The sequence below is a fragment of the Accipiter gentilis genome, chromosome 25 (assembly GCF_929443795.1).
Source record: "Accipiter gentilis chromosome 25, bAccGen1.1, whole genome shotgun sequence".
NCBI lineage: Eukaryota > Metazoa > Chordata > Aves > Accipitriformes > Accipitridae > Astur > Astur gentilis.
The window spans coordinates 22,622,783-22,766,961 of NC_064904.1; positions in this window are offsets into that span (position 1 = coordinate 22,622,783).

Here is a 144,179-nt window from a genome sequence, read left to right on the forward strand (position 1 = left end):
CTTCCTTAATTACAAAGTACGGGAGAAGCTTAATAAGGGTTTGCCTGAGCTGTGCGATGTGGGGCACTGGGTTACACGTCTGCACCTCGCTCCGGTGGTTATGGTGGGCCGGCTCTGGCTCAACTGTCCATGTTCCCGCGCCCCGTCGAAAAGGGAAACGGCAGCTTTCTGCAGGTGCTACCGAGTAGTTTGTTATCGGGACAACACTTAAAGCTTTGTACCGTTTAACCAGAGATTTGTTTAGTAAAATGGTACATAAAGGATGAGTGCTGGGAAAAGTCACAAGCACAAAATACAACTGCAAACAGGCTTTATCACAGTGATGGCCACGGCACTTTGTTTCTTCCCTATTAACTACTCCTGTTGCTTGCACATATGTGGAGCAATGAAGTTGAGACTTACCAGCTTGCCGTAAACGCTGATCTCTTAAGAAAATTCCGGTGTGCTTAATCATGAAGAGGTATTTAGCTCCAGAAATTACCTGTAGGGCCAGGGGCAGATTCACCGTGACTTGCACATCGCCCCGTGCCAGCGCTGCAGTGGGCACAGCAAGACGGCAAAGCCACGTCCACCTCGCCTGGGGTGCAGCTCTGCTCTTCTCTGCTCAGCACGGCACAGCTTCTCCCCGGATTAGGGGCTCTTCTTATCACAGAGGAATGTTTCACCTATCCATTTATTCAAACATAATGTGCTTTTATAGCCTTTTATTTCTTAACTGTTGTAAACTTGAAGCAGATTTTTATGGCCTCAAATTTATATTGCACCAGTTGGATAGTTTAATCCCAGGGGGAAATACTCCAGTTGGAAATTCAGGCTTTTTATGCCATCATAAAATCTATGGTGGCAGACATAAGTGGCGAGGGTGGGTAAGGATGAGGAACACGCTGATCCTCGTGCCGATTGCGTCTGTGCACTGCACATTGGTTAATGACATGATCGCTCATCTTCAGGTGCTTTAAGACCTGTGGGTGCTAGTAATTTTTTTCTTGAAGTGATTATTCAATTCAATCGGCAAAATAAGAAGCTGCAGGTCACTGTTCCCTGAGCCTCAGGGTCCCTCGGGGTGCCTCTGAAGGTGATGCCCCGACCTTCCCCGCCTCCCCTTGGAGCAGCCGCGTGTCGCCGGAGCTGAGCGGCAGAGCAGAGGTGACGGGAGGCAGGAACGTCTCGGCTTTTGTCCTGTGGAGCGAAGTTACTGCTGTCCCCTGCTGCGGTCCCTCTTTCCACCAGCCGGGGCTGGCCGGGGACCCCAGACCCGCAGGCAGGCTGGGTGAGCTGCACGTCGCCTCATTTCTCACGCCACCCCCCCGGGGGAAGAGCGCACTTCCAGAGGAGTTTCCTTGCAGATATACACCGCCTTCAAGTGAAATAGATAACTAGGGGGAAAAAGAAGCTGGAGCAAAGCAAAACAGTCAAGCACCACAGCAGGCATAGGAGATTTTGCCCCCTAAGTGCTTTCTAGCAACCTACGTGCCAGAAGAGCCAGCCTTCCAGAGATGTGGGGGACCTATTCTTGCAAAAAAAAAAGCAGGTTCGGGTGAGGCTTTGCTGCAGCAGCTCTCAGCATCATCTTCCTGCAGCGCTGGCGGAGCTGGGGAGCAGCAGGCTCTGTAAAGCAAAGGGCTCCCATGTCAGGCACTTGGAGACCTGGCACCGAGGAGACGCTGAACCTCCCTCGCCCGCCCGCCTGCCACCGGGGCTGCGGGATGGCGCAGGCAGCTGCAGGGATGGGGCGGGATGGGATGCAGCAGGAAGAAGCCTGCGCACAGCTTGAATGCCAGCTGGAGTCACAGCGGTTTTTTTTCTCTCCGAACTGGCACTTTTAGATGCCAGAAATTTGCTCACGCCTGCGCCCAGTGAAGGGTACGTGACCGCACACAGTCTGCGCTGTCTTTCGGTACCCAGGCCTGTTCCTTTGGCAACTCTCTTTCAGAGCATCACTCGACCTCAGAGTGGAAAAAGATTATCAGCTATAGACCAGGGCCTTGATTTTTTTTCAGTCATTTACGATTGACTTGATGGATGCAAGCACCCTGTTGGTTTGAGGATCAAATCTCATCTCTCTTGTTTGCTTTTCCTTTAAAGTTTTTAAACATCCCAATGAGACCGATCAATTACTGTGGATTTATGGGGTTTTCAAATCACTGAAGGCTGTGAGTGGCTGTATGCGCTCTGGGAACGTGACCTTGCCTCTAACCGTACCGCTCCCTCCTGCCTGAAACCCAGGGGCTGCAGGCAGAGCACAGGGATGGTTTTTCTCCACATCCCCTTTAGTCTTTAGTCCATCGTCGCTTTTCCTTCTCCTTAGTAGAAATAACGGTAAAGCTGAGCAGCCGGAGACATAGGGAGTGTTTTATAAGCCCTGCCATTCGATGAATAGCAGCCACTGAAAAAGTTATTCAATAGTATATACTTTAGAGCTTTTTCTGTATGCAGAGTTTTTGAGCCATAAGAATGCTGGGGGGATGCAGCATTTTTGGTGAAAGCCGCTGTGCCTGCTTGCAAGAGCGGATGGGCTAACCGTAGCTGGCTTGGGAGGGGAAGAAGTTCGGCTTTGGGGCCGATAATCCCACTTGTGGGCAGCTCTGGGATGTGTGGTGGTGCCTGCTTGGGGACCCAGCTCTTCCTTCTCATGCCATAGCAAAAATATTCTGTTCTGTTCTGTTCTGTTCTATTCTATTCTATTCTATTCTGTTCTATTCTATTCTATACCATTCCATTCCATTCCATTCCACTCCATTCCATTCTATCTCTCTTCTAAACAGTAGCTTTATCAACTAGAAATTACCTAAGTGTGAGCTAATTACTAGGGGCTTTTATAAGAGGCTGCTAAAGCCTGCATTTTGGGGGTCTAGTGTATATTTTCATCCTCACCACAAACACCTTCTTTGAACTCCCCCAGAAATTATTTTCTTACTGATGAATGCGTTATCTTGTTTTCTGATCATGCATCTCTGCTGGGGAACGTGTTGCTAAAGAAACAGTAATTATGCTGGAAAACCTGTTAGGTAATGGCGGGCTGCTACATTAATAGTTTTGAGATTCAGTCCTGGGAATAATTTGGAGGCTGTTGAAACAGGGGAACGGTATTCCGCTCCTTGTCACGTTTAAAATTAAAACTGCCATGAGAGCTGCCTGGCTAAACGCATCCCAGCCGGGCTGGGGCTGGGCCGGGCTGGCCCCAGCTCATCGCCGAGCACAACGCAGGGCGAAATCAAAGCGGCTGCGGCAGAGCCGTGCCAGACCCAACCCCGAGCTAACCTCAGCACGTTTTGGTGCGGGTGGGTGGAGAAATTGGTCTGGCACAGCTGCTCGCTTCACCCAACGACCCCCAAAATCACACTGGCAGCAGGAAGGGAAGATGTGCCCATGATGCCCAGCTCCGGGTGCTCCCCCATCCCACGGCCCACCCTGGGGAGCACTTGGGGGTGTGGGGACTCTGGCCACAGCTCGACACGAGAGCACCCATCTCAGGTCCACAAAAACTTGTCTCAGAATGCTAAAATTAGTAATTTTTTTTTTTTAAAAAAAAGCAAAGATACAGCTGACACAATAGTGATATTCCCCTTGAACTCTGGCTGGTGCTGTTCAGGTTTGTTGCTAAATTCTTATTCAGCTGAGTGCTCTTTGGTGGTACTTCCTTTTATTAGTATTTGTCTAAAAAAAATATCCTTTGTGAAAGTTTCTTTTAAAATGTCTATTGCTTCATCCAGGTGCCTGGAACAACAACTCTTCCAAGTACATATTTAGACAGCCTTTTGAATGGTATTATTTGCCTGAAAATAATATACAACATTGGATAAATAATGTGTGCTTATTTTAAAGCATATATTGTTATTTCCACAAACAGACAGCTGCACTTATCAATTAAATAAATAAATATTTTTGACAGCATCAGAGAAGGATGCTCACATATTGCTGTTCTGTGCTTTTTTCTCACGCAAAGGACAGCGCAGGGAAGCGGCCGTAATGGTCCAGGTACCTCGGCAGGCCAAGGGCCACGGGGCTGCAGGCGTGTGCGTGCACGGAGGGCACGCCAGCCTCTTCTCCTAGCACATGAGGTGGCAAGTGAGGTGACAGCAAGGCACATTTAATTCATTTTCATATATATACCTACCAGCTGACTGCGTGGAGGAACAAGCTGCATGCTCACAATTTCTTTCTGATACACTTCTGTCATTACTGGTTAAATGCATCTTGCTCAGGACTTGCTCAGGGTGTTTCTTTTTCAGTCTCCGGCCTTTCAATAGGACCGGTCATTGTACTGCCTGCTGCTGAGCTGACACTCGGAAGTTTATTTTGAGTCTCACTGCAAAATTCATAAATATTGAAGTGAAAAAAGATAAAAGAAAGCCAATGGCAAAGAGGAACACTTCCAGCTCCTACTAGCCAGCAGAAGACAGCGACTGGTTGATTTGTTCAGGTGAGGCATCACCAGGTGACACAGCTTTGACATCTGAGCAGAGACAAGGGGGAAAATCTTCCGAGGCTGCTTCGTGTGTTAGTAACGCTGGTGTACAGTGAAATAGGCTGTTGCCTTTCACCACCTATCTATGATGCAGAATTTGTTCTTCTAACACCTAATTCAAAGATTTTTTTCATGCATGTTTTTGTCCCTGGAAAAGGGAGGGGAAAATAAGCAAAGCAAAACTCTGGTTATTTGGAGAAAGCAGGGAAGGAGCCACAGTGGGGGGGCAGGAGGAGCATTTTCCAGGCTTAAAGGCTTGTTAAAGATTGTACCTGCGTAGCTTTTTCATCACATGTTTTAAAATAGCCTTTCTTTTGTCATCACAGTTTTTGTTTTCTCACTGTGCTCCTTCATGTATCATTAATTTCAGTTGTGTCCAAGCAGAGATCTCTGGGTTTCTCCGGCTCAGAAACCCATGACGAAGGCGCTGTCCGCAATGAAATGCAAAGGAACAAAAAGCAGTTGTGCAATGAAATGTGTAAAATAGATGAAAGGAAGGATGTGTTACACAGTGCACCGTTATCATCTGTGGTTTTATTGATGGGCCTCACTGCAACAAGATACTGTTGAAGCTGAGAGTTTATTAGGACTTAAGATGGTTTGAAGTCTCTACGGGTGAGGAGACCATCCCCAGTAATATTAGGTAGAATAAAAAATGATGCGGGCGCTTTTGCTTCAAAGTATATGTTGTCCACAATTTGACAAGCAGCTGGGAGGAAAATACCATTTATAGGCAATTCCTTTCATAATTCCCCTCCTTTTTTTTCCCTTTGTGTTTTTTTTGGTGGCTGAACAGCTGAGCCCATGGCAAGAAGGAAGGAAAAACTCATTCTGCTTGTAGAAGACAGTTTGCACTTAGGCTGACAGCTCTCGGTCTCAGTCTCATTTCCTCATCATTTCCTCCTAACTGCTCTCGCTTGGGCAAAGTATTTGCAATGAAAGCTGGGAATTTGTTCTCTGTGAGAGACCAAAAGCTGACCTGCTCCCCACAGCTGGCCTCGGGTGCTCCACTTGAAGCCTTGGTTCATTTTTGGGTTGCTCCTGAGACAACCTACTAAGTGGAGGCGATTCCCATCCTGAGACCGAGAGCATTTTGGTGTCCATCTGCAAAACGTGTAGGTTTGCCCATCACTCTTTGCACTGTTTCCAGCAGGGAAGAAAGCCTGTCCTCCCTAACGCAGAAACTAGACCCATCCCAGAGTAGTGTCTCTGCAAGCGCAGATAGCTCCTAGAAACAGTGTTGAACTCGGGGAAAACTGTGTGTTCAGGAGACCGAGGCCTGTTCAGATTGCTCAGGAGGTTCAGTGAGTCACTGTTCAGGGGGGCAAACACGTCTAAACATTTCTCTGTGTACAAATTCTCCGTTTCTCACTGGGGTGTATTAGAGACACGGCGTCTTTAGCCAAAAACCAGGGATTTGTGTTAATAAAAATGCATGCCTGGAGTTTTATAATATGGCAATCAACTTACTTATTCTTTTCATTGTTTGCTGAGATATAAAGCAGAAGCAAGTAAGGGGCTAAGACCGGCAGTACCGACGCTTGTGTATTTTGCCTAGTTAGATGCAGTTGCCCAGCCAGGCAAAGCCTGAGCTTGAGTCTGACGAGCTGTCAGGGAAGGATGCTGCTGGTCATCATGGAAGCAGACAGGCACTTTGTTTCATGGTGTTTCTCTGCATCAGTATAAAACGTGAAGCTTTGAGTACAATCTCTGATCAATAAAAAACAAAACAAAACAAAAAAATCTGCCCTATGACACAGTAAACCAAATCCTAGCAAAATAAATGGATAGCTAGATAAATAAATAAAAACGGACCAATTTAGAGGAAAGTTATTACACATGGTCCAGTCCCCACATTAATTTTAGAGGGCCAGACTCTCTTCCCCACTGGTAACACTTTCCAACCCTGATATCAAACAACACTGATGCTTCTCTGCTCTTTCTGGAAAAGCATAAAGCTGGTAATGCCGCCAATCTTAAGGCACTTCTTCAGCGCACTTGCCCTCTCCCAGCATCACCTGCTATTATTTTTCATGCAAACACTCGTTACCCCCAAATAAAGTTTTTTATTAATCCCATCTTCTGTACATAACAATTTTGAGTCCGGTACTGTATCATAGGTTTTATTGATGCCCGGATCTGCAGGATCTACCTCATTTTCCTTGCCTGCACAGCAAGGAAAGCATTTGCTAAGGGAAGCTCTCCCGCTGGGGTAGCACTGCCGTGCATCCCAAGCTCCATCTACCTCTACATCAGCAATCACTGCTCTGGCAGGGAAATCCGGAGCCTTGCTCGCCAGTCCTTTCTCCAGGCGGGAGATGGAGGTGGAGGCAGTTTGCAATTCTATTTCTTGTCCTTTTTCTAGTTCTTAAACTTATGATTCTGACTGATTCCCTGAGTTTGCCAATTTGCCATCTGAAATTGCAGATTTTCCATGATAAAGCGATTCTCTGAGGTGGTTTTTGCTCTAACAGCACTGTACATATTCCTCCAGGCATCCAGCCCTGACCCTGGGACCTGGGAGCAGTCTGCAGCAGCAACAGGCTCCTCGTTAAAACGCTTGTATAACTTTTCCACAGCCAGACCCATACCCAGGCTGATTCTGCTTTATCCACACTACTCTTTATAATTTCCCCCTAGACCACAGCCTTGTTCGTTCCCAGTTCTGTCCCAGCACCACTCCTTCCACTTGGCCTTTGCAGAGCAGACTGCCTTCCTCGAACCCACGAGCACTCGCAGCTTGTAATGGTGCTCACCGTCCTCACCGGTGCTCTGCTAGAGCTTTTCGCCAGTGATTGGCAAATTCCGTAACACTGACTTGATGTGCTGTATGGGTCACGACTCCCATGTCCCAGGAATGATTTGACTTAATGATGGTGTCTGTAACGCTGCCAAAGTAATAAAAATATGTCCTTTTTCCTTTCTGCCCTTGGATTTGGGTTGCAAAGATGCAAACCCAGCAATAGCGCTGCATCTCTCTAGTTTTACTTCATCTGCAATTGCAATAGTCACCCAACATCTTCATCATGAATCCAGGCTTGGTTTAGACCAAAAGAAATAGGAAAGACACGCTAATTACTTTCATTTGCTCATATTAATGAGATCTTCATGCATTCACCCCTCTGGAGCGGTACAAGCCCCGGTGCCCTGGTCGTCCTCTGCCCCAAACCTCCTCTGCCCCATCCATCCTCCTCTTCTTCCCCGCTGCCTGTTCCCACCGCAACAATGGGGTGTTTTAACAGGGAAATGTCTAATGCCAGTAAAATACCGTTCGGAAGCGTACGGTCTTGCAGAAATGCAGTCAAAACCCATTAAGCTGTAGCAGGAATAGCTTATGCTCGCACGGACCGTCTGATGATTAAATTGACAAATTACAGCATCATCTTGCTGCTTGCCCACTCCAGCGTCCCCCGCGAGCAGCCTCAACGCGCGTCGTTCCTACCGCAGTGTATATCGCGTGTCCTTGGGGACCGAGTCCAATTAGGCAACAAACACAGGATGCTTTAAGGAGCCCATAAAAATCCAGCTGCCAGCAAAGGGCAGAAGCAGTACAAGTTGGCTAATGGATTATTTAAATTGGGAGAAGTTGAAAACACCTCCGTGATCTGAGAGGAGAGCTGGCATCGCACTGCAGTCGTCGCCGTGAAAAATAAAGGCTATTTTTTTGTCTGTAAATCGCAAGGAGCAATAAATGCATTCTGCTACGTAATCATTTATTCACGTTAGCAGATACTTAGATATCTATTTATATAATGTAAAACCTTAGGTGGTGTGAGTTTTAACTCGGCTTGGAAGTAATTCACGTTCTCAGCGCAGCGATGGAAATAAATAACTTGTTTCTGTGGTTCTTTCTTAAAAAAAGAGGAGAACCCGCGGCAGGAACACCGCTCATCGGCAAACCTGAGCACCGCCGCCGCCCAGCCCAACAGCCAGCGCAACGCCGGCGGACCTGGGGCACAATAAATCGAAAACGAACTGGCTGGAGTTGAAGTTGCGATCGTTGGCAGTTCGCTCAAAAATACCGTCCCGGCGCTTCAAGCTGGATTCGCGCCTGGTTGGAGAAACAAGGATAAGATGGTTTCTGTGCAGTCCACGTGAAGCCCACGTGTTTTGGTGCCGCCAAGCAATGCGGAGGTTGGCAAACGACCAGGCTGCAGTGGCAACGAGCCGCCAGCCCCGGTCACCGCCTGGGGTGGGGGCTGTTTCCCGGGATGTTTCCTAAACATCCTCGGATTGAGTGCCTGGGTCGAGAATGTGTGCCCGGGAGATATCCCAAGGTATATGTACGTGTGTGTATATCTACATGTGCGTATCCATAACCATAGCTAAATATATGTGTATTATCTATATCTGTATCCAATCTATATCTATGTCCAATTATATCTATAGCCATAGCCATTAGCCGTACCCATATCTATATTTATCTGTATCCATCTCTATATCTCTAATCTATATCTACATAGATTAGAGATGTATTGCTAAGATACATATCTATATCTACAGATCTAGATCTGATACCTTTTTTTTTTCCTGTTGAACCGACAGTAAAGTTGAAATTTCTCAAATTCGCATGGAATGCAAAAAGTGAAAAAAAAACCCACATTGGCAATATTGGAATGTTTTTCTTTCATCACAATAAAATGTTTTTATTTTTTTAACAGCAAAGTCTTCAAAGTTTTTCAGGCTATCGAATAAATCCAATAAAATGTCAATTCAGTGTTCATCTGAGTGTGTCAGTAACGGTTCATTGAATTGCCACATTGATAGTGAAATCCTGTTTAATGTTTCAAAGAGAAAATATTTTATGTATGTCAATTTTTTGAAAAATGGAGTTTTCTGAATGGAATGAATACAAGTCATTTTTTTTCAGGAGAAAACAAAATACTTTCAGCAATATAAATTTATATATTTAATGTAGATAATGCCAACCTGAGTCTGCATTACTTTTTACATATATATAATCACATACATAGTATCTAACAGTTTTATATAACACATATAATATATAAATACCACATTATATATAAATATACAGTAATGTATGAATAATGTTTTTGCATTATTATGTGTATTATGCATTCGATACTTTAAACTTTTATATATTACATACTTATATATTTATATTTAGATATAAAGAAATAGAAATATGGTAAGAAGAAACATATATTCAGAGAAAGAGAGGCACATATTTGAATAAACTTTTTCGAAAAAAAGAAGTATGTATGTATTATAGATAAATGTAACATAATGTATACAGTACTATTCATAGGTACTATTTCTGTTTATTATTTATATACATCACTTGTGTATATATTACCATTATCTATTATTTACACTATTTATTTTATAACATTTTATATATATTTTATAACATTTTAAATATATTTAATGTATATAAATATATTCTATATAAATAATATATATATTTTTATATATAATTACATATAAATAATATATTTTTTAATATTATTTATATGTAGGTTTTACTCTTATATGAAGTTTTAAAACCGTGTCGGTGCTGGGCACTGGTTTTCTCGGGAGATGCTGTGGTGCCCAGCCCCGCTGCTCCCCGGCGGGCAGGGAGCCGGGGGGGGACACGGCCCTTACGGGAGATAACACCGCTCTCCCCAGGCCTTACACCGCAGACAGCCGCTCCGTTAAGCCTCCCAAATCCTTCACAAGTTTTGAAATAGGTTTCTGAAGTGCATCTTTCCCCTGCAACTGCCATAACGTGAGAAGATTTGGGGGCTTTAATGGTGAATAAGAGGTAATACATTACGATAAGTCTGAGTGGCGTTTTACGATGGACTGCCAGGCTCCAGCAGCAAAAACTGGAAACGGAGCTAAAAGAAAACCCAGGGAGCGTTCCGCTTCCTTCCTGTCCCTTTTCTTCATTTCCCCAAAAGCTGCTGACCACTTCTCTCGGCTGAGGTCAAACTGCACGAGTAAAATTAACCGAGCATTAAAATAAAGGATGGTAATAGCAAAGACCAGAAGGAGGCGAAGAAAGGGCTTTCAGATCCGCTGCAAAAAACTGATATCAAGAACATAATGAGCAGCGTATCGAGCCATTATCTTTTTTTACGTAAAAGCCGCATAATGTTGGAAAACCATGGAAACAACACTAGGGAAGATAACCGGTTTTAATCATTCGCAGCAAAGAAAAGGGGAGGGCAGCAGTATGCGGTTGTTGGTATTTATTTTTAAAATAACCGATATTGGTAAACATTGTTGGAATCCGGATGAATTTGACATTAAAGTTGACGAGCGCATCGTGGCCGGTTGGAGATGCAAGGCGCTGGGTCAGGCTCTCGCTCCCTCCTGTCCTGCCGGGCAGGGTGCTGCGCCCGCGGGATGCTGAGCCCCCGCGGGATGCTGAGCCCCCGCATCCCCCCGGGGCTGGGCTGCCGCTGCCTTCTCGGCAGCCTCATCCGTCCTCCTGCGGCTGAGCTGCGCCGCTGGGGTACCAGGGATTAAAGCACGGAGGCAGGCTAGCGAGCCCCTCGTTTATGCCCGTGCGCGAGAGAGCCGGGCCATTTACGTTAACACACAAGAGTGGAACATAAATATTGATGTGAATCTATCACAGAGAAAAAGAGCCAGTGAATTGAAACTCTCTTTGAGACAAACAGCTATTTCTCTTGCTGAATGGCATCGAAATACCAAGCCCCAAAGCTTCACAATATTGATGGCATTATTAAAATGGGACCTTTAATTTTGCATTAAGATCATTCTCACTTTGGAATTCGGGTATTTAATTATGCATGAGCCCAGCCTCAGAGCTTTGCTGAAATTAGTTTGCAGTTTTCATTTATACTTCTACACTTAACGTGTAATTTAGCCTTTTGTATAGAAGGGCTAAATGTTGCTAAATGCCTGTTTGTCGTTCGCTGCAGTAATCCCTTTAAAACAAACGCACAGATACTGTACTCACGAATAAGTGTGGAAGGTCATGAAGGAAACTAGGCTGCAGATTTGGGAAGTTGATCCCCATGAGAGCTGCAGTGAAGGGCACAGTCCGAACGCTCTCCAGTATAAACCCCGAGATTTCCAGTTCCCTGGGGTGGGCGAACACCTACTCGTTTTTCTGCCCCCACGAGGTGTTAATGCAGCAGAAACGCGATGCTGAGGCACCTTTCAGGTGCTCATCGTCCCCACTTTCCGTGGCACGGTCCCAGGCGGGGACCCCCCCTCCTCCCGCAATGCCCCGTGAGCCTGAGCTCTTCTCGGCCCAGCTTTGGGTGGTGGGACCGGCCACAGCCCAGGGTGTCATCCCGCATGCTGGGAGTACTGGTGAGACCGGTCTGCTGGGGATGAGCATCACCCGTCGGACCGCCGCGCCGCGGGGCTCTGCTCTGCAGCACGTCCCTGTGAGTGCCCTGGTGCCTGTCTCCCATTCCTCCTAACAGGGGCTCCCAAGCTTTGGCGGTCTTGGTCTCTCTCTGGCCCCTGCCCAGAGCCGCTGTGTGCACGCTTTATCGTTTCTACCCTGTTCAGGTAATTCCTCAGGTGCAGAGTAACTGGTTGCGCAGGCTTCTGCAGCGTGGAGACAAAAGCAAAGCAAGCCTCCATCTCATAAACAAAAATATTTTAATTAGAGAACTGTTGTTTTCTACAGTTGTCTGAAATACAACGTACGATCTTTTTATGCTATGAAAAGAATTGCAATTGATTGAACTATTACTTTTTTATGTTGCATCCTACACGCAGTTATACAGGTAACCCGGCAGTAATGACCTGTAACTCCCACGCCAGGGCTGACATACAAATGGGATCTGACGAGCCCTGATGGAGGATGCCCGGACGCCTGCTCTGGCTCTCCACCGGCCCACGGCACAAGGCAGGAACGAAGTGGGGGACACGATGACCTGGCCTGGCTCTGGCTGGGAAAGCATCCCGGGATGCTTCCCTGTGTCCTCTGCTCCGGGGGGACAGCTCGTGTTGAACCTCCTCTGTCCTGCAGCTTTCCACCGTGGAGAGCTGAACTTCTCTTTCTGCTTCAGGTTTTTCCTCTTTCTAATCCATATTATGGTTTTGGCACATGACTAAGGATAGCTTTTATGCCTTCCTCCCACATATTTGTGTAGGAATCTTCAAGTATTGACTTTAAAAGTGTATTTCCTAGGGAATATGAAGTCTTCTCCCCAGCAGAAGCGCCCGGGGAATGAAAACTCTGTTCATAAAAATATGTATGTTGAAAGAGAAACTAAGTCTGAAATAAACCCAGTTGTTTAGATGGGAGAAGAGATGGCAGCTTAGCTCAGAGAAAAAGGAAACCAAACTGAACAAAACAGAAAAATCAGCATTAAAATCAATCTGCACTCCATATTATGTTTGCTCATAATGCCAGAAGCATGTCTATAAAAATAACGTCTGCATCAATGTGAATCAAGAGTCCTTTGAGAAACAGGCAGAGCTCGGGACTAGAGGAAGGAGCAGGGGCACAAATCGGTCGTACTGCTCTGGGCTAATGGCTCAGAAAGTGCAAAACTACAAAATACTGTGATAAAGATTTTCCCTCTGCACCAGTGCCCGTGTTTAACTCCTCTTCAGCTTTCTGGGTTGGTGCAAACTTCACGGTTCACAGTTTTTCAGACGCCCAGCCGCCACAGGCACGAGCACGGAAACATGGAGCAGCAGCCGGGACAACACGGTTTCCAGAGACGGGAAATCAGTGGTCAGGGCTTGGAAGATAGGAGTGTTCGTGGAAGGGGTGAGGGAGAGGAGACGAGCCCCAGAGCTCCCCGCAGCCTCCAGGCAGCGCTCGTACCTCTTATCTACATGTTAGCGCATGCTCCTTTTCATACTCAACGAGATGTAAATGCTTATTTACAGTGCCTGTAAATTCTAGCCACGGAAAATTAAAGTTCTGCAAGAGATAATGCACAAGTTTAATGAAGTCTTTTGTATTTCATGATGTTTTAGCACTTCAGCGAGAAAAATTGTAAGTTCAGGATCCCAAGAGGAATTTGGAGAAGCTCTTTCTGGCCCATTGCTGAGGTTACTTTGGGATGGTCTATGCAGAGAAGATGAGCTCCCCCACCTCGTCTCCGGCACCAAGCACGGACAAGCTGAAAGCTTTGCAACAGCTTGGGGCTGTCCAAGCACTGCCGGGCTGCCCTGCCCGCCCCGAAACGGGACCCTCCTTCTCTGCTGGGCTGCACGCTCCCCCGAGCGGCCCCGCTCGCCCGCGGAGGGGCTGCATCCCACCCACGACACCGTGGCTGTCCCTGGAGGGCTTGTCCCCTCCAGCCCCCTCCAGCATCCATGCTGTCCCCGTGGGGAGCAGCACAGCCGCCCACCGGCACACCTCCGGCCGTTTGGGTGTTTGTCCCCTAAATATTGGTGGCTCTGGACACAGGTATTGCCACTGTATACTTGCGGGTTTAATTGGAAATTATTCTTCTTGGCTGAGCCTGCCTCCCCAAGCCTGCTTTGAAGATCTCATCCGCCCTCTGCCTCTTCACTGCGATCTCGAACGTCTGAGTCCCTCCGTGCCACCACCATCTGTTAGACCTTCGCTTAACCTTGCCAGTCCTCTTCTCCGTGCCTTTTTTTTCAGGTTAACAAGGTAAACTTTGATTTTAAACTATTCAAACATTGCCTTGATTGATTTTTATTTTTTTACGTTAAGTATCTCACACACCTGTGGCATTTTTGGAATAATTACATTTCTGGTATTTTAACAAATAGTTGCAAATTAAAGGAGTGCATGCTGAAGACAGAGCAGATGGGCTGAATAAATTTATTGGTTTGGGAAGAACACCAAGAGAAATAACCTCTCTTTTTAGGGCAGGGAGGAAGAGAAAGGACAAGTAAAATTAATAGAATAGTTCAGTTATCTTCAGAAAAAATGCCATCAACTCAGCAGTAGCTGATGGGCTGGCAGCTGTGAGAAGAAAGAGGTGAGAGAAAGCCAGACAGGGGGAGGCTACAATATTGCCAAGGCACTATGGGCGTGCATGGTGCGTGCACGTATGCATACGTACATGTACGTACACAAGCTCACAGACCCTAGCACGTATGATGCGGTACATTGTAAAGCAGCCTGACCCGACCCAAACCTGGGCTGCAAGCTCTGACGAACCCAAGCAGCCCAGAAGCTGGGCTGAAAGCAGCATCACACAGCTGTGCCCAATTGCCGGGGTTATTTACTTTCCTGGGGGGGCCGGGGGGCAGCCCCTGGTGCTGAGCAGTTGGGGCTTCATGCAGGGAGGCAGCAGCCTGGTGCGCGTTGGGAGCAGCAGCACGCTTGTAGCAGGGCCCTTTCCTACAGCTTTATCTGTCGACGCGGGCAGAGTTTTCACTCTGCTGAGGTGCTCCGTGAGGGGCAGCCCCCAGGACCCCCTGCCCGTGGGCAGCCCTGGCTCCATCGGACTCGGCTGGCGCAGGTGAGCTCGGCTCCTGCCCCGTGGTGGCGGCTCTGTCCTCTTTCAGGAGCCGTTGCTTTATGTTGTGAAATGTTGCACCTTTAAATCTTCCCCTTAACAGCTTCTACCCGGTGGGTGGCTTTTAGATGAGAGCTGAGAGAATTTTCTTTTTCAGTTTTACGCTTCTTCCTATGCTGCTTTTGTTCTTCAGCTTAAGCAGCGTTTCACTTCCTCAGTATTTTCCCATTCCTAGGCAGCAACAGCATCCATAAAGTTGGCAAATGAATGGTGTATAACAGGGAAAATGCTGTCTGCTCAGCCTTTCCCAAACACACTGGGGGATGCGGTGTTTTGGAAGTTTGTGGGTTCATCTCCTGTTTGCCTGGGGGCTCAGGGGCCAGCCCGCCTGGGAGTAAAATGGCAAATTTCCACGCTTCCCTTTTGCATGTAGGCTGGGATACACAACTGCTGTTGGCGGCTTTTTCCTATCAATTAGCAAAACTCCAAAGCATCTGTTAGGTGTAATTACTTTTATGGAAGTTAAACCTTCCAGGTACACTGTGGCCCATATAATATGCGAGAGAGTTGTTGGGGTGGCGGTGGGGTTACACCAGGTGACTGTGCAGGAACACCTCGCCATAGTCTCGTCCAGTTGTAAGGATCTATGGGGCTATTTCCCGGTCTCAGGGATCAATGAGGTTTTGTATTTCTATACGGCAGAAGTTCGGAGAAGAAATCGATGCGTGCAGCTCCTCTTTCTTTCCTCCATCACTTTAGTCATTTGCTGTCCACTCGAAATGCTTTGCCTGGCCAGGCAGAATGAACCACTCCTGCAACTTAGTAGAGACTGCAGGAGCTGCCTGAAAATAGTTTCCGTTGCAGGTCTCTCTGGCATTTATTACATAGAATTGTAGACATTAAATCAGCAGAATTACTGCAATGCTCCAGACAAACTAGTGACTGGATCTATGTGTTAATTTTCAAGTTCATTAGGGAACTGCTTAAATCTGGAACAGAAGAGGTTAGAAAAGGAATGAAAAAACAGAATATGGGTATCATGAAAAATATCTTTTAAATGCTGTTATTAAAGAATTTTTTGCAAAGGTTTAGTAGCAGACTGCCAATGGGCATAGATGGATATTTTTTTTAAAAAGCTACAAAACAGGTTAAGAATTTGAATTGAGCATACTTAATCTTTCCATTATACACTCAGAAAGAGAACAGGATGGGGTTTTTGTTGGCTATAAGTGAATACAGTATGCAGATTGCTTGTGGTTTTGTCTAATATGTTCAATTAAAATAGATTTAACTGTTTTCTGTAGTCTGGTTAACCAAGCACATACTGTGATGGGGGTGTGTGTATATATAGATGCATAAAGAGAAAGACGTGCATATAGAGAACGTGCCAGAGAATTTTTTGAAGGTGAAAACTGCTTTTTGCACAATGTTTTTGAAACTGAATCACTACAGTCATGTAACACTTAAGAGGATCAAATGACTTCTGTATATATAATATTTTCAGAGAATAAGCCAGTTCAGATGTATGCACGAATTTTGAGGGCAGGCTAGCTGTCTTGCCAAGCAGACGGAGTCAGGATTTTTATTTTGCTTTTAAATCTAATGCCTTTTTTTTTTTAGAAGTTGACGCTGTATAGATTTCAATTCCTATATTAGCTTTTCAGATTAAAAGCACAGAAAGAGCTACTCTAACAGGGAGCTTGATCTTCTGCATAACCCTTAATGCTTGCTGCCCTTTGGGCAGAAGTCTGCTTTGAATGACTCTTTTAAACTGGTTAAGCAGAGCTGATCCCAGTTCAGTTATTTATATATCAGAGCTTGACACGGGCAGGACGCGTGTAGCTGTATAATGCTGTTGCCGTTCTCCTGAGACTGGTGAAGCCCAGTGCGGTGTGCTGAGATGCCCTCCTGGTGATGGAGACCTTGGCACCAACCCATCGCTATCAGCTCCCAGGGCGTTCCTCACGCTGACTCTGTCAGCTTTGATTTATCTCCTCTATTTTACCTGGCCTCCTCCGCTCCTGCCCGAAGTGATGAGTGTGTGAAACCCACTCTGAGCCAAACTGAATGAGGTCTGGGCTGCTTCTGTGCAGGCAAGACATAGCCGTGATACCGCTGGTCCTAGAAACAGCCGCAAAGCAGACCGCGCTCCCCTTGCCGTAGCCCTCTCCTCTTGGCCGATTTGCTGGAGGCAGGTCAGTTTGTCCCAGATGGCAAAGCCCAGGAATTAGCAACTGTCCCAACTCTCATGAAGAACCACTGGGTGCAGCACCGGTCCTTGCACGTTGGGGGCCAGTGTCCCACCAGCCGCAGCTCACCAGTATCGCCTGGAGGGCTCACAGCCCGGCATCGAAGGAGTTTTCTGCCCTGTAGAGCCTTCCAGTGCACTAACGTCTGCTTTGGTCGCAAATCAGAGCGCAGAGTAGGGACTGCTCAGGAATCGCAGAAATACCTCGGAGCCCTTCCTTGTGCCTGGGACCCTGCGTGAGCGGCAGCGACTGATCCTGCAGACCTGGCAGCTCTCTGCGAAACCCACCCGCTGAGGAGGGGGATGCTTTTCTTATCGTTCACAGCGAGTTGAGTAGGAAAGATAAGGTCTACCTGCCTTTTTAAACTGTACAAGCTGTTCAGGAGATTATGTAGCGCCTGCTACAAGGCTTAGCACAGGTCCATACAGTTCACAACGCTGAGCTGCTCCAGCCTTTACTGCATAAAAACTTTCTAAGTTCCTATAAATCTACATCATATATTCAATATTAATCTAGTGATGTACCAATGCAGCTCTGTTTAATCTGTTACGGATAGAAAGCCACTTGGTCCTGATGATCACTTCAGTATTGCAGCAGTGGTAATATAAATGATAGGGCTCTGGCTACACAAATGTAAGAGAAACCTTAACCTTCTGAGCTGATCTAATATATTTTTATATGTTCAAGTATGTTTTGTCTAGCTTGCTAGTTCCAGAAGACAAATTTATGAATATGTTATTTTATGGCCTTTTTTGAGTTTGGTTTTTTTTCCTGAAAACTCTTTTTGGGGGTGAAAACAGAAATCAATAGTAGGAAAAAGAGCACTTAATAAAGTAAATAGTGGCTGGGTTGTAGCGGAGCTCCTTTGGGAAGGAGTACTGTGTCTATAGCACTTACACCTGGCTCACTGAGGTTATGATAGTCAAGATTTGTTTTGCTCTTCTTAAATGTCAGGAGTGCTGAGTGCTTTCCTGCAACTTCACAACACTTGTAGTTCCATAGTTTTGGGATGGCTAAGTAATGTCAGATTTAATCTGAGAGAAATACTAGTTCCCCAGGCCAAGTGGGAAGATGTATCACTGTAGAGTTGCCTGAAGAGATTATGTGGGGTAGGATATATCTAAAATTGAATTAAAAGCCTTCAGACTCCTCCTGGTGATTTCTGAGGTTTTCATAGCTCTGGTCACCCATGCGAAAAAAGCAGTGGGTGCTGGCATACAGGTAAGGTCTCTGCCACTCCGTGTCCAGCTGAAAATAAAATACAACAGACTGGCCTCCCTTTTGCCTTCATAGCATATGGAAAAAAAAAGAAAAAATGTGCCTGAATTAGATGGACTATTGCTGTGTATTCTTACCCATTCAACTACAGAGTACTCCCTTTACAGAAAATTTGACAAAGCAATTGGATAAAATAAGAAAAAGCAAGGGGAAAAAAAAACCTCACTGTACCCACTGCTATAGCAGAGTGTAGCAGATCCACTGGATCTCCTTTTTGTAAGAAAAGGACTAAAAGACCTGTTTGGAAGAAGACTTATTCCAAGAATGAATCACCACTTCATACAGCCCTGGGCTTGCTGCCTGTGTCATCCTCCTGGGCCCGTGCAGAAAATCAACCATTTGAGACTCACAGGTCTCAGCAGGAAAAAAAAACCAAACCACTCCTTGGTTACAGAGAGATTTACTGAGGCATTGTACTAAATTGCAAATGAAGCGTTGCCATTTAATGGTGAGTAGGAGGGAAAGCTTCAACGTTCCTGGGTCACTTCTGCTTAGGCTATGGTCATCTTGCACTTGAAGATATTTTTGGGAAATACGTTCCATTTAAAAAAGCATTTTTTCCCTCATTTTGCTCATTAAGTTGTTTATGAAAAATTAACAAATGGGACTATTTGCCAGAAAAATTGTCCAGCAGTGTTCCTGAATGCTAGTCTGTGCTGCTGGAGGATACCATATTGCTAACTGCTCATAGATGGCTTGGAATGCGACCCCCTTCCTGGCAGTACGTGGCACTCTCGCTGAGCTTCTCCCAAGTGCTTCCCCTTATTTCTTTATTTCTTTCCCTTTTTTAAATCTGTGCATGGAGCTTATGCCTCCCTTCCTGATAATTGCATAAAGATGCCTCTCTGCAGCTGAGAGGAACATATGGTTCAGCATTCAAGGCACAATCGCGGAGCCCTCCTATAGGGAACGGAACATCTGCTGGCTCCTATGGGCTGTAATCAACCCTACAGAGGCAGCACTGGCAGCGTCATGTCACAAAAAAGTGGCAAATTTATATCCTGGGGCAAGGGACTTCGCTTGTGTCAGGCTGTTCCCCCAATGCGGGACTTATTGTGCTTGCACCCAACAGTCCTCTGCAGTCAGTGGTCGTAACTGTGGTATTTGGAAGGAGAATGGAGCCTGTTGACGGGAAAAAGATGGCCCCAAGGGTTGGCCGGGAGTCCCACCAGGCTTGGCCTGACCTAGGAAGACCTGAATTCTTCCCCTGTGTCTATGGGGATCTCATGGTCAGCTACAGGTATCCTGTGTGGGTTTATGAGGCAAAAAAAATAAGTGAAGCTTTCCTAGTTTTTATGGGAAGGGTCGTACAACTGTATTAAATTATTTAGGAGGACATTTCCCATTCTAAGTTCCTACCTGATGCAAGGGCAGAAGTTTCATACCTTGCTGTAGGGGGTCCAGTCTGTCTTCAACTCACCTCAGCAGGGTGACAGAAACAATTGGAGAATATAGATCCCAGCAAGTGAGTGCCAAAAAACCCCCCTTTATTCTGGGAGGTATTAATAGAAGAGTTCTCTGAGGATTTGAATATCATTAGGTGGCTCTGATGTAGTTAATCTTAGCATGCTGCGTCTAATTTTGGGAGCTAGACTGCAAAAAGGAAAAAAGGATATGGCAGAATTATAAAACAGCAGTAATAATAAGAGACTTGGAAAGTATTACAGACCAGGAAAGGTCAGAATAATTTTTCCTGGTGAATTTCTAGGGTGGTGGCATATATGGCACACACCTGAGGAACCTTGTGGAGCTTTCTTCAGAGGTTTTTAAAGTATGGGATCATGCTTGCAGAAGTTGGCAGTAGGCAGTGTGACATCCTGAGGGGTTGCAGACGTTTGGCCAGGGTATAGCTTCTGAATCATGGGAATGGGGGATTTATGCCACGCAGCAGCTGAACAAAACCCAGACTTCTACTTTCAAAGTTGAAAAGAAGATGGTGTTCAATCGTAAGAATGAAAGGAGAAGGGAAGGGGGAAATCTTAAATTTCACTGATGTTTCAGTTCTCCAAAAGCAAAGTGAATGTTTCAAAGTAACTAAGGAAAAAAAAGTTTACTTTCTTTCTGAAATTTGTTGAAAGCTTTTTTTCACCTTAGGTCTTCCTGAAACTCCATTTTTAAGCTAGAACTCTTGAAAGATCTATTAGTTAAAATTATTGTCCCTCTGACACAAGAGGAAATACTCAGAATTATCAAATGAGGAAGCATCCAACAAAGGCAGAAAAGATACATAGACTTTACAAGCATAGATTTTTATGGAATTTACCTTAAACCATTATAAAAGTTTATAGTTTAGTAGTTACATGTACCCTGATTTGCATTTTAGGCTGCATAAATTTTAATGATCCCCTTTGAACTCTATTTAATGCCTTTGATATTGACAGTAAGATATCTACCATGTTTTCTCCTTTATCACTTTCAAATAGTTTTTCCTACTGCTTGTAGTTTGACGCAGCAAACCAGTTCTGAAGTTCATTAATACTACCAAAGATCTGTGTGGGGATGGCAGAGATAATTTAAAGTGCATGCAGAAGAATCTGCTTTTAAAAGAATCATTAACTTCAACTCTTGCTCAGTTCAGAGTTTATCAGCAAGGTTAGGATGAACTGTTTTAAAATCTATTTTTAAAAGGATTGTAGCTTCATTATCAAAGCACTGATGACCTCTAACAAATTAGGCATTGCTCTGGATCTCACTGGGGCTGCAGGGAGCTTTGCTGTAGGTGGAGGAGAATGAGCAGGCCACAACGCTACCAGAATTTGAATTTCGAGATGGTTTTGAGCAGTGAGGTTTCTGTTCTGGCTGAAGCCGTCACTTGGGGTCTTTACCAGTGCGCGGCTTGGGGTGCTTCCCTGCAGGCTGCAAAGCCCTGGGCACCAGGTGGGAGCGGGTGAAGGTGCGTGTAACTGCTGATGGACTTGTTTAGCTGCGGATCAAACTCATCTGCCAGAGCTGGAGTGGGTTGGCAGAAAGCTCCACAGGGGAGGAGAGGCAGCCGAGGTGGGATCGGGGTATTTTGGGCTCTGTGGCAGGTGCTGTATGAAGCTAAGAGACGCTAGAGGCTGGCACTGGAGGTCAGGTCGTACCCGGGGCCGTCCCAGCTTGCTGGTCCCCGCTGCCATCAGCTTCCTGGTGCTCCACCAGGATGCTCGCCCGCACCAGTCGCCCCGTCCCCAGCCCCCACGAGCCCATAGGGCACACGAGCAGCGTGTGGGGTAGGAGCCCACCTCCCTGCGGACACGGGAGTACATCAGACACCGGGCTGGCCAAGCCACAGAGCCGACATCTTTCCTGGTTAAGGCTTTCCTTTTACCATTTTCCCACTGGAAAGAAAGCAAAGGGCAGAGCTCAGACTTTGTGAATCAGGGAGCAACATGTAGAACATCAGCAATGGAGCATTTATGGGTTTGATGTGGAGGCAGGACCAGAGCCAGGCTGTCTAACTGCATACCCTATGGAAAGAGGAGAAGGACAGCAAGTGTGTGTGGCTGGCTTGCTTCTCTCTCAAAGCAGTGGAAATATGTGTTGAATCAAAATGCTGTTGTAAAGGAAAAGGCACTTATTGTCCATGGTATATGAGCAAGAAAGGACTGCTTCCGTCATGTCCTTGCTCTGGGATATGTGTGAGCAGAAGCCAAAACTTCCAAGGTATTAGCTTGAGCAGACATAGGGAGATAGTTCCTTACTTCCTCTTCCCCATAGTGATCTGTGAAACTAGTCCCTTGGGTGAGTTGTAACCAGATGTGGAAATATTTTCTTTTCAATTTATTTCAGCTTTATTAGCAAGAACGCTTTATTTATCCTTTGCTTCTCAGCCTGGTATAGTACAGGAGCCACTGCAAATGTAACACTTGCCACCCTTTTCCACCTCCTAACTTAAATGCAGGGAAAACTCTAGCTATCTCGCATACTACTGTGTACTGCCCCAGCAGCTGCTGACTTTGGTAACGTACAGTTTTAGGAGATGGCCCAGCACTTACTCCTGCCATGCCCCTGCAGTGCACCGCTCTAAGATTAGAGCGGAGTGTCCGAAGGGAAGTTCAGAGGGGCAGGGAAGGCTGTTCTGTACACAGAGATGGAATTCAGCACTCCTCGTACACATCACCTTTCGGCAGCACGCAGACAAAGGTAATGTTGGCACAAAGAGCACGGGAAAGGCAGACGATGTTGCTTCAAAGCTGCAGCCATCTCGGATCGCAAGGGCACGTTAAGGCAGGACACCTTTCCAGAGGTGTCTTGCCATGGCAGCGGTCCCCGACATCCTCAGCGGGGACTGCAGACGTGAGGGGAATCGCAGGAGGTGACGTCTGGGGAGGACGTCCCCACCTTGTAGCCTCCCGTTCACTCGGAGATGCTGCCTTCACGTGGCTGAGCAGGCTTTAAAGGTGTTGGGACCGCTCCTGCTTTATGGCAGCCTGCTGTAAAGGCAACAGAGCTGTAGGGCAGTTTGGAGAAAGCCCAATTTTTACTTTTGCCTGCATGCCCGCCGTGGCTCAGCAAGGCTTGCAGCGAGCTCTGTGCTGTGCTGTGGTGGCACCAGGCTCACGGGGTGTCCGTCAGGGACTGCAATGCCAGCTCCCAACGGCTTTGAAGGAGACGGGGCCCCTCTGGGACTCCAGTTCTTCGGGGAAATTTGCTCCTAGTGACTAAGGATGCTCAAAGTGCCTGAGCGAGTTACGGTAACAGTTTCCATCTGGACTTTCAAGACCCCTTTAGATGCTTTTTTGAAATTTAGCCCTCTAGCAACAAATTAATAGATTTCGAGGGGCTGCACTGAAAACTTACGTAGGTGAGGGTAGGAAAAAAACAATTATGTTTTTTCTAAAACAACTCACCCGTGGCAGTCAAACATATAAAAATCTTATCCTGGCTTGAATTTTTTTATACCGAATATAGCAAACTAGACTATTATTCTTTTAAAAGGAATAAACTTGCAAAAAACTTGCAAAGCTTTGTCTTTAAATTACTATTCCATAGCCTTGTTCTAAGATCATCTACCTCCATTATGAATAGTAAAAAAATCTGTGTAAAGGTATCAATTATATCTGGAATTGCCATTAATGTGGTGACTTTTTTTTTGTTTCCTCCCAGAGCTTTAGATGCTGCTATGTGTCTCAATGCTGTCTTACATATAATAGGACATTCAATAATGCAGTAACAATACACTATTATACTCAACTTTTTCATATATTCCAAATCTCATTTTTTTTCTGACACAATTCAATAGCATAAAAAGGTATGAATATACATTAACTCTTGGTTTGCATGAGATTTTCCAAGAAAAGCCAAAGCTGAGGGGCAGGGAACACCAGACAGATGAGGGCTGTAGCAGCCAGACGTTTGGTCAGCTGAGGGAACTTGGACTCTGACCTGCTGATTTTAAGACAAGATGTATTGCCTCTGATGTTGTTCTTTAAGCCCTTTCATGACAGAGCAGAGAAGAGATATACATGCCTTCAGCTCACTGGAGAATAAAGCAAAAGCATGTGTTAAGACTTAAATCTGGTTTCTGTTCAAAGGGTTTAGCAGCAATGAGTCAGCTGGGCCTCTTGGTAAATAGTGGTGATGGTAATTATCGTGGTAATTGCAGTAGAAATGTACAAAACAGCTTCTTTTTTTGGCTGAGATGATTCCTACAGTGAAGTTTCCCTACTGGAAAATTATAAGAGGGAGTGGATAAAAAGTTTCAAATGTCCTTATTTCCCTTCTACCCATGAAGCACGTAGCCTTGTATCACTTCAATGCCAAGTGACCAGTGTCTTCTACTGCAGAGCTGTCCATACTTTCCTCCTGAGTATAGTTTGAGCAAGAATGTCGTGTCTTCAGCTGCTTCTTCTCAATGTCTGGATATTCTGTGATCACAGCTGGGAAACTGACGAAGGAGGTTTTCTCCTTTGGCTTCATTTGCAGTTGGCTGGTTTAGAAGGGTAACGGCTGTAGACAGCACCATTCAAGAGAAGTGCAGCCACCAAAGCCTGACAGTAAGGGCTTGGAACAGCCTTGTTTTGCAGTGAGATATACAATGAGAAACGCCCTTGATGCCTGCCCCTCTCACCTGCGCACTCGGGCAGTCGCGCTGGCCGCCCTGGGCATCCCCTGACTGCAGCTTGCCTCCCCCAGGCACTGAGCCAGGGACCAAATTCGGGTCCCTGACCTCTGTGGAAAAAAGCAGGGGCAGCCAGTGCCCAGAATTGCATGCATGTTCAGCAGCTGAATGGGCACGTCCTCGGCGGGGGGATTCATCGGGTGGCTGCTAAAGAGGTAAGACTTTCTCTGTGTGCTTCAGCTGGACTGAGGAGGAATAACAAACGTGCTTTCCCCATTCTTGTGCTTTCGTGTGTTAAACCTCATTAGGAACAAACACGATGATGTGCACTAGCAGGTCCTGAACTGCAGCCAGACCTGGCCCTTCGAGGGGCTGTTTTGGTGATGGCGAGAGAAGGAAACACATTGCAGGAATTGGCCAGGTCCCAGGGTTCCCCAGCTCCCAGCGTGGTGGTCATGTAGGTGTCTCCTCCAGTAGCCTGCATGGCAAGGCAGCGCTCTGCTGTAGCCATCGCTCGTGTTTCTGTTCACCTAGAGGAGATGGGATGTAGGAACGGTTTGGGGATGTTTTTGTGTGGATACCCATTTATTTTCTTCTTGGGATAGGTGCAGTGATATGATTTTTATTCCTTCAGGGCACTAAATTGACCCTTTTGAATGGTTCTCAAAGACTTGGCAATTCAGTCTTTTTTTTATCAAGGTTTAGGAGACTACACACTCTTTTCATTAGAGCTGCAGGAAGCAGGTATTTTCCCCAATGCCCTGAACTCTCCCATATGTGAGCTGTGGCCCCACTGCACTCTCTGCCCCAGCCTCAGCACCGTGGTGGGACCAGACCTGCGGCTCCAACCTCCCAAGCAGGGTCACAGACAAGATTTGTGTCTGTAGCATAGTTAGTGATGATACTGCGTGACCAAATTGAGGTGCTGGGACCAGCGGGATGGTGTTCAAACATGGCACCTGCCCAACTGAGGAGTCTATATGAGTTTCAGTATATTATCTTGGTATTTCTTCTTTTTTAAGTGATTCTCCCCTTCCCCCTTTGCACATCCCAGGGAGACTTCAGGCTAGACCAGACATACTTTAATACAAAAATTGTATTTTCAATAGTTCATGAGTTTAGTGAATCTGTTTTGAAAAGAAAAGCTCCCAAGGACCTACTCTCCAGGTGAAATGTGTCCAGCTCTCTCCTGAGAGTTGTTGATACCCTGCTACTTCCCCAGTGATGGGATTACATGAAGAGAGTTTCCTCCTAATGAGCTGCAGCGTGCTGGACATGGCGCTCAGAAGAAATAGCCCATGCTATCATGCAATTGTTATGCAATTAACAACTGCAGATTTCTCCATGTGAGAAGTGATTTGGTTACTTTTATCCTTTTTGTTTTGGGTGGATGGGGGGTTGGCTGGTGGTTCAGGGTTACTTCCTGATCTGGTTATTGTTATCTACAATACCAACAATTAAATGAAGAAAATTATTTTGCACATCACGGTTAATTGCTATCTTCATGTAATCTTTGGATTTAACAGGAAGGCTGCCCTTGTCAAATGTCAATGCAAACACAGTTCTGAGTAGATGAGGAAGTAACTGATGTATTGGTAATGAATTAAATTAATTTTCACAAAATGAGCTGATGGCAGGATTTCCGTGAATTAGTGAGGCTCACGCGGGCAGCAGCACTCTGCTCTGACAGTAACAGTCGGAGTTCATTTCATCAGCTGCACCTCTGGGAGCTGTCACCAGCTGCAGTCTTCATTTTCTCTGACTTTTTTCTTCCAAAAGAAATCAGTTGGAGATGAACCTGGGCTCCATTTGGTTCAAAGGATTGGTCCCAGCCCTGCTCCTGGAGGACAGGGCAGTGCAGCGTGAGTAATGCTATGAGGCTGGGGCTGCACTGTCTTACAGACCTGTTTTTAGACTGTACTTGGCGTAGCAGCAAGAAATGGCCCATCGGTGTTTCAGAAATACTTTTCAAATATGTTGGCTAATGGAAGAGCAGTAATTAATTTTTTAAAGAGTCCTAAAATATAATTTTGTGTTTGTGCATCACTTTAGTCATTGCTTTTGAACTACCAGCCAGAGCGTTTCTCCTGTTATTGCAAGGACAAGCGAGACCTGCATCTCTGCTTGCACATCTCTAGGGAGCAATAGCATCAGGATAAATTCAGGAAACTCAGCTTTATTTAGGTCACTGACTGCTGAAGAAGGTTTTAAAATTAATATTACAAGCCTTAAGTTTTTTCTTTCCCCTCCCTAAAGAGGTGGGAGGCACTGAATAGACTAATCGCTGCTATGTACAAATGCAAATGTGAACAGAAAAGACCCCTGGGAGTGCATCTCCTGGCAGAGCATACCTGGGCTTTAAAGCAGAAACGTGCATGCCTTGGAAATAATTGTTTCTTGGGTTTAATTTTTCGTGCTTTAGAAAAGACAAAGGAAGCAAGTGGTAATGATGAAGGATGTTTGAATTTGATATCTCAAGACTAAAATAAAAAAATCATTAGGGAAAAGTTATCGTTGGGGATCCACAGAAAACATAATGAAAGCAAATTCCAGAGAAAGCACAAGAGGAGATAGTCTGAGATATTTACAGCTATGCAGGAAGGGTTCAAAATGGGCTGTTTGAGGAAAAAAACCAGCAATTGGCAAAGCAAAGGTCGGGTAGCATCAGCTGGTGGAGGGAGCAGGCTGGGCAGCAGCGGTGTGCCCATGTGGGATGGGCAGGGATGGGTCTTGGCTCCCTGCCGAGGGTCTCCTTGGTGTGGCTTTGTTCGGACAGAGGGGATGTCGGCGTGGCTTTTCTCGCCTCGTCCTCTCACCATGTCCCCAGAGAGCAGCTCTGCCTGTCCCCGCTGCTTCGGCAGTCCTGTGAGCAGATGACAATATCTGGGTGGGTTTTGCTCCCCTGAGTGGGAGCCACAGCCCTTTGGTGGCTCACAAATGTCCCTAAATAGGTTCATTTCCATGCACGTGGATGTGTCAGAGACGCGTGCTGGGGGGGTGGCTCTGCAGGGAGCACACCCTGCAATGGGCTCTCTGCACAGGGTCCGGGAGCCCCTTACAACCAAAACCACAGCTTAGTCCTGCAAGAAGTCCTAGTCTCTGCAGAAGGGCAAAAGAAATTGCTGAAAAGCTGTTTCTTCCTGATCCTTTCTTCCAAAGGCTGTAAAGAAGGCTTTTGCTTCTCACCAACACTTTTCTGCACAATGTAATATGCAAAAGCTGAAGATGGGCTCTGGAGGGACCGTGCTTTCTGCCTGTGACAATGCTGCTGCTGGGCTTCGGAGAAAGGACCGCTTCAGGCGGGGGGCACGCTGCCACGCAGCCTTCTCTTGGGCAATGTTGGGGTCATTCTTAATGCAAAAGTTGTTCTTGCTGTGGGTAGAAATACCTGTGCAAACCGGGGCAGCCAGAACCCTGAGCTTGGAGGGTCTTGGTGCTGGGACCTGCCCAGCGTCAGTGGGGCAGGAGGCTGCTGAAGCTCTCCTGCATTTTTTTTTTTCCATGCCTACCACCCCATATGGATGGGAGTGCTTGGAGCCCCTCCATGCATCTTTCAGTGCGGCTTCCACCAGGGTCCCCTGCGGCTGCTCTCCTCGGCCGTGTTCCTGGTGGGCACTTGGCTGCAAATACATTTAGTTTCTCCTAACTTGTGCTGGTGCTTTATGAGTGCCAGCGCAGAGCTGGGATGTCCAAACGTTGCAAATCCATGGGGAATTCTATAGATCAGAAGGTTCTAGCAAAAGAGGAAGAAAATATCTTTTTCACTTTGCTTTTGTTCAGTGAACATTTTGAGCTTTCTGATATTGCAGCTCTGCAGCCTTGGGAGCTGAAAGCAGGAGCCAGCTGGGGACTGAGGGAGGCTATCCATAAAAAACACGACATAAACTTTTTGGGAGGTGCAAAGGGAATTTTTAAAATTGTATTTTAAAAACTTTTCAATGTCATATCCTTACTCGGGCAATTTATTCTGTGCCACATGGTCTGTTTAATTTCATTATACTTTAACACTTTTTATTAAATATAGAATGGTCATATAAGTGAAAATAACATTGAAACTGAAACAATTCCAAATGTTTTGGTATCATCCAATTTTTTTCCCCCTGAATTATTTGTCCTGTAGGAAACTTCTGAAATGAAGCTTTCTGTTCTGATTTATATTCCTCTTTTCATTCAGTGCTTTTTGCAGGATTTCCCTTGGAACTGAAATTTCAAACCACAGCTGGCTTTGCTAAAAATACACTTGTTAAAACCTTTGGATTTCATTTAAATATATTATATGCTCAGTTGTCTCTGGGCACAGGGATTTTCCGTAAAACATCAAATATTGGGGGAAGTGGAAACTCTGTAGGGGATGCTCCTGCACTTCCATTCTTTACCATGGGGTTGGTATGAAGAAGCGGCTCCTGCATGAGCGCAGAGGCTTTTCAGTCTGGCAGGAGGAGTTGAGCCAGCAGCAGGTATCGAACCAGGTAGAAAAGGTTGAACTGATCATGAAAAGGTAGAGTGCAGAATGGTCCCAGGGTCATGGTGCTCGGGGTACAATGGGAAGGTTGAAAGTTGAACAGGTTCAGCCTTTGAGTCGGTCTGTCTGTCCTGGGAGGGCTGAGCCCTGGGTGGGCTTGGGCAGAGCCTTCCAGCCTGCTGGGAGCTTCACTGCAGCGTGAGCATCCCCAAATCCCATAAAAACCACCTGTGCTGCGCCCAGCCGGGCACGCTGTGGGTCAGAAACTCGCAGGCTTCTACCAACTTCCCCTGAAACACCCTCCTGGGTTTGCTGTCTCTTCCCCAAGCATGCGAGTTGTTTGCTACCTAGAAGTGGTGAAAAACATTTCTATGCATTAGCATGAATTTGTGTTGATGTATCTGTGTTTGGGCAGCTAAATACTTATTGAACATGTTGTCTCTTGCGTAGCTTTGCTGTCTGTAAGTTAAGCATGTGGATGGGGCCTGACAAACAGGAGCATATTCTGGGGTCACTGGTTCCTAAGTCAAAGCACAAACTCCTCCGAATGCTGTAACCACAGGGAAACTTCTTCATGCTTATTATTAGATATGAATTCTTTAAATTTCTGATCTCTGAAAGGGCTGGAGAACATTTGCAAGTCAATACCATGGGTTTTGGTGATGCCTTGCTTCTGGCTGCTCATAGCCTGTCTGGGCTGGAAGAAAATAGCTGTAATTTACTTGCAGATGATAAAAAACCCTTATAGAATTGTAAATAACACTGGGGCCAGGTCAGTGGACAGATGGATGTGGACCAGACCATGAGATAAACTTGTTTGAAAAATATGGTTATTTTAACACAGCCATATGGAGAGGTGCCTCATGAGCAGCCAAAATAGCTGATATTTATGTGAGGGATGGAGGTCTGGAAACCTGCGGGCAGGATTGTAGCAGAGGCTTCCATGTGAAATCTCAATATGATGCTGAAAGCAAAAATGTAGCCATGATTACTGGCATTGCAAGTGATGCATGTGGGGTACAAGGAGGGGCTCAATGTGGATTTGAGATGAAATATCTCAGTCCAGAAACACTGATCCTCAATATGGACATGCATGAAAACCTTTACTTGCTGACAGCCCCAAGCATCTTTCTTCTGCTTGGAGCTTCAGACAACGAAATGTTATCGAAGATGCTCACCACTGGTGCAGAGCGCTGTGGCCTGTAAGCAGGGCTGGGTGCAAGCCCATAGGAGAGGACTTCTACCACCTTTTATGTTTCACAGAACTGGAATAAAGCTTTTCATTTAAATAAGGAATGGCAAGATGGCAAATGCTTTGATTTACCGTGCTAGCATGCCATGCAGGTAAAATGCATTGAAAATTCAGATAAGATTAAAAAAAGAAAAAGCGATTGAACTATTTTGTGAGTATAATGTCAATAAACTGTTGTGAATACTTTGATATTTACCGATGTGACTCTATTAAATGATTATTATTGCAAGCACACTTTCTACTAGTCACATGAAGGAATATATGCCATTAAAAAGTTAACTCTCATTTCCCATGTAATATTGTCATTAAATTTCTGTAAATTAAAATGGGACTCCCTCAGGATTTTAAAGAAATTGTATGTCAGAGTGGAGATGCTGCAGTGAATAAAGCCTGCATCTGTTTAGCCAATATCATCAGGCTCTTAAAATTGAAATACACTGCCGTAATTCTGCATAGTATCCATTTCTTTGGAATATTTTATACTTTGTGTACGTAGTAAGAAATCATTAGATGACGTTAGAGAATGGATAGAATTTTTGTAGAAGCATTTAGAGAAGAAAACCTTATTAATACTTAAAGAAAACCTTTAGTAGCTCCAACCCTGTATGGTGGTTTGTGCCCTGAGGTTTCTGCGGTGCGTGATGTGGTCTGGGAGGTGGGCGATGCTCAGCGATGCTGATGGGGTCGGGCAGGGGCTTGGACCCGTTCCCTCCCCCTGCCCTGCCCAGGGTGCCTGCCACTGTCCGTGGGAAGGGGCTTAAAGTGCTTCGGCAGCTTGAGCCGCCCCTTCTGCCTTGTGCGGTCTCTGTACTACCAGTGTTTGCTGTGACCTTCATCTGGGGAACAGAAGGGTTTTGTGGAAGCACCCAGGAGACTGTAGGTCTTTGGCTAATGCACTTTAAGCTTTTGGTGTTGTCTATTGCTCTATCTACCCTGTTCCTCTTGTCATGGGAAAAAGTAGGGAAAAATAGCATGGTCCAGTGGAGATGAAGTCCTTGTCCTCCCCAGGAGCCTCAGCCTACAGTTCTTGGTGTGTTTTAGTCCCTTGACCTCCCCCAGCCATCCTGCTGGGAACTGCATCTGCAAGTGGATGATGCTTTGTGTTGCATCAGGCTCCAAGCCAAGAGGCAATGCAGCCGCCGTGAGCACACATGGGGGCAAATCCTGCCTCTGCTGGGGCTGGTGAGTGGTGGTTTTGGAGGAGAGGCTTTATGGCCACCCTGGCTGTGGGGAACGGGGGAGATTTGGAGAGGAGATGACTTGGGGGATGCAGGTTTTCCTGCTGTGGCTGTTGGTTGATTCTCAGGGCAAGAGGGGGCTGGTGATGGTGACTTGTTTCTCTCAGCCTCCGTGTATTTTAAAATACTGTGGGGTGAGACAAAACTCACCTAAGGTCTTCCTGCACCATAACCTATTGGGAACGCATCAGCCTGGTGCTACAAACTCCTCCCAGAAATCTTCCGATTCTCTGCTTCTGTGGAAAGTGTACCCATGGCTGAGAACAACACAAATAGCAAAATGGAGAGAATTAATGTATTTTTATCTTTGCTGAGCACATTTTCCGTACTGATTTGGAAATGTATTGTCTGACTTCAGCTGGAAACAGCACATTCGTTAGAGGAAAAAGGCAAATTCATCTGTGTATAACTCATGTCAATGCTGCCACTGACATGAAAAACCCAAGTTATGCAGACAAGCACAGTTGGGCTGGTGTAAAATATTCCACTTTATGGTCCACAAAAAAATTTGGCAAGGAAATAAACACTCCCTTTCATCCACTAAGGGTCTAAATATTTCAGAAGGTTACAGGCCCCATGATCATGATTTGGCATACAGCTGGCCAAGTCTTACTTTTGACTGATGGAAGTTTTGTCAAGCTGTGAAGAGACAGTGCCATCAGACAAAGTCCAGAGATAAAATGTTTTCATTAGCAGATTCCATCTCCGGCTGTTCTGCCCTCAAACTCTTATCAACGTGAGCAGCTGGGAAGCATTCCTAGACCCAAGCATTGACCTTGTATGTAGAGAAGAATATTTGTGCTGTAGCTCTGGCAATAGCTGAGACTTGGGACCTTGAGAAAGTTATGCAATTTTTCCATGTGTCTCAGCCCTTGATGGGGAGGTTGGTCCTTCCCTTCCCCTTTGCTCTGTGTTTGCTCTCGTTGTGGCCCAGAGGACCACCAGTACAGTGGGGTCAGGCTGTTGTGCCCTTGTCTCATAGTGTGGGAGTGCTCTCCAAACGGGGCACAGCTCTTGAGGGTTGGGTCACCTGCGGATCAGCCTGAGAGGGCTCTTGCCAGCTCCAAAACCTCTGGAGGCATCCAGAGAGGTGTGGAGTTTGGGAAGCTGAACTAACCACAACTCCTTCAGACAGTGTGGGCTTCAGTGAGCCAAGGAGGACAGGCCCATGGTGTGAGGTGGGAAGGACGCAAGGGACTTAGGGCAGGTGTACTCAAAGCAGGTGAAGGAGCCATAAGGGGTTTAGGAGAGAGCAGGGAAGTTAAAGCATCCCACCATGGAGGGTAAGGTTGTCCCTGTGACTCTGACTTGGGTGAGACCCATGGTGTCCCCAGGGGCTGCAGGGACCCCAGTGTGCAGAGTCAGTGCTCTCCATTTAGCACTGGGGCTTCTCAGCTTTGAGACTGTCAGCCACTGGGTCCCTTTAAAAGGCCACAAGCTCACAGGAATGCCCTGACTGTCCCCAGGAAAATGTGGCATCACCAGAATCCAGAAGACCTCTGAGCAAAGACCTCAGATTCATAAGGGCTGCAGGGACAGACCCAGATGGATATCGTGTGTGTAGGTACGTGGGTCCTGGGGAATGCAGAAGCTCCTCCAGGAGCAGGAGGACCTGGAGAGGTTCACTGCCTGTTCCCCTTGCCCCTTTGTCTGACAGGCAGCTGGTCCAGGCTCTGAAACCATTAGTGGAGAAACCTTCCTGGGTCCCATGGAGTGGCCTTGTCAGGCTGAAGTTGAGCTGGATTTCTAGTTCAACTCATAACTAGAGGTAGCAAAAATGAATAATGAATCAGTTCCTCAGAAGGCTGTGTGTGGAGTCAGAGACCTCTGAGATCACAGCAGACATCTATAAAGTGAGTCTCATCTTCCTACGGTGTCTGGAGCTAATTGGAGAGGGGGGTCAAATAGGGCTGAGTTAGGAGGGTAATTTTTGAATATACAATTCTGTAATTGCTTTACTCTTGTGGTTTGAGACGTTATTATCAGAATTCAACAATAGAATTACATCCTTATTAATTTAAACACATTGTGGGGGAGGAGATGAGATGATTGCCTTTCTTTGGGGGTGATTGGAGAACTTCTGATGTAGTGTGCTTTCAGTTGTCCTCTGATGGCACAGAAGTTAAAGTGGGAATATGCATGGTCTCCTTTCCAGTTTCAGAGATGCTTCTATTTCTGGCTCCAGTCCCTGTCTCAAATGTAGAGAATAATAGTGGAACTGATTCAAACTGGAGTGTTTTTTTAAGTGATATCTTTGTAGCATACTGTAAACAGTTTCTGTAGGATTTTTGAAACATTACACCAGTAGCAACGCATCATTCACTCACTCCTCCAGTTAACCAAGTTGGTGAGGGGCCTGGAGCACAAGTCTTATGAGGAGCGGCTGAGGGAACTGGGGCTGTTTAGCCTAGAAAAGAGGAGGCTGAGGGGAGACCTGATCGCTCTCTACAACTACATGAAAGGGGGTTGTAGTGAGGTGGGCGCTGGTCTCTTGTCAGGTGGCTGGAAATAGGACGAGAGGAAATGGCCTCAAGTTGAGGCAAGGGAGATTTAGGATATTAGGAAAATTTTTTTTACTCAGAGGGTTGTCAAACATTGGAATGGGCTGCCCAGGGAAGTGGTTGAGTCACCATCCCTGGAGATATTCAAAAAGTGAGTGGATGGGGTACTTCAGGACATGGTTTAGTGGGCATGGTTGATGGTTGGACTCGATGATCTTGAAGGTCTTTTCCAACCTAAATGATTCTATGATTCTAACAAACAACTAAAGTGCTGGGGTGTGTGTGTCTGTAGTCACCTCCATGGAGATCCCCACAGTAAATCCAGTAAGAAAGCCAGGGCCATTTGTCACAGGTGTTGAACACAGTCTGTTTCGAGTAACAGCTTAACAAGGTCCTGTGTGTCACCCAGACCTGCATCGGGAGGATGCAGAGAAGCCGATGTGCGAAGCTCTGGTTCTTGGCTGCCCAGACATGGTCGCAGGGGTTTCCTGGTGGCATAGCCCTGTGGTGCGCTTGCAGGGAGAGGGGTTGTGTCCTTGCCTACCACCTTCGAATTGCTCCTAAAGCAAGGTCAGACTTTTATTAGAAAATAAGCCTTTCTCTACTTGAAATAGAAAGCTGAGAAACTGGCTGCTGGGTTTGTGTTGTGGTTTTAGCCCAGCTGGTAACAAAGCATCAGGCAGCCGCTTGCTCACTACTCCCCCCGGCCATGGTGGGATGAGGAGGAGAAAATATAAAGGCGGGCTCATGGGTTGAGACGAGGACAGGGCGGGATCACTCCCCACTTAGGGTCACAGGCAGAAGACAGGCTCGACTTGGGGAAGAAGCAAAATCAATTTAATTTGCTACGGATCAAAACAAAACAAGGCTGTGAGGAAGTAAAACCCAACCCGAGAGCAGCTTCCCCCCCGCCTCAGCCCCACTCCCGGTTCTCTCTCCCTGGGGAACAGGGGACGGGGGCTGGGGTCGGTTCCTCACACGCTGTCTCTGCCGCTCCTTCCTCCTCAGGGGGAGGAGGACTCCGCGCTCGGCCCCTGCTCCGCCGTGGGGTGTCTCCCGCGGGAGACAGCCCTTCCCCAACTTCTCCAGCGTGGGTCCTTCCCGCGGGCTGCAGTTCCTCACAGACTCCTCCAGCGCGGGTCCCTTCCACAGACAGGGTGCAGTCCTTCCGTCACAGCCTGCTCCAGCGCGGGAGCCGCGGCCATTTTGGGGGACATCCGCTCCCCCGCTCCCCTCCACGGGCTGGGGGCGGACTGCCTGCCGCCTCCCCGCGGGCTGCGGGGGCATCCCCTCCTCCCCCGCTCCTCCTCCTTCCCTGACCTCGGGATCCGCAGAGGGGTTCTTCTCACGTCCCACTCCCCCGACTCCCTCACGGGGCGTTCCCCTTCGGAAATCTCTTCTCCCAGAGGCGCTACCGCCGTTGCTGAGGGGCTCGGCCTGGGCCAGAGGCGGGGCCGGCTCCGAGCCGGGGGAGCTTCGAGCAGCTTCTCCCAGGAGCCTGCCCTGCGGCCCCTGCCCTGCTACCAAAAAAAAGCCGCACCACACAAACCCATGACAGTTTGGAAAGCAGAGGTAAGGTTATTAGCTAGCTATATGTGGGCTGATTCCCCAAGTCTTCCCCAGATTTAAAGCCTGCTAGAGCTGGGGTCTGAGGCCTCAGGAAAGCCGTGTCCCAGAGCTGCATCCCCATGCTGGAGCTGGGGAAAGCCGGTCTGCTCGAACCTCCCTCCTCAGCGGGGCCCTCTGTGTGTGCAGATACCTCCTGAGGGGCTTCTGCAACCCGATGCTCTCATAACCAAATTGATTAGGATGTCGATTGATTAACCTCCTGCTAATGAAGTGCCAGCGGGCAGCTTCTGGTACTCAGAACTTCTCTCACGTGCTGCCCCATCCCAGGCAGCTCTGTTGTCAACAGGCAGCTCGTACCTGCCACCCAAAAGCATCTTTGCTCAGTAAAGTGATGTCAAACTACCTTGAAGGCTACACGGTACCAGCCACCTTGGTGGAGAAAATGTAAAATATTAACTTTAGAGCATCATATGTGGACATCTAAGTGCAGTGTTTCACAGCTGAAGCCTCCAGCCCCCTCTAAGACCCTCCAGAGCCAACTTGGACAGCTGCTTCATCACAGCTCGTGATTTGCATACTGTAGTTGCATATATTACATGGAAGAGATATGCAGGATGCATATCTTCGGTGTGCAGTGAGTTCAAATCTACCAAAAAATGCCCGGCTGGCACGTGCTCAGCTGTGTTTACCCTGTCTGGTAAAGTTTGTGGCATCTCTGCTGTGATACCTGCACTCCAGGGGTGCAAACCCACCCTGGAAGGGTCGTGTCTCGCAGCAACAAGCAGCTAATGCAGTGTCATTCCCAGCAGGACAGGGGGGTCCAGATACCTTGTTTTGTTTTGTTTTAGAGAGAAATGGATTGATCTGCGCATTAAATATGCTTGCATCCACATTGTGTATGAAAAATGAATTCTCCTTGCATAGTTGACAGTGGAATTAGAAGCCAGCTTCTTGAAGGCAAGAATGAGAAATGGTTTAATTTTTTTCTTGTGGAAGAAGTTAAAAATGGAAATGGAAGCTACTTTACGTTTTTTTCCCAATTATGAATGTTCAAGCTGTTTACGAGGCAAGACGACAACAAACTTGCTTTCCATTTAATGAGCTAAAGATAACTGTAATTGGTATATGAGTCAGTCTCTAAAGCCATTAAAACAAGGGTATTGCACCTGCATTTTTAATGGTCTTAAATATGGTGGCGCTAATATGTCTGTCTTTGCATTTTTATAGGTTCGTGGGCATCAGTCTGATAATGCAGTTACCTGCATTTTTAGTTTAAATGAATACCTGAGTTTATTCCTATACAGCAGAACTTGCAATTGCTTTTATAAGTTCCACAGAATCGCTGGATCTGAAGTGGTGCTTAAAGCATATGGTTTTGCTGTAGAAGGATAGATGTGAGTCTGCATATAAAGTAAAGGGTGTGCTTAAGCAGTTAGCTGAACTTAGTCTTAAAGATGGGCTTATTAAATAGTTTTTACTCTTCATGTTTTTAGATAATATGAAGTTTTGGAACTCCATATGATTCAAACTTTATAACATCTGTAAAAGATATGGTAGTAACAGAATGAAAAGGTCTTTAAGATTTTTGTCTTCAAAGAATTAACTTTAAAGCATGTGTTGTACAAGATTCACCAGAAGTGTGACACTTTCCAGATAACTACTTCCTCACACTTATTTTTCATTTGCCAGCTTTGATTTGGGATATCAAATAATAGAAGGATGAGCCGGTGACTCCCTTTGTCCAGTGGGATGCTCACGCTGCCTGTGCCATCTGTGGCGCTTCTCCCACCGGTCCTGGGAGAGCCTTGGCCAGGGTGGAACGTGGCTCAGGAGGGAGCAGGGGAGCTTTCCCTGTGGACAGTCCCATAGTCAGCACTGGTGGATCTGCCACAGCAGCCCCGGTGAGCTGGTGATGAGAGATGAGTTTGCAAAAAGCACTGCAATGGGACTAATTAAGGTGAGCAATTTTCCTTTGTTTCCATTCCTCACAGCAGCCTAATTGGAAGGCAGAGGCATTTTCACTTGGAAAAGGATTAATTTTAACTGATAAATGCCCCGGTCTCAAATAATTTTCTGTAGACTACTGCAGTGACATTATTCAGTGAAAGGACAGCTCAGACTGCAGCCCAGCAAGGCACTTACACGTGAATCTGAGTTTCAACATCCAAGTAGCTCTTGATTAATAAGAAATACTTAAGTTAGCAGAAGCTGAAGAAGCTTCTTGGCTCAGAGTTTTGCTCCACTAATCCCCAGTTAACTTCTCCAGAGCTGTCCTGAAAAGCACACTCCTCCTATGGGAAATGTAAAGCAATACCATTACAGGTATGATGGTCCTAGCTGATGCAGAAGATACATTAAAATGTCTGGTTCTTGAAAGTCCTTGCAATGTGCTTCTGTTAATAGGTAAAGGAATTGCTTCTGGTCTTGCTCATGAATGTGTGCATTGTCTCAAGCAGGTCAGGGGCCTGGGAGCCCATTGCTGGTGTTCGGGGACATGCACGGCTGAGGGGGAGCTGTGCCATCCACCATGGCCCCTGGCCTGCAGTGGATGCTGGCTTCGGGATGCATCTCTGGTGCTTGGTCACCATGAGACATCTATTGCATAGAGGGAAACTGTCCTTCCCTTTACCTCTCAGCAGGGTTCCCTTACAGCATGATGGGGTGAAATAACTTGGTATTACTGAACCAGTGGCACTGATCCTGATCCACGGACTGGCAAGCAAGTGCGTTACAACCAGGGTGCTTTGTGGCTTGTATAAAATTAATGCGGAACAGAGGCAAGGTGTTATGATGAGCCCCTTCAGTGCTCCTGAAGGGTTTGCCAGTCTGCAAGGATGGGGGAGCGGAAAAGACAGGGTGAATCTTGTCTCTGCCCTGCAGTGCTACTGAGCTGCCCTGTTCTGTTGCAGTGTTGCAGAACTGGAGACAATGAGTGGTGGAGACTGGAGAGGGGCTCTGGATGTCTCAGGTGCATCTCCTACTCACAGCAGGGATAACGCCAAAGCCAGGCAGGACCTGTCAAGTCGAGTCTCAAACATCTCTAAGGATGGAGATCCCACATCTTCACTGGGCCCCTCTACCAGCATTTGACCACCCTCAGGAGGAAGAATTTCTTTCTAATATCTAAAGGGGGTTTCTCTCACTGCAGTCCGTGCCTCTTGCCCTTCCACCAGGAAGAGGATGCTCTGTCCCTGAAATGGGGCAGTCACAGGCAGCAATGAACCTCTTCGCTGTCTCCTTTCCTGGTGGCACAATCCCCTTAGCTTTTCCTCTCCTGTCCCAGCTCCAACCCCCACAGCCTCCATGGGCCTGTGGGGCTTTCACCAATGCACCAGGGACCGAAGAGGACCAGTGCCCGAATGGGACCTCACCAGTGCCAGACAAAGGTTAGCATCCTCCCCATCTTGTCCATATCTCTCCAGTTTGGCTATAAGGGTTGATCAGGCACAGCCTCTCCTTAGCAAATCTGTACTGGCTGTTCCCATCACCTCTTTGTATTTCATGTGCCTGGACACAACTTTGAGGAGGGCCTGTTCCATCTGTCTCACTTGGGATAGACGTTGCCTCTTGAGGAGATGCTCTGGTCAGTGAGCTGCATTGATATTATATGACCAACTCAACTAAAACTTTGCTGTGAGTTATCTTGCCCATTCTGACCATTTTGCCTCCTTTCTGTCCCCAGAGAGAGATGATGTATGGACTTTCCTTCCCAACTAAGTTGGATACTGATGCATAAAACTTTTGAAAAATATCATTATTTTTAATAGTCTGTGATGCATTCAAGCTGTGTCCCTGGGCTTGTCTGCAGCAACAAGCAAGGTCAAAATTAACATGCTGAAACTTCCAATAATGGAGCAATGAAGGAAACAGATTTGTGCAAAAAGAGCGACTAGCTAATTCCATGCTGCAATAACTGGAAATGCGGCATGCTTCTTGTAAGAACAATTACCCAAGATGCTTAAAATTGCCAGGCTTCCATGTGTTGCACAATTTCTCAGTAATAGCAAAGAATTTTAAGTAGCCTTTGCACGCAATGATCAAGTTTGCAGAGAATTGTGTTGGGTAGTGCTTAAAAAATTGAGGAAAAAGAAAGAATTATAAGAGCAAAGGAGGTAGAGAACAGAAGTTCTTCTCTTCCACTTAATTTTTCTGGAATCACTAGAAGTGACTGAAGTTAAGGTTTCTCAAGCTCATATGGAAGCCATGCAGAAAAGACTCTCTGTTGTGCATATAGGCACCTCTTAGGTTCCCAGACTAATCCAAAATCAATTTTGCTTTTATATGCAAATCCTGATTATGACTTTTTTAAAAAACTGCTGCAGGATGTACATTTGTGATCTGTAGGGATTTTGCCCCCTGACTTCACCATTTTAATTGAATTTTTGTGTAAGAATTTCCTTAGGTGGAATATGCTTGGATGGGTGTGATAGTGTTGACTCCATCTGCCACCCAAGTAATTGGAATTTTGCTGGATCAGGTGACAAGGCTGATAACTAAATGGTACCAGTCCATGCTATAAAATAGGCAGGTATTTGTTCAGTTGGGGTTTTGTTTTGTTTGTTTTTGTTGTTTTTTTCAAGACTACCAAGTGTATTAAATGTGGTGGGCTCACAGCGATCCCAGAGATGCAGTAGCAGATGAAATAAAAGAGTTGGCACCAAAAAAAAAAAAAAAAAAAAAGATATTTCTGGGGGGACGTAGAAGATGCCATGCCTATTACATTAATAAGAACGCTAATAGATGTGGAAATAAAGGAAGTGTTTTGGAATTGAGTCCATAGTCTACATACTGTGGTACTCTTGATCAGTGTGACTTTCTAGTTCCATCCTTGCAGGGGCCCATTTGTCTCCTTAGTCTGAGAAGCATGTTTTTGAACTTGTCCCTTTTAAAGAAAACTGTCCTTTATGTAGTACATGTGCATAACCTGTGGAATCCTGTGCCCTAGGACATCAGAAAGGCTAGACAGATTTGGAAAAAGGAAAAAAAAAAAATCGAAAAACCCCAAGGCCCACACAGACATGGATAGCCAGTCAGACCTGGCTATCCAACACAACTTTCAAGGGAACGAAGTTTTTTATTTTTCTTCCTGGCTTTAAACATTATTTTTTTTCCCCCCACAAGTGAGAAGTCCATGGAAAAGTTGTCTCCTGCAGTTTCCCATATAAGCATCATACACAATTTCAGACCGATTTGGCTGAAGGCGTGTGTTTGACAGAAAGGCACAGTTGTAATTTCTCAGGCCTAGCTAGGGTTGCCAAATAAATCTATATCTTCTTGACAATTATATCTTTACAAAAAGCTTTGGAAAGAACAGCTAAAGAAGCAGCTGTGGGGGGCTGGTTAGAAATAGCTTTTTATTGACAAATTTTATTTTGGAGGAAATTCTAACAAAACCGTAGCTTGAGTCATTTCACGGTGGATCCGTAAAAACAGGTATGAAGTATATGTAATTTTCACTTGAGTCAAACCATGAAGTAAATTGACTTAAAAGCTTGTGCTGATGGCAAGTTAACACCCGTTCACAGAGAGGCCCCATTTGCAGGAGCTGGTGGATGAGAACACACAGGAGCAGTTCTGCATTTCTGACAACAAGAGGGAATCACAGGAATGGGAAAACCAATAGCAGCGACTTGTCAAGTTAGTACTGCTGCCGGAGAGCTGCCCCTTGCCCCGTGTGCGCCCCTGCTGAGGGCTGGTGTGGGGTCTGCTTGTCTGAAACTGCAGCAGCTCCCGGGAAATTAATGACTGGTAAAAGGAAATGGCAACTGGGGGAGAGAACAGGGCTTATTAACAACTCCTAGGAGTAACACTACAAGCCAAACGGGAAGTAGTTCCAAAGTCAAATATGAGATTAATTAACATTACGTGTGAGCTGGTTACACAGGAGAGCGAAAGCCTCCAATTTTACTGCTTGTTCCTTGTTCGTGACTCCCCAGTAGCCAGGCTGTCGGAAAGGACAAATGTAGCTTAATTCAGGTTGCTATTTAGGACATCTATATATAAACACAGGAATACAGGACGTGACCCTTGGGGGGACCTTTATCCACTCCTTCTCTATTTGCCCTGCTTCTGGTAATTATGTTTTCCAAGTAGGTGCTTATTCATGAAACTCCTCTTACAGTGAATGTCTCTATATTCTGCAAAATGTATTTTCTGGTGTTTTGTTAAAGGTATTCTTAAATCTGAGCAGACAGCTATTAACTGCCAGCAGTATAAAAATGTAGTTCCTATATGTCAGATGCTTTCAAATTTCCTGTTCTTTGAACAGGACCCTGTTAGGGCTGAAGCCTCCTCACCATCCTCTTGGGACTTTCCTACTCACTGAAGAAGCTTTTTTTTTATTATTCTCAGCCCCAGTGAAGTTCCTTCATAGTCTTATAGCAACTTAGCAGGGATTGAGCTGGAGAAATAAGGAGGGAGTTCACCTGCCCAGAGGAGCTTACAGAAATCACATCCTCCACGTTCTGTGGAAAACGAAACACACCCCCAAAAAAGAGCAAAATCTATTCAAAGGTGGAAGAAAAGCTGGCAGGATTCAGGCAGTGGTGAGCACCATCCAGCAGCTGGCCTGCTGGGTGAGTAATATTGAAGCAACAATCAAAGTAATACAGCAGCTGTGAGCAGTAGAGGAGCGCTCTGAATGACGCAGCACTGGCAGGGCTGGGAGGAAGAACAGCCTCAGAATAACAGAGGCAGAGCAAAGCGGAGGGAGGGAAGTCTGTTTTGTGAGCAGGAAGCAAGCAAAGCTCCTGGTGGAATGTGACCCAAAGAGCCATAGGGAGCGTGCAGCACCTGATCAAACCAACCTACAGCCGTGGCAAAGTAGATTGTGCTGATGTGCAGTGACACGATATTTTGGAAAAAAAGCAGAGTCAAATGTATAACTAGTTATATCTGTTTACCTCACAGCATTTCTGTGGATTGAAATCCCTTGCTCAAATGGGAAAATCATACTCCAGTTTCGATCTTTTGACCAAAATGAAATCAGGGACTGTAAAATGCTAAAGAGGATTAGAGAGGTTGCAAGGATTTAAAAGGAGTAATAAAAGATTTCAGTTATTTATCAGTGTCACACACAGGCTACATTTTTAGATGCAATAAACAACTGTTATTTGTTGAAGCAGGCAAAAGAGAAAAGCAACTGCAATTTATCCGTGAGCAGCATGAAGATGGGGCTATAGATAAAGCAATCAGAGCCATACTGTGATAGAGATCAAGTCAACCTAAAACATTTTAAAAAATGTATATGATAGTAATACTTTGCTTTAGAAGAAGAGCTATATAAAATGGAGTAAGATAATTAAGGGATCAGATAATGCAGCAGAAATGCCTGTGGAAAACAGATCATGGGAGCTATATGTGGCAGGAGGCTCTGAGTGCCTCGTGCCCATCACAGAGAACTCTCAGGACATGCTCCCCTTTCACTTCTTCCAGCTCTGCCCCTGCAAGAACCCTGTGCTTCAAAAGAAAGCAAAAGTGAAAAGGCAGTCTCCAAAAAGTTCACATCCTTCCTAAAGGAGGAAAATCGAGAAGAGCATAAGCACTAGCTAATTCCTGCAGATTGGCATTTAACAGGGCCCGAAAATTTTCTGAGAAGCAATAGGCTTCGAAACTAATAATAAAACTCTTATTATGGGGATCGGAACTGAGGTGTAACAGAAACTTGAGGCCAACAGTTAATGAAGGCAGGGAGGGGAAGCAAGCAGAAAAGCTTGATGAATTCTTTGCGATGAGTACTCTGGGAGAGGTAAGGTTTCAGCCCTGCGGCTGCTCTCTGCAGACAGTGAGTCTGGGACAGCCTCACCTCAGGTCCTTTGAGAACAAGCTGGAAGTACAGCAAAGAATCCAGGGCTGGACAGCATTCTCCCAAGACCTGAAGGAACCAAGGTGCAGCATGTTTTAACACTGCAAACTAGTCCATAAGCTATTGCTTACTTCAGCCTCAATGCCAGCGAACAGAAAGATCTAACACATTCTTTTCAAAAGGATAGCATAGACAATACTGCAAGTTGTAGACCAGTAAGTTTGATTTCTGCATCAGCAATTTAATAGGAATGGTGATGAAGAACAGAAGACCAGACTCAGAGAAATATGAAATCGTTCCTGGCTTCTGGAGAGAGGAGTTAAGCACATCTCTTGCCCATGTGTTGATTTCCCCTTTATAGCACTCAGATTCATGCCGGATGCCTTTCCTTTACAGAAGCACAGTTTCCTTCCACCATATCAGTTCTTTTCATGTATCTTATGATCCTACTCTCAATGATACCCCATCTTCCCTGATGTGGAAATACATCATATGGAGGTGAATGTCCTTTTTAATGTGAATGTCAAAGTTGCATTAGATAACCCTAAGGGGTTTTGTTCTTGTGTAATGATTTTCAACAAATTTCTTATGCATGTCCCATACAAAATCTTTTCAGCTGTGCCCCAGCTATATTTGCTATGTCCAAATCTTGCCCAATTTGTCCCCTTAGATTGCTGATAAATTACTTCTGTGACATTTTTGGCAGGTTTTGAACCCAACAGTGCTTTCTGATCCAGTCTAGCAGGAATACAGATGTGGTGTGCATGTTCTTTGTGCCCTGTACCTGCTCACTGGGACCTTTTGGTCCCACCTGTTGAACAGGTCACCAGTAAATGTCATAGGGAAAAGCTGCTGTTTTACTGACAGAATTATTTTATTTTTTTTAAGTCAGATGAGCTGGTGTGTCCTTTCATAATTTTGTTTCCTATTGTTACTTTCCCAAACAAGATAATGAGGTTTTATAAAGGTGTACCATACATGCTTCTATTAGTTTGCACCTGGTCAAAGGTTGTTTGCTTTTGGGGGCGTCATCCTAGTTTAACTTAGGCAGGCTTTATTTTTTTGTTTGTCTTCAGTCTGTTTTAAAATATGACTTTTCTTCAGCCCCATGCTAACAATAGCTGAGTCCACTTTTATTATAATTCCTATTTGTCTGTCATCCTTCAGAACAGTTGGTTGTGTATTGAGAAGCTGCAGAGCAGGTTCTGCTCTTTCCTTGTGGTCTGTTGCATTTTTTTCAACCCTCTTCTGTTTAGCCTCTAATTTTGCCATTTTTGTCTGCTTCCTGCTGGAAAATATACCTATTTCTGGTGTACCTGTGGTGATAAAGATGGGACTGTAGGCAGGCTTGGATGCTGTAGCTCAGCAATGACTGCTCTTTCTGGAGCTGCACTCTGTTCTGCCTGGGACCTCTGGAAGTGGCAGCCCCCGCGTTTCTCCACAGCATCTAATTCACTTAGAGAAGCATTTACATGTTTGTCTTGTGGCAAGGTGTTAATTCTCAGTCTCTTTTACTTAGTAATTTTCTCATTTTTTTTCCTCCCCTTGTGGTCTTCTCCCTCAGTGATGTATTCATTTTTCCCGCCCTGCTCTTTCTGTTCGCCCTGCACATTCCCCCAGTCATTGGAACAGTGTGTCTCTTGCCTGCACTATGGAGAGCTCCCCCTGCCCAGCATGCTGGATGGGAAGCATCCCGTGGTTTCCTTGGGAGTACTTTCCATTTCCATTGACATTCTGCTGACTCATGGCATTTCCCTTGTGTTTTGCTCAGTAAAGTGTGCCTCTTGCCTTGTGTCCTGTCACATTGAAGTTTTTTCTTTGCTTTTCTTTTTTCTGCACACTAAAGTGTGGCAGCAAAATCAGTAATATGTGATTGTGGCCACCCCAGCTCCAACTTTTCTCCTTGATCTCCAACCAGTTTGCCTCTTAACTGTGAGCAAGCATTGCAGCAGACTATCAAAAGCGTTGACAGGGCACCAGACTGGGGTTGTTCATCCATCAGAGCAGGCGGGGCTGCTCTGCAGGGTCTTAACATCTCATCGATGCCTGTGGGGACACTCAGAGTTGTCCAGCACTGCCCCGTTGTTGCAGAGGGGGGTGGAAGAAGGGATCACCTTACACTGCTCACAAGGTGAGCATCCTCTGGCTAGTTTATTACTTCTCAAGATTATTTTGACTTTTCTCCTATGTACTGTGCAGCGGGGTCTGAAATGGTCCCTGCTGTAAAAGAAAGTCCGCCAGCCTATTTTATTTTTCAGGTGCATATTGGAAATATTTCTGCTTTCAGGAGCTTTCACTGTTCCATGTTGGTAGCTCCTTGTCTGAGGTATTTTGGGAAGCTCTGATAACCACTGGCTGTACAAGATATCCATATACTTGGTGTTATTTACATCTCGGCAAAACAAAAGTGCGATACAGTTATCCTCATGTTAAAGACCCAGAAGATGCCTGCAAGTTAGGTCCTCCCTGCCTACCAGTTGTCTAACCTGCTGCCCAGAGCCTGGGACAAGCTGGCAGCAGGGCATGGAGTTTGGCCCTTGGGTAGGGTGGATGTCATGAACTTAGACCTTAGCCTGAATTTCCCCTTCTTACCTGGAAAAATAACAAGGGGAAATTTGTTGGGGTAGGGAGCTGAGCCCAATTCCCAAGCCCAGCATAGGGCCCTGCCAAGGGTGGTGAGTACCCAGGGAGGGCTGTGCTGGCACACAGCTCCCACCCAGGGCTCCCCTGGAAACCTGCAACCTCTGAGCTAGGCCATCCCTTCAAGGATAATCACTTAATTAAGTCTCTAAATGATAGAGAATCTTCTCCATATTAGGTTAGCTGCTTCACTGCTTAATTAACTGTATTCCTACTCTGGATTTGTTTAGTTTCACCTTGCAGCCTCTCATTATGACTTTTTTTGATAAATTAAAGAGCTGCCTGGTATCAGAATCGCCTCCCCAGGATGGCACTAAAGAACACATGAAATTGGCTGTTACTCTTCCCTTGGATAAATTAAAAAGGTCAAGTGCCTATAACCTGTCTCTCTGTATAAAACCGGCTTTGCAGGCTTCAGATCACTCTTGAGAGCCTCTGAACTTTGTCAGGTTGCATCCTCATGCCCCAGGGCTGGACATATGGTCTTAGTAAAGCAACACCACCCCTGCTCCTGCAGTATCCCCCACTTACATCTCTTACCAGTCACAGCCACGCTATCCTGTCTGGCACACGCCTGTGGTTGGTATTCACCCCAGTGCTTCAGTTCTGAGGATCTCAGCTCCCTGAAAAAAAACAGCATCATGAATAAACATCATGAATAATTTTCTGAGAAAAGCATAACTTTATCACTGACTGTAAGGAGAGGGGCAGGATGAGAGCACTGATTAGAATATTTATGCAAACCAGTCTTGATGAGATCCATCTTGACAAAATAGTCATAGGTCGATCTATTTTAATTTCATGTAAATGTCTCATTTTCTGGAGCGGCTCAGTGCAGTTAATTGCAGATGCTGACCCATGTCCTCTAGATCTCCAAACCTTCTCTTGGGTTGAAGGGTATAAGGATTCCCTTTCTGGTGTGGCTCATGAGAGGAGGATGGTGCCTGTGCCTGTGCAGGGCTCTTGGCTGCAGCCTGCTGGTTACTGGGACTTGGTGATGCTGAGCAGGGCAGTTGTCTTAGCTAAGGCTTTGGAAAGCACTTTTAATATCTGTGTCTGCTGGGTTTGGGAGCATGTGAAAGACATTTCTGTTTGCTGTCTCCTCTAAAGGGTTGATTTCATTTTGGGTTACTTCTAACCTTTTGCTTACCAAAGCTTTTGAGGCTGGTAGGAACAGGTTTGTGTCATGCTAGTCATTGGTAACACTCAAGCGGGTCCTGCAGGAAGGATCAGTGTCGTGGCAGAGAACGGCTCGTGCCCGAGCTGCCCCGAGGGTGCGGGGAGAGTGCTGGGTACCCGCTGCCTCCGTGGCCAGCTTTCATCTACCAGTGTATGTGTGGGATCAGCTCTGGGAAAGGAATTCTGTGCATCCTACCATAGACAAGTGACCTGTGCTTTGTTTCTGCAAGCATAAATGCAGGTTACGTACATGAGTGGATTTTAATAATATTAATCATGAACATGCGAGTAGGCATTTGCCGAGTGAAGAGTGGGTGTAATTGTAGAGGACTGAGCGGACAAAAGTGCTTCTGCAGTTGTCTCTATCATCTGTGTCCATTAACTTCAGTTATCTGGAGAATATACAGACGTGCTAATTGTTCCTCCAGTTTAGCTAAATGTGCAATGATGAGATTTCCCTTCCGTAACCAAAGGTGCAGGCCTGGGGTACAGGCTGTCAAAATTGCTCTGCTCTGAGGGCAGATGCGCCCAGTGGGCAAGAGAAAAGAGCCCTCTCAGAAGCCTGAACACCTGCTTGGCTTCTCATCCACTCTCCAGCAGTTTTGGATATTTTTTTGCTAACTGTAAAAAAAGAAACCCCTATAAATTTTTAAACCTGTCATGTCCCTGATTTCAATAAAATTTTGTAAAAAAGAATTAGAGTTAATTATATGTTTCAGGGAAAATAATAATTTTATTGCCCTGAGTTTGTCGCCTTTTTGATTAAATGATTTTCTCATTTATTTGCACTCCCTCATTTATTTTCTTCCTATTCTTTAGACCCGTTTTTAGGTTGTTATTCTTCTGACTAGTACATGGGACATTTTGTATTCTGGTAGTGCCAGGTGTCCCAATCAAGGTCTGGCACTGAGCAAACCCCCATAGGTGTAACAATTTACAGTTTAAAGATCTGAAGAAAAGCCATCTTTATTTGGAAATAAGCAAGAACAGTGAGTGTGGAAGAGGACTGCCTCTGGATTTTCAGGTACTTAGTCGCTGGAGATAAACACACAAAAATAAAAATGGACAGATGAATATATGGGTGAGAAGGGCAGAAGCATGACGGAGATGAACTGCCTGTGTTACCTTTGGCCATCGCAGCTCCTTGTAGAGGTGAAGATGAGTAAGAGTGGCAATATAAGGTTGTGTCTGTGCGTGCTGCACCGGCTGTCTCGTGTCTTCCATCTGAAAAACCAAAGGATCTCATGCTGCTTGAAGGACTGTGGCATGGAGATGTTCCCTCTCTGTATTCCCCCTACTTTCTGTTAAAAATTTGTCTTTTCTTGTCTTTCTTTGAGAGCCTTTTCAGTCTCTAGTTACTCCTGCTGAAATCTCTGACCCTCCTGCTAACAAGGAGAGCATGCAGGTAGTGTGATTAGGGCTGAACATGGTGTTGGGATGATGGTACTGGATTTACCTGCATTTATGATATGAAAACAGCACTCTTCATGCTTGCTCTGATGGGTTTGGTGCCTTTGCAGGGCATCAGAAATCTTTTAGCAGAAGTTGCACCTCTGGTTCTCCCCAAGACCTTCCTCTGGCTGGGGAATTCCCTGCCCTGCCAAGGGTGGGATGCTGCAGCAGGAGGAGTTTCTCTGCAGATATCCCTGTTGCTGTAGCCCCCACAGCTCCTGCCCGGGCACTGCTGAAGCCCAGGGCATGGAGCTAAGCAGAGCCTTGCTCTCACCCCACAGCGTTTCTCACATCCAGGTCTGCTCTTCTGGCCTGGCCAGGAAGAGACAGCAGCAAAGCCCAGTCTGCTCTTAGTGCCTCTGCAATTTCTGCTTGTGTGCATGAAGTATTCTTTTATGAAAAAATGCTGTATTCCTGGTTATCGAAACTTATGCTTTGAATGGGCAAAGTGCCAACAAGCTAGACACGTGATAAAAAGAGAGTAAATCCACTAGGAAAAAAGATATACCTTACTATCGCTCCAAAATAAATCAGCTGGGAAAATGCTGAGTCAATAAAGTTCACTTTCAGCAAGCATCCTTATTTCTGGTCAGGAGATATATTGCTTGTATGTTAATTGGCCCGCTGATTGTTCTCTCTGTGCTGGAGTGTCTGCCTTCTGAATTCTGCTAGTAGCAGTGTCTGCCATTTCTTCGCCTCTTTATGTCATTCTTTTACAGGAATAGTAGCTGAAAGAGGTGTTTCATACATGTAGAGGAGCTATGCTGTGCATCAGCAGTCAACTGCTCCAGTACAGGCAAGGCTTCAAGCCCACTTTTGGGAATTCTTTGGCCAGGTGTCTGGAACCCTTGTTCTCTGTTACTTTCCATCATTTTTGTAGAGGTCGAAAAAATAAGTGGTTGTTGTGTTGCACAAGTATTCCCAACACACTTTCAGCTATATAATGAAGCAGTACAAAGCTTGGCAGGAGTTTAGTTTCTCTGCTAATTAAGATTAAAAGTGGAAGTAGTCCACTACAGGGAAAGCAACTCTTAATGAAAATTTAGAAAGAGTTGAGAAAGGAGGCAAAAAAAATTTTGCTTAAAGAATCAGAAGCAATGCAGAGCTCTCCTAACAGCACATTGTGTTTTATTGTGTGATATCTATGATTAATCTTGAAAATAAGACTGTTGACACAACACTTGCCAGTTAGGTCCACTGTGTGCAGCCTGGGATGACAATTTTGTGTGTTCTTTGGCTTCTCAGATTCTCTGGGGATTTTCACAGCAAACTCAAGGTGTTGATTTTGGGCTTGGTGGGAAGTGCAGCAGCAGAGTTAGCAAAAGGTTGCATGATTCATCTCCCAGAAAAACAAACATGGAGTTTTAGAGCTCAAAGAAGGCGAACACAGTTTTACCTTGGTTAGAAGTGTTGACTTAGCTCTCCATGGGTAGCCAGCCAGCCAAAGGCTGTTCCAGCTCCTTACTGAATGTTGCAGTGGTTGGATTCAGTCTGTGCTATATGACAAGGCTAGGTTCAGCCATGCAAAGGGGAGGCTGTCTTTGACATCAAGCCCCATATAGAACTATCTGTTGAACCTAGTTTTGCTGTCATTCAGACCTTCACGTGAGAGGGAAGGAATGGGAGGTGACATTGAAATGGCACTGTGTGGCAGGTCTCCCTTTCGAACATTGTGTTCCTTCCCCATGGCATAACGCTGGGAGTGCTACAACTGTACAAAACCTGGGGATACTACATGTGAGGGTTTTGGTGGAATTGACTTAAAGGACTGTGGGGATTATCTCAACAGATGAAAGGAAATCTGATTGCAATGTTATCCAGAGAAAAGAGTAAGAAAGAGATCTGTGAGTTTAGAAAAAGTACTTGGACTTCTTAGAGAAATTGGAAAGACTAACATATGATGGGTGGTTGCTGTAATGTGCACTATACCATCAGTTGTGTGAACTCTGTCTGTCAGGGTGTATCTAAATTTGCAGTCACAAAATGCTACGTACCAGTCCTATACTCCCCAAAATCAGCCATGGTTGTATATAGGTGGATTGCTACCATCTTCAGTGTGTATCACATTTTCAAAGTGAATTTGCAAATGATCTAGTTAAGCAGTGAAGGTTGCAGTAAAAACAGATGTGTGCTTTTGTGTGAAGTTGTACTCTGAACAGATCCAGCAAGATCTATATTTCTGTCTTTCCTAATTTCTGGATTCAATTACAACTTTGCAGATAAAGCCCTTTGCTTCTCCCAGTAGGCACAGCCAGGTTGCTCCAGAAGAGCTCACCCAGCACCTTCTGGGAGCTGCAGGGCTGGTGTGGGTCCCGTGCTGCTGCTCAAGCCTAGTCTTCTTTCCTTAATACTATTATTATTGGATCTAAATTAATCCTGGCATCAAGCATTGCCTTTACTGCTGTCTCAGGTGGTTGGTGGGGCAGGTGGTGCTCCCAGGGAGGACAGGACCCTAAAACCAACATCTCAATCGTGTGTCTCTGATGTTACCCGTCTTCAGCTTCTTACAGAAGTTACTTCAGATTCCCTGTGTAACAGGTCACCTACCTACAGATTCAAGCTTCTCAAGTGTTCAAGAAAACTCATCAACAAAAATAGAAAATGCAGCTTTCACCTTCCCACATATCTGGTACAGTAAAGAAACTGTTCTCACAGGCTCTTTCGAATATTTTCTGCTGGGAATATTTTGTTCCAAGATGCACAAGAGCGCTCCACTGAAGAACAAATCATGCTATTAGACTTGCACTTTAATCTTCCCTTTGGGAACACAGAGCTTCCTAATATAATCTTGATGGTACCGAAAAGCATTATTATAATTTTAATGCACATAACAAATTATCATTGTCCCCTATTTGCAAAGGTGAAGGGAGATATCTTTTATGCATGTGCTGGAATGAATGTAGGAAATTCTGTTCTTGTTTATCCTGGTTCAGACCTAGCCCTACTGCAGTGAAACCTGTTTTTTAAAGCAGATGTGCTCTGGATGATCATTGTGAATTATAAACTTAAAATATGCCTCTACAGGTTAATTGGGGAACAGCTGCATTTTGTGTTGTCCTGTACTTCATGATAAAAGAACCTCAAATTGCATTGCCAGGCTGTGCTGAAAAGCCTAATCTGCACATTGCTTCAAAAGTTAGCACGTCCCATCCAGATGCTGATGCTCAGTTCTTGCAAAGGTCTCCAAGCACTTGACTGCCTCCGATTTCCCCTCTCTGCCAGGAGAAAGCCACAAGAGCCTGGTGTTTAAAATGCCTTTGCAGCCTTACCCCAAATGCTGGGAAATGCCCTCATTTCCCTGCTCCTGCTGCATTCCCGTGGGTTACAGTGCATGACCCTGAGCTCCAGCACTGCCTGTGGAGTCCAGCGGTGGGAAAGCCCCTTGCTGCTCCTCACCTGTACCCAGGTACCTGCGAGTGCCCAGCATAGGCGAGTCCATTTCTTGCCTTGTCTGAGCCTGCTTCTGCCCTGATGCAGCCCAGCACTGCACTGTCCCCTCTCCTATGGGCAGCGCTGGGGACCGAGCTGGAGGGTCCCCTGCAAAGCACCACGGTGCTGGCCTTCTTCCTGGCCACAGGGATGATGTGGGCAAGGCAGGGTTGTTGCTTCTCAGCTGGGAAGATCACAAATGGTGACAGCCTGGCAAAACCCTCCAGGAGGTGGGTTTGCTGTCTGTGGGCAGAGGATGGTAACCTACAGCATCCACAGCCCAGGGCCACAAAGGGTTTTTGTATTGTCAGTCTATGAGCAGCAAGAAAAGGATCTCTAGGAGTTTTTTGTATTGGTATGGAAATACCTCACCAAGAGAGGAAAACGTACTTTGTGTGGTATTATTGTGTGCAGTTACCATAAGCATCCTGTAGCCTCTGGTGGGTACGTAAAAAAAGTACATAACAAAAGTGCTGGCTTTGAAAATGTGCTGATGTGAACCTCTCATGCGGCTGAGGCAGCAGTCCAGTTGGGGACTGGAGTGGAGCTTTGCTTCCCATTCTATCTTTTATGCTAAATATGCATATTTATGTTGAATCCAAACTGCAGGACAGTTAGCGGGGAAAAAGCCATGCCCGGAGCCCTATTTCTATTTTTAAAAGCTCATATAACTCCACTAAACATGCTGGATTTTAGCTCATGTTGCTTTGTTGCCCTTAGACTTTCTCACAAGTGGAACATTGCACATGCAGAGGGAGGAGCGAAAAGAGCAGAGGATCCAGGGAATTTGCGCTGCCATCTGGTCTGTGCTGACAAAATTGTGCCACATTCTACCACCATTTGAAGGAAATGGCAAAAATACCATGAATTACTGAGCTACAAAAAGAAGGGTAAGTAGGTATTAAGACCTACTCCTAACTACTCCTCTTTCTTCCCCAATACCTACATGAAAGCAGTGAGCATACTGTGCTGTGCAAATAATGCAGACCGATAACAAGAAATGGATGGGAACTTTATAAACATCCAGCTATGAAATATGACCTGACTTTATTTTGGCAATATCTTCTATCTTCAAACAGAAAATCTATGTTTTCAACCATGACTTTTATATTTAGGTTTGGTCTTTTTTTTTAAAAAATGAGCAAACTTACCAAAAAACAAGTCATCTATCAAAGTGATGCCTTTTGTGGAAAAATGTCAGCTTTTTTAGGAAAGAAAGCACCACCTCCACCCCAATGCACTATATATCAGGTAGGCTTAGAGATGGGAATTTGAAATCTAGCCTAGCTCAAACCTGAAACGAGAGATGTTTGTGGTGAGGGGAACTGCCTTTGGAGCAGCCTTGGAAGGTTTGCAGTGGTTGCTCAGCTGCCGGCATTTCAAAGTAAAGGATAAAAGTTCCTCTGCAAGTTATGGACTATTTCAAACAGCCCATGATTTAAAAAGGTTCTATGGTCTGGACACTTGTCTGTTCTGATACTGTGATTTATTAACCTACAGTTACAGTAAAGACTGAGGATATTTGTGGGTCAGTTCTGGATGCTTTTGGTGGCTTGGAGAGCATCTCCCTCCTTGTCTGTTTTTCTGGGAAGAAGGGAAAGGTGCTCCTGGTTGAAGGATGATGGGAGGAAACATGTTGCCACATGCATGCTCTCATTGTAGTGTCTAGTACATTATGAAATACAACCCTAAGAGGAAATCACTGATCCCGCGTCGCTGTAGCTGTTGCCGACTGGCCTGATAAACCCTGGTCAGAAATGTCTCAGGGAACAACCCTGCCTTGGTATCTCCAGTGATTAGAGATGGGGGTATGTGGAAATTTCATCAGATCTGCTAATCTGTAGTTCTTAGGAGAACATACATTGAGAGAATCTAATATATGTCTTTTCTGTCCTGCCTGACTGTTCAGGAAACCATCCTCTCTGGGCCAATTTACTTCTTGCTAGCATAGCTGGCAGTTCATCATTTATGTTACCTGTAATTGCTCTCTGTGTGGCTTTGGGGTGCCATGAGTGGCTCAGGGCCTTAAATACCAGTGTCCTCAATAACATAAGCTTTTGAGCTTTTACATTAAAACAAAAAAAAAAAAAAAAACCAAAAAAAAACCCACAACCAAAAAAAACCCCAACAAAACAAAACCAAAACCCACTAACATAATCCAGAAAGAAGACTGTCAATGTGTCCACGGAAGGTGGAGACCCCTTTTGCTTGAAGTTGAACTGTGTGCTGGTGGGGCGAACCCTCAGCAGCCCTTTAGTAACATGGATTTGATATCCAGGAGACTGGGAGAGACTACTTCATCTCCTGGAATGGCATGGGGGCACCAGTACAGGACAAAATGGGCCAGAGATCGCTGCCTTCAGTAACCTCTTGCAGCAATGCTAGCGGTTTGGGGAGGTATATGTTAAAGGACAGGAAGGCACCATCAGGCAATGTCATTTGCTGCTGTGAGATGGTACGGGAAGCAATATGCAGCTTATCTCCCTTGTGCAGGTACATAAGCACAGCCTGCCGTACAGCTGATCTTAACAGAGAATATGTTGAAATGCATTGATTTGACCCAGTCTTGCATGGTGTAGTACTATAAAAACAACACTGCATAGTATCAGTGAAGCACTTCAGAGTGGGTTAAAAGCTAGCTAGAAGGCAGATCTCAAAAAGAAAAGTTTTCAAGGGGAAACGTATTGGTGAGGGATAATTTCAGGATCCTTACCCATTTTAGGGCTCTTCTGGATTTTCTTTGCTGGCCTGGATGCAGCCATGCTATCACACAATAGACATAAGGCAACGAGAGAGGAATCCTGCAAGTGCTTCAGGAGACCAGCCGGTCCCCTGTGCTGTCTGAGGCAGGACTAGGTATAATTAGACCATGTTTGACAGGTATCAAAGCATGTCACATCTGTCTCAAAATTCACAAACAGGAGGTTCTCCATTAGCTCCCTAATTAAGTTCTTCCACAGCTTTCCAGAGAGTTAAGACTTTTTCCCAATAGCTGGTCTGAGTGCTGATCTTGGCGTTAACCAGCAGCGTCTCTGTGCTCCCCCCCAGCCATCCACCAGCCTTTTCACCCATCCTGCCTTCTTCTAGCTCTCATGCAAGACCACAGTCCCACACCTCCCAGGCATCTCTGGGCTTTCCACACAGTGCCCTGACCTGTTATCAGCCCCTGGGAGAGCAGGAGTGTTTCTTTGTGTATCTGACATGTTATGCCAGCTTTTGTAGATCCCGGTATATTACTTTTGTGACAAGATTACATTATTAACTCATATTCAGTTTGTTTTCAGCTGTCACCATTGCTGCTTTTTTCATTCCTGCTCCCTAGCAGGCGTTCCCTATTCTGGTATCTGAATATTTGTTTTTCTCTCATTTGTATGTGCACTTGTCTCTATTGAATTTTGTCTCTTTGATTTCAGACCATTTTCCAATTTATCAAGATCACTTTGAATTCTAATCCTATCTGCCAAAGCACTTGTAATCATTCCCATACTGATGTCATTCACAGTTCCCTCACTTGTGTTGCTGAAGTCATTAATATTTAATAGAAGCACAACCAGTAGGGTCCCTGCTTGACAGTGTTGAATATGTCGTTTGCCAGAAAATCATTTGTAGCAGCTTTTTGCGTGTATTTCTGGGTCCCTAATCTATTCTCACAACCAATTGCTTATGATTCAGATGAGACTTTGGTTAACTTAGTATTTTATGATAAATTTAGATCATTGACAGTAACCTCAGGTTGGTTTCTCTGAGGTGTTTTTCCTATTTGATCCTGTGCTGCCATCCTTTTAAAACAGATATTCTTTGTCTTGGTCCCAGATGGAAAAACACATTCAGCCTTTTCCATGACATTTGATGTGCAACTTCTTTGTTAATAGATAACTTTATACTTTGTTATTTCCCCTTGCTATTTGTAAATCCTGTACCTTAGTCATTGAGTTTTGGGTTTCTCCAGGTCATCCTCAGCTGTGCGTCCCTACGGTCACAGTCCACGTGGCCCACAGGTGACTACTGCATGACACGTATAGAAATAAATGATGGAAACGAACCAAAATGCACTTTAGTACTTGCACACCTGAAAATCACGCTGTATTCACAGAAGAGGAGGCAGAGCCTTGCAGGACGCTACTTTGGCAGTGGGTTGCAGCAGACAAATCAAGTCCCACAGCACAATCCTAGCCCCACATAAACTGCAATCATCCCAATTGTTATCATCAGGGAAGCACTAACAGTAGTAAGGAGGGATTTACATCTGTATGTGGTGCTAGTGAGACACGTACTGATATCCTGTACTCTGATGTGACTATGCTTCTTGAAATTGCATATAGGATGGTGCAGAGCCTAACTGGGAAGCAGCTCTTGGGTAAGGTCTTCAGAGGTGAACGCTTTCTTCTCCCAAGCAAAAGCTGGAAAGCTGCACCTTGCTGTAGTAAATACCCCAATCTATGCCAACTGCGTGACAGTGCCATGGGACCACAGTTAAGATGTGTAGCAGAGCCCAGAGATTCTGTGGGCATTGCGGTGCCGGCTGCATGGCAAGGCACTGCGTGCCTTGTCTGTGCGTGTCCTGAGTGCCAAGGGATGTACTCGGGCACGGGGGGGTTCCATCACGTGGGCACTGCCCATTCTGGTTCCCTGATGGGCAGCCCAGGGGAAAACAAGATGGACCAAAGCTTTGGCCAGTCCTGTCTTTTTCCCCACCTGAGCACTGAGGGGGTGTGTGATGTCCTCATGCCTTGTGATGAGATAAAGGATTTTTTTCCTTTTCAGTGCGTTCTTAATCCACGTGCGCAATAAGGAATTGTTTCTTTTTACCCTCTATAATCCACCAATATTTCTGACTGTTGCATGATTTCCTTTCACAGCTGGTTGTGAAATTATAAGATAAGCCTTTAAAAAGCAATGTTTAAGCCACATTCAGTTTCAATATTTGAAATCAGGTTATTTTCATAGACTCTATCTTGACATCCCCCTTGAGGCTTTTCAGCCCAAGAGCTGAAGACATGCTGTTTGCGTGCAGCGCTGCAGAGCCTGCCTGCAGCATCGCAGCACCAACATGTGCTGCAGTCTGGGGCTCACAGGTCTTGGTGCAGACTCAACTACTCATCAGGTGATGCTCATTATAGCTGGTAGAAAGCACAGTTTCTCTCTGATACAAGAGTACAACTCCTTAGTATTTCTTTTCATGCTGGACTGGAAAACAAACTCACATTTCACAACTGTTTGGGGAATTCAATAATTTTGCGTTACGAGCATCACATTGTTCAGTGATCAATGAAGCTTGAATGTTAAATTGTGAATTAAAGTTGACCACCATAAAAGTTGAACAAAAATTAAGTAAAATTTACTGAGTTTAAATTAAGCTCTTTGTTGCTGTGAAACTAGGAACCGGTGTTAGCCCTTTCAGCGTTTTCATCTAAATATGTTGGTTACACTGATATTGTCCATCCACACATCCTTCCTTGGATTGCTGGGCAAACTGTAGTCTTTGTATTTTTCCCAGTCATGTCTTTTCTGTCATCTTGGTAAGTTTTGTGACTGCAAACTGCCTCCCTTGCTGCTGCAGTGACAGCCTGATCTTTAATGGTACCCCAGCCCCTTCCAAGCAGCAAAGGAGAAAGATCAAAGAAAATTTACTTCCCCTTTACTTCCTAAAGCTGTAGTCAGGATGGTCACAGGCACGGGTGGGAGAGGACAGGACGTGTCTGAAGAGCTGGTCCAGCCTTTGGTTTGCCACGTGCAACCGGTGCAGAGGAGTGGGCACGGTGACCAGCTTGCAGCACCCCTGGGTGCCACGGGGCCCCTTCAGCCCCCAGCATGAACTGATGGCAGCACTTCCCAGCCAACAACCAGTGTGGCCTTACCTTAATTGTGCCAAAGAACTTGAGGAAAAAAAAAAAAAGTAAGAGAACTTTTGCACAAAAAGCAGAGTATATTTTTGTTATCAGTTGATAAGGGTCTGTTCCATGCTATATGCTGACATCCGTGAACCAAATCTGCACAGCCGGCACTGGAGTTTATTGAAGAGTGAGGTAGTTTGATAGCAAAGGTGAATCTGCAGAAAGGTGAAAACTAATCGGTTTTATAATATTCAACTGGGAACATTGACTAATTTTAGGATGGGTATTTTGCAGAGTAAAATGAATAGCTAATGACTTCACTATTTTAATTACTTTAGGAAAGGTTGCCCTGTAGGTTATCTAACAGAGTTTGCCTGGTTAGATGAGTATTACAGCTGAGATTGCAGAAGTGTTATTATTACCATCTATCATAAAATGCATGTGATGTGACCAGATAGTATGTACCTCTAATTTTATTAACTGTATTTCAGTGTAATGGATGAGGTTCCAACCATTTTGAATAACACCTTTGTCTTTAATGGGGATGTGAGGTTCTTGTCATAATGCAAAGCTAATTGACAGGAGAGGTTGAGTTTTGCAGGCAATATCATTAGGTTGTAGACTGTGGCTTGCAGTATATGTTCTGTTCTTTTTAGTATACCGATGGCTTTGGCTATTGCTGTCCCCGATGGCTTTGGCTATTGCTGTCCCCGCAGAGCTGGCTGGGTGAGGAAAGGTATATGGGCAAATGGGCTGTAATGCATTGGACACAGCAGGGAAGGAAAGGACCTTGGTGTAGTTGGAATCTGAAGTTTAAATATATTTTTCATTAAAAAAAAAAAATAGAACAGAAAACCCCTAAACCCCCCCCAAAAAACAATTAAAAAACCTCAAACAATAAGCACCCCAAAAATTCTTCTTGCTAGCAAATTTGAAAATGCAGCTGATAGAAGCAAAAGGCTGTTTAAAATTAAATTCAGGCAGTTGATGGAGCAATGCTTACTGAACAAACACTGCTTCTGCATGCTGCTACTCTGCTCATGGGGTTGCATGATGGAAGAAGTTCAAGCGTGTTGGCACATGGTGGTTGTGGCATCAGGGTCTTGCTCAGCTCTGCCTTGGCAGGAATAGCTGGGGAAGAAGCGACGTTGTCTATACTGGTTTCTGGAAGCAGAGGCATCTCTAAGCATGCCTGCTGCAGCCCAGCTCGGGGGGAGCAGCCGCTCAGCAGAGACCGGTGCTCCCATCCACGTGCAGCGGCTCGCGGTTGTCCTTGGCCACGCTCCTGCTCAGGAACATTGGTTATACATTTTCAATTCACATCAAGTCGGGACGGTTCCTTGCCTACGCAACATTATTAATTTATAGAATTATTTATTTTATTAAAAATATAACTTTCCCAGCTTGCTTGTAGCTTTTTTCCTAGGCTTGGTTATGTTTTAAGTAAGAAGATTGGTTTGTTTTAGTATACTTCTGGTCAGCATTCACCTAATAATACAGCAAATGGTGAAATACTTTTGTAGTTTGTTTCAGTTTTTCTCAGGAGTTGTCTCACAAGTTAAGAACTACAAGGGAACACTTTATTATGAAAAGCTGAAAGTCAACTCTACAAAAATAAAGTTTAATGGGCTTAAGGCCAGCCTTTTGACATTTTCTGCCTAATTCCTAGCTCTGTGCCATGGCCTTTATTCAAGTCCCGTAACAAAAGCATTCTAAATAACTCTAGTATGACTGCCAATAGCTATTATTTTGTCAATTTGGGGAGGTTACTTAACACAGAAAGGAAAATGAAAAAACAGGATTCTTTTTTATCTTTTGGGGAAGAAGGTCATGTTTTGAAAAAGTTTAATTTGTGCCTGCTATGGAGTATTTTCATTTAAAAGCCAACATTGCTGCAACACTTCTGTGGTCTGAAAAGCAGTTCCACTTGCTCTTTCTGTAGAGCATTAAAAAAGTGATCTTCTGGATTTGTGTAATTATGCTGCAGCACCGTTAGACTGTACTTTTTATAGTTAATCTTGTCTATTGGACATCAGCAAAATTCAGAGTAGAGGCAGGCTTCTGTGCTTGCTGTCATATTGATACAGTCTGCTCACCGACACTTGATCTGTGGCTCACCATCTTCAGTGAGTTTAGCTTCATGAAACCTCAGTGCCCATGTGCTGAGAAGAGCGGATGGATTCCCAAGGGGCACCTTCCTGGGAATGGCATTGTGAAACCCAGATCTCTGAGGAGGCTTCTGGGAGTGATGGGCATTGCATCTGCAGGCTTTGAGGCTGGAGCTCCTACAAACTTCTGCACTGAATGGGGTCAGCTTTGCAGGGATGGGGGTTATGAGCCTCAGCCACCTCAGTCCCTTTGAACTCTAAACTAAGATGATTACAGTGCCAGCTCGTACAGGCACTGCTTGCATTGGTCCTCTAGCCCTGGCACCAGCTGTAGCACAGTTTGGTGACACAGGTGCCACCTCTGGCTTAGGAAATTAATATTCTGCTTGGAAAGTTCCAGGGTACGAAATGCTGCTAAAGAAGAAAAAATAGCTCTGTAAGGTTGTAGAGAATGGATAAGGTGAGGGGGCTTGTCCCATATTGTCAAGGTTGGTTGTTTCTTTGCTGTCGGCAGCAGGAGCAGGTGGCATGGGGACTTGGTGATGTGTTGGATGTTCAGGTTGTGGCTGGCATGCCCAGGCCTGAGACACTAGCTATTCCAGCACAAGCTACAAGAAAAAACAGAGCATAAGTTCAGGTGACGTGATAATTTTACTCCCTTTTGTAGGGGACTCTGATAACAAGAGGGGAGATAGAGGCGAGGAATGCTCATGCCACGGCTAAGGTTCTGCGGGTGGGAGGCAGCACCCTGCCTTGGGGTGCCAAGCAGGAGCATGCTGGCAGGTACTGAAAGGGTGCCAGAATAACCATTTGCAAATAATTTGTCTCAAGATTTGTGCATCTGCCTGCCTGCCAGTGAGGCCTCTGTTGAATCTCCTGCTTCTGGGCAGCCGTGTCTCTGGCTCCTTGCTCAGTTGCTCCTGGCTGCCAGCCGGTGCTTACTGCGGAAAGGATAAGTTAGCTCAGTGGGGTGGCAGAAGAGGCTGGAGACAGAAATAGCCACTGTGGGGAGAGGCTCTGAAAAGCAAGGCAGCAGGCTGGCCAGCCGTTGCATCCAGGATAGCGGATGGAGCGCTCAGAGGCAGGCATTGGGTTCCTGCCAAAATGCTCACTGCCATGGGGTGCAGCTGTTCTGGGGTTTGTCCAGGAGCAAATAGGAATGCAAACACCTAGAGACTTATGTGCAAACCCTAGTAAAGGTGTCTACAGTGTCAGGCATCAGATTTTACGAGGATGAGAATGAAGCCTTTTCTGAAACCAACCCTAAGAAATGTGTCCAGCACCCCTGTGCTTTGAGTTCTTAGCTCATGTAATGAGCTCTCAGCTGCCGTCATGGCTGTGAACAGTAGCCATGGTGTGCTGTCACGCTCTCTGAAGGGAGCAGCTACCCACGCACACGCAGCATGGAGATGTCCCTGAGGAAAGGAGGTGCTTGTGGTTTCCTTTACATAAATGTCTGACAAAGCCTCCAAGAATCAGCAGAGTAAAGTGTCAGAGAGGAGTGTGCATGAAGTGTGCCTTGTGCATCTGCCAAATCATCTGCCAGTCTAAGACACTGACCTACTTGGACAGATTTTGGGAATTTCATGCTTTGAAATATTGATGATTAAATACTGTGCTGCATCCTTTCTTCGTCTCCTTGCTGCTTGCGCTGTGTTTGCCTGCATGCTGCACTGTGCACATGGCTCTCCCGCGTCGCACATCCCCATCTTTCTGACCTTATACGCTGCAGCTGCGGTGGCTAGCTGTTAAGTGATAAACATCCTTATGACCTTCCATTAAACTTACCTGTTCCATGAAAGCCACTATCTAAATAGGGCTGTGTATTTGAGCTGTGCAAAGCTCTGAAACCCCTGTCAGTGGTTAAGAAATCAGGAATGAACAATGCTGGATTCAGGTCAGGTGGGAAATGCCACGTACAGCACGCAGGCGGATGCCTGGGCTGTGGGCGGTGCAATGTCTGCAGCACACGGCTCCCCTTGCTGCTTCCAGCAGGGATGATCTCTGAGGGCTGCCATTAGTTACTGCTCTCTGCTGTTGTACAGATCAAATGTTGTGCCAGGGATTTGCATATGACCTGATCAGGACTGTGGTCTTAACGTGTGCCCCGTGTGCCAGTGGGTACCAGGGTCCTGCAGTCCTCTGACATCCATTGTCATGAAGGTGAAAGGATGGATTCTCACCATGAGGGGGAATGACCTTGACTCATAGCAATTTGTGTGCATTAGAGGTGTGATTAAGTTGGGCCTAGAAATGGATGAAAAAGACTTCCAGGACAGCTGTACTTGTAGGGAGGACCGATGCAGTACAGAGACACAGCCTTGGCATGTGCTGGGCTCGGTGCCTCGTGCCCCTGACATGTGCAACCCAGCACATGCCAGGGCTGTGGGAGACCCCAGAAAAGGAGTATTTCTTTGATTGATTCCAGCCCAGGCATTGAAAGAGGAAAACAAAATGGCACCTCCATAGAATTGAGTCATCGGGAAATGTAACTGTTTGCAAGGAGGAGCTCAGAGGCGAGGCAGTGCTGCTTGCTCTGGCTGCCTGGCCCATCCTGGCTGCCTGCAGGTGCCCTGCAAAGGTTTGCAAATAATAAAGAGCATACATGACTCTGTGTGTGTATGTATGCAAAAGTATAAAAGAGCTTCTGTTCCAAGCTCACTGAAAGCCTCTCACAAGGTATGGCTACTGCTGCGTTACCTACTGCAGCTGTGTGGTGTCAATGGGAAGTGTAGAACATCGAATTCTTGGCTAATACGCCGCGTCCTGAAAGCTCATTAAATTACTGTTGTTGGTCTCTGCTGTGTTTTATTTAAGCACACCTGTAAGCCTGGGAGAATAAGCAACAAATTTCCATCACTTATAGGTCAATTTGCTGAGAGGACACAGCTCAGAACTGATTCAGAAGGTTTAAATGGTCGTTCACTCCCTGCATGAAAAACTGCTTTTGTTTTGTTTTTTTGTTTTCCTCTCCTAAAACCTTTTTTTACTGTTGTGTTTCATTGGGAAAAAATAAGGAAGTTGTTGCCTTAATCTCTGCAGACCAGTTTCAGGGCTGCAGGTTTTTCTGGGCACCTAGCTAGTAGACAGAGAGGACTATATTCACATTTTTAAATCAGCTAGGCCTGCATGTGCTCCGGGTGATGCGGGCTCTCGGCTTGGTTCCCACTGCTTTTCATCAGATGAAAACCTGCCGTTATTCCCAGGTCCTTCCTGCCCGCTGCTGGGGGCTGGAGAGGAGTTTGTCACCTCCTCAGCCCTACCTCACCCAGTGCACGTGGGTCTTACCCTATACGTACAGGCTGTGGACTATGCAGAAGTCTGATCAGTGCTGTTGGTCTCCCAGGGTTCCCTTGTACATGTGAAAATCTCCCACCCGAAGACAAAGTTACCCTATTGTGCACGCCGGAGTAAGAGATAATTACACTTCACTGAGGCACAGTGGATTATAGTTTTAAAGACAAATCGCTTGAGGATCTTGACATCTGTTAAGTGGGTATTGATCAAGGTGTGACATGTACAACAGACCCGTTGTACCACAAAGAGCAGAAGCAGCGACGCGGGCAGGGACCGTGAGCCTCACCCCGGGAAGGCAAAGATGGGGATGTCCGTAAGCAAATCCCTGGCAGCCGCTTGCGCTGACTGGCAGCGGCTCAAAGGGCATCCCACAGCCTGTGCTGCTGCACCGCAGCCACAACCTCCTGGACAGTCTTCTCCATCCTGCAGGTGTCTGGGTTCAAGGTGCATTTTGGGGTGGTCTCTTGAACTAACCGGAGGAACTGTGCAGTGCTTGGACAACACTCTGTGAAGTGACTCAAATAAGAAAATTCACAGTTTAGATTTACTAATAGTGAATATTTAACCTTTTTCTGGGGGGGGGGGGGGGAAGCCTTTTCTGCTTTTTTTATGTCTTAGATCAAAGCTCGCTCATTTTAACTACTCCCTTGATACTGCATTTTGTCCTTTTGGCTTTGGAAGCACATTACACAGACAGAATTCCTGCTCTAGCTTTGAACTTCACCCCATGAATCTCATGATCACAGCACTTGTACAAACTTGCAGTGAGAATAGCCCCACGATTTTCTTCAGTACAACACCCGGCATGCGAACAAAGAGCTTCTGTTGCTGGGTGCCTGCAGCAAGCTGCACGAGGAGCCACTTCAAAACCTCTGTAATTTAAGAGCATGCAAGGAAAAAATGAAAGGAAGAGGAATTAGCACCCATTTTGTGTCTTCTCTGTAGTCTAGATAGTCTGTGCTATTAGTTGAGTCTGAGATTGCTGTTCTGGGCCAAGCAGTACCCAGAACATGTTGGGTGCTGATGTACTGGCAGAGCATCGCTAGCTCAGTAAAGACGGGAACGATGGAGAGGCAACACTGTCGGGCAAAACGCATTGTTCTGGTGGTTCTGGTGCTCAGAGCACGTGGTGGGACAGCACTGCTCCCGTCCCAAGGTCTGCAACATTCTCTTGATCCCTTCTACTTCCATTTTTATTTACTTCATATGCGCTGCAAGCTGGGGAGCACCTAGCTGATGAGCAGGCACTGCTGAGAGCTCGCCGGAGGCTGTGCTCACAAATTACATTACGGCACTGGCAAAAGCAGCAGTGCCCAGTGCCTGTTGCGTTAGCATAAACTTCTCCATGTGGCTGCTACCACACCAGGTCCCTTGTGCTCGTGCTCCCCGGCCAAACCGGGCAGATGCAGAGATGTGTGCCTTACACAGTGCTGCTCTGCACGAGCTGCTTTCATTCTGCAAGGATGCTGGTGGGTTGGAAACTGCAAAGTGCAACCTCAATGATGGAAACCAAAGTATTATTCTCCTTTCCTTCCAAAAGATCCGTCTGTCAGTGTGAAGACCTTGGACTGCAGGAAGATGGAAAATCATAAAGCAAATGATCAAAGAGCTGTATGGGCTGATGGGCTTGGTGCTGTGATGAGATCAAATGTTACACATCAAGGCACCCATCAGAGAGCCATGTTCAAGGGAAAACAGCTGTCAGCACGTCGCTTGTTTGGTCCCCACACAGATGCTAAATCCAAGTGACAGGACCGGCATCCACATCCCTCCTCAGCACCTGCCTGGTCTGTGCAGGGCACCCTGAGCATCCGCAGCCCTGTGCCTGTCTGTGGGCACTCGGGAGACCGCAGGAATTCCTAACCGCATCTGTCAGGGAATTCAGTGTTCACAGAGCTGGTGTATTGACACCACTGGGAAAAGTTCAAATAGAGGATGTGCTGAATTTGCCCCTGCAGCTCTGCTAACACCTCGTTATCTCCCCAAACACGCCATCCCTCACCCCAGCTCCTGCTGGCTTCAACAAGCTGTTTTCTCTTTTTTACACAGATCAGTCAAAATACTCAGATCTCTGCATGGGTCCTGCAAGCCGTTTCCCCCCCTTAGCACCCTTCAGTGCTTTGAGAACAGCCTTTCCCTCCACCCACTGAAATAAGCAGCTCTCCTTCTTCCAGCACAGTGCTTGAGCTGGGGCAGGGAGTCGTCTGCACTTGCAGGTTTAAAGAGTTATTAGGTAGGTGTTTGCACAAAAAAGTTCCGTTATTCCTTGAAACTGTCCCCACCTGCTCAGTGGTACTCCTTCCCGAGATGCAAGCGGGCTTCTGCGAGTCAGTGCTGGAAATGCCTGTCTGTCCCTTGCTTGCTGGGACAGGGCTGGGGCCCCCCAGCTGCGAGCCCTCCATGCGGAATAGGCGCTGCCGGGGCTTGCCCACACGCGGGATGCTGTTGTGCTGCTGGGGTTTCCTCGCAGAGACACGGATGGTTCCCCTCTGCCATCCCCCTGGCACTGCCGTGTTTCAGGCACAGACTCGTGGCACAGAAGCTCCCTCTCGTCTGCGTGCCGGATATATTTTAATGGCTTTTTCTCCAGGTTTCTGAGGCAGACTTGAGCCAATGTATTTATCAATGTCCTCCGAGTCTGAATACACCTCTTTTCTCGAAGATGTGAGTTAGAGAGGCAAACCCTTAGACCAGAGTACGTGCCCCGCTTTCGGAGGGGGCTGCAGCCACCGTGCCCTCCCGGCGGGCACGGCCCAAGACCGGAGGGTTCATCACCGAGCGGCTCCGTACCCTGCGTCTGACACTGCAGCAAAACCACACAAGGATAAATGTCCTCCTCCACTAGTGCCTTTCCTATTGCTTGAGTTGGTAAAGATTTTTTTCCTGACATCAGATCTCTTATTTAATCATGCTATATATTTGCCAGTGCATCATTAAGCGTAGATTTGTATATCCTTAAATTAAATTTAGCTACTAGGCCTGAGTTATTTCCTTCCTGATTACCCATTTGTATGAAACAATAGCTATTAATCTCTCTCCCTTTTGCTGGCGTGCTACTTTTAGAGTTTACCACAGAGGGTTTGGAAGAACAGAGCAAACACTGTCATTCCTTTGTAAAAGGATTTCAGCATGCCCTTCTCTTGCTTTGTACTCAACCTCTACAGATTAAAAAGCCCCTATTCTACAGTTAATTTCTCCTTCACTCTTGTCTGTGTCTCTGACTTTCATGTGAGTTGATTGAAAATATGGTGCTAAATGCAGCTCTTTCATTTGAACTAATGCAAATTATGCCAAGTCCCAGTGTGTGAATATAAACTTGTTAGCATCGTGAGGGAGGGGGCACGACCGGGGAGGGGGTGATATTGCTGAACAGGGGAGACAAAATAGGAAAGGCTGTTAGCCAAATGGAGGCTGTTGGAAGCAGATTTTCTTTTCCCAGCTCTGCTCACTGCTAGTGTGGAAAAATAACTCTGCAAATTAAGGAAACACAAATCAAAGTGGTGAAGCTGTCTTTTCTGCAGCCTGCCGAGATGGAAAGGCAGGAAGGTGCCGGTGCACAGTTTGGTTAGGGATGCGGGCACGGGTGGGTGAATCTCGGCACATTGGGCGCCGTGTTCCCCTGGGGTACCAGGTGAATCGTGTCTGGGGCGATGAACCTCCCTGGGGTCCTGTTTGACACCCTGAGCTCCAGAGCAGCCCTGGGCAGCTGTCTATGGGTGTGTGACTGCTCAGAGGAGCAGTAAGGACACACCTGGGGAAGGGTTGAGGTTCGATGCAGTCCCTGTCATCTGCTGCAGCCCAGCATGTGTAGGATGTCCACGGTCCCTCCCTGCTCCTTTAATTACAATTTTCCAACCAGCAGGTCTTTTGGATCTAATACAGCTGTGAAAGCCCTGATGTTTGGGGACAGTCCTTAGTCCAGAGATCGTTTTATCCAAGATGATTTTTCTACTGACAATGACAGTCTCTCTGCAGCACTTTCTAAGCTCTGCTCTTGGTAAACTCACTAGTGGGGTTAAAGAAGTGAAAATCACATGGGGACATCCTAGCCCAGCTGACACCCACCTGCAATCCCTGATCAGATCCCACATATTCACATTTCTTGAAAACAGAGCTGACCACAATCTAACAGTGTGGGGTCACCATTAGATCCCTTTGGGGATGCTACAGGTTCCCAGCCCAGGGTCAAGTATAAGAGTCATTGGAAAGTGTCAAAAGAAGGTACAGAACTTTTCAGCTGAAGTAAAATAGGACTAGAATATCTAGATATTTTGTCTGTGTAAAATGCAATATATTGGGTTGGGCTTTATTGGCAGTTTATTTGACAAAAGTCACTGGTGTTTCTGTGTTCATAAAAATACGTTTTATTGAAAAGCTATATTTAATACCTCTTCCAAACCAGTAGAAATTCAGACAACTTCGTATCCACCAAATACCCTTTCCTACCCACCCTCCTCTTTCCGCCCCCTTAGTATTAATTGTACAGGAAAACTGGAGGACAAGGAACCTGGCATGCAAATCCCAGGGAGATAATCAGGTGGGAAGATCTCCTGACTTTGACTCTCAAAGTGTATTATTGTCTTCAGCTTTTCCCTTTAACAAACCTGTTGCTATGGCTGCAGCAGAGATCCGAGCTCTTCCTTTAACGATCCATTGCTTCATTGCTCTTGCCAGGTAAAGCCGGGAAGTTTTTCCTCCTCTCCCCTTTGGCACGGCGGGCAGCCTGGCTCCCGGCTCTCTGCGGCTGGAAACTGCCCATTGGCACATCTGCAGCAATAGCAGTTTGCACAATATATTTGCCCTGCCTTTCAGAAACATGGCTTTTTCATTAGCTTGTCTTCTCTCCTCTTTCCATCACCAATGCTGATGTGATGCCATCACCATGTGAATTCTGATGCTTGAAGCAGGTTTGAAGTAGAGAAGCAGAAACACAGGTTTCCTTCATACCACACCAGTAACCACTTCATACCACACCAGTAACCACCACTACCTTTTAAGCCTTTGGAAGATGGAGAAAGTTCAAAAAAATCTGAAGTGTGGTTTCTCATTCAGTTTCCCTTTAAAGCAAAGGGTTTCTTAAATAATTCAATTGGCATTTTTTGTCTGCTGTTTTATTTGCCTTTTAGGAGAAGAAAACCTCTCTGAGTTGGGCAGGAACTGGTTTTGAGAGCCAGTCTTAGTTTTCTGAAGACAAAAGAAAACAAACACACAAAAGGCAAAAGGAAAAATTAGCTCAGTGGAAAACCCTGTCCTCTGCTCCCGGCTGGTTCCCCTCCAAGGGAACTGTGGGTGGCCTGAGCCCCTGCAGCCTGGCAATGCCAGCCAGCATCTGCCTGCCCGAGATAACACTTCCAGCTGCCTGCTTTGCCACAGTCTCGCAACAGGGATGTCAAGCACAGCCACCGCCAGCTCAGGGCATGGTTTTACAGATGCTCAAGGTAACCTGGTAACTTGCCACCCCTGGAAGAAGAGGTTTCCTTTTTCCCCTTCTCCTCTAGCTTTTAACCACACGCTCTTGCTGTTCACCTTCTGCCAGCTCCGGTGCTTGTCAGAGCCTGCTGTGAGCTGATTTAGGTCACTAACCTGCAAAAAACACCCAAAAGAAACTCACCCAGCAAAATAAGTGATAGCTTTTCATTAAAACTGCTCAGGAGCGTCCAGCATAAGCAGAGGGAGGCTCCTCAGGATATGGTTAATCTCATTTTGGCAGTGATGAGACATTAAAGCTGCTAAAATGTTGGTGAAACGGCAGCTCTGAAAGAGCGGTGGAAGGTGCAGGTATGGAGGGGAAGGGAGAAGGTGAGGGCCTGCTCTTGCCCATGCTTTTGAGATTCCATCCTCTGCCAAATCCAGTGGGAGGATGCGGGATAGGTCCTCCCTGGGCATCCAGGAGGATGCCTGGGGCCAGGGCAAGATAAACCCAAAGCTGTCCTGGAAATCCAGGGAGGAGGCAGTATCTGTAGTGGAGGGGACACTTCTGCCCTCATTCTGGCCATTTTCCTTCCCCTGGGGAATTAAGGGATATTAAGCCGTGGGATAGGATGGACTAAGCATCCCCTTTGTTTGCCAATTAAGCTATTTCCACACCATTGGTTTTAGAGCACGAATTTCTGAGCCCAAGTCCTTCTTAGGTGCTAGGCATGATCCTTGCTGATGATAGTGGACCTGTTTTTTAGGAAAATGTTCCGTTTTCATTTCTGCTGATGGCGTGGCACGTTCCCTGTGCCAGCAGCTCACCTGGATTTCAGTGGCGTGGGCAGCACAGGGGCAGCGGCTGGCACTGCACCCCTGTCACGGCAGCCTGCCTGCGTGCTTCAAGCTGGCACCGGCTCGCCAAACATTTTGACGTTTCCAGATAACATTTCCTTGGAACATTTGGCGTTGTAAAAAGCCTGTTTTCTTATGCTTTGCTTTCTTGGGTTGGCATGCAAGTGAATTCAAAGTACAAGAATTTTCTGCTGACAGAAACCCCCATTTTCCTGTGGCTCTGGTTGGTGTGTCACAGCGGTATGGACAAAAAATTGCAATCATAGAAAACCGTACATCTGGATAGGGCACAGATTTGAAAGGCTTACCATAGAGAGCTTGTAGTGCAGGTATCGGCTCTCATACTGGCATCAGAAGTAGGTCACTGTGACTCTGCCCTTACGCTTGCCTTTCATGCATAATAAAAATGAAATTTGTGGATTTATAGGGTCAAAATGGTAATTTCAAACTTTAGACCACCTTTTTCCATTTAAAAAAAAGATGTTGCTGAAATCATGTATACTCTCTAATACTTTTGATTCAAAGAATTCTTATTTTCAAATGGAAAAAATGGTTATTTAAAAGATTCCTGTCCTTCTCTATCAGGTCCAGACAGTGAATAGTAGTAAGCCTGGATATCAGCTTCCTTCCAGGCATGAAACTCCTCAGAGGTCATCAGCTGAAAGAATTAAAAAAAAATTTTTCAAGACTTGTGACAAGATTGTGACAGGAATCTCCAACTTCTGCCACACAAGTGATTTGTATATTCTTACAACATGCTGACATACAGCAAGGGGGAGATTTGTGGTTTTTAAACTGTACTTACGTGCTTCTCAGATCAGCGGTTCCATAATAACTCCATAATGTCATGCAGAATAAGGAAAGCTGCTAGGAGGGTGTGCTGGTTTCAGTGACAGAGGGAAACAGCTAGAAAAGAAAACATGAATAAGACACAATCTGAGAAAATATGGAGGGCCCAGAAGAGGAAGAAAAAAAAGTGGTTGAAAAAGCTAATGTTGCAAAATGGAATTGTAGCAGGGCAAGCTGCATGCAAATACTGAAGTCGGTCAGCTTTCACTTTGAGGCCGCTGAAGAGGAGCAGGGCTCGATGGCCACAATGTGCTGTGCTCTGGGTGACACTGGGAGAGGTGTGTGAGGGCACTGGGCAAGCTGCGGGGAGCAGGGGGGACGGGAGACCCTTTAAGAAGAGCCAAGGGAGCCAAGGCGCTTTGCTGCAGCTCTGGAGCAACCCGGCTGAAGCGCAGCCTTTGGCTCTACCCCAGAGCATCACAGAGGGCTGCACCCAAAACCACAGGCTGCTTGGAAAGGCCATGTTTCACACAGGTGTGCCATTGTTTTGTTTGACAGTATAATTTAAGTTCCATGAAACCATTAAGCAGGTATTCGTGTGTTGTAAAGCAGACAGAAGTAATGAAATATATTATGGAGAGGGCCATCATTCATCCAATTTATTATGTTACAATGTTCCTCTGATTGAAATATGGTTGTGAAATTACTCTCTGTCCATATATTATCCTATGTTTAATGTATAGGGTACATCTGTTCAGGTTGGGATGATAGACTGGGGACGGTTTATTTCTGCAACCCTTGCTCCTGTAACTAAGTCACCCTTTTATCACTTGTGCAGTAGCCAACGGGCACACACTGGGGAAAGAGCACAGCGCACTTAATTGCTGTGCTCTGCAGTCATGGCTCCCCTTAAAATGAAAAATTAGTGCTCACAAAAGGTGTCAAGATTGGAGTCAGTGCCAGATCCCCTGCAAAGAGCTATCGGAGAAACTCAGACTTGACCGGAGCGTCACCTCGCACCCTTTCCTGGCATCTCTCCGGTGTGGTGGGTTGCTGCTGGGGTATTGCATTAAGGCCACTACAAAGCTGAAATGTCCTCCTGGGAGCTCAGTCCCGTTTGTAACGGGCGGACACACTCATCGCACAAGGGCACCTGACTTAAACAGCAGCCTCAGCCCCACAGCTGGATGGGAGCTCTGGGGAGGGAGTTAAGTGCCTCGGCCCAGAGGTCCTTCCAAGAGAAAGAGGTGGATGTGCAGTCTAAAGGGCGCTTTTGCCAGTACCTGCTTTGCTGTCTGCTGGCGGATAGAGACCTGGTGTCAGGCTACGGACTTGTCAAGAAAGCGCCTTTCTTGGTGCTAAGTGCATGGATAAGAGACCCTCCTGTCCACTTCCAGAACGTGCTCTGAAGTCGAGTTTCAGTGCTGGCCCTGGTCTCAGCCGCACAGAGCAGTGAGTGCTGGAGCACAGGGCATGCTGCTCCATCACCAGGGCTCTGCTGCATAACCTGCTCCTCCTGCAGCCGTCTCTGCCTCCTACCAGCCTGTCCCCTCACCCTGGAGGGCGTTTGGGCACCTCTGCTGTTTGTTTTGTATATACATGATCAATATGCTGCTGGCTCACGAGTGTCAGGGATGGAAAATTACAAAGTGAGCAAAGCCCAGAGCAGCATTAACAATGGTGGAGGCTCCAGGTATCCTCTGCTTCCAAAGCTGAGCACAGGGGTTGTGGTTTGTCCAGGTACTGGACTCAGACTGGGGGATAAATGTATGAAATCCAATGTCTTGTCACAGGCAGGGGCAAGTGAGAAGGATTTAATGGTCCTGTCTAGGCTTAAACTCTATAAATCTAAGAAATGGTAGCGAACAGCTGCCCTGGGTAGGAGCTGGTAATTTAAAGCTCAGTTATGTATTGTCAGCTATAATTCCCAGTGGAGATGTCTGAACCTTGCTGTTTGCCCTTGCTGCGCATGAGAAGATAACGCAGCTTTTAGCTAGAGCTGATTCAATCCAGCCAAGTCCACACTGCAGGAGATTTGAGGCTGGGAGAGAAAACCCTGGCTCAGGCCAAGCGCAACATACCAAAATGAGTGAAACTTTTCATGGGCTGGAAAGTTCTGGTAGATTTCCCAAATATCCAAGTGTTCGGGGTTAGCCTCTGGGCTGCCCCAGTGGTGTCAGCCCCTGCAGTGCCCTGGGGCCATTCTCCATCATCAGGCCCATCCTGCAGTCCTCGCACACTAGGCAGAGCTGTGGCTCCCATCCCATCCCATCCCATGCCAGGTGTGTGCGCACCTGCAGGAGAGGGCGGTGAAGGGACACCCCAAGTACCCAGCCCAGCCCTCACCTGGGCAGAAGCAGCAGTAAACACCCCGAAATAAAACCTTCCTGCTGAGCCTGGTAATTTACAGAGCTTTCCCCTAGGGAAGAAATAGTGCTGTGTTAAAATCTATCTTCCTACAAAATCTCCTGCACATGGGAAAAGCAGATTTTCTGTCAAAGAAGCATTTAAGTAGGCACTTTTCAACTAGATCTGCTTTTAATCTTGCCAGATGTTAATATTGCTGTTCTTGGTCTGATAATACCTTTGTGTTAGAAAAAAACAACTTCAAAATCTTTTACAGACATCATATTCTCAATCTTCCTGTTGTACAGATAAGTAAAGCTGTTTTTATAAATAATGGTAGGAAGACATTGATAAACTTCCAAGGACAAAAAAGGAAGATAGAATCAGGGTTGGGTTTAATTGTTTTTGAGATCTGATTTTTGGAATAATTGCCATTGCAATATATAATAGGTTGTTCCAAATCCCTGGTGTTTCATTGATGTCTGGAGGTTGGTTGGGATTTTGCATGTAGGGCAAATGAATCTGAGTCTGAAAACAGTTGCAAATGTAGTAATAGAGCAGTGAAATCTCCCTTCCTTATCTCACAAGCAGTAATAAGTTTTACCACCTGGCATTGATTTAATTTCAAAGGTGTTAATTGTTTATGGGGAGGGGTGGGGCTGAGTATCACCTAGACATGGAGCCACAGCACCCACTGCAGCCCCGATTGCTGAGTACAAACCTGTGAATAACTAGGAAATATAACAGCACTGCAGCTGTACACCAGCAAGAAACCTCAGGTGAAGGGTTTTAATGAAACAGGTATTCTTTCCTGTAAAGAATTGCTGTGTTTTGCTATTGACCTAATTGCTGTTAATGTAAGGTACATGACATTGCCAAATCAGGGTTCTCTGGAAAATTTTCTTTAGAGTGTTTTTTCACACGTGCTGTTTCATTGCTAACTGGTTTTGGAAAACTCGGTAGATAGTTATGGAACATATGCGCCTTCCATTTCCTCTTCCCTGCCATGAATTTCATTTTCAGGCTGTAAATGTATTTTTCTTCTTTTGTTGGTATATTACAGCACATCTCTCTCCTAGAGAGAATTAGCTAGGAATGTGACATTAAATGGCAGGAGATTTCAGCTTGGTTATTTGTTCATTTATTTTTGTGCCCATCTTCCCTGCCTGTTTCTCACCCTTTGCCTACTTGAGTTGCATTATTAGTTCTTGAACCCAAGGAGCTCTAAAATCTAATCTCAGAAAATAAAGATGAGATCTCACAGATCATCTGGTCCATTTGCCTAACAAAAGGCCTGATAAACTGTATCTCAGTTTTCTGACAGGTGCTTTTCTTACTTGTTCTTGGGGAAAAAAAGAAAAAGGAGCTGCCATAAGTTTTTTAAGAAATCTATTTCAGTGCTTCAGTCTTCTGCTTTTTACACTGCTTTTCATAGTATTTAACCTAGATTTATCTTGCTGTATTGTCTTCTGTCATTTTTTGTCTTAGCTATGGCTGGACACAGGGTACAGTTTGTTTCATAGAGCCACTGAGGTAGGAGGCAGCTCTGGAGGGCACCTCGTCCAGGTCCAGCAGGGCCACCTCGAGCAGGCTGCCCAGGATCATGTCCAGTTAGGTTTGAGTGTCTCCGACAATAGTGACTCCAAACCCTCCCTGGGCAACCTGTGCTTTGGCTTTCTTCCCAGTTTATTATGTACGTGAAGACTGTCACCATGGTTTCCCTCTGTTCTCTCTCTATAATTAAATAACTCCACTTCATTTGGCCTTTCATTGTAGGCCAGGTTTTTTGTGCATCTTATAATCTGTGGTTCTCCTTTGGACCACATCTTGTTTGGAAATGCGGTGTCAAAAAAAAATCACGCATCTTACAGGGCTTACTGTTGGTTGTGCATCCCATTGCTCTTTGCCCTGTACTTATCAGAATGATGCTGTCGATTCAGTTTGTAATTGCACATGTCCCCAAGACCTTTCTTTGTAAAACTCTACCTAGCTACTTCTCCTTCATCTGGGCAGGATTACTGCATATTGGATTTCATCCTGATTTTCATTTAAATTCTCTAATATGTAGGACTACCTTGAAGTAGAATCCTGTTTTCCAACATGCCTGCATCCCTTTCCAGTTAAGAATCACCTGCAAATTTTGATAAACACACTCTGTCCCTCATCGGCCAGGTCTTTGCTGATAATGTTGAGTAGCACCAGGCTGCAGGAACCCCTGTGGGACCCCACCAGCTATGTCTTCCCATTTCTGATGCTAGGCTTTTCTGATCTTTTTTTTTGGATGATGGAACCCACCCATCTTTTACCTGGTTTATCAAGAGTATGTTTCTCAGCTTGTCTTAACATGGGAGAGACTGTCAACAGATTTGTTAAACTCAGTTCTGCGAGATCGCCAGTTCTCCTGCCCCAGAGGCATGGCATCCACCGTCAGAGAAAGGATGAATCATTCTAGACAAAATCATTCTTGTTACTTATCTCCTTGGGATCTTCTGGGGATTTGCAAATATGTGGCTTGATTGTTCCTGGGAACTGAAACTACACAATGAGCTTTGCATAGGAAGTGGAAGATAAGCAAGGGTTTGCCCTTTTTAAGTCTTTCAGTCTCATTCTTCTTCCAAATTTCTGAGATAGCAGCAGACAGTTCTGAAATTACTCTAGTTCTCTAAGAACTTCAGGAAAGTTCCAGCAGGCTCAGCTCATCTGAAAACATTGAACTTTTCTGCCCTGTTCTTTTCTGTCGCAGCCTGAGCTGTTACCCTTGTGTCAGTGATGCTAATCGCATTATGTGGCTGATGGCAATGGTCCTGTTACTCAAGAGTGAAGCAAAACAATAACGAACAATTATTAAACAGTGTGGCTTTTCAATATGACTTGCTACCAGCTTTTCTCCCTGTTCATTTGTCACCTTTCTGGTCACTCTTCCTGCCACAGGTCCCTTCATAGAATGCTTCCTCAGTGTTCCAATTGTCCTTGGCTGGATTTACCTCTCTAAGTGTCTTGACTCTCCTGATTTTCTCCCTGTATGCTCATGCCATTTTTTTTCAGTGCTTGTCCTTAGAAGCAGTTGAACTAGTTTCTGCTTTCTCTTTGCTTCCACCCTGTGCCTGTGAATCACTTGTGATTTGGGCAGGTCCTACTCAGTCCTTCCTTTGTACTGGAGGAGTTTGTGTTTCTGCTGTCAATATCACTCCCTTAAGAAACTGACGTCTCTTAATGGCATTTTCCTCTAGTTCTCCTAGATCACTTGCATGCATCCTGAGATTACTGTCTTCATCATCATTTTTCAGCAGGCTGCCTTTCTATCTTCATTTTCCTGCCTTTTCCCCTGTGGACAGCAGTCATCTCCAGCAGAGCTTTGTCTCTGCTTGCCCTGCGCTGGTCCAGCCGCTCCCCTGGCACCACACTACCAGTGCTTTTGCTGCAAGAAGTCAGGTAGAACTGGTATGAGTGCGACCATTTCTTGGCATGAAGCTAGACTTTGTGCAGGCTTAGCAAGCATGGTATGCTTCATTAATGTTAATGAAACTGCTTCGGCATATTGCAGACCACAGCAGTGAATGCCCACCCGTGGTACCCAGTCAGCAGCACAGTTACTGCTTCCAGAGCACGGTCTGGGAGCCAAAGCTTGTGGGTTCCCCAGGAAATGCATTCAGTCAGGAATATTTTCTTTGTTTAGGAGGTTATTGCAACCTGTAGTTAGTAACACAGCAGCTAACAAGACCCAGGATTTGGTCCCCTCATCCACCCAAGGCTGGTCCCGTCTTCTCCCAGGTCCAGGGAGCAGTGGTGCCCTGCCTGGCATCCCCAGCGAAAAACCCAGCACCAGCATCAACGGTGACTTAATTTACCTCTTCAGATAATGTCAGTCCACATTTCAAGCTTGAAGCATCTCTAATGGACAAACATCACACAGCTTAGCATAATTTGACAGTAAATAGGATAAGGATGCACATACCCCATGCCGGCTGGGTGCTGCTGCCCTGAAATGTTTTAAATGTCTTCTTGCTTAAGGACCTGGCATGCTGAGCGAGCTCAGAGCTTCCCCTTCCCGCTCCAGAGCTGCACGCTTTCATTAACACTCGGTATTAACAATCCAGGCGCCTGAATCCAAGGGGTTGCGAGGTTTAGTTTAATTATTCCTGCTTGCAATCTTATCTGTATGAAGAAAAAAACCTTAATTACTTCACTAATAGCTTAGCCTTTTTCACGGGGCTTTCTGTTTCCATTAACCGTTCTGAAGCCAGCAGCCTCGTACTGAGCATTGGTGCAGGAGATGGTGAGTGAGGGGTGGAGGTGTTTGTGGTTTGTTAAAGATGAAAAAGCTAGCTATCAAGAAAGCATTAAACTGCATTTCCTATTGCAGGCTTCAGAAAATAGTCATTAGGAAAAAAAATATTTGCATCTCACAGTAAAGTAACAGCAAATGTCACTGTTTTTAAATAGCACACGTTGTACCTCGCTTGATTTAGTGCACTTTGCCTAACTAGAAAACAAACAAACAGGCACCTCTCCAGTCTTCAGCACTATCCAGCAAGAGGAGAAGTGTTAACATTTATTACTTGATAATGAACTTCATTAGCATGACCTTTTTGAGACATTTTAAAGGAAAAATATATATAATGCAGAATCTGGAAATCCTTTCTCAGAAATACCCAAGCTTGCAGTTCTCTTTACAACATCTCTGTATTACAGTCACAGGGAAGCCAAATACCACCTTCAGCTGACAAAGGCAGAAGGAATAACTCTGTGCCGTGATCACTTGCATTTCTGGGTATCTTTATCAGTGCTCCAGAGGAGGCAATGGCTCGGGCAGGTGGACCTGGAAAACAATTACAGGGGCTTACAAGTTTTTGTTGGATTTTTTTTTTCCTCATTTCCTATGAATATTGTACATCAGTAAAGAGCACGAGAGAGTGACAGAAATCATTAGGCTTGACAATACATGCTATGAAGAAGCGACTGCTTAATTTCTGTTTTAGCATCACGTGCAATCTGAGACGTGAGGCAGGAAAGCAGGGTGAAATGAAAGCAAGGGTATAGTTGGTGCTGAAAGTACACTTTCAAGGTACAAAAAAGCATGGTTCTGCACTGCACAGGCTCTTCATCAGGGCATGAAAAAGCCTTTTGTGGTGTTGCATGGGCTTTACAGTGCCACTCTGCATATCACAAGGAGGGAGATTCTAATATCCCAAAGGTGATGAAACTGTACGGCACTGAGCTCGCTTTTTCAGAAATGCCACTGCAGTTCCAGTACATGAAGATACCTTTCCCAGGCATTGCCCTGCACCCAGGCAAAGCCACCTGGAAACTGCCTTGTTGTCTGGAAGTAACAAGGGATGTCACCAGCCCCTTCCCTTTCACAGCAGTGATGGGAGAAGTTTATCAGCACAAAGAAATATTCGTTATCTCTGCAGCTTCTCTCTCTTCTCTGTCCTTGGTGCTTCTCTGATGCAGCTTAGGAAAAAAAAAAAAAAAGAAAGAAATAAAACTGTAGTTAAACCTGTCCCTCCACATCCTCAGCTGGGTTAGAATTCCTCCATTTGATTAAATGTGGTGATTTTGGAGCATGAACCTGTGTGTACTCAGCTGGGTGTAGCTGGGAACTATGGAAGAAAGCAAAGGCAAAGTTGCAATCTGATAAGAACTGCTCATTGCAAACTAGCCCAGCTTGTCCGTTTGTTATCAGCAGTTCTTGCTAGAAATTAAGTGGGTTTTAACAACACAAGGAAAAATTTTAAATGCCAGCAGATATCTGGAGATCCCAACTTGTCATGAGCCCAATTAGTACAGGGGGTTGAAAGAGCCTTATTACCTGAACTGAGAGCTGCTGGCTGTTCAGTGTTTGCTGGAAAAAAGTGTGTGTGTGTATAATATGTTTGTATGTAATATGTGTGTGTGCATGCGTGTGTGTATTGGTATCTCACAAACGAGCAGCAGCAGCACAGCTGGCACGTGTCTTTTTCGAAAGGCAGAAGTGATCTGCTAACGCCAGCTCCTGGCGTTGTTTCCCTCAGCAGGAAGGTGATGGGAATATTTCTTTTTCCGTAGGATGATGGGCCAAGGTATTCTCCTACCCTATGAAAAAGCAGCTCACAGCTGTGGTCAGTGGTTTTCCAGCCCTGCGTTGTATTTCTTGACGTGCCTGCCTGTTCCCTGCTGTTGCAGGTGTGCTGGGCTGAGCCCACCGCTGCAGCTGGCTGGGAAGCAGGCGGCTGTGCCATGACTGCAAGGGAGGCTGGGCCAGTTGGTCCTGCTGGAAAGGCACCTGGGCCCTTAATTGCTGGGAAAAAAGGATGATAAGAAGTATGTGAAAGAAATTTATTTTCTTCAAAACAGAGCAAAACTGGAGATTAGAAAGATGAAAGGTGGGTGGCACCATGTGCAGAGAAAGAATGAGGGAAAACTAAATTGCAAGAAGGAAAAATGGGAGCAGGAGAGCAAGAAAACCTTCAGACGTCCTTTTTAGAGGTCCTGGCAATTCTGAGTTTCTTCCTATAGTCTCTGAGTCCTTCGAGGGGATCTGTACTCTCTGAAAGCACCTTTATTAGAGTGACCTGTTTTTATATGTTCAGACCTTGGACTTCCCAATTTCATTTTTGCTCTAGTAGGTGAAACTTATGATCTAAGAGCTCTTAAATGGAAATAGCCTGGAACAAAAACTGCTGCAGCCACGGCACGCTTGCTTGGTGAAGGAAGAGGCACTGTGGCCGTAAGGCCAGGATGCAGAAGTGCTGGCGTGGTCAAGGGCAGGTGCTGGAAGCTGGTGGAGCAAGGTGACCCTTTGAGCAGGTTGCAGCACCTCAGTGATGGAGATGAGCCTACTGCCTGGGGTCCCAGGACCCCCGGGGCCCCCAGCATGCCTGTGGTCCCCGCTGCCTGTCCCAGTCCCAGCGAGCTCTTCCCAGCTGAGCCTCCCAGTGCCAGCACAGCCTGTGCCCACCTGCCTGCCCTGCTGCTCGTCACACTCCTTCAAAGGGAACTGTGTTTTTGCAAGTCGAGCCGCAAATAAGCATTTAAATTACCACTGTAGTATTTTTCTGCACATCAAAAGCCATCAAAAGAGCAACCAGTTGCATCCTAACAGAGAAACTGAGCTGTGGTTCAGTCCCTCCGGCTTTCTGTTCGCGGGCAGCTCTCATGAAAAGCCTCTTGCGTGTGCGATGGATCTCAGTAGGGTTGTTAATCACTGTCAACAGCTCGTATCATGCAAAAACACAGTGCTCTTGGATGCACCATGTAATTCCGGACTGCATGTATTGCCCCCCTGCTGCTCATGCCTATATTTATAACAACTCTAATTTTTGTTAGATTCAAAGAGCTTTTTGATAGTATTTTTGCTTTAGCTGCATGACACAGTCAAATTGCAGTAGAAAAAATCTATTGTAGTGTTCAGTGATTGTCTCCTGTGAAACAACCCAGTTATCTCACAGGGGCACATTTTAACATATATGAAGTTGGGCATTTCTCATAGCCCTGCAAAGACTTGGTTTTGGCAGACAAGCTCTGTCAAATGCCTTTGCTCAAGTAGTAAAGACTTGCAGTAAAATCTTTTAGAAGTGTGTTTTCTTGATAGCTAGTAGACTGCTAGTGTTGGATCCTGCATCCTGGTGGGAACAACAGAATATGTGACACCGTGTGATTTTTCTTTATATCAGGGTAAATACCAAAAGGAGATCATGATATTCTGTTTATTTTTATAAGAAAGTAAAGAAGTGAAAGGACAGTAGTTTGTTAGATAAAAGCTTATATAGCTGAGCCCACATTAGGATAATGCTGTACGAATTCCTCAGAAAAACTTGATTAAGTTGATACGTGTTTCAGGTGAAACACAAACAGGATTTAGGTGAATGTGATTATTAATGATAAATAAGCAATGATTTGGTAAAAGTGCATCATGAAACAAAGCAAGATTTTAGTGGTGGAGTGAATGGAGATGGTTTGATGGAAGGGCAAGTGAAGAAATGCTCGGCTAGCTGTAGTCAAAGATTTTATTAGCGTACAGGGTGATTTTACAATCAAATGCGAGCAGACAGAATACAGAAATGGGACAGGCACGTGTGCGAAGGAAAAAGCTGGCGAGGACTCTGCTCAGCTCTCATCTTGGCTCTGCCATTTGACAGCCACATCTTGCTGAAGGATTTGCAGCTCTCACCCAATTCAGACACGTCTCAGTAATGTGTGATAGCCGGTGTGTTTCTAGCTCACGCGAACCTTCCCCATCCTGCAAAGGCTTACCATTGGCATAGCTGCCTGGAGCTGTTAGAGCTCATCCTGCTCACTGCTGTCTGGACACATAGAAATCAGACAGAAATCCCCTTGCCTGCCCCTGGGGAGGGCAACCCTGTCCCTCCCACTGCGCCCACGGACGGACGAGCCACGAGCCCGGCTCCCTCCTGCCCACTGTCCTCAGCACTGCCGGCGATGACGGCAGCACCGGACCAATTCCTCCAACTTTCTGTGCTGTTACAGGATAATAATTTAACCTGCTTTCTCTCCAGAAAACCTTCTTTCCACATGTTTCATACACAGAATCTCTCTTTCTCCCGAGGGCAAAACTGCGTATTACAAAATTACTTTTTTTCTAGTAAGGTAAAACCAAACTGGTGTATACGGCAATGGATGGGCTCACACCAAGATTTCTCAGGCCTTGGAGCAAAAGCTTATGAGAAGAAAATATCAACATGCCTTTGCTAAATCAGATGTGGAAGAGCTTGCTCCCAGCAGGTCTCAGAGTAGTCTGACAAAATTAAATGTATATAATGCTTGATGTTGCAAACGCCTTACTGAAATCAGTTCCTTAGGAAAAGGAAGATGAAGTTTTAAGTTTGAAAAGTGAGGTGAGGGGTAGCATAGGCAAAGTCTTTCATCCATTACAAATTTTCCATGGAGATATGACTGGCATGTTATATATTACATCTTATTTTCCATTTCAGATTGTATTTTATGATCAGAGTGAACAACTACACATTAGCTCTTTTAGTAACTAGAATAATGACCCTGTAATTTCAAGATTATGCTAACAATGTCAGTTCAGCGCTTGGTGCTATTTTCCATTTTGCTATGAAGTGCATAGCAAGGGAATGGGACAGGGAAATGTGGAATTACAAAGAAAAGGTGAGACTGGGAATGCAGATTCCTAGCCATGTTTTAGGGAGCCTTGATTACCTACTAAAACATACAGCTGAGATTGATGAGAAACATACGAAAATTAACAGAGGGACTAAAACACCTTCCATGGTGGCTAGATGAACCTGGAGAAAGAGTGATGTTAATGCTAGCATTTTGAGGGGATTGATTCTGATGATATTATAAAATTCAGGATGTGTAATCCTGCCTCCCGGTAGTTACTCTCTGCACTCTCAGCTTGCATGTTGCATATTTGGGAACAAGAGCTTTTCTGTGCCCCATCCCACTCCTCCCGAGGACTGTCACTGGACAGCCCTCAGCTGGGAAGGGTGAGAAAGCAATAGGTGTTTTATCAGGGTATGGCCATACACTGTAGCAGATTTTCTTCATTTCTTTGAAGTATTTTGAATTTTGTAGCTCAACGAAATCTGCCTGATAAAAATGTAGGGTCTGGCTCTTGGTAACATTGAAGGTAAAGGCAAATAACTGCATTTCTTTCTTTCATCTTTATGTCTTCTGCAAAAAGTAATGTGCATCTACTGGTGATGTTGATATTCATATTTCTGTGCTTTCCTCTGATGGAAAGATGTTTCACTAAGTATAAGCCCTTGGCAAAATGTAGTTGGAATAAGTAAAAAAGAAGAAAAATTCCAGCCATTAATTCTTATTCTGCATTCCTCATTCAGATTTGGTAATTAAAAACTGAATTTTTTTATTTCAGATTTTATAGTTGACCTTTGTCTCCTCAAGTTTTCATCCCCCCGCAAGTCATCTCTCCATAGCCCACATGGCAGTCACTGCCCTTTGGGTTGATAAATCCATCAGAGCTCATCACCAGCCTGCTGCAGAGACTCCCCAGCACTGCAGGACCTTCTGTCCTGCTCTGCCACAAAGACTGAGAACCATCTTTATAGGCAGCTGACATAAATCTTCCCTGATCTTCTGCGAGAGCCGTGCTGAGCGCCAGGCTCGAGGGAGGCTGGGTCCCGAGGTGGTCGTACCTCCAGAGCAGAACCCATCTCCCTGCCAGGGCTTGGGTGTTCAGTCTCTTCGTGCTCTCTGCTTCAGGTGGGGCTGCAGGATCCCGGGAGTTCATCTTACCCTGCAACCACTTCCAGTCTCCCTGTTACTAAATTCATCTCTTATCTTCCCTGGAGTCCAACCACCTCTCCCTTTCATACATTGTATTTCTCTCTTCACCGCTGGAAGTACCTCATCTTTGGCTGCTGTGTGCAACCGTGTGATATAAGCCTTGATCTAAGATGTGGGGTCGTCTCACCAGCTTCTGCTGAGGAAGACATCTGCAAAGTTCTCTCTCTCTTCTCCACATGCCTTTTCCTTCTGTGGTACATAGTTGTATGAGGTCTGTGCTTCATAAGAACTCAAATGCAAAATCTAAACCCACATGTATGACAACAATGGTACTCCATATGCTAGAAAAAGTTGGAGTCACGTCCTTTGAAATGACATTAATACCTCAAACTATTAGTAGTTAATAGTCAAGTTTTTCTTGCTAGAAGAAACTCTTGCCTATCCTGCCCTACATTTGGCTTTTTCTGCTTTAAGGATGCCTCTCACTGATGATTCATACTTGTCCTGTGGTTAACTAGTTTGCTTTTTTTTTTCTGCATGTCAGACTGAAGAATTCCAGTATTTCAGAAGAAATTCTTGTTATTTGATCCAGCACTTGACTGTGGACTTTCAGCTAGAAAATCATCTCACCTCATTTTTTTCTTCAGGTAGTTCATGTCTGCCATGGTAGAACATCCTTTTACTCTTAAAAATCAAACTAATGGTTCTGTATATAATTTTTCTTAGCAATCTCTTTCCTTTTGAATACTTCCAGGTACATTCTGATGTACTGAAACTAGATACGTGTATAAATAATGTCTGTAAGAGTCCATGATGCCCTCAAGTTTGTTTTTTTTGTTTTGTTTTTTTAAATTCCTCTGTTAAAATCAAGTGGAAAACATACACTTTATTGCAGTATTTTCTTCTGATTATTTTCTTCTGATTAGTTCCCACAAATGATTATGTCAAGATCAGTCATCTAGCAGAAACATGAATCTTTTCAGCCATCAAAACAAACAGTAGTTGTTATGAGCCCAGGACAATTTGAATATAATTTAATAATGGCACCTAAATCTATACTTGTCAGGTGGCCTGACACAAGGATCCCAGGAAATAATGAGTTTGCGACAGCACTCTTCGTTCTCTCCTCTAATTGCAGCCAGCGCTGCCAGCGAGTGCAGCATGCAATGCGCTGACCTTTCCGAAAGCCTCTGGAGCTGCTCTGCTTTGAGTGACTGAGTCTTTTGTTTCCCATGCTCACTTCACTCCCTCTGCTTCGTTAGGCAGGCGCTGGAGAGACAGGTTAATAAAAGCCGAGATTTAGATCCGTCACTATGCAACAGTGCAGAAAACTAAAAATCAATCAGCTGGCCATTCAGATAACTCCTAACCACAGATTTCATACTCTGCTGGCCCGGGGAAGAGTGTGTGCTCTCCAGCTAATTGCGCTAAAGTCAGATGCATGTTCACAATGCTGTGAACAAAGCTCCATGCCTAGCGTCTTATTTATTTCTCTGCTCCTGCCTCATCTGAAGTGGATGATTGGGTGTGGGTGATCATTAAGTACAGTGAGAAACCATGAAATTACGGGAGACAAGCACCCACCTTGAGACACCAATTAGAACCATTATATATTTTATATTGGTTGTACCAGTGTAATATTTAGAACTGGAAGGTGTTTTCCTCTCACTTGCTGAAAAAGGCTGCGCAGACTCGATTTGCTCCCTGGCTGTAGCGTGGTGTTCTTACAGCACTGGTCTGAAATCTCCTGGTGCAACTGCTGAGCCAAGCAGCACTCACCCCTGGAGACCCTGCCTGTGCTGGCAAAAATACAAACCATTTTGAGAGCAGAAATTTGCAGAGGGCTTTCCTGCTGGATGCATTTTTAAGCTGAAAAACCCCCAATGTCACAATTTTGCTAGAAATCGTCCTTGAGTGTGTTGAAAATGAATTCCTCTGGGTGTAGGGTTTTATTCTCACTGTGGCTCTGCCACCTAAAGAAGAATCGAGCCAAAATCTGAACTATTTTTTAATATGAACTAGTATGCCCAATGTAGATCCCATGGGAAAACAAACTGCTCGGTGCATGTCTGTGTGTTTACTCCTGTGCCTTGCTATGTCCAGACAGTCCTTGACTTGATCTTTCTATCATTTGCTGTAATTCTTGTAGTTTGGTTCATACTCTCCATGCCTATCCCTTGCATCAATATTCACGCTACTGTTAGTCATAAAGTGCTTTGCACATATAAGGCAGAGGCTGGGGAGATTTTCACCCTTTCTGATGTATATCATGTGGGATATACCCTTTCACTGTGTAAAGCAAAAATAAAGGTCACAGAAAGACTGTGGCATATCTGCAAATGAAATTTATGAATCCCCCTCTTTTTGAGATGTACATTCCATCTAAACATAATATGGTGGTAATGGTTTGGAAGAATCTACTGATCTTCTCACAGGCTCCCTTAAGTACAACTATTTATTGAAAATTAAAGTAAAATGTTGTATTTGTCACACTTCTATCAGTGAGGAATTAATTAAAATTGCAAGGCACACCTCCAGGAGAATTATGGCTATATTATTTCTCAAGACTCTGTTATTAAAACCACGGAGTGAAGCTATTAGTATTAGATTTACTTAGTATTAAATTTGCTGTTCAAAAAACTGTTCAGAAAGTCCATAAAGTCAGGCAGTTACTAATAGGCAATTTTAAGACAACTGGGTAACTGAAGTGTGAAAGGCTGAAATGCCCAAAAGGTCAGATGCCTCAGAGATTTGATTTTTCTGTCCAGTAAAAGTCTTAATGACTAGTTTAATTATATGACATATTATAGCACATTGGTTCAATGAATCCAAGGAAGTTAGAAATCACTATTTTCCTCGATAAATAATTTGAAAATAAGTTGAATTGTTAAAATAATCATTGACTACTTCAAAACATTTCCACTGGCACTCTCACAGTTCAGTAGAACTAAAATATGAGCTGAAACCTCATTGAGCTACAAGCACTTAATTGGAATATGTTTTTGTACGTTTGCTTTTTCCTCTCTGATAACTAAACCATGATGGACATAAACAAGCTTGGGAATTGAAGTTGGTCACAGGATTAATTGCAAGTGATTTATTCAGCACATTGCACCTATTTATTCAGCACCTCTGCTCCTTGCTGTTCAGCGGTGGACATCGCTACATCCCAGTTATATCTCACCCTTCGGCCCGTGGGTCGCCTGCACAGCATCTGCATTTATTCCCCATCCCTGCTTCCCCCCTCCTTTGGTGTCTCAGCACCAGTGCCACTTTTCCCAGTCTTGCTTCCCACACTGCTGGTGACTGCTGGGAGGCAGGGGGCTTGTATTAGTCCTTGCATTCTCCCAGGTGAAGGCAGGGACAGTTTGAGGGTGTTGCACAGCTTTTGGAAAGGGTGGTTGTACCAGTCGTTGCTGAAGATGCTACTCCCGGTAGTGGTGGTCCTCTGTAACGGGGCTGGGGGGCCTTCTGAGTAAGCTAAATCAGAACAGAACCAGAACAGAATGAAACCAAACCGAATAGAATAGAATAGAACAGAACAGAATAGACTATTTCAGCTGGAAGGGACCTACAATGATCACCTAGTCCAACTCCCTGACCACTTCAGGGCTGACCAAAGTTCAAGCATGTTATTAAGGCCATTGTCCAAATGCCTTTTCACCACTGACAGGCTTGGGGCATCGACCACCTCTCCAGGAAACCTGTTCCAGTGTTTGACCACCCTCTCAGTAAAGAAATGCTTCCTTATGTCCAGTCTGCACCTCCCCTGGCACAGCTTTGAACCACTCCCACGTGTCCTGCCCCTGGATCCTGGGGAGAAGAGATCAGCACCTCCCTCTCCAGGTCCCCTCCTCGGGAAGCTGCAGAGAGCAATGAGGTCGCCTCTCAGCCTCCTTTTCTGCAAACCAGACAAACCCAGCTGCTCCTCATAGGACATTCCTTGCAGCACTGTCACCAGCCTTTTTGCCCTCCTCTGGATGCATTCAAGGACCTTAACATTACCGTACGTTACGTCAAATTAGCATTACCATACAGGTTTCTGCTACTGCAGCATTGGAGTACGTGGCAGTGTTTGATGGGTTTTTTTCAGCCTTCCTATAAGAAAATATTCTCCTTGTCATGCAGATGGAAAATATCATCATGATAAGGCTAAGTTCCTTGGAGACATTAAGGTTGCTGATTTTAAGGTGATTTAAGCTAGAATTAGACACCAAAGACCTTGTGAGGCACTTGGCCTGAGTGATTGCCCTAGGTCTGGCAAGGAGCCCATGCAGGATCCTGTGTCACGTTTCTTCCCTTTCTTCTTCTCAGTACAGAAAAAGGGATTCCATGTTAGCACCAGAGGTGTAGCCCACGTGCAAATAATATTTAGGAGTTGTTAAGTTTCTCCATTGCCCGGATGACTGTTTATAGTTGTAGCTGGTGAAGAATTTCCAAGAACAGTCTCTGTAGGCAAATAAATAGCACTCAAATGTGTGTTTTCCTCTTGGTTAATAACACAGCTTTATTTTTAACTCCTTTTCCCAGTCAGTGGCATACAGAGCAAGGATAGCGATAGGAGGAGTAAGGAATACATCCGAAAAACTCTTGAAAACCGGGGGATGAATGCAACATAGCCATCAGTACCAGGGATTTGCACAGCCTCCCCCGAGAGCTGCGGTGGTGTAACTTATGCTGTGTAGTGTCATTGTTCTGCATGGAAATACCAGTCTATTTTTCACTTGAACAAGCAGGCACAAAGGAGTACCATCTGACATAATTTATTTGGGCTTTCAAAATGTCTTCAGCCAAGTCCCAGAACACAGAGCAGGAATAAATGGCCATTTGACTATGGCAAAAGGTTAACAGTAGGGTGTCCAGAGATTTCCACATGGGGACTGTTGCTGTCTGGCATGCTAATTAATGATGTGGGGAAGGGAATGATTACTGATGTGGTACATTTGCAGATGATAGAGTTATTTAGATCAGCCAAAGCTGCAATTCTCCGGTCTAAAGGGACCCTAAATGAAGCAAGGTGATCAACAAGATGACAGCAAATAAAACTCAGCGTTGTGAGATACGACTTATGTAGGACAGAATTATGTGGAAAACTCATATGTCTGGAACTAACAGCAGTGACACGAATCATGGAAATATTGTTTGGAAGGGACTACTGGAGGTCATCCCACCAAAGTCCCACCTTGAAGTACAAGAGCAGGTCAACCGTGACGTTATCTAGATGAGTGTGGCAGTCTCCAAGAATGGAGACTGCACCACCTTTGGGTGCCTCTTCCACAGCTGCCTACCCTAACGTCTTGTCTAAAGCCTCCCAAATCCCAACTCGTAGCTACTGCTCCTGACCCTGCCAAGGAGGGTTTGGCCTCGCAGCTACCCTTTGAGCAGCGGGAGGCTGCCATTAGATGCACAGGCCCCTCGTCGTAGGTGACATGCTCTTGGCCTCTGGCCACCTGGGTAGCTGATGGATGAAGTCTCTGTGGTTTCTCTGTATTCTCTTTCTTGTTGACAGCAAAACAGCTTGTCGGACCTAGATCAAATTTCATTAAAAAATTGGGCAAAATCAAACTTTATTTTTACTAGATCTTGTAGGAACTTTTCACTGGAAATGTTTCACCACAGATAGCCTTGTTTATTAATCAGTGTTTCTAAAATGCCTGCCTGGAGTTATACCAGCGATGCGCGATCAGTCTGTGCAAGCGGCAGGAAAGGGTGAGGTGCCTGAATGCTTGATGAGTTATGCATGTTGTCCGAAGTTAATAACTCATTTTTGTCTTCGGGAATGAGCGCTGTCCTGCAGCAAACCAGCACTATCTCAGCAGCAATAGCCAGCTTTCCCTTCTCCACACCTCAGCCCCTTCTCCTGTCCACCTAAGCTGTTTAAAAACTGCCTTGTCCTACTAATCACCTCTGGATACACACATCTGGCTGGGAGGCGAGGTGAGCCTGGGCTCACCCACGAGCTCCCTGCTGCCCTGTCTGTGGGATCCAGCTTCCCCGCACCTCATTCCCAGCTCCTTCGGCTGCTAATGAGATTAATGCCTGTGCCGTGGGAGTAAACTGTAAGTGACATAGTTAGAATTAAGAAATTAATATGGCTGGGGTTTAAACTGCGTAGGAGTTTAAAGGTGATCAGACAGCAGACACAGCATGCTGAATATTGATTTTTCTGTGTGACAAGAACTATTTTTGTATTCGTGACTGTCAAATAAACAAAACCTACAATACAGATTAAGAGGGCATGTCAAATAAATCCCATGTTTATAAAATAGCTGGATTCTACAGGGCAGATTAATTATGGATGGCAATTAATTTTGAGCTGTTAACAGCTAAAATCATGAATATTTTAGTGGAAGTCCACCTACAGCACTGGCCCTGGAAATTACATCCTATGTTCCAGTGCCTGTTTTTATTCCGAAAACATTGCTTTCATTTGTGATGGGAAGCATCAACTTATAAACACTACAATAATCATACAGCACCACACGCTTTCTGCTTTTCTGTATGCCAGATGAGTCATCGTGGTTATTTTGTATTACAATGTTATCAGAATGGATCTCATGATATGATTATAATGCATGTAAAGCTTAGCAAGGAAATACTATATAAATTTTTAATATAATTTTCTATTCAATGCTCATGTTTTGTAGTGCACAGACGCAAATTATTTTAACTAGTTTATGCCAGAGTGCATCATTGCTGCTTGATTTGCTTTATCTCCATCATCTAAAACTCAGTGTGATGATAAAACACTTACTACATAATTTTATGAATACTGTGCCACATACATTCTATGTGAAGATTGCCTATAGTATATAATTGTCTATTTTTCTATTTGAATTTTTATTTCATCCTGCTGATTGCCAAATAAGACAAGATTCTCACAGAAATTAATCATTTTCCATTATGTGGTTCTTCAAATGCAGAAGGGAAATACCAGTCTTCTATCTCATCATGCATGTCTGAAGGTCAAAGAAGCTTCAGAAAGGTGATATTATTTTTTTTCCCCAAACATACTAGCCCAATGATCAGGGTTTACTGAAATCATATTTGACATTTATTGAAATCATATTTCTTTTTCATATTTTTCTATATTGGAATTCACTTGCAAACTGGAGAATTTTAATGCCTAGATAAGTAAGGGTTTGCTAGCAATATCTAGAATTCATATTAGGGGAAGAGCTTCCCCTCCCCAGCCCATCTGTGCAGTTTTCCTCTTTCTGTGGGCTATAGTGGACAGACCTCCATCCCCCAGGGAGCTTCACCAGCCTACTAAGATTTAAAAGTGAGGCACTGAACACAATGTCATAAAGTGCAAAATCGTAATGGAAGAAAATACCAGCAGCATTCCAGAACAAAATGTAAGCCTTCTTGCAGTCCCGTGTAGCAGAGCTATAAGGCAATTAGAAGCACAGTGTTCAGATGCAGTTGGTTTTGTGTGAACCTGGAGCAGTAGATACTGCTAGAAAGGAAAGAACAGTGGCTGTGGTGTTTTTTTTCTGTTTCCCTGAGAATTTTGCCTTTCTGCTGGCTCGTCATCTGTAAGAAAAAAGCGTGAAAAGAAATTGCCTAGGTGTGGAGTGGTCTAGCCTGACTAGATAGTTAATTAAGAGGAGGTTTCTTTCAACAGGGGAAACGAACAGCATTGGAATAGCAAATGCAACAGACCTTGAGGAAAAGCATGGAGACACTCTTATTTGGGAAATAATCCATGTCTGTTCCCAAATACTCTGACAATGTTTATTCATCACCACTTGAGCCAAAGCGTTCACACTGGGAATTGAGAAACTGAAGGGAAAACGAGCACCAAGGGTAGCTGCTGGGGAGGGGGATTTTCCGTAAGGGCAGTAGACTTCCTCAGAGGGATGCAGAGTGGGCAAATAAGATTTAGAAAAGTCACAGGAGTAGGTTGAGGTTTATGTAAGGAAGGGGGGGTGTGTTTTTTTCATGTACACCTTTGGGGTTCAGTGAGCACATCATGGGAGTTCCTGCTTTTTTTAGAAGGGACCAGTCATTTACATCACCTGCTTTTGTGGACTTGCAGAGAGAAAAAAATCTGAAGGTACTAAACAGAGTTGGGCTTGCTGGGAAGACTAGGTGAGAAATAGTCTAAAAAAGGCCATACGTGTTTTATTCATGTAGAAAAGGAGACGGTAGTGAAATCTATCTATCTCCAACGGGATGCAGTCAGGTAAGAGTAAGAGGCGTTTGTAGTGTGGACGGAGAGATGATGACTGCCGGCAGTAAGCCTGAGGGTCAGCAGTCCTCAGAGAGGAAAACTGAGAGGAGGCTGAAGCATTAAATCTTCAGGGGGTAGTGCAAGGCAGGAACGGCTGCAGAAAGGCTGCCTGAAGGCTGGGCAGGGTTTTCAAAGCAGGACAAAAATGGAGAGAGCACTTTGGCATGCTTCCGACACTGTGGGAAGAGCACTGAAGATTAGAAAACAGCTGCAGCGGTAAAGACTTCAGGGTTATTTTTACAGCCAACTGGCCAAGTCGGAGACATCTGTAGGTATCGTACACAGAGAAGGACAAAGATAATTGCAAAGATGCAACCACACGGCTCTGTCCTTTGGAATCTGTAGCTCTGTGTCCTCCACAATCAAGCAGGCTGGCACGATTAACTTGGCGTTAATCACACCCCTTCTCCACGCTCATAGCAGAACTTATTGGGGAAGGGAAGAAGTGCAGCTCATGAATATTTATGGTTGGTATTTACATGGGCAGTGCCTGGTCATGGAAAAACGAAAGCATAAAACAGTTTAAGAGGCTGCTGTATTCCTAGACTAAATGCTGTTACTTGACAAGTCTTCTTCCATAAATACGCAGACAAAAGAAGTAATGTGAATAGTAAGAGTAAAGGTCAGACTGACTGCTCCTGTATACGTCAAAAGATTAACATTTTAGAGAAGACATATAACGTCTCCTGTGTCTAGTTTCCAGCCCTGTCTGTAATGGACTGAGGAAAGATAGGAAGGGCTGTATTTCTTTTCTGTGGCATATAAAGAAGTGCCCAGAAACCTGGCCACAGCTATGCCACTCTCAAATTTTGATTACTTTTCATGGAGGACATCTCCAGAAAAGTGAGCAATTAATGGTTTGGTATCATAAGGAACAAGTTAGGGACATCTAAGGCGGTGTAGTTCACAATCCAGATTTAAAAAAGGAAGTTGGCTTTGTTAACACTAATTTAGTTCAGATTCTGAACACTTATCTGAGAAGAAAAGCTTTCCTTGAGAAAGATTTGCATGCCCGACTATTTCAGCTGCAGAATAAGAAAGCTTCTCTTTAGATTTTCTGGTTAAAGCAGATTAGATGAGATTTAATATTCTTGATTTATTTGTTTACGTATTTATTTGCTTTTTTAAACCTAAGGGTAAAAAACATGAGCAGATTTTAAGTTCTTTTATCTCCAGGAACAGTAATTTCATTTTAAACCTTGCTTATATTACACAAAGCAGCAAAATTGTGATTCCCTTTTCCGTTTAAATAGCCTTCAATATTTATTGCATGGAGTTGAAAAACTCGATCCTGCGGCTCAACACACAGCAGATCAGTCAATTACAAAGCCAAAAGGAACTTCTGCTTGATACCAGCCATAAAGCTTCCCTGAATTAATTTCTATTTTAACTAGAGGATGCCTCTTAAGAAAAAAGTCCGTTTTTGATTTTTGGATTACCATTGACATTGACTCTAAAAAATACTCTAAGGTGACAAATGGATTTAAAAAAAAAAGGAGTCCTCTTCCTTTCCTCTCGAAGCCTAGGTGCCCGAATGCTGCCAGCAATCCCTGTTCTGCCTTCCCCTCTCCAGGCTGAGCGTACAGAGCTCCCTACATGACCACATGGCCCTGGGGACCCTTTCGACTGTATGGATGTCCTTCTTGACTTACAAGCACAGAAGAGGACCCAATACCTTGCAGCAGTGATGAATGCAGAAGCTTCCTTCCCCCCTCTCCGCTTGTCTCTCTCTATACTCACAAAATTTGCATCAGCTTTTGTGGCTGAGGTGTTGGTTGGAAGCTGGTTTTGGACCCAAAGTCACACTCGGAGCGACAGTGCTTACAGTAAAATTCCCCACCTGCAGGAATGGCCTCAGTCCTTCATTCCTGAACCTGGGAAGTTAAAATTGGCTTTTATAATTGACCATATGCCAAGCTGACCAACAAGTTGGAGAGCTCCGTTGTACCATCATCCCCATCTGCATCCTCACAGTCATTGTGCCATCTGCAGGCTCTATACAACATGGTTTTATGTTTCTTCCCAGGCCATTGATTGGAATGCTTAATAACCTGGGCTGAAGACCAGTTCTTTGGTACTCTATTAGCGATGCACCAGTACACAGACCCCAAAGTCACAGGGCCACCGAGACCCATCAGGCAGTTTTAAATCCACACAAACTGTGCTGTGCTGCAGAGTTTTTCTGCTGTCGTACTGAAACACTGTACTGCAGAAATCAGGAAAGCAACATTTTGCTTCTTACAGTAAAATCTTAACTGGCAGGGTTAGTCTTTCCTGCAGGAAATGTCTGTGGTGGAGGTAAGGAAGCCTCAAGTTTCAATTGTGTCCCTTTGTATTTAAGACAAAGAGTGGTAGTGAGGAACTGGAAGAAATGAGGATTAAGGTCTGCAAGGAAAACAGAATCTTTGTGTATTATTTTCAGGAAAACAAGTTGTTTTTGCGGACTTCTGCATCTGTATGCAAAAAAAAAAAAAGAGGGGGGACTGATTAATGCCTAAATCATTGTACTCAGTAATTTACATAATCTATTCATACACTAGCTATATTATGTATTTCTAACATTTTTAGGACAAACTTGTTTTAAGAATTTGTTAAAATATGAAAATGTGTTGAAGCAAATCTTTTTTCAGTAGTTTTCCCATATAGAATAGAAATCTCAGGCATCTCACTAACCTTAAGGGACTTCTTTTTCCAAGTCAGGAACCCAGAATACTGAGGTTAATATTCAGATAGCCATACAGGCACCAGAGGTTTAAAACTCCAGTTAATATAATCCAGAGACTGACATTTCAAATACCATTTGCTTGATACTGCCAAAATATAAATATCTGCCTAAGTGTTAATACTTTGTGATTTAATATGTAGTATTATTGATGTCTGTTTCTTATACTGCCCAATAGAAAAAACAATAACTCCTTCTGGAATCTGGACTGACGATCATGTCTGGCTCCATCGGTGGTGGCGCTGACTGAGGACCTTGCCACCAGCCAGCACCAAGTGCCATGGCCCTGCCCCGCTGCCCCCTCCTGGGTGCTCGTAACCCACCTCTGTGGAAGGGGTCTTGGGCAAAAACTCAAAGTGGCACCCTTTTCTATTTCAGCTGATCTGCACCAACCACCAGCTAGGTGTTGGTGGACGTCCTGCTTCCCACCAACCTCCTCCAGACACAGTGGGAAATGTTCCTTGAAAAGCAGGGTGTGGTTTGCTCACCTTCTCACAATTTTGGAGTGACTGTATCTAACCAAGATAGATTAACACGAGTAGGAAGTTTTTAGCAGGGCCTGTAGCAATAAGACAAGGGGTAATGGTTTTAAACTAAAGGAGGGTAGACTCAGACTAGATATAAGGAAGAAATTTTTTTACAATGAGGGTGGTGAAACACTGGAACAGGTTGCCTAGAGAGGTTGTAGATGCCCCATCCCTGGAAATATTCAATTTCAGGTTGGATGGGTGTCATGAATCCTGATTTAGTATCCTGCTGACTACACCAACTTGCCGTGAATGGGTGATTTACATCACTTAAAGAACCACTGTCACAGGTACTACCAAAAGTGGTTTTAATATGATGTTGTAAAAGTGCAACTTAACAAAGTTCAATGACAAGGTTCACTCTATTACTGTATGGCACAGTCATTTGAACAGTGATTCAAAACTACCAAGGCAGAAATCAAAGTTACCAAGACAAAATTAATGCTATGAAGGCACGAATCAAAGTTACTGTACTATGAGGTTATGTACATTATCAGTTGCTTACCAAAGATCTGTTGCTGGTAAAAGGCCTCTCTGCCTTGAGAAGCAACCTTGAAAGGCATCCCAGCTCAAGGGGAGATCACCACCACGTAGCCACACTGCCTACCAGGGAGAGCTCAAAACAGGCTCGTTTAGGCTGTCGTATTTATGGAATAAAGTGGTTGGCTCGTAGTTAAGTTACATGCAACAGGAAAGGTATGCATGAGACTCCTTGTACCCACAACTTTCTTTGTTCCTTGATAAATGAGTCTTGGAAAAGCCACCTGCTATTCATGTGTTAATCGCATGATCAGTGTTCCAAGCTCATAGGCATCCATGTTCACTGTGTCACTCTGCTCCTTTGTGGGTTTTCTGAGAACAGATTGAAACTGGAGGAGTTCTCAGCCCAGCTATGGCTCCAACCTTTACGTCCTTTGGAGCCTGTACCAAACTACGGCTAGTTTGGTTAAGGGGTCAAGTGCATCCATCACACAAGGGCTCTGAGCAACCTCGTCGCGTTGAAGATGTCTCTGCTCATTGCAGGGGGGTTGGACTAGATGGCCTTTAAAGGTCCCTTCCAACCCAAACTGTTCTGTGATTCTATGATTCTGTGAACTTGTAGTGTCCAAGAAGAGCAGGAGACGAGATGTTTCATGTCCCATGGTCTGTGGGAAGATCATTACAAACCAAGCTTAGGAACGAAAAGAGAAATGGTTCGAAAGGCTGAGGTGTGGAGACGGAGTTTTGCTCTCGAGCAGGAGGTGGTGTAGGTTATAATACCTCATTTATCTCTTAGGGCTGTGATCAATATGCCATTTATATTTACTTCCCCAGCATCAGAAGTGTGAACCAAATCCTTGAGAAGTGCCAACCAGACAATTGTCTTGGGTATGATTAAATAAAATAACTAAATAGGGCCTATTCCCTTTTAGTTAGATTGCATCAGAGCTTCTTCCATTACTGGAAAGATGATTTGGTTCAATTAGCTTTATACTCAAGATGTGAAGCATTCTGACATACTTTTTTTCCTTTGTTAAATTAATTTAATTAGAAAACACCATTTTTATGAAACAGGATACTGTAGCTTCAAGAAATGAATTTTCATATGCAGAGTACTTGGGAAAAAAAGCAATGAAAATAATTTTGATAAGTAAGCCTCAGACTGAATATCTCTATTGTTGCTCATGCCCTGAGGTTATATTTTTAATTGCATGTAATAAGTATAACTTTATTAATTAGAAATTATCTGGAAAGAGACTTTTTTTTTTTTTTTTGCTTTATGGTATACAGAGGCTTAAAATAAAATTACTGTTCCTAGGGGTAGGAACAGTACATCTAATCTACCTTCCTTTTTTTGCTCTTAGGCTGAGAACAAAATCAAGAATATAAAATCTTTTCTTGCTTGTGGTTTGGAGGTTTTTTTCCTGATAATTGGAGAAGCAGGTTGTTAGCCTTTAACTGAAGGAAATTTGGGAAGTTTCTTACGGGACTTTTTCTCAGGAACACTTTTCCCCCGGGTTTGTGATGGGCATCTCACTTGCCAACAAAACCAGGGTGTCCATGCTTTGTATTAATTTTTTCCTTGCATCAGATTTTTATATCTTATTTCTTGCCACAATGTTAATTTTCTATTCTGCAAGATGTCTTCCATATGCAAAATACTAACTTGGGGGTAATGATGAGATTTAATATTGAGGACTTGATTGTAGGATATGAGAAAAAGGGAAAAGTAAGGCATGGCATCTTTTTGTCCTTCCTTTCACTCTTAATTTTAAAATGAGAAAAAAAATATCCATAGATTTCAGACATCTTCACTTGAGGAAATTTTTCTCAGCTGTACAGGGTGGTTAAGTTGACACACAATAATAAGACTAAGATGCTTCAAATTTTACTAGATTTCATACTAAGAGTGAGAAAAACTTCCCACAGTTGGGCTGCGTCCTTGCAGGAGCTTCTCATCAGCAGGTCCTGGCCCTCACAGCACGGCTCCCACACGAGGAGCGGACCCGGCACTTGCTCTGGAAGGCTTTTTCAGGGACAGTTTGGGTGCTTTGGGTGCTGGACGTGTGGCAAGACCAGAGCTGGGGTGGCTCAGTCTGTGCGGGAGGGCTTTCGCAGATGGAGGTTTGGTGGCTCCAGGTCTGTGTCTGAAGCTCAGCCAAGTGCTAATGGGGGGTGAATAAGCTGGTTTGATTTCTGCTTGTCTCCAGCTGCTTTGTCTTTCCCTTTGCCAGCAAGAAAGAGAGGTGCTTTTAAAGCACAACAGTCTGTAGAGTTTTGTTTCTTCCCAACAACGCCAAAAAATTCATCTCTCATCTTATTATGTACACCTTAATTTTTGTATATACGTTTCTCAACCAAGGATCTAGACACAAATACTTTTATGCTTGTTTGCAAAGAAGAGCAATTTAACCCAACCCTTACCTGGAGCTAAACAATAAATGAATTTGAATTTTTGGCATACTCCCGGATGGAGTCCCACCAGCCGTACATTTGAGCCCCATGTCCTGCTTGCTGGGTCTGCCCGGTGGCACCAGGTCCGTGTGGCACAGCCATCACAACGTGGGGCTGGGGGTCTCGCTTCGCCCAGACATACCGGCTTGGGCACATCAGCTGTGCAAATGCCGCCTTAGCAAGGGGCATGGGGAGGGGTGTAAACATGGGGACACATGTGGTAGCTTGCTGCATTTTCCCAAAATTGTTATCGTGTTTTGTTGATATTGGTTTTATCATTTCCTGGTCCCCAAGAAGCCAGGAGGAAAGCGCTGGGCATCGTGCATCTCCACGGAGCCCTGCACAACATGCACCTCCTGCCTGAGCGATGGGTGCCGCGCACAGGCAAAGCCACAGGAAGATGTTTCCAGACCTAGACAAACTACCGCTGATTTTATCCTGCTTTCAGTTGGAGGTTTTTGCCTGTACTTTTGAATGCAAGATATTCCACCATTATTTCTGTGAAACTGAGTTTGGGATCAAATACTCTCTTCCTAAAACTTCTTTTTTTCTTAGATTTGAGAAAAATCTCATCAGGCTCCAGTTTCAAACCTTTTCCTGACCCATTTGTTTTTTGCTGTTGTAGACATTAAATACAATAAGATAGTTACCTGGGAAGACAAGTGCATTTATGCACTGAACTCCTTCAATCTGAAAAAAAGAAATACACAAAGTTCTGGGGAATGTTCTGGAGAATATTAAGAAACCTTTCACTCATTTATAAATAATACTAATTCCTGCTTCTCTGTGATCCCGAGACTTGCAGCTTCAGAACTTGCTTGCACCATGGCTCAAGCCATGCGGGCCAGGGCTTCTGTGATGGAACTGGGGAGGTGGGGATCGCGCACGCCTTGCTTCCCATCACCAGTGTTTCCTCTTGCTCCTGTACTGCCTCTTGCATTGAGCTGTCAAAACTGGTGCTGATAAACAGCAAAATGATTTTGAGGAAAGGGAAAAAAAATACACAAATGGAAGAAAGCGTAGGGTTGGGGTTTTTTTCCCCATTCCATTGGGTCCAGTTCCTTGACCCAGTTCACCCTGTGGCCACACAAACAGCTAAGCCAGGAAGAGGGAGCAGGGTGGAAGCAGGGGCGGTTCAGCTGGAGAAGGGATGGCTCAAGCTGAAAGCACGGCTGCCTTGCAGAGGCTGGAGGGGAGTCTGGTCCCAGGAGGTCTTGTCATGGATGGCTTGGTTAGTCCCAGCAGATCGCATCATCACAGTTAATCTAAAGCTATATTTATACCTAAAACCCAAGATATGACTATGCATCTTTCTCTACTATTTTTTAAAAATCTCTATTACAAATACTACAGAGAAAGAAGGCATCTTTGATTTGAAAGCAAAACAGAATCTCCACCTGCATTTAAGAGGGAAGAAAAAAACACCAGTAGAAAAAGGCAAAAGTAAAATATAGGGAAATGTCCAAATCCACAGCTGGGAAATCGGAACAGGAGATGAGAGGAGCTCTGTGTGTCAGTAGAAAGGGATGGGCAGTGGGGTTAAGCAGGATGAGGAGGGATTCTTTCTGAATAAATAAAACCCCAGCAGTGTGATTGGGCTGCTCTTCAGCAAAGACCAAACATATTGGGATACAGAGAGGTTGGAAGCCCTAAATGTGTACTCACACTCTTTGTGTGTAAAGAAACAGGATGATTTATTTGCATCTTACTGTGATAATTAAATGCTTTCTATTCCATCTGTAACTGGGAAGGATGTTAAAGAGCAACTGCTAACCATTTCTGAATCAGCAGGACCACATAGTTTGCATCTAAGATCATTAAAAAATGGCCAGGAATCTCTGGGAGCTGCTAACCTTGTGGATTTGTTTGTCTGCTATTTTTAACAAATCATGGAACACTGGGAGAAGTCTGTGGGAACAGATAACTAATGTCATGCCAGTATTTAAAAAAGGCAATGGGATGTCCTAAAGTGCCAGAGAGTCTGATGTGAATGATGGTAATGGCTTATGGCAAAGCTGATATAGGATTATCTAACGCATGATCAGGTGATATCTCATATTTTATTATCTTATCATATTTGCTAGGATGCTATGATGTAACCAATACCAAGTCATAAGGTTACAGTATAATTATTGCCAGTCAGCCTTGCTTAACAGTTTTTTTAAGTTTGATTCCATTTTGGCTGGTGTCTTGCATTTACTTGACAGAAGTAACTGAAATATCTCCAAGTGCATAGGATCTTTGTGCTCATACCACTGCACCGTACAGAGCCACTTCAACACATGCTGAATGGGTGAAAACAGCAAATAAATAGCAAATACATTTAAGCAGTTGACAGTTCTGCAGAAAGAGTTTCTCCTGTGGTTTTCCAGGTGCCCAGTTTTCTGTCCTTTGCCCAAGACTAATCAGTAACTTTACCAAAACCATAAATCTGTTGCAAAAAAATAATCTATTTTGATAAGAATTTGTAGATATGCAACACTAGGAGGTGTCTCACACCTAAGAGTTGTATTCCACTTGGAGACAATAGGAGGGAAATTACAGCTGGAAGAGTGTGACCTGCCATGGTCTGTGGCAGAACTGACAGGAGAATTTAAGTTATCTGGTTTGGAGAGTGGGGGCTGGCCCTTACACCATGGGCACTTCCAGTACAGCCAGAGGATGCTGATCTGGCTGTTGGTTGAAATGCAGAGAGATAACTGGAGAAATTTTGCTCCCACAGGCATAACAGGGCCACCGTAACTCCAGAGAAGTTGTGAACTGAAGGAGAGTTGAGGCATCAGTTTGGTCACCTGTTTAGGGACAGCATCAGTTTGCTCTCAGACCTGTCAGTCAGGGGCCACACATCCTGAATTTCATTCTGTGTGTTCTGTTTCAGTCCGGCTGGTACCTGTTTGTTTATTACGGAAATTTGCAGACAACAGGGTTTGAATGATTCATCAGGGAAGCAGTCGGAGTCTGAAAGACAATGTGCATAAAAGGATGCGCCCAGTAACCCCGGATAGCAGAAAGTAGCGGTCAGCTGCGCACCCCGAGCCTCGGGACACGTCCTCACGGAGGAGACCAGGACTTCTGTCACTCCAGGCATCAGCAGCCGGAACGTTAAAGATGATACCCGTTAGCAGTGTGGATGGCGTTAGCCAGCCCGGGCTAGCTGGGTCTGGCTCCGCGCGTCTGATGCCCTCCAGCCCGGGGATGCCCAGGTGCCCCAGTGTGTCCTGTGTCCCCTGGGGTACCCTCACACAAAAGCCCCGGGAGGTGATACTCTGGGCTGCCAGGCCTGGCCTGGCAGGTGATGGATGACCTGGCCCAGGGGGCCTTTTACTTTGTTTTTTTGCCTTTGTAGGAAATCACTAAAAGCACTGCATAGACGCATTGTGAAGGCAACAGTGCCGCAAGGGGAATTGCTCTGACACTCAATCTCAAGCCAGCATGAAACCGGCTCTGTTCTCTCAGGCTATGCAGGGACTCGCATTTCTTATCACACTTAAGGAAACTCACATTTCTTTCTAAACCTCTTAAAAATGCTTCAGGGTGTTGGCTGAGTTGAACTTCCTGTTGACCAGAAATATCCAGGTGCTTTGAGGTATAACCACTGCTTTGTTGTAGAGCTACCTGTGATCTTTTATATTGCAGGCCATAGGTGTCTAAAAAGAAAAGGATTTTGGAAAGGTTTTCTGAGTCAAAGGTAATGATCTCTCAAGGTCTTAGCAAAGAAGTGAGAAACTTTTAAGCTAGCTAAAAGAATGAGTAGATATAAAAACATTAAATAATCTATTAAACAATGCTTAAATGAAAGGATGAGCCCTTTGAAAAAACCCCCAGGGTCTGACAGTACCATTGCTGAATACAAGTCTCTTGAGTTATCAAGACACTGGCATGGGTGATATGTCAGTATTTAATGAGACAGTATTCCCTTAGGAGTACCAAAACATTTTTAAAAGGCACATTTTTTTACTGGAGCTTTTAAAATATTGCTGTTGAGCAACTAATGAAAGCTTGAATGTCAGCCCTTCACGGCCAAAGGGCATAGTCCTCCACATGGGAAAGCAAGAGGCTGGTTAGTTTTCTCAAACGTATTTAGCATTGAACAGTTGTACAGCTTTCTGTTTGAGAAACTAATTGTGAACAGCGGGAAGTGAGGCTGCTAAACACCTTGTCTCCGTACCCTGCGGCCGTTCCCTTTCCAGCGCTCAGCCCTCCACTCCAGGCTGCTGGGGCTCCCCATGCTCCCCTCTGCCCCATCCAAACCTCCCTCCTGCTGCTTCAGAGCCCCAGGGAAAGGGGAAACAGGGCTGACCTTAGTTTGCCACTATCTAGCAGAGGAGAGAATTTGGGACCCATCTGCGTGAGTGTTGAGGAGTGGGAAACAGATGCTGTTTCTGCTTTCTCGTTGAATTAACAGTGCTGGTAATGTGATGTGTTAGATCTGCATCAATTATTTTTTAATAAAACGGGAACTGAAAAAAGAAATCAATTTTCAGCTCAGCAGTGCAGCAGTGAAACCACACACACGGATGAGCGGGGCACCAGGAGCCGGAGCCAGGCCACCCTGGCTTCATTCCCTTCCTTGCCTTTGCGGTGAGAGTCAATCCTGCCTCTTCATTTTTGCCAGCAGCCTGTGGCAATGAGGAATGTTTTCTGCTCTGCATATTGCTTTCCTACCTTTGACTCAAATTGACTCAGAAAAATATTTGGGGGCTGTAATTAACACCGGCCATGTTTTGCGCTGTGGTTGCAGACTGGAGGTGGGTATTAACTCATCAGCAAAGCCAAACTGCCTTGTTCCAGAGACTGGTTACCCCACGGCCAAGTGAACAGGATGGGAAAAGTCTGTGGTCTAGCAAACTAGCATGAAATAACTAGCTGCTGGTAGTGGTGGCTTTGGTAAGCTGGTACTCGCAAGTGAACTGTGAACTAAGCCAGGAGAAACTATGTATTTACCTATATGCTTGTTTACATGTATACATATATGTATATAAAATCACATGCACGCTCCTCCAGTTGCCCACACAATAAACTCTGGCAAAGGGAGGAGGGGAGGACTGCTGGTAAAGATGAAGCCGTATGAACATTACAGACTTTTAGTAATCTAATACCTAGTGTCTTATTTTTAATTAGCTCACTGGTTTTTATGAATCTTCATTTAATTAGACCAAACCAGCAGTAACCAAGACCTTTACGTGACCCCTTTGTCCCGCAGCTGACCCCGCTGCCGTAGGAAGGTTTTCCTGGGAAATTCAGTGCCTTTTGGTGATGAAACTTTGCAAACTGAAATGAAGGTGAAGGCAAATGAGCTCCGAGAAGTCCCTTGAGACGCAGCTGGGACACAGGGAGTACCAGGTGCATTTTGGGGACCCTCTTCCCTGATCCCATGCTCATGACATGGGCATGGAGCAGACCTCACCCAAACTGTGCATTTTTGATGGCTGCTTGTATTTAGGTAACGAAGCCTGGGAAGATGCCTGACGAAGGGATGGCACAGGAGAGCTATTTTCTGCCAGTTTTCTGACTGTCTCACACTCCCAAGGCCATTTTTGGGGTGGTTGGGAGGGCTGGGGCAAGACCTGGTGGTGATGCTCACGGGGCTGGCAGGGACCGTGTCGCAGTGCTCAGCTCTTCTCTGTCCACAGGCGCTCTCTGGGCACTCTTGTCGTCGCATCCCTTGCCTTCTCTCCAGGAGTCACTGCTATGTGAGTTCACACGTATTACTAACTTATTCTCTGAGACTCTGATTCAGGATAAAAGTCTCCAGATAATATAGGCAAGAAACGCTTCTGTCCTTTCCCAGATCTTCCTTTCTTCCTTTCTTTACAATACCAAGACAGTAATGCTTTGAAGTCTTCTCTTCTGGGCTTTACTGTCTGTGTTGTTCTGCAGAGCACAGGGGAGAGAAAAGCTCAAAAGATTTTGTGGCAGGGGTGCAGGAATGGGGGAGGGAGGAGAAGGTTAAAAGACTCTGACAATAGGCAAGGATTTCCAAATAATATCCTTTCACGCTTGGTTAAAGTGAAACTCCAGTCATGGTTATTACACATAATGATGTAACTGTAATTGCTTCTCTGTACAATGGTATTAAATTAAATTCACAAAATGTCAAGGTCCTTTGCATTTAAGTACAATTCCACAAAGGTTTTAATGGCTATTACGTTCAGTGCTTTAAATGGACTGATGTCACTTGTTTGTCCAACTTCTGTTATGAAATGTCAAGACAACAAAACACTTCACCGGTATGCCTGGGGGATGTCATTTCATGGCGTTTGAAAACTAGAAGTGAAATACCCTCTGCCACAGGTGTCATGCCTTTCCCTAGCCTGCTATGGGTGCTTGTAAAAACGTGATATCATGGCAGTAAATGGTCACTGCCTTTAGATAATGGCTCACCACTGCATTTCCCAGGCTGATAAGAAGAATGCAGTCAGGGCTTGCATGTCAGGCTTCTTCTTGTGACCTTGAAACAAAGGAGGGATGGTGGCTCACACCAGAGCTGTGGCTGGTGACCCCAGGGCTGTGGGTGCAGCTGGGGCTCCATAGGCAGGTAGGTCTGATTGTTGGGACCAGGTGCCCTGAAACAGCACGGGTGAGCTTAGAGGTCATGTTTTTACTGAGTTTTCACTGAGTTCGACAAAAATTTAGATGTTGCTTTTCTATCATTTTGGGTTATTGCGAGCAGTACGGCAATCAAGGTAGGTAAAAATAATCCCCATGAAATGCAACATTGTTTTTTAAGCCTAGAATTGTAAGATGTGTAAATAACTTGGGAGAAACATCTTTTTCATGTGCAAAATGACAGACGGCTCCAGTGGCTCCATGCACGTATGGATGCTGATGGTCAGCTAAGTCTTTTTCATGTCTTTTATTAGAGCTGACCTTTTACCAGGGCCTGTAGTGACTGGACAGGGGGCAACAGTTTTAAACTGAAAAAGGGTAGATTTAGATTGGATATAAGGAAGAAATGTTTTCCAATAAGGGTGGTGAGGCACTGGAACAGGTTGTCCAGAGAAGTTGTGGATGCCCCATCCCTGGTAGTGTTCAAGGCCAGGTTGGATGGGGCTTTGAGCAACCTGATATAGTGGAAAATATCCCTGGCCTTGACAGGGGGCATGGACTAGATGGTCTTTAAGGTCCCTTTGAATCCAAATCATTTTATGATTCTGTCCACTCTCTGAAATGGTCTGTGAGCCTGTCAGTGCTGATGGAGCACAAGCCATCAGGCAGCAGCGGGTCATGCGGGGTGTGCGTAAGACAGAGCTTTCTGCTCTCTTGCTACAAATATTGTGTAAAAAACCAGACACACATAAGTGAAAGGGTGGAAGAACCTGTCCTTTCATGCTGCCTCTTCTCCATGTCCTTTGCAAAGCCCCTTTGGCTAAGCCCTGCTGGAGGGAGCTGCCGTTGCTGTGCCAGGGCTGACCGTCCAGCAGCTACCAGAGATGCCGAGCGGGAGCGATGGCTCTGGCAGGAGCGAGCGGCCGGTGCCTGTGTGCTGGGAGGAACGTGCTTTCCCGGCGGTGGGTGAGTAGCAGGCGGCGGCAGGGTACGGCGAGGCCGTTTAACAAGCTCTGCCTGCTGCCGCCTGCCCACCTTTGGTCCTGATTAAGTCTTCAAAGTAATGTGAGGTGAGGGAGCACAGTCCCATGAAATTACCTTTCCATTAAATTCCTTGTCATAAATGAGAGGGAAGGTGGTTAATTCAAAGCAAAGGTGAATGAGATAAATTTACTCTAAATCCCTCCTGAGCTGCCCCTTTGGTTAAGTTTTGAGCTTGCAGCAGCACATTATGTACCCTGTAGCCCTGAAGGCTTTTGATCTGGCAGGTCAATACTTCTTTCCCTGTGAGCCGATGCTACAATGAATTGCTTCATCTTCCTCTGTGGGAATGCGCACATCCCACTGAACTGGCCTCCCACAAAAACGCCCACTATTGATCTAATTTATGAATGAGGCCCTTGATTAATATACCATTAATGGATACTGTGTATGAAGCAGAGGCAAATGTCAGGTGGATTATTACTGTGGGGGTTTCTGAATTATTGAACGACTTTTATTGTCCTTGCAGCCAGCACTGCACTCATCATTTGGGATCTGGGGCTGGGGCCACTGAGGCCAGGGAGCTGGGAAGTCTCCATGGCACTGCAAGCAGAGGCGTTGGGCTGGAGCAGCAGCAGCAGCAGCAGCATCCTCTGGAAGCCGTTTTCCTCCCAGGTAGCAATGCCTGGGTCCGAGCTCACTGTTGGGGACGGGCTTTCCCTGCCCGGGGTTCTCGGCTGGGTCCCAAGGACAGGGAAATTCAGTTTCTCCCAGACTTCTGCCACTGACCTGAGGGTTTGTCCTGGTGCTCCTGCCGTTACTGCTCTGAGGACGTTTACTTCTGGCAGCTGCATTCCCTTTGCTGGGAGAATTGCTGTCTCCCTGCTTCTTGCTCAGGGCGCCTGGCTTTTCCCTTTGCTGAACAGCAGCCACAGCCTGCGGTATATCCCTGGCTCATCAGCAGTGCTCTGCAAAATCCTCTGTAGCTGGAGGCTGCAGAGAGTGAGGAAGATGCTGGGAAGCACAGAGAACAATTCCAGCCCACGCAGCATGGCTTGGCGAGCCCTCTCCAGCCGCTGCCCGGGGAGGTTTTGGTGCAGGCAGCTCATCTGCTGGGACAGACGTTGCGCACCACAGGGGCTTGCGGGGCTGGGCCACCTCACTGCACAGCCATTCCCTCTTTCCCTTTGCATTCCCCACCGCAGGGTATGACACATAGTCCCGTTTGCTTGATTTCGTGTTCTGCACAGGCTGTGTCTTTATTAGTCCAGAAATCCTATGGAAATGTTTGTCCCCTGGCCACCATCCCTGAGCTGCTCAGCGAAACTCTGCCTTACCCCATCCTGCAGGCTGTCATGACTTCGCTATTGGCTACAAAATTATACTCTATGTGGGAAAAGGAAAATTCAGGGGTTTTTTCTCTTCAATAAATAATTCTGTGCTTCATGCATAATTTCACACAATCCATTCGTAATACATAAGGCTGCCAGACAACTCGGGTGGTTTCTCCGTGAATCTTCATTCACAGTTCTCCCTCATTCCTGCTTTTCATAAAGGGGAAAGTACCTGGGCCATGAGAGGGCAGTTTGTGGACATTTGTGTGCTAAGAGATCCCTCGCAGAGCTGGAGACCATGGGGTGTGTTGCTGCAGGCTCTGCCACCCTCAGAGGTGGGTATGGGACAAGTACAGCCGATTCTGCGGGTGGCAGTGCCATCGCGGGTAGATATTGCACAGCAGCCTTACCCTGGGCTCTCACCCGCAGCTCCCAGTGTGTGCCTTCGCCCCATGGGTTCAGCACATTTGGGTACGGATTGCTATTCAGGTGGCGTTTGCCTGACCCTTACAGGTTCTTCTGATGTACCAAACCCGGTGGGTGTTGTTCTGCCTGTGGCAGAAAGCATGTTGCTAAGTTAGTCCATTTGCATCAGAATATTAAGTACCATCAGAGTATTATATACTGCATTTAAAGATCATTTTTCTGCCATTTCAAATGAAAAGCACAGTATGTGTACGTGTGTACACCTGTGTGTCTGCACTGCTGGATGAGTGGCTGGGAGGGGGCATAAGAAAGTGATTGTACTTGTAAGGTCATGGATGTGGGGGACATCGCTACTTTTTGTCTTAATTCCTGTAGTGCAGATGTTGGTTAGATGATCCTTTACAGTGCTTTGAAAAGGCAGGTGGGCAGCTCAGGTCAAGACTCAGCAGTTTTGGTTTCAGATTCTGACTTGCTATGTGACTCTGGGCAAATAATTTCATTTCTCTGTGGATGTATTTTCCACCTATGAAGAGGGGTTAATATCTTTAAATGGTGATGGTAACTTCTCCTGCAAGCAATTGTGACTTTTATGAGGCTGAATAAAGATGAAACACCACAACCCTACAGTAGTAGAGAGATGTATGGTATTGAAGCCCTATAAATATTTAAATGTAGTATATATTGGCACAGGCATAAACAGATAAAAGTTTGTACTGTGCACACACAGTGTAATCCTGTGGGATTGGTTTTAGCAGGTTTCATCACAATGAAGACAAGTTACCAGTTTGAGAGCAGATCTCATGAAAAGGCAAGTCAAGGGTACATGTACAGCCAAGTGTCTGGAGGATCCCTGGTTTTTGGGATGACATTGGGCTGCTTCTAGCATGCAGAAGGAGATGGAAGAAACCATTGCCTTCAGGGGAAGCTGCAGGGTCTTAGCATTGAGCCTGGTATTTGAGGATAGTTTTGAATCCTCTACTCATCGGTCAAACCACCCAGCAGTGCCGGCTATGCACGGCTTCCTCCCTGCCTGGGCATCCCTCCTCCTCAGCACCAGTCTGAGCACTCACTGCAGACCACCTCAGAATTACAGCCAGGAACTGCTGGCATTCCTAGCATTTCCGAATAGTACGTATGTAATACAGGTGTATGTATATGCACACTCATGGACATACAGACATGCTTGCCCTTTTTATCCTGAACTCTTCCTGCCCTGGGTAATGGACCTTTCTTCCTCTCCTGCTCTAGACACACCAAATTTTGATGATGCTGGTTTGTTTTCTTCTGTGACTACAGCGGTAAAATTGTTGAAGATGAGAAGAAATATCTCACATAGACCATGAACGGCAAACAGGCTAATGACCACCAAAATGACAAGAAGAAATCTAACTGAAAAAGGGCCTGAAACATGGCATTACCTCTTTAAAGGCTGTTCACCATATGTAGAAAACAAAAACCCTCCAGGAGTTCTTAGGGAGAAGAGGGGAACTTGGGCGTGTTAGAACAAGAGACAGAAAAGCTGCGGGAACAAAGGTTAGCAAACTTATGAAAAGCAGAAGGTCAGTAGCATGCCGAAAGCCAGGCGGCTTCACCACAGAAGCTCCTGGTCAGCGCTGGCAGGAGGAACAAAGCACTGCCCAGGATAATTAGGTGCATGTTTTTTTGTCTTTCTTTGGCAGCAAAGTAGGTTGTTTTTTGTTTTGTTTTGTTTTTCTTGGCTTGTTACAGAAAAAGATTCAATACACCAGTAATCAGAGAACACAGTGGAAGCAATTGTAAGCTGAAATATGAGAGAAAAGAAGAACCGAGAGAGATGATGTGAATAATAAATGAAAAGAACACAAATAGCGTAAGTAGGCAGCAAATTGGGAGATAATTATATCATTTTAAATAAGGATAGTTAGAAAAGTTCATGCAATTGGCATAAAAGTTCATGTTAGATTGTTATGCTCTTTTCAACCCCTAAAAGACATAAAATGTTCCACTAAAGAAAGCTCTGGGGTAGAAAAAGTTTCTATAGACCTCCTAAACTTGTGTGCAGGACCAGGACCTGTTGCAGCCCAGGGGTAGTTACTGAAACTCTCTCCCCCAGTTTTTCATTTGTAATCAGTGCTATTACTTGTATTTGTAAAACATTGTCAGATCTAAAGTGTTTTTTGAAGAGAAATGTTATCACACTTACGAATTTCATATGCTCTACATACTTAGAACAAACAAAAGGTAGTGTCTGAGAGACCAGACAGACAGATATAATTTCTCATTATACTTGATGCCCTAATGACTTTAACGATTTAACAGGTTTAGCATAACATAGTAAAGGTATCCTTCCAGGCACATTTCAGATCTTAAAACCATTAGCTGTAAATTAAGGTGTCATGTGAAGAAAACACTTTAACAAAAACCTATATGCGGAGCAATACACCAGCTAACTTGTTAGCAAGTTGTGCTCTCCTTTAGCAATCAGTAGCTGTTAGCAGCCTGACAAAAATGCTCTGAAATAAGAAAGTTAGAGCAGGAATAAATGGAAATGAAAACACCTCGGGGCTCTAAGAAATTCAGACTGTAAAAGAGAAATGTGTAAACTTTAACCACCACTGTGGGGCACTTAGACTGTGACAGCCTCTGCACGATGTGACGTGGAAGTGAACCAGAAAACGCGGTGCTGGGGGTAGAGGATAAGGGGGGCACAGCAGAGCCTGGGGACTGTGCCACAGCCCTGCGTGGGCGCGGGGGACGGGCTGACGCTGCTGATCGTGGGAGTTTGGCTTTGGGAGCGCGACGGGCAGGCAGATGGGCAGGAGAGAGCAAGAGCTCCTCCACGTTGCAGTGGCCAGCCCTCAGCAAGGGCTTCCACAGACAGCCCAGAAAATCCCACGGTGAGCCCCTGCTCTGAATCTTCCACACCCTTGGTTTTGGAGCGTGGCCATGCAAAGCACTCATCGGATGAGTTTAAACCTTTAGGCCAGTGAAACATCCATGAGTTGTAATCACACATTGTGATAGTGTAGTTTTTTCATTTAATAATTATAAACCATGTGGAAAAATTTGATAAAGTGCTTTTGAACACTGTATTGAGTCATATACGCTTCAGATGAACTAAAATAAACAGCTTCTTGGTCTGAACAGAATGAGAGTGAACAAGATGTTGATCCCTCCAGAAAGGTGTGGAGGGATGGATCCTGTTAGATTTGCAGCCGGAGCCCTGGGTAGTTATGCCAAGGGGCCAAATGCTGGGAAGGCCACAGCTGCATCCTCGAGGTCAGGAGCCTGGACTCAGGCTCCGGCGCGGATGCTCATCCATCACCTCCAGAATTAAATCCCTACAGTATCACAGAGCAAACAAAGGTGCCAGGGAGTCCTTACACAGCCCAAACTTTTGTGCGTATCTCATTACTTTTGAACACTATCTCACAAAAACCTAATACCTGTCACCTACAGCAAGGAAGATTTCTTCATGCCACAGGCTGTATCCAGGCATGAAGATTCAGAGAAAATGCCAGGGCCTGTGCATTACTAGGAGGTGATTTTACATGACTGGACTTTGCTTTATTGCAATCTAATGTTCTCAAACACTTGGAAAAGTGCCTGGCCCATAAATTGCTTTCAGCTTGCAGGCAATTTTCCTAAGGAGATAAAATACATGTGTGTCCTAGTTTTGGCTGGGATAGAGTTAGTTGTCTTCCTAGTAGCTGTGTTTTGGGTTTGGTATGAGAGAAGAATGTTGATAACGCACCGATGGTTTCAGTTGTTGCCAAGTAGTGTTTATACCAAGTCAAGGATTTCTCAGCTTCTCCTGCCCAGCCAGCAAGAAGGCTGGAGGGGCACAAGGAGTTGGGAGGGGACACAGCCAGGGCAGCTGACCCAAACTGGCCAAAGGGGTATTCCATACCGTGTGATGTCATGCCCAGTATATAAACTGGGGGGAGTCGACCTGGGGGGATCGCTGCTCGGGAACTAATTAGGTATCATCGGTAGGTGAGTGGTGAGCAATTGCACTGTGCGTCACTTGCTTTATATATTCCAATCCTTTTATTATTATTGTCATTTTATTATTGTTATTATTATCATTATTATTTTCTTCCTTTCTGTTCTACTAAACTGTTGTTGTCTCAACCCATGAGTTTTACTTTTTTTTCCCAATTCTGTCCCACATTCCACTGGGTGTGGGGGAAGTGATTGAGCGGCTGCGTGGTGCTTACCTGCTGGCTGGGGTTAAACCACGACATGAGTCTGCACTCTCCATTTGCGCATCTCTTTGATAGCCGAGCCAGCGGCAAACAGATTTGCTAAAAAGAAGGAAAGAGATACAAATCAGGAATTTTTTGAGGGAAATTTCTCAGTGTGATGAGCCCAGCAGATATCTGCTCTGTTTGACCAGCCAGTTGGCTGGTGCGGGTCACTCTGGAGTAGTCACCAAATACGCTAATGCCTGCCAGTGGCACAGGGGGCCCGGGGCAGGAGGTAGGGACCAAATGGAGGAAAGAAAGAAACAGGCTCCATTAATTCCTCTCCTCACAGAGGTAAAATGCTGCTGCTTGACCCGACACCTCGGAGTAAGAAATGTAATGCAACTTGCAAGGAGATCTGTGGGATGAGAAGGAGCGGAGGTGAGCAGCCAGGGCAGGGGGGCAGATGGCAGCGGGACAGCTCGCCTGCTTTGGGAGCAAGGCACCAGGTCTCTCTAAAGCAGCCAGCAGCCCCACTGGCCCCACCTGAAGCCCACCTGAGGCCCACTAAAGCCCACCTGAAGCCCCCTCCCCCCGCCTGAAGGTCACCTTGCCGGCTCGGGGCTGCGGGGGGACAGGCTGTGGGCTGCAGGTAAAGAGCATTTGGGGGTGACACGGGGCTCGTCGTGGGAATTTGGGGGAGGGGAACAGAGCACCAGGCTGCGCTCGGGGGCTGCCCAGGGAAGGTGTTGGATAAACCTGCCCCAGCAGCTGGAGTGGGGCTACGGCCTCCGGGGATGGAGTGTTCTGGTGCCAGCAACTGGGTAGACTGGGATCCAGGGGCAGAGACTGGGCAGACTGGGCGCCCAAGCTTGGCTGCTGGAGGGGTCCACCTTGTACGTATATCTCAACATATATATTCCCACTGGTGGGCCTCCATCCGCGCAGCAGGGTGAGACTGCTGATGCTGACACTGAGCGCTCCGTGACTCTGTATGTGCGGCCAGGCATGTATGGATGGATGTATATCGTATACAGCCCGAACCACCTCCCAGCAGTACGTGCTCACCTTGGCTGCTGGAAGGACCCGGGGAATGGGGGCAAACTGGGAGGGATGGGGATCACCATGGAGGTCCGGACCCCAGGGGAGAGGGAACCTGCCAGGCTGGGACCCAGAACTGGAGCAGACTGGTGGTGGCAGGGCCAGATCCATCCCCAGACTGCGGTGAGGTGCAGGTCCTTCCCCTTACAGCGCTCTCGGGGCAATACCTGGGTTTAACCAACAGCACTAGCAGAGGGTCCAAGTGTGTGCTAATACCTGCAAAATCACCGAAGGAAACTGGGATAGGCAGTTGGGATATTTTAGGTTCAGGTCTGCTAATACAAATCAAAATTACAATTGCTAGCAATAATCTGGCAGCAAAGTTTGCAGATTTTTAATTTCATTGCAGATTAGCAGGAACTGGGACTCGTCCGTTTGAAAAATGACATACTTCATAAATATTTAGTGTGTCAGAGTGGCGACTGCAGATGTGTCATAATAAAATCGGAAGAAAATTGGTCTTCCTCCAGCCATTAATAACTTCCAAGCAAGCCATCACAGTAATGAAAATTGATCGGTGCCAAATGACTAAACACAAACCGGCAGCCAGCGACCTGATCCTCTCTGTCAAAACCTGGCCCAGGCCCCAAGGCCAAGGTCACCCCCCCAGGGACCCCGCTCCGGAGGAGCTGCACCCCTGCTCTGGGGGTGGACTGGGACCACCAGGGGCCCTTCTGGTCACCACATCCACTCCCTGCTTCGCGCACCCGCAGGAGCACGGGTGCTGCCCGCCGCACTGCTCGGGCAGGGGTGCAGGGGTGCTGTGCGATGCAGGGGTGCTGAGAGGTGCAGGGATGCTGAGGGGTGCAGTGGTGCTGCGGGGTGCAGGTGTTCTTTGGGATGCAGGGATGCTGCGAGGTGCAGGGATGCTGTGGGATGCAGGGTTCTTGCGGGGTGCAGGGGGGCTGAGGGCTGCAAGGTTGCTCTAGGATGCAGGAGTGCTATGGGATGCAGGGGTGCTGTGGGGTGCAAGGGTGCTGTGGGGTGCACGGTTGTTGCGGGGTGGAGGGATGCTGTGAGATGCAGGGGTGCTGTGGGATGCATGGATGCTGTGGGATGAAGGGGTGCTGTGGGGTGCAGGGATGATGCGGGGTGCAGGATTGCTGCGAGGTGCAAGGGTGGTGCATGGTGCAGGTGTGCTGTGGCATCAAGGGGTGCTGCGGGGTGCAGCGGTGCTGAGGATTGCAGGGGTACTATGCTATGGGGTGCAAGGCTGCTGTGGGATGCTGCGGGGTGCAGGGATGCAGGGGTGCTGCGCTGGGCTGCAGGGTGGCACACACAGCAAAGCAGAGGCTGAAGGTCAGTCCGGTGCTGCTTTGCCTTTGCAGCTGGAGGAGGAGGAGGAGGAGGAAGAGGAGGGGGCTGCTCATGTGGGTGAGGGCAGCCGGGGAGCTGCAGGGCAGTGCTGCTCTGAGTACCCAGCCCATGGGGGACGATGGTTTTCTCTCCCATATTTGGAATCAAATCTTTTGAATATTGTATTCCATGGGAAAAATAAGCAAGCAGACAGAAGTATTCTCTTCCAAGTTAATGGTGGGGCAATTTTGCATAGAAAGAAATGCCTTTTTAGACTCATCTCTAGATTTAGTAAAAGCAAACCAGTAACCACGTTAACACGGATGTGATCATAATGCATAATCATTTGTAAACATTTAATTTTTAAAACTATTTTAGATAAATTACTGATCTTCTAACGCACCCCTCACTTAAAATTTCTCTGCCTCTTTCTGAAATGTGTTTTTTACAATATGTGAAATTTCAGGCATGTGCTTTATCATTCTTCCACCTCTTTTTTCTCTTTATTTGAAATCTTTGATCTGATCTACCACCTCATCTTGTGCAAAAACTTATTAACTATATTGTGTGTCTTTAGTATACACTATGAGTTTGCTTCAAAACTCATTGTATTTAACAGGAGCATTTTCATTGACTTCTGTGTGTCTGAAATGAGGACATACCTATGTCTGGAGACATGAAAGCACTCTAAAGTCTAATCTCAAAGTCTAATTCCACATAGGAAGTCTTCAGGCGCTCAGATCCCAAGTGGTCGGTGTGTTACCTGGATAAAACACTTGCAGCCATCATGCTTTATATTCTCCCAAGTGTTCTGTCACCTGCCCTGTATTTTAGTTAATGCATCCTCCTAGAAGTCTTAGGCAAGAAGATGTCAAGGGGTAAAACCAGAAGATGTCAAAGGGTAAAACCAAAGTAACAAAAATCTAGGTCTATTTTTCAGTGTATCACGGAAGTAGCCTATAAGGTTATGGTACGGTATACAATAACCTGGCCATCTGCTTTTTGGCCTGCTGGAGGCAGGTGTTGGGCTGTTGGATCTGTGGTCTGGCCCAATATAGCCCTTCTTGTAGTAATAAACCCAGGTTTCTCTTCACATAGCAAAAATGACAGGAATATTTTGCTTAGCAACTTCTATGCAAACAGAAGTTTTTTCACAGATGAAATGGCAGATCTGATCGAAGGGAGGGTACTCAGATTTCCCTTTTAGTTCCTTCTATCATATCAGAAAAAAATATTTGGGATTAACAGGTTTGTGTGTCCATAGCAGAACAGAGCATTACCTGAGTGAAAGCCTTGTCAGGTTCCCCACAGTAGCTACCAGTTCTCAATAACTATATAATTAGTAAAAATTTAAAATAGATACTTGAAAGTACACCCACATTTTAACTCTATAGATGGGGCAGTCCAGACAGATCCCAAACCCGTTTCTAGTCCCTCCGCTCTCCATCCCTCTCCCAGAGCATCCCTCTGCAATTCCCGGTGCTGAGAGCAGCTGTAGACAACGCGACGCCCATCCCGAGGCGTTCCTCATCTCCCAGAGGGGAGCGACCTGCGGAGAGTCCCCCAGCCAGCTCTGTCCTGGGAGAGGCAGGTTTCCGTATTTTGCAAGTTTTCCAGAAAAGCCAGACCAGTCGGTCGGTTTTGCAGTTATTCTGAAGGCAGAGCAGCACTTTGGGTTCAGTACAGCCCCCAAAGGAGATTCATTCTGCAGAGAATGACCGAATACTGGCAGGATAATGGCAGCGAATGGCTGTTTGGTTGCTGAAGGCTATTTCTGCGGTGGGAGCCCATGATCCACCCAACTTGTCCAGGGTGTTGAGTGCCCACAGCCTGGTTTCCAGCCATGGTCCCTAAGGCCAGCCCTGTGCACTGCCTTCACTTCAGAGTTTCACTTTAAGGACATAGGAAGGAGCGCTAAAAATCCAAAGCAGCAGGGAAGAGAAGAAAATTGCCTGAGAAGACTATGCAGCAGTGAACAGATTATATGGATATACTGTTCTGGAATTTTAAACAGAGACGTATAATCCAGTCTGATTTGGAGTGAGGCAAACGCTGGCTGCCTTCCTGGGCAGGACATCGTTGAGAGCAGCAGCCCAGGTACCTGGTCTTCCCACGGGAATGAAGGGAGTCCTCGGTGTCGGAGATGGGAGGTGAGTGGCTGCCACCTCCGGCACTTGGCAGGGAAGCGCTGAGCCTTATAATCGAAATTGGAAGACAGGTTTTTAGAAAAAGAGACTTTTTGGATGCTTAATAGAAATCATTGCTGCATACCTGTTTCATCAAATTCGGGGACAGAGGAACATAATATAATATTTCTGTAGGAGGTTTGTTTATAGATCTTTATTTTAAAAGTTGGAGATGAACGTAAATTACCGTAACATCTTCGGTTAAGTGTAGGCCAGTCATCATCAGGTTTTTGCCTGGGTTGGGGCAAAAAAACTTAGGATGACTGAGAGGCTTGTCAGAAGAGGAGGTGCTGGCAGGACAGTATCTACGGGCAATGCCCAAAACTTTCCACTGCTGTAATCAACGCGATCAGTTGATGAGGGTCAAAGTAAAGGACACCTTATTAAAATACACACCACATCTGTAAGGATTTGAACTGCAGGCATCGCTCACACTTTTCATGACCCTTCCACTTCAAGGACAGCTTTTTCTGGGAAGGTAGTTAGAAATCTGCAACCTGCAACTTGAAATGAAGATTAACTGGAGTGGTTTGTTGGACCGCAGCCTCCCACAGATCATTTATTGTTGACTGTGATGCTTCCAAATGGTGATGGACTTGAATTTAGAGAAACAAGATGGCACTGACAGATGCAAACCATCGCTTTTGGCAGCTGGAAGCCGAGCAGCTGAAAGGAATGGTATTTTGCTGTGGAGCTGGAATACTTGGCAGCAGCTCAGGCTTTAAAAGCCCACCACTGTTGCTGGGTGGATGGTTTATAGTCTTCACAGATCATCAAGCTCCATAATGGGAAGAGGCATGAAATTTGGAAAGAAATGGCAAAACAGCGGTGATGTTCCCTTGCTAATTGCCTCCTCCGCTCTGCCAGAGCAAGGTGGCAAAAAGCAGGGTCTTTTCAGCATTGCCACCATGGGGACCACGGGTCCCCACTGCCCGAGGAGAGGGAAGGCAGGCGGAGGAAGAGATCAGAGCAGAGCTGGGAGAGATTAAGCTGGAAGCTCAGCGAAATCTCAGTGGCGCAAATGCAGCAGGCAGCAGCCGATTGTGGAGCAGATGTCCACATCTTTTCCTTCTTCTGGAGAGATAATGACAACTCAGTTAAAACGGTGCCATGGAAAAAAAGGTCTTAAGTAAACACGAATGTAACAAGAATTACTTTGCGCGCCTGAAATGCCTATTGGGCAATATTTCAAATGATGGCTTTTTTTCATTAGTGTTTAAAGGCTTATCTGATGCGTGGGCTATCTGGGGCCAGTCAGTGACCAGTGCCATCCCGAGCAGCCATGAAGTAGTGCGAAGAGCTTTTGACAAGCTCTTGGTTCTTCACCAAGGGCTGCAGCAGAGATGAGGAAGGTGATGCGCCTGACCCAGCATTGGTGTCCGAAGCTGCTTGGCACGTCCCTCCTGGGCAGGAGTCCCCCACGTGCCCTGGGTCAGCGGTGGCCGTGGCAGAGGTCTGGGCTCCACGCCGGCTGGAGGACCTGGACGGACACGAGCGTGCCCCGGGCCGAGGGGCAGCCCCGCTGGATGTCCCCTCTGTAACACAGGGGTCCCACAGCTTCTAGGGGGTTCTTTGGGGTTTTCTTTGCATAGCTGTGCAGTGGCACTGCCAAAAGGATTTCTACTCTTCTGCTTGGTTTTACTGGATTTCCCAGATGTGGGGCCGGGGCAGTGGCAAGCCGGGGCTCCCGGGGGGGCTCTGCCGCTGTGCCGTGGGGTGCGGAGCAGCGGGAGCCCCTGTCCCTGCCCTGCTAGAGCAAACCAAAAGCCCCATCCCTTGATGGGGCGCACAGGCCACGGGAAGGCGTTTGCTGTCTTTAACATCCCATACTGTAATGTTCACCTAATTTTGTTAACCTGTGTTTTCCCTCTCGCGGATGAGGCTGGCGTGACGGGTGCGGCAGAAGGACTGCCGAGTCAGCGATTTAAGACATCGGGTGGCCGCGCTGCAGGCTGAGCGTAGAGGAGAACCCCACTGGAAATGAAACGCAGACTTCACGCTGGAAGGCAAGGCTTTGCCTTCGGTGAATTCCTAGGAGCGGCCCGTTTCACAAGGCTAAAGGGAAAACAGCTGAGCTGGGGGAAGAGCCATGATAACAAGCGTGTGCCGACGGGCGGCCCGCTGAGCTGGGAGGGAGAACAGGTACCGCTCCGAGCTCCGGGTGTAACTCATCCCTCTGTGAGGATGGAAGACTCGGGATATAAAGAAAACCCCGCTAATTGCAATTTATTAAGAGATATGGGGCCAACATGCTTAACGTTCAGTGCGTTGTAGCTCCTGCACGTTTGTTTCTTCTGCCTCCGAATCGAACTAACGAATGTGTCAAGGTTTTTTATTATTTAAACTGCAAAAGAAGAAAAAACTGCACTCACTCCTACACATAAGGGAAAAAAATGATGCACTCTCAGTCTTGAACCATGTAAGCCTTTTGTAAACTAGGTTATGTGGTTTGCTGCTAATTTTCATAGCATAGTAAAAGCTTGTTATCTTTTTGGACAAATCTTGTGAGACTGGCAGTCAAAACACCAAAGGTACAAAACATTAGAGCTACGAGTGTTGTGTGGCTTATTGTATCAAACTTATTTCTTGGTAGTGCTGGCCAAACACGACACTTTATTTTTGTGAAAAGGTTACATAAATAAAATATCTTAAAAATTTGATTTTAAAATTGGATTTTTAATCAAATTCCTGTGCTTATAAATGCGATTTTTTAAAAAACAGTTTACGTACTGTGTGTTCATGTGCATCTGTGCTTGGCTTGCACTTACTGCAAAATACATGAATATGCAGCTTTCGGTCTCCTTTAGAAGTACCAACAGCTTTTTATTGAATGTATAAAATGAATCCTTAGCATTTAAAAAAATTATGGTTTTGTTTTCCCTGTCCACTTTCTGCTAAGGAGCAGCTTTGCAGAATTATTCCTCAAATAAGAAATGATACTTAGAGCTGCTGCACCGTTACAGAAGTTGACAACACTGAAAAAAGGTGTGAAATCCAAGATTGTTTTCTGGTTGTTATGTATTAAAATAGAGTAAAGCTTCCTGAGGTGAAAAGAATCCTCTCCATTACCACACTCTTGGCTGTAAAATGTGTAGGTTACATCTCATTATCACTTAAGAAATTAGCACCTCAAGGTCATGAATAACAAAATATCGGCCGCGACCCTCTGCAGAATGGGCTTATTAAGTCAGCTAAGTGTACGCGTAATTTTCCATCCTATTTACGACCTTCACAGATTACGGTCACTCAAATACGTCTCAATAGAGCACATTTCTTCGGGGCCCTTGATACGGGGATTAGGTTATTTAGTGGCATTTCACTCAGTGAAGGTTTTTGCAGGCTCTGGGTACTTTTGGTGCCACCTTGACCCGAGCGAAGGGACGCTCAGTTGCGTCCCATGGGCTTCAGGGTGGGAAACGCGCAGACGGAGGAGACCCCCGAGCTGGGCTGACTCGGGGGGACGGCTGCCGGGGTGCTGGCACCCACCGTCCCCTCGAGCTCTGCCCGTGTCTGGGGGACCCGGGGCAGCGGCGGAGAGCCCGGGCGGGCGGTGGGCTCACGGGGGGGGCAGTTCATCCCCGCGGGATATGGAGGGTCCGGGGCGTCCCTTACAACTGCTGGGGAATAAATAAAAGCGCCTGGAAATGCTGAGGAGGCATTGGCGTGCTGGCTTTCAGGGGCTGTTTGGTGTTCTGCAAGAGAGCGAACCCACAACTGCGAGGGCCTGAGGAAAACATGAATGGCCCCAAAACAGCAAAGGCTTCTGCTGTTCAGTCGTTCACCTGCACGGCCACGACACTGCATTTCGCCTATGGCCAATGTGAAAAACTGTCTAGATGTGCCTCCCGGGCTGTAGCTGTCTGTCCGCAGCAGCGAAGGCTGTGACGGCAGAGTTTCTATGGGACCTTATTACGTTAGCAGTTTTGCTTATATCCTTTGGGATTATTTTGTTTGTTCATTTTTTCCTTGCTCTTTTGCCTGAATCATTTCACACGATTCATCTTGGACAACTGACATATTCACAGTTGTCTGCATCGAGCTGTTTTTTCCCTTTCACATGTAACCTGTTTCCATGGGTCAGTGTGCGATCCGCTGTGGACGAGAAGCCGCTTACATAAGGCGACTATACGAGAGAAGAAAGCCTCAATTTCCTCTTTAGAGTTAAACAACTTTTCTTTACATAAGATTTGTTTTCAAGTTATCTTTTTGTGTGTGTTTGTTTTTATCCCAATAACATATGGTACAGTGGATGTTGCCTAACTGCTATAAATAATTTAGCAGCAAGTAGGTGATATAAAATATGTATCCTAGAAAATGTGCAAGTCCTTTTAGCAAAATTTGTAATGGAGCAATATAACAAACCAGAATGGAGAAGACACTGAAATATGAAAATCCGTTTATATATCACAACCATAATTTGCTTCTGTGCTATGCAATAGTGGGCTTAGTGAACGGTGCTTGCAATATAAAGGTTTAATAAAAACCATAAGTGCTTGCTGTATCCTCTTCTCTGGGCTGTCATCCAGTGATTTGCAATCATGCCAAATTGTACAACAGTGCCAGAGTCAAAATTTTGAATATTCTAAGTAATTTAGAGGTTTAAGCAACTAGGAAGCTTAACAGACAGGGCAAGTTAAAGCCATTTCATGGAAAAGTTGCTTTTCAAGTTTTTATCTTGCACTTCCTGCTCTATGAAATAATATGCCAGATTTCCTTCATAAGCCCTTGAAATTCACAAGCTTTGGTTTTCAGACTAAGGCTCAGAAAACTCAATTTCATAATTATTTTTATATCCTGTTAACTATTATTTTTTCACGAGAGGTTTCACGCAGCTTTATTTTGAAAAAAATGTAACATTTGGAGAAAAATGGGGTTGTTCTCGATTTAGGTCTCACCGCCCGTGGTGTGATGCCCTGGTGTTAGTGACCCAAAGAGCACACAGCAGCGGGCATGGGGCTGGCACGTCGCTGTCACTGCCTCCCAGGCCTTGCTCTGCCCCAGGCCGGGGTAATAAACCTCTTGTGTGCTGGAGTAAATGCCGGGCATAGAATCCACACAAGGGTAGGATGGGAGCGTGGATTTGAAGAGATTCTTTATGGCTTCCCCCACTATATGAGTAGATGTATATTTATATATATAAAAGTGTATATATACAGGCTGTGGTCAGCACCTCCTGCTTGCGTGAGCTGTTGAGAAGCTGAAGGTCCTATGCAAATTTGATGCCTAATTCGTGATTTCCAACCCCAGCGTCTTTTAGCTGTTGCAACAGTGACAGTTGGAGATTAAAACCCCTCTCGGTCTGCCCCGAGCCCTCACCCCGCTCCCGGGGCTGGGTGGAAATGCACGGCAGGTCCTGGGGCTGGCGGGGTCCCGGCGGCTCCATCGGGTCCCCGGAGAGACATCGGACATGGGGGCACTCAAGCCCCCACTTCTGGCGTGGGGACGAGGGTGCTGAGTGCCCCACAGAAACCTCCAGGTAACCTCTACGTCGTGAGAAGCTGGTGTGGGAGGGAGGAGAAGTGAAGAACAAGGATGGCCTGACTTTCTGACTGGCATCGAACGTTTTGCTGTGTAACTTGACAGGCTTGCTTTTAAAAAAAAATGCAACGTTTTCTTTGGACACGCAGCGTGAACAAACATTCCTGTTCTTAAGTAAGCAAACTAAAATTATCTTTTCTAAGGTGTTAGTATCTTGCGCATTATTGCTTATTACCACAGAAATCTCCTACAGTTATTGATTTCCATGTCTGTCTCCCCCAGTACTATCGGTAATTTTAGACAGCCTGCCTGCCCTCCGTCATACTTCACAACACGAATGGTTTTTTTGGGCAGCTGGGACTGCAGGCAGCGCGTCTTTCTCCCCGGCACAGGGAGTGCAGGCAGGCTGGGAACCCCACTCCTGCTCCCGGCAAGGGAAATCTGCAAAAACCTTTTTAAGACATTCAAGGGACATTACCATTCTTAAGCTTTACTCATACTCTTTTGATTGCCATCATAATTTTTGAAGTGGGAGAACATGTAGAGTTGTGGCTCAAGATCAGCTTTTCTATTATTTTTTTTCTGACCTTTGTCCCTTGCTTTAGTTACAGAAGAAAATTCAATGTGTGCCCGGAGGTGCTGCAGTCGTGGAGACATGTGGGGTGGCCCTGTCAACTTATTGCTGACCGACTTTCCTTGACGGAGAGATAAATCAAGGGGCTGTGTAATGATGCGCCTTGGTACCGAGCTCTCCTTCTTTCTCTCTCCTCTCCAGAGGTCCCACCTCTGCTTGGGGAATGCTGCCAGATCTCAAGCACAAAACAGCAGCTTTCCCGGGGAGAGAATATATTGAATAGTAAAAACTGCACTTTAGGCAGCATCTTCCTGTATCGCTGGTCCTTCCCCCCTGCCAAAAACCGATCGGGAAACAGGAGGTTCTGCGGGATGGTTTGTTGGCGTACGCGGTGATCTTGATGGGGTTTTGATATCTGTAGTCCAAGCTCTGTGCTCAATGTATAATTTATACCAAAAAAGGGACATACAGATGGTGCTGCAGTATAAACAGACAATAATTTGCATCCGCCGGCATGCCAGCTCGGAAGGGAACCGAAGGGGCTTTTCCCACTCACGCTTCAGTGAGCCGCAAAGCAAACATGTCATTTTGGGGGGCAGAGGAGGCGGGGAGAAGGGGGGGGACAGACCTGCTGTGCAGATCGTCTACAAACAAGCCTTCCTCGGACGTCTTTGCTGCGTCACAGTTTGGCTGCGTATCTTGTTCATGTGGCTCTATGGCTACAGTGGGAACAAAAAATACGCTTTCCTTTCAACAGTGATTTCTAAAACAATGGCAGAATGAGAGGCATCAGAAGAGAAAATCCATGTTTTCACTGGAGTGCAAAGAACAAGATGAAAAATGCAAAACTTATAAAGATACATTTCCTTTTTTAAATGTGCTGCATTACAGTAAATTCTAAAGCAGTTTATACTCTTTCCCACAGGGCAACCTCTCCCCCTGGCTTGCATGCCTCTTACAAGTTGGGTCTGGCTGCCCTGGCAGTGTTGTGTTTGAATGGGCTCATCTTTCCCAAATGGTTTTAGATGGGGGTTTTGTTGCCATTAACACCCATGCCACAAAGGATTTTGTCATGTGAAGTGGTTTTTTCCTCCCAGATGGTTAATGAAGATACTACAGCAGCGTCTCTAGTACTAAGGGAGCACAGCTGGGGATACGGTCTCACTGATGTTTGCTTTTCTATCTATCAGCTACTCAGTTATTAATCCAGCATGTTTTTCTCCAGAGAATGCTTGTATTTTTAACGTGAATATTGAACATTTTAAGTCAAATAACTTGCAATTTCTATACATGCTACCTCTGTTCGATTATTTTATATTAACTAGACTAAAGCAGGGCACTTATTTCTTCTGGTTTTTTGGGGGGAAGGTTGAGTTGGGTTGGGTTTTTTTTTGAGATTCCATTTGAGTGAAAGACCGTCAGTTGTGTCACTTTGTAACAGGGATTTGTAGGATGATGAAGCTTGGGCTCTCAGGATAAGTTTATCACTACATCAGCTGTCCATAGCGCGCTCATTAACTGCGCCCACAAAGCATCAGCCCGCAGCCGTTCCCGTGTAATGCTGGTGCCACGTTGCCCAAAGTGACGGCCCGTTTTGCACATCTACCCTGCTCAGCCCGCTGACCCCCAAGGAGCGGGGAAGAGTGGCCTTTTTCTCTGGAGAAACCAACAGCTTAAATACATTAATTCTTTGAAAAACTGTTTAGCTTTGCATGAGAAACAAACCCTACAAGACAACAGCAACTTGTCTGGAAGGTGACAAACACGGCGTTCGTTTAGCATCCTCTGGTCCTGCTTTTCCTGGCTGGGGAGGATTGCAGAAGGCAGCTCGCCAGGGCCGGTGTCCTGGCACACCGTGGTGAACCCCTTCTCCGCCACCAGCAGCCCCTGACCCGCGCAGGGTGGCGGGGGGGTTGCACCTTTGTGTTGCTCACCCCAGTGCGGCTGCAGTCGGGGTCCCACAGAGTCGAGTCAATATTGGCGTGACTTAAAAACCCATTGCAATGCACACTCTGCTGCGTATAGCACGTCAAACTTTCCACCCACATACGGCTCCGAAGTTTTGGGCCAAAATGAGGAAGGCGATGCTGCAGCCCCCTGGTCCCCCCTTCCCGCGTGCCCCCTCCAAGCAGCCTGGCCCCGAGGGAAGGAGACCACAAAGCGGCCACTTCTTCCTTAAAACAGTCCAAAGTTCCCACTTCTGTTACGCAGATCAGCATTTACCAATATTTACAGCATCAACATTTTTAATGAAATAGAACCGTGCCCTGGCCAGCCGTTATTATGAGCAAGCTTTGACTCTTGAGTTTTCATTCTGCTGGCTTCTAACGAATCTCATTTTGTTGAAGCAAGTTCTGCAAAACATATGATTTTCCTTGTTAAAACAATGTGTACAAATGTGATATTTTGACATTAGAGTTTGAGGCTAAACCACGTTTTGATTGGGTAAATTTAAAACCCCTGTCATTTATCAAACACTTTTTCTCAGTTTCGAAGACAGTGAAAAATAGTGATCGGTACGTGGTTGGGAACCGCTCCTTCAATCTTCACTGGCCTGTCATTAAAAAAAAATTGCAGTTCACTCCACAGTCTATGCATTTTTCTTCTGTGAAATTTTGCAAGGTCAAAGGACTGTCAACATAACATCAATATCAACAATATATTATACTGTATCTTGAGAACAAGTTCAGAAATAACAAGTTTGCTGCCAGGCTGGTAATACCAACTTACATCTGTCATTTATCAGGAGCTGGAATTGATAAAGCAGAAAATATCTTGCGAGCGCTGTGACTGTGTTGTTTTCTTGTTTGTTTTCGGTTTGGTTTGTTCTGTTGTTTTAAGGCTGTCACTAATTTCTTCAGCAATACAGCTGCTGCCAGTAGGAGGCTTGGAAATGTTAATTTTTAATTTATAAATATTGCCAGTTTAGCTTTAAGGTACACCAGGGAGTATTTTATGGGGTCATTAATTCTTGTCTTGAATGTGATGTGTTGGTGTCTTCGTTCCCTTGGGGCACTTTATTAATAGTCCCATGAAACACGCCTTGAAGTATCTAATGGCAATTAAAACATGTCCCTTTGTTCCTAAATTAATCTTTCTAATTCTCTTCTCAAAAACAATTCACTGAAGAGCCCTACATTTAGAAGAGTGCTTGCGCACGAGCTGCAAAATCTTCCTGAAGCTGCACTTGGGACCGAGGGTCCGCGGGTTAGGGGTGATTTCAGCGATGGGGTCAGCAACATTCTTCACCAAAACAGACTAGCAAAATAATTTTTGGCTTCCCTTCCGCCACCCCTCCTGTCCCCACAGTCAGCTCCTTTGGTTCGTGTTGAATTAGCTGAAACTGTCCTTTCATAGTTCTACAAGGAATACAACCCTAGACCTAAAGAAGTTTGCGTGACATAAATAAATGGCACCGGAGGGATGCTGCAGTCTACCACTGCCATGAGCGCAGCGCCCAGAGGTTAGACGTGAGGTCTTTGCCCATGGAGAAGGGAAACTGGGAGCTGCTTGCTAAACGCCGGGTTTTGGTTAATGATGAAGTGCGAGGTTAGGCGGCAGTAGTCATCTCATCACGGCAGTAAATTAGTAAGCAGGGTGTGCCTTTAACAGAAGTGGTTCCCTTGACACCTGGGAGATAGTTACAAATGCCTTAGTCTATGCAGCCAAGGCATGCTTTGAAATAAAACCACAAATCAGGCAAATAAGGTACAGACGGTATGGATAAATGGGCAATTTTGGGGAAAGTTCCCCAAATGCTTTAAAATGCTAATTCCGCCTCTTAATTCTAGTTCAAATAAATCTGTGGTTGCAATAATCCTGGTGTGAGTGATCAAAATCGGCCTGGCAGAATTAGCTGGTCTTAATTGGGCACCACCTGATCTTAACGTAAGCTGACCATTATCAGCTGCAGGGCTGCTGATGGCCCTTCCAAGGAGGCAGCAGGCGAGTCCCCCAGCCCTTCGCCAGCAGCGCCCTGCCCAGGGAGAGCTGGGGGTGAGTAAGCGATTTAATGTAGATTTCAACTCCAACGGTTGCGTTCCTGTTTCTGGTCTCCCATCTTTTAGACGGTGATGGAGTGTGGTAGAAGCAGGAGTAGTTTATTCTGTTTCAAAAGCAGTATCAAAACTGGCGCAATGCTTTTTTTTTCAGCAGCGTGTTTCGTGTGCTCAAGGCAACAAGATCCAGGGAAGCTTAAATCCGCCAGGGATGCTTTGGTTTGTTCTCCCCGTTATCCCGGGAAAGCAAGGGCTTCCCTGGGAGGGTTGGGGGCACACGGGTCCTGCGGCAGGGAACTGGGGTGGGAGGGAGGCAGGGAGGGGGCGAAAAGCCCTTGGTTTTCTTTCTCCTGCCCCGCTCGGTGTCACAGCGGGCAGAGCGCGATTACACTTGGTCACGGTTAATCCTCTTCTTGTGATAATGGGCAGTGAAGTTTTGGGTTTCTCACTCCTGCTGTATTCCCTTAGAGGGCTGTCTGGAAGGAGGAATGTTAACGATGCCCTTCTCAGGGGCACGCAGGCTCCATGTCTGCCTGTTGCTATTTAAGGCTTTTTGTTGAGTTTGATTCATAGCCATTTGCATTTAAAATGGCTGAAAACATGCGTAAACTGAGCAGTGTTTTCCGTCCTCTTCAGATTTAAGTAACGGTATCTGCTGTATGAAAACCCCTGGGATCAACCGAACTTTTGTCGAATTACTGACCGGTGTTGCTGTGCATGTGAGCAGATAGAGAATGTGAGAATTGTATTTCCAGACTGTGAATGATTTCACAGATGAAGCACAGAGATCCTGGATTTAAACTCGCACTCTGAGGATATCTGTTGTTGTTCTCTTGTTTTACTGTTTTCTTAATCTGATGCCTCCGGTTCCTGCCCCATTCCTGCTGCTGACTCCTTTGCCCCTTCCCAAAGGCAAATCAATGGGAGGTGAAGGGGCAGTGTGTGCTTGTGCCCCTCCTGGAGAGAGGGCTTCCTTCCACCCGGGGAGTGCCTTATTTGCAAGGTGCTTTTTCTCTTCAAAATTGCATAATCTTCACTGTGCTGCTATTGATGTGCTTCTTGACAAGGTTAAAAGTGATACAGAGCCAGGCAGTGGGTGCATTGACTCGGCGTGGCTGTGCGCCTGGGTTGCTTATGTGGTTTAGTTACTGCTGTTGGTGTGACTTGATGAAAAAATCTCCATCTTGAAGCTAGTTTTGGGGACTTACTAAGGTTTGAATACTGTCTAAGGAAGAAAAAAAAAAATTAAAAGTTATACCTTCTCTTTCAGATGATACAAGGCTATTTTGTCTTTCAGCAGACTAGTAGCTATTTTTTTCTGTTTTTGAGGGACAAAGAAAGTAACAGTTTAACCTGTCTTTAAGGTGTGTGGATGCATTGCCAGGCTGCCAGTGCAAAAAGGATGAATAGGAATGGGTGTTGTATGTGAGAGATACTGTGAGGTTCCCACTGTATCTGTGGGAACAGATAAGAACGATGTCATTTCTGCAGGTGACATCTCGGACTGCTAAAAGAAATGTAGTTCCAGGGTTGTACTCCCAAGGCCAAGGTGAGACAGCGATGCCATCCAGATGTGGCCGGGGGGGGCAGAGAATATGCAGAAACACAGCAGGCTGTTTTAATGGGAGAGTTCAGGTCGCCCCGACAGACTTGGCGAGTGTCTGGGCAGGATGAGGTGTAAAGATAAGCTGCTGAAGCACTGAATCGTGCTGCCTGGCCAGTCTTAAAATGAGCAGGGTTGTTGTCCTGGACTTGGAAGGGAAGAGAGTGGTTCAAGAAGTGTTTGGCACACTGGATAGTAGCGACCACGATACAGGGAGGTGCAGCACAGCAGGAGGAGGGCATAAGGCAAATACATCCAGATACAGATAAACAATTTGAAGGAGAGAGTCTGAAGAAAACCTCTGACAACTAGACTTTTATCTCTTTTTTTAAGACCAATCCTAAAAGCAAGGAGCCTCTGAGCAGGCTAGAGCTGCTTTCAAAGTTCATCTTACGAGCCTGACTAAATGGTGTGCCAAAACTCAATGAGAAAACAAAGCATGTCCAAGAAACTCCCCATGGCTCAGGGGAAAGTTGGCATTTAACAAAAAAAAGGAAATTAAAAAAATGAGAACAGGGAGGCACAGCAGGGTGGATATAGACAGGTGATTAAGAGGAAGATGACGTGCCCTGGCCCCTCTGCCTGCAAACGACAGATCTGGGGGCTCCCCCCCAGCAGTGAGACTGACAGCAGTGCCCCTGTGCATGGCCGGCCAGGGCCAGCAGCCCCCGTGAAGGTGGTGGTGCAGAGCTGTCCTTGTCCTCCCCCAGAGCCTGCACTTCGCAACCCAGCAGCTATGTCTGGGCACTGTGGGTCTCCCAGAAGAGGTCTGTTTGTAGGAGCATGTGGTGCCTCTACATCGTGCCAAGCTCTTAACACTGAAAAGAGTATTTCAACAGTTTTGTCAGAGGGGTGGTCATCTTGCTCTTTGGGTTTTGGCCCATGTGAAGGAGCTTTTCCAGACCTGCAGTTACAGCTGATGGCGTCCTCTGGTGAGGACTCATTGCTGTGAATGAGGCAGATCAGTTTTGTCTTTGCTTTGCTGTCTCTAAGTCCCTGTCTGACTCCCCTTTTTGTGGAGAGGGGAACCATGCCGGCTTGTATGTTCCTCCATCGTTGCTTGTAACCCACTTCAGGGGAAGGGGGTGGCTGTGAACATCACCTGAAGTGGGTATTTCCCTTGGTAAATTTTCTCCATTGCTTTGTAGCAAGTGACCAGCCTTCTTTCTGTCACAGTGAGAACAAAACACTTCTGTTTGCATTTTCACCTCTTCTCAACAGAAATTAAGAGGAGTCAAACCAGCTTGAACAACCTCTTCTCTTGGCATGGGCAGTGTGGGGGGAAAGGGTCTTGGGAAACTTGCCTTGGGAGAAAAAACAAACTGAAGTTTATTGTGCCCTTCCCGGGGGGAGGATGGAGCTAGCTCTTTAAATGTTTCTAGTCAGCACTCTCTGATGTTATAGCAATTTCTTTTGTAGGCTCTTTTGTTAAAAAAAAAAAAAAAAAAAAAAAAAAAAAGTGAAAAATCCACACTGTGTACTCCATTGCCTTGCTGGCCAGTGTCCCAGCTGACAGCAGACTGCACTGCTCTGCCAGCTATGGAGCTGCAAGGAGCTCTGTCCTCTCGGTGTCACTTGTTGGGGGAGGAGGTTTCTCTAAGCTGGATGGAGAAAACAGTGTACAGCACTGCCTGTGAGCAGCAGTACTGTCCCGAGGGCACTGCTTCAGTGGGATGATTGCCTTTTACTGATTTCTGAGCTACTCTGCTGTGAGGAGACCTACTCCTTGGCTTTAGTGCTTTTCGTTGGTTGTTTTTTTTTTTTTTAGCTAGAAAACAGCCATTTAATCTGATGGTTTTCTTTGTAAAGTACTGGGCAGAAAAGGATGAGAGGCTCAGTTAGGATGAGTTATAGCAATGAGGATACTGCAGCAACTTTGCTGAAATTCTATCACCACTCTGCCTGCAACTGTGCACACTGAGCTTTGGGGAAAGGTACTGGAGAGCATCTGCCCTTCAGCTAAACCCAGCCCAGTGCATTGCCTGGCGACTTGGTACTGATGCGTCTTTGACACAGCAGACTTAAGAGGACTCTTGTGTTTAAGGAAGAAGCAGAGGTGACAGAAGATCTGGGTTTTGTGTTTCTAAAGCCCACGAGTTCCTTTGCTACTCCCTTCCCCAAAAGGGGTGATGCGAGGCTGGAAGAAGCAGTTAACTTATTTCTATTTCCACTGCTAATCTTCATGTTTTGCCAGAATTGCACCTCCCTTGTCTGAGCAGTCTGACACTTTTACAGCCTATTTTCCTTCTGTCTGCTCTGATTTCTGATTATTCGAACCTAACAAGGAGAGACTGCTCCTCCTGTGTGGAAGGTGCATGTAGCTCTGGGCCCATGGTGCTCTCACCATGAATGAATTTCCCTGTTCTTGTCAACAGCTTTTTCTCCGCTCTTAGCTAAAACTGGCTTGTTCAGTATGTTCCTGCAAGGACCATAGATAAGGAACTATTAGAACCATGATCTGACCTATCTGGCCAGTCACCAAGACCATCTGATGATGCTGGGACATGTAGGGAAGGGAATGTAGATGTCTTCCTTTTGAAGATCTTCAAACATCTAAATAGCCCTGGTTTTCACTTGCATTCATGCATGTCCCTGGTACAGAGTAAAAGAGTTTCTGAAACCAGAACACCCTGACAAACCTGTCCCTCGGGTACTGCTGAGTGCTGCTCTTATCTGAAACCTAACCAGTTGTGCAAGTGTGTAAATTAAGGTGGAAACAACTCTTGAGTGCCCTAGAAAGTTCACGTAGAAACATAAATGATCTAATCTCCATATTAAAATAATAGCTGTGATACTAAGGAGATGTAACTCAGTGGGAGGTTAGCTTTTAAGAGCAAATTAATAGATGGTATGAATAAAACAAGCTGTGTCTGTTTTCTTTTGCAGTTAAGATATACTGGGTGAAAAGTACAAGTGAAAATTGCTACTCTTAGCAAGTGCATGACTGGTGAAAAAGTAGATGTTTATACAGCCTGGTAAGGAGGAAACGGTGAACAGGGAGAGCAAGTTGTCTGTCTCCTGTGTTATTAAGCTGTGTGAAGTATCAGGCAAGTAGAGAGCAAATCTCATACCTGACAAATCTGAATTTAATCAGGCCTGGTTTTAGGATTACTTTGCTAGTCCTTCAGGAGATGTTGCTGAACCTTTGCAGGGCAATGAGCACTCACTGCTATGTACCTGCCGTCTGTTGTCTTCCCTGGGTACTGCTTCCCATTGCTCCCCAAAATCCACATATCCCCCCCATCTCGTTGCCTCACTGCAGGGTGCTCGAGGACAAGTAAGAGGGGCTAATGCAGCTCTAGGTGAGACGAGGTGCAGGTGACCTGCTTCTCCTTGCTCTGCAGGACTTGTGAGCTTCCCCAGCTGCAGATGTTTGTCTCGAACAGCTTTGAGGCAGCACTTGAATTGTCCCTTGGCTCGGGGCTGGCTGAGGTCTGTGTGGTTGGGGGGGGGGGGGGGGGGGGGGAAGGTCCCAGCAGCCCTGGTCCCTGAAGGCTCAGCATCCTGCAGTGGAATTTTGCTTGTGGGTGTTCCAGCAGGACCCATCCCGCTCCTGCCCTGTGCAAATGATCTCCTTTAAAGAGATGCTTCTGGGTTCTGCTTTTTCTGATTCTAGGTTCTTCGGGCTGTTATTTAAATTAAATCAACATTTTCAAATTCATATGGAGGATGTGCAATAGTCAGGCACTCCTAATCTTTTTAGAGCTGAACTTAATTACTGCTTGCTGTGTGCTTCCAGAGGGCACAGGTCCTTGCACCTTTCTGCTCTGAGCTTCCTCCAAGTTTGAATTTGGAACAGGGAAATACGTATCCAGAGAAAACTGTCTTTATTGCATTGTGGTTCAAAAGGTGTTAGCTTTATTACTAAACTCATATGGAAATAGCATTCAAGATGTGAAAAATTGGACATTGAGCTCATGCTGATTTAACACAGCTCTTAGGCTGTAGAGGTTCTTTGCCACTGTGAGAGATGCAGCTTCGTTAGAGCTATAACAAGAATAGAATGAATTACCATGGAGTACTTTTCTCTTTATAGGTTGCCTAGTTCACCAAGCCACATAAATCTTCAGAGTGAAATACTTGTACACTTCTTTCATTAGCTCAGCTCATCCTTCAGAGGATGCCACCTCCAATAACCTGCCTCTTGCCAACCTTCCCCTGAGGTGCCAATTCCTCTTCTCTGCCAGCAGCACAAATCCGAATCAGCTGCACTTGATGCACCAGCATTAGCCTGGTTTGGCACAGCTGTAACTATTTGCCTCTTGGAGAGACCGGAGCTCTATCTGGGAGAGTGTGACCCTGCCTCCCTCTAAGCTGGGAGCACTGTCCCAAAGGCTGCATGTCAGGGTGCACCCCGAGTCCCGCTTCTCCCTGGGAAACCTGCTAGTGCTTTTCTGGTTTTGTAGTGGAGCATTAAATACGCTGCAGTGAACATCGGAGAAAAGCCTTTTCTATCTCCCACCGCTGATTGTGCCCCGGAACAAGGAGATGAGTGGGGTAAGACTGCTGAGCAGATGTGCCTGGTTGAGTGGGATGTGTGTCGAGGGATTAGGGGAGATCTGCTCACCAGGGCTGCGCTCTGAAAGCAGGAGGATTATGTACTGTGTTGGGTTTGCGTGGCAAGGTTTTGGTAGCGGGGGGCTACAGGGGTGGCTTCTGTGAGAAGCTGCTAGAAGTTTCCCCCATGTCCCACAGAGCCAATTCCAGCGTGCTCCAAGATGGACCCACCGCTGGCCAAGGCTGAGCCCATCACTGATAGTGGCAGCACTTCTGGGATAATGTATTTAAGAAGGGGGAAAAAAAAAGTTGCTGGCATACAGGAACTGCAGCTGGACAGAGAACGTGTGAGGAAAACCAGCCCTGCAGACCCCCAGGTCAGTGCAGAAGGAGGGGAGGAGATGCTCCAGGTGCCGGAGCAGAGATTCCCCTGCAGCCTGTGGGGAAGACCCTGGTGAGGCAGGCTGTCCCCCTGCAGCCCAGGGAGGTCCACGGGGGAGCAGATCTCCACCTGCAGCCCGGGGAGGACCCCATGCCAGAGCAGGGGGATGCCCAAAGGAGGCTGGGACCCTGGGGGAAGCCCCAGCTGGAGCAGTCTGTGCCTGAAGGACTGCAGCCCATGGAAGGGACCCACACCGGAGCAGTTTGTGAAGAACTGCAGCCTGTGGGAAGGACCCATGTTGGAGAAGTTTGTGGAAGACTGTCTCCTGTGGGAGGCACCCCATGCTGGAGCCGGGGATGAGTGAGGAGTCCTCCCCCTGAGGAGGAAGGATTGACAGAGACAAGGTGTGAGGAATCGGCTCCAACCCCCATTCCCCTGTGCTGCTGGGGGGGGAGGAGGTGGAGAAAATCGGGAATGGAGTTGAGCCCAGGAAGGAGGGAGAGATGGGGAAGGTGTTTTAAGATTTGGTTTTACTTCTTGTTATTCTGCTCTGATTTGATTGGTGATATATTAAGCTAATTTCCCCAAGTCAAGTCTGTTTTGCCTGTGACAGTAATTGCTGAGTGATCTCTCCCTGTCCTCATCTCAGCCCATGAGCTTTTAGTTCTATTTTCTCTCCCCTGTCCAGCTGAGGGGGTCAGTGATAGAGCGGCTCTAGTGGGCACCTGGAGTCCAGCCAGGGTCAGCCCACCATGTGTACAAACATAGAGATGTGCTACTGCATCACTTAAACATGCACTCAAAACTGAGTAAATGTTGCTAAGAATTACTGACTGCATTTAGCATATGAATAAAGTAATTAAACAAGTGTATGATATATGGTAGCCGATAGTAGGGAATTTTTGTTTTAATAAAGGACAGAAAACATTTGGATTTTCAGCTTTGGATGGCAGGATGCTATGCTGCATGGTCCCTGATACAGGTAACACAGTCATCTCGGATATGGTCCGAGTAAAGATACCCAAGTAAGGTACTTGGTCTTGAGTCAGTCTATTGTTGGAGGTATGTGGTGGTTTTGAGGTCCCTGGCTGATAGGAGAGGGGCAGGCTGGAGCCAATGGTGCTTGCTGGTCAGAGCTAATACCTGGTGCTGGAATAGGTGAGGTGGTCTGAGTACTGGGTAGTAGGAGAGATGTAGCCTAGTGAGAAATGCCCCTGGTGCTGCTCAAAGGTGGCAATTCGATCCTCTTACATGATGAAATCTGTAGTTAATAAGTTTTGATGTGTATTAAAGAGAAGAAATCACTTGGTTTTGCAATGCCAACATAAAGGCCTTTGTCACGAGATATTGCCTTGTGATTTTAATGCCATGCTTTGAGCAGCAGTGCAGGGTACAACTCAGTTGAATTGACTCAGTGATGGAGCAGTAAAATACAGAGGAAAGATCCAGAGAAGCTCCAGCTGACCAGAGTCCATCCTTCCCCCCCTTGCCTTTCCTTCCCAGCACTACATGGAGCAGATCCCTTATTGTAAAAGCCTAGCAAGGCAGGGCAAGAGTTGTCTTTTCCACATAACTGGATCAATCTGTTGGGGAATTTTTATGGCACCCCTTGAGGTGAATTCAACACGTTTGTACTTTAATATATATATATAAAAAATTATTGAACAACGCACTGTGCAGAGTCCTAGTGCAATATGTGGTTCTGCATGGAGTCTGCCAAGAAGTGTCACGAGCCTCAGCCTGGCCCTGGGTCCATCCCCCGGCCCAGCAGCCTCCTGTTGCAGGATGGCTACAAACCAATGCTGTGGCTGTTTCTTATCTCACCACCAAGGGAAATTCTGTCTGGCATTCCTGCTTTCGGTCAGTTTAACCCCTTCTTGCAGCTGGGCCTCTTTGCCCTCCATGCCAGATCACTCAGTCACAGGTTATCACTGCTGAGCAGTTCCAGTGAGAATTTCCCCTTCAAATCCTTCACCTTTCTCAACTCTGGAAAAGCCATGCATGAGAAATGGGTCACTTGAGGTGATGTTCCTTGCTCAAGTTGTCTGTTGCTTCAGCTGGGATGTCTTCCCTTGTGCAGGAGGGCTGGCGTCAGCTTCCAGCTTTAGGAAGAAGCGTAGACACATTACCTGCATTATTGTTGTCCCCGAAGTGGGGTGGTTTTACCTGGTGTGCAAAATGCCAATGTACACACAGAGCAGAGGTGGTTTATTCCCATTCACGTTTGTGCAAAGATGGGGGCAAGAAGGTAATCCACAAAGCTAGCACACCTTATACAGTGACGGGCAAGCAATTTATACCGTTTGGATTTACCTATTTAGTTTCCAAAGTTCTTTCCCCAAACTTTTACTCTGGCAGTCGCTTATCTACCGCAGTTTCTATTGGGCTAAAGTTTCCCTGCTTCGAATTAAAGGTGCAGTGTTCTTTTATTCTACAGCACATGCAAAAGTGTGTGTGTGGGGGGGGTAAGTCTTTTTGGTCTGAAATTGAGTCGGTGGTCGCGATCTCCCCCTGCTGCCTTACTTTTTCTCCAGTTACCGAAGATCTTTGCTGACCCCAGGCCTATTGGCAATTACTCAACTTTTCTGTGCCTCCTGGGGTAGGATAGTTCCCTTATCAGTCTTTTAGTATGCTTCGGGGGCACAGCCCTTAGCAAGGCATGCTTTGGTTAGACAAAGGGTACCCTGTTTCACAGGACATTTGTGGCCTTTTTAAGGTGGCTTAAGCACATCACTTAAGTACATTATTATCACATAATGAGCACCATTGAAAGCTTCCCAGGGGTTCCAAGATCCAGTTTAAAATTGGTTTTCTAGTCTGAAAAACTAGATGAAACTTGTCATTCTGCATTTCTAACATTTGGCAGTCCTGCTTATGGTGTTATTGCTGGCAAAACCAGGGCTTTTCGATATCTTTAACTTGTCCCGATCACTCTTCCCAAATTTCATGAGGATACTTCTGCACTTGGGTCTTTCCACAGTGAGCTTTTGTTTTAATTTTTACTATCTTTAAAATATTCTCAATAGGAAGTTTGTGTACAGGTACTGATGCTCCATCACACAGCCGCAGTGTTACCTGGATGTGAAGTTTGGGCATGACACTTCTACCCAGCTCAGCCTCCAGCACCTCGCCCACAGGCCTTGGGGAAAGCCAGGGCACCAGCCCTGTGCTGCTCTGTGTCCTCTCCACTTCCAGACCAAAACCAAAAGCAGCAAGTGCAAACATCCTGTGAACACTCAGGGGCAGCTCTTAGGGCGAGGATTTTTGTTCACATACAGACTTATGGCTTTAAAAGCAAGGTTGCTGCACTCATAGAGCTGGCAGAGAAAATTAAGCCCTACGCCTGTCCTTTTAATGTAACATAGATGAGTCTGTTTCATGTAAAGCTTTTGCTTTGCTAGTTGTAACTTTGAAAGAAACAACAACAACAAAAAACCCAACAGGAAAGAAACCAAAACTTTCTTGGCAGTTCATAGGAAGAATTTTATGCTTCCATGGTTGTTTGCATCTTGATGGACTTAAACTAATGTTTCATTGCTGCAGAGGAATTCTTATTTTTATTACTGCGTAGCGCCTTATCGGTGCTTTTGGTAACAAGAATTATTTGCAATATTAACTTATGTTCTACAGCAGTTAATGGCAGTAACTGCCTTCCACAAAACAGCACTGTTCATCCTTAAGGGTGTTACTTGAAGTGAAGAACCTGCTCTTTCGTGAGGAGGGAAAAGAGCAAGAGAAGCTCCCATGGGGACAGTGAATTTGTTACCCCTGAAGTGGGGAGTGTTACTGATGAACATCCCTGTGCTGTGCCTCTTCTCCTGGCAGGGCAGCTTTCCTCGGCATATTCCCCTGCTCCCTCACGGCTATGAAGGATCTGGAGGAGCGGAGGTGTGCTACCCAAGAGGTGCTCACAGAAATCAGTGTGGCAACGGCTGTCCTGAGGGTTGGGAACCAGCCTGTCACTGCAGCGCCAAACCGCTGCCAGTAAATCATGAACTCGGTGAGACTGTGTGTGGTGAGGATGTGCCACGCATGTCAGGAGTAGAGCTGTCTTGTGAGAGGCTGGAGCAGTGAAATCAATGCTGTCCAGGCTGTAATTAAAGGTACTTAAGGACCATTAGCAGAGCTTGTAAAAATGCTTTTTAATCCAGTTTAATAAATGGGAGTCCTAGTTTAATTGGCATTATGAAAATTACATGTGGGCTATTTTCTATAGAAAATTACAAGTGGAATTGATACCCCTGTGATATGAATCAGTGCTATCCAGACTTCAGATTAATACTATGTACTGAATATCACATGGTCTGACTGTAACAGTGCCATGCATCACAGCTGTCATCAAATGCAAATGCGCTCTCAAGATTTGCCAAAATATGGGAGTCGAGCACTATCTGTTCATCATAAGCTTACCTTCCTGCAAATGGAGATTGCCGTGTGCAAGATTTTATTGAACTGTTAAAGTTCTTACTGCTGCCAAATGTGGGGCTAAGGCTTTCTCCATCAGCTCTTACAGGACAGCCTAGATGAAGGAAAGATGATTTGGTCCCAAACTGGAGACTTGTCTTTGAGGCCCACCACGGTACTGATTATTTTTGCTGGAAGTCCTCACCCACAACTGCCCTGGGTTGTCATGGTTTTGCCGCTTTCTCTAGTTTGCCTGATATTTTAGGAGTTTGTATGACTGTTGACACTTTTCTCTTTGGCTTGGCTTGCTGTGCAGAGCTCTCTGGCCTGGCTGCTGGGGAGCTCCTGGAGTGATACAGGGTCATTAATGAGATGACATAATTACGCCTTCCCCCGCAACCTCTTCTTTTCCTGCCTTATGCCAAGTGCAGTTTGCTGTAGCACAGCATCTGGGTGAGCCCGTACAACCCAAGAGCAGTTAGAATTGCTTTTCGCATCCTCTCTAGTCCCTGCTGCGCGGATACCTATCTGGATGTGGGAATTACTTTGAGAAAGGTGTAGCAGCTGTGAAGAAACAAACTCCTGTTATGACTCTCCTGCACCGTGCAGAGCACGGCAGCTCAGCAGAAGCCCAGAAATAAATTGCATTGGATTGAACCCTTCTTGCAGCCCTTGCCCCTTGCTTGCCTGCGCAAGGTAGCTGGCTAGAGCCGGGGCGGCAGGCAGGGGGTGCTGGCAGCGGGGTCCTGGGGGTCTCCCTGGGACATGGCAGCGCACACGTGTGCGGTGCTGAGGTGGGGGGTTCTCCGGAACGTGGGGACATTGGCAGGCTCTGACCCTAGAGCTCAAACAGGGACTCGAGTCTGTGGCTGTACACTAAGCTCTTCTTTTTCCGTAAGAAAGGTTTGTTCTGTCTTGTTCCCAACATATAAAAGAAAAAATGATTGTGTTCATCTTCCCTCCTGAAGAACCTTCAGTGATGTCTCTTAATTCTCCCTTGTTTTTATGTCCATTTTCTTTCCTGTTCTATAGGTGAAATATTGACTTTAACAAAGTCACTAGGAATTTGGCCACTAAATTTGAAGGGAACAGCCACAGCAGAATCTTTGTATCTAGACTTCGTGTTTTCCTCACTGTGCCAAAACAGCAAACTGCAGTGGGGAGTAATGAATGATAAGACTTTCTTTCATACAGAAAAGAGAAAAAACATTGCTTGTTCTCTTGGTTATTCTGAAACGCACACTCTGAAGCACTGCACATGAGGCAATCAAATACCCTCCCTACCCAAATATGAACCTTTATCTTTTTTTTTTGTTTTTGCTTTGCAAGTGGAAGTAGAGTTGGCAATATCTGAATTCCTGTAAGTCATGGCAAGGATTTGATATCTTGGTGCCTGGAGCAGTGCTCAGGGTTGCATGTTGATGCTCCAGGTTTGTGGTGCAATGAAAGGGGTAAGCAATGGACTTTTTTTTTTTTTTTTTTGCAAGATGCTTCTCAATAGCTATGGCAGCCTTAGGCATTTTCTTGCTTAATATTACTGTCTCTTGTTTTGAAAGCACCTTTATGGTGATTGCTTTTGTATTACTTAAGTAGTTCTTCTGTGTCATATCTTTGAGTATGATGTGTTTAAAAGTGAGTTATCTAAGAGCAGAAGAGAGCTAAATGCAAGGAAGTGGGTGTCCCTACTGGAGGTGCAAAGCTCCCCAGGCAGGACCCTCTGGTCTGGGGTCAGCGGAGCAGCCAGGGAGGGAACCCCAGCAAGTGGGAGCTACAAGCTGCCAGATTTACCAGCCCTCTGTGGGCTGTTGCTGTCGCATGAGCTTACAGCCAGTGTCTAACAAGGCTATAGAGGATTTTAGAATACCAAGCCAGCATTTGTATGTAGATGGCTAAATGTCTGGGGTTCTCCCATCTGTGCTGTAATGCTAGAAGAACAACCAAACCCTCTTATTTTCCTTATTGAATTTCCTAGAGTTGCTGATGCCTGACTCCTGTTGCTCCTGATAGTGCCACTGTGGAAACACGCATCCAAAGAGAAAACGTCACAGTTCAGAGATCACTGCCTGTACTGCTGATATCTCAAAGAGAAATAAAAATCTTCAAAATCCAGCCCTGCTGCTCAGCAGGAACAGCTGGGGACTCCCAAAAAACCCAGCCCAAAACAAAGCTGAATATTCTTGGAAATTCCTCTCCTGCGCACCATTTCCAAATCTTGTAGGCAGTGCTTTTTGTTGAGCCAAAGTGGCTCAATATGATAACATGGTTGCCCCAATCTAGGGATGGGGGACTTTGTCAAAACCACCTTTGGAGTGTATGTGCCCCATTTTCAGGTGTGATCCTCCTACAGCAGGTAGGCAAAGAGGCAAATAAAGGTCCCAAATCTGTGGTGTCCAGCCGTATTTCAGTAATGTGATTATTTGGGTGGGGTTTTGCAGCAAGGAAACATCTTATTAGGAGCAACAGGAGAAGAGAGCTGACCCTGCAGTGACTCAATGGAAAGACCAATTAAACTCGGAAACTTGGCATCATTACGGAAATGAGACCAAAAGCTAATTCGGTGTTTACACCCGCACATTTGCTGTGCAGTACCAGTGCTAACAGCATGATGCTTTTCCTCTCTCCTGAAACATCATTTCTTTAATCTTGCCAGATACAGCCTTGATTTGACTGAGCTTGGGCTGGAAGGCGAGGTTTCTCCCAGCTCGTTAGCATGGTGCTTGTTGCTGTGGCAGCGGATGATCTAATTCAGAATTTTGGGAGGGATTTTGTAATTATTGTTCTAATTTATCTTGGGTAAGGTCGAACTATAGTTCAGTTAGTCACATGAATCTTGGGACCATTTCTACTCATAACTAGAGGAAAAAAGTTAAAAGGCAAAGGAGAAAAATGGAGATCACCAGGGCAAAATGATAGAGTAACCTGTTAATAATAATTTCTGACAAAGTGTACCTTAAAGTACTCTACTCTTAGTGTTCTGATTACTTCATTTTTAGACAGAAGGGTGTTCTGCAATACAGCCAGCCTTCCCCTGCCCTCAGGAAAAGCGCTGAAGCTGCAGGAGCGGGACCCAGGGTGAAATGGCTGCTATCGCTGGGGGACCTGGGGGTTGGGACCGGTGATGTCCTTCCTCATTCACGCTGCTCTCCCCCGGCCTTCCTTGCTAGGATATTTTCTTGGCATTATTGTTCCCATCTCAATGTCACCTTCACTTGCTAGTCTTTCGTGTTTTAAATTGTGGCAGCTCCCACTGTCTTTTCTGTAAGCATCTGTCAGTGTTACCATTGGAAAATCCCCTTTTCCCCTGGCTTTGTAACTTAGCTGTGTGTATCCACTCCGGTTGGAAACTTGTTCGGTTTAGCTCCTCTGGAGTGATTGTTTGCTGTTTCCTGTGGACATTAAGGCAAAGTCATTCTATCACTCTTAAACTTGATTATTCCCCCTTCTGGTTCTTGGGCTTATCTGCTTCATTGTATTTAATCTGCTCTGTGTTTAGCAACTTTTTTAGGAAGAGCAATAAATGTCAAAGGCTATTGTGTGGTTCTGTAGACAGAGTAATTTAACTTTAAAAAAAAACCCCAACCACAACCTCCCCCCCCCCCCCCCCCCCCCCCCCAACAAAACCAACCTCTACCACCAAAAAAACCCACAAACCCAAACCAAATATCCTTTGGGGGGGCTGTGGTGTGTGCTTGCAATAAAGCTCCTGTCTTAGTTTGCACCTTTTAGTACTTCCCCTGCAGATTCATGGCTGACAAATTTCAGTGGAATCAAATGAGCCTTGATTCTTATGGAATTACGCCATTTATTACTCCCATTGACTCTGAAAGTTTCACCCAGACACAATAATGTGTGAAGCAGCCATTCCTCCACACAACAGTGACTGTTGAACTATAATTGTTAAGAGATCTTTCTTTTCATACTTTAAGACCACTGCAACATCCCTGATGGTACGAATGGAGAGGTGAAAAAACTAAAACAAAAAATCCCCCCCAAAAAAGAGAATGGTCAAAGTAGCTTTTTGCACATGTTTTATAGACAACTTTCTTTTGCATGGGAGTCCCAAGCTTTTTGGACGGCTCTGAGCCATGGTGCTCCCATCAGAGGGTTACGAGGTGCTCGGTTCCCACGTTTTGGCTGAGGATGAGGAGGGTTTCCCCAGTGCCTTCTGACGGCGCTGCTGCCCCAGCCCTTCTCCTGTGTCAGCCCTGACCCCCATTGCCCTGGTGCACCCCGTGGGGCTGGGGGTGCTGCTGCCTCCTGCTCTGGGGGGGCTGTGGGGAAAGCGGGGGATGAAGAGAAGCAAACTGATGCCATTTTCCAGCCCCGCTGAATGGCGGAGAGGCTGAGCTGTGCCATGGGGAGCCGTGCCCACGGGTGCCCCGGCACGTTCCCCCCCGTCCCGGCTCCTGTGGCTGCACGATCCCGCTTAAATGGTTCTTCATCTCCGCTTTCATCTCCCAAGTTATTTTCCCGAGAATCTAGTCGCTTGTAATTTCTTGCCGCTGCTGCAGTGGCCTGGTGTTAAGTTTCCCAGCTTTGAAGCTGGGAGAACAAAGGCAGATTCCCTTTTCCTCTTAATTTCTCGCTTTGCAGTGGCTGGGGATGATCCTCACACCAGAATGTTTTGCTGTGTCTCCGTTTCACGCCTGAGGCTTAAATGTTCTGGGCCAGCTGCTGTTATGTGTGGTCTCACTAATGTTTCTAATGTAATATTTATAATAACCTGCACAGCAAAGAGAGCCCACAGACCCCAACAGCTGCTGTTTCCCTTTCATTTTTCCTGTCTGCTTGCTTCTGGCAAGGCCAAAAATGGGGAGAAGCGGGAGACATGCCAGTGATGCTCCATCTTGCTGTTCAAAACATGGGTTCACTTTCTGTGCTAATCTGTTCGCTGCAGCCTCCCTAATAGTCTTTATATGGAATTATTATGCATTGGCAAATAACCTAACCTGATGAATGCTGGTATTTAGAAGGGCAAAAATTCAAGCTAAATCTGTTTCAGGAACAAAATCTGTCTCTGCATAATGTCAGGTCTGCCCTGATAATGTGGTTTTGTATTTTATTTAGGTGATGCTCAGCCCTCTGAAGTGCGTCATGCCCTCAGGCAATGGCTGCTCTGATCAGTTATGTTTCTCTCTAGGTAGAGCAACACCATTTGTCAGGCATGCACAGACAAAATTGGGCTTTCTCTCTTCAATATGCGGTTTGCACTGGTAGTTAATGACTGAAAATAAAACTAGTACAGCTGACCTCATGGACCCAACTTTGTCTTTGCACCGCAGCCAGGCTTCAGTCATGTAACTGCAATTTCAAGAGAGTTTCCATTGAAATAGTAACAATAAAATGGATGAATGACGATGCTAAAAAGAAAATGTATCAAATGTGATCTGCATTCTAAATATTTCATGCAATTAAATGAGAAAGCCTTTTTGGGGAGCTCAGCTTCTTTCAGCCTGCAGTTGCAGGGGACGTTCTCCAAGGCCAGGGATGGGAAGAGGAGGAATTAAGTTTTGCACACCAAATTCAGACATGAAACTTGTTTTTGTTCTGCTTTGCCAGAAGCAAAACAGAGTTTGTTACTTACACAGGTTTGCAATGGGCAAAGCTTGGCTGCATCTCTTCCACCGTCCCTTGGGTTTTCATGGAAGTCTCCTGCTTGCAGCCACCGCACTCCTTGACTGCCAGCCACCACCCTGGTGACTTTGTGCTGCAGCAGCTCAACCATCCATCTTCAAAACTTTGAGGTTCCGAATGACCGACTTGTGTGTGCACCAGTTGAGTGGCTGGTGCTTTTCCCTGTTCCCGTTGATGTGGTTTCAAGAACTGAGCTTCCCTCTGGGTTGGACCCTCCTTCCCATGAAGAAGGTCGGTGGGTCTCGGAGCTCTTGGGTGCTCCTGTCCTGGGGTGAGAGCACAGGCTGGGAAACGGCACGGTGCTCCGGAGGTGACCCTGGGGACCAGGAGACCTGTAGCACATGGCTGGAGCTGGGAGAGGAGCAGACCTGGGAGCCCATGTCCCCATGGCCAACCGCTTCTCAATTTGCAGTTTTCAACCTGCTCCTCCTAATTCCAGCAGAACAAGGGAAGCCGTAAGCAAAACGTGCTGGTGTGAGCTTGTGGCTAAGATGTGCCTCAGGGTCTCCGGTACTCTGATCTGTCTGGTTTGTGCTTCTGGAAAAAAAAGCCCACCTTTCCTGCAAAAACCTGTGCTACAAGTAACAGTGAGAAAGAAACTTTTAAAACATGTACTAGTATTAAGTAATGGTTTCATTTTAGGATTCCTTTATTGTTTCCCTTTTAGCCAAAACAGGCTTTTACAGGGGAAAACTGTTGTTTGATAGTCTAAGAGAGCATTAAAATAGTTTCCTTCAAGGATAGAAGAAAAGCTGGTTGATATGCTGATTATTAAATCCGATCCTATTTCCTTGAGGACTGCACAAGACAAATATTCATAGAAGGGAAAGAAAAAAGAAGAGGAAGGTTAAAGGCGGCTTCCATTAGTCCCCACCTGAATCAGCACATAGCTTCACTGGTTTCTCTGAGAGCAGATGAAGATGAATCAATGTCAGGCTGTACAGGAACTGCTTCTGAAAGGCATTTAAGGCACAGGAAACAGCCATACTGCTCCAGGTTTATAATTATTTATTTTTTTTTAAGTTAAGAAGCAGTAGATAGATGGAATAAAAGGAATGAAGACAAAAAAAAGCGCAGTGCTCGTATGTGATCGGATCTGAGCAGAGATGCCATTCTTGCCATCATCAGTACCTGTTTGCCCACCTGGTGGGATGCTGGACTGGGCTTGGGGAGGTGGAGGGCAGAGCTGCCTGCCCTGTCCCCATGGTGGGCGCCATGTGGAGCTGCATCATGGCATGCTGCTTCGCTCCTCTGTGCTCCTGCTTTCCAGGCACAACAGCAAAACCATTGCTGCAGCTTCATCAGCCCTTTTCGGGGCACTGCTTCAAACCTCCTACCTTTTGACCTCAGCTGGCCATCGAATGACCTTCTGTTAAGAACTAGGTTAGACTTCTGTTGGTTTGGCTGGTATATGAGTTAATAAATAAGAGCATCTGGAGGTGCTGCCCAACCTCTGGACCTGGCTATAACATGTGGCAAGTCCCGGGCACCCTCCATCTCTCCCTGTCTCCCCAGGGAAACCATGATGCAGTGGGGAAGCTGGGCAAAAGCAGGCTGAAGCAGAGCCATGGCGTGCTCTGGCTCCATCCCTGCTGCTGGGGAGGCCCTTGAGCATGGTGCTGAGCAAGAGCATCTATGGCTGCTCCTGACTTTGTAGGGAGGGAGTCAGAAACCATTATTTAATGAAAAAATGATGTATTATTTTACACTTGCTGACACAACTGAAATTGGGCCCCAGTATCTTTGAGAATTTAGCATCTAAATCCGAGTAGAGCCATTGGCATGTAGTCAAGTTTTCTGCTCGAGAGGAATAGGTTTAACAGATGTTTATGCAAATCAGTGGAAATCAGAATTAAAAAGTGATTAAGTGACTTAGGAGCAGAGCTGGTTTTGAAGGTGTTTGCTGTAACCCTCTGCATTAGGTCGCGGTGTGGGGAGCGCTCCCTGTCCTGACACGGAACGCTTCCAGGGCGCGTGGGCTGCGGTTGTGCTGGCGGAGGGGACGTGGGGTCCCTGCCCCACAGCTGGGGATGATGCAGGCGTGGGGCGGCTCCTTGCACCGACCTGCAGAGAACAGCCCTTTCCTGGCAGCATCCTCGGCAGGTCCCTCTGAAATCCCTTCGGCTCTGCTAAGCATCTTGGAGCAGATGGATATCTCATCCACACGAGTATAATTAAAAATCAAGGTTTAGTAGCAAATTTCTACACTTCAGATGGTTTTGTCCTTTGAATAACATTACAAACAAAAAACCCCCAAACCCTTCAATGTGCACTTGATATGGTATCTTCCTCTTAGAAAGAGCTGCTTAGAAATATTTATTCAGTGGCATGTTAAAGCAG